General features: G+C 34.9%; 1 protein-coding gene and 1 pseudogene across 1 annotated transcript; one reads left to right on the forward strand and one right to left on the reverse strand.

Annotated features, from left to right (window-relative positions):
• Window positions 1-5,932: 5,932 nt before the first annotated feature.
• Window positions 5,933-92,559, reverse strand: RGS5 (regulator of G protein signaling 5). Its single transcript, XM_074266475.1, has 5 exons — window positions 92,409-92,559; window positions 49,619-49,729; window positions 34,781-34,842; window positions 14,057-14,223; window positions 5,933-8,199 (listed from the first exon to the last, which is right to left on the reverse strand). Exons 1-5 carry the CDS (start codon window positions 92,450-92,452, stop codon window positions 8,038-8,040), a joined length of 546 nt encoding a protein of 181 aa, XP_074122576.1. The 5' UTR covers window positions 92,453-92,559; the 3' UTR covers window positions 5,933-8,037.
• A 34,764-nt stretch (window positions 92,560-127,323) lies between these two features.
• On the forward strand, window positions 127,324-127,850 carry LOC141540581 (ras-related protein Rap-1b pseudogene; annotated as a pseudogene).
• Window positions 127,851-144,179: the final 16,329 nt, after the last annotated feature.

Here is a 144,179-nt window from a genome sequence, read left to right on the forward strand (position 1 = left end):
TGAATATGGACAATACTCTGCAGCTTGGAACTCTTGAGCCATTTTATTTTACCATAGCTCTAATCATTAGTAAGGGATTTTTGTCTGTTTGTTTAGATTTTTTTTGCCTAAAACTGTGCCTTTACAATTTTTATCCATTACTCCTAGATTTCCTCTGGGACCAAAGAGTTAACACTTCTTTTTGTCTTTCAAGTACTACTTTCAACTATCATGTTCCCCCTTTCTACCCATTCTAGATTCCTTTAGTCTCAGTATACATCTTCAGTTTCTTCAATTGGCATGTGACACAAAGGCCTTCACTATTCTCAATGGCCTATCCTGAATATATTGAATCCTGCCTCTTTGAAAAATATGGTGCACAGAACTCAACACAATATTCCAAATGTGGTCTGACCAGGAAAGAACTCAATAAGATCATTTATTCTTATATACTACTCCTCTGTTATTGTAGTACAAATGATCTTAGCTTTATAAGCTGCTAGCTTATATTGTTGATGAAATAAAGCCAGCACTGACCTAAAACCCTAAGATATTTTTCAGATGAATATAACAATTTGTAAAATTACTATAAGGAAAACTGGTCATTTATTAATATGAAATACTTGTATTAAAGCCAGGCAGAATAATTCATTCCTAGAACAATATGTTTATATACAATGGAAACTAACCAATGACAGCATACAGTAATCACTTATTAAATGTTTGTTAATTGATTTATTAAGATAGTATTAAAAGGCAAAAAAGTCCATAAATTTTTGCACTTGATCATTCCATATAGCTGATGTTTTTAAAGGAGCAAATCCAGCTCTGCTATTTGAAATATTTTCACACATTACCACCAAATGCGTGTGCCATCTGTACTGTCCTAACTAGGCATTGAGCCATAAGACTATGGTTATGGACAATTATAGCTCAACATGCTGGAGAGTCTTATCACATGATGGGAGTGGTTAGGATATTAAAACTAACTATTCCCAAACATATTCAGAAGTTACCAGCCAAAAAGCAAAGTATGACGGATTCTACTGGATCTCAGCTCTCATGTGTCTTTTTTTTTTTTTTTGAGGTGGGCAGGGGAGAAGAGAGTCCAAAATACTTACATATTTGTAAATAGAGCAAACCAATTCCACCAAGGAAGGATGTATTGAAAATAAGCCCAAAGGATTTATTTACTTTCCATACATAAGACTGAACTGGGATCTTGCAGGACCTCATTCAAGGCTTTCTCACTGGGTTCACCTTAATACATATGTAGAATTCTAATGTACTTGAGGTCACTAATTTCAAATGATGTAAGGAATTGGATCCACTTGCTAATGATAATCACAGCCTTGCTACGAAGTCATCATCTAACAGCTCAACACAGAGGAGAGATATTGCAAGGATGGTTATGAAGAGTTTGACATTTAATGCAGTGGTTAGAGCATTGGATTTGGAGTCAGAAAATTATGTTCATATTGATATTCTGGGCAACTACACATTATTAGACACTAGATGAGAGTCACATTATTTCTTTCAATCTGTGTTTCCTCAGTTGTAAAATGGAGATAATAATAGCTTTGAACTCATAGGGTTAATACAAGAATCAAATGAGATGCTGCCTGTAAAGTGTTTTGCAAATCTTAAAGCTCATAAAATGCTAACTATTATCATTATTACATCACTTTCATCTTTCGATTCAATAGATCAGGTGGTATTATAGTTGCTTCCTCCTAGGATTGAAGCCCCCTAACTTGGCCTTTCACTCATTCTCCAGATCTAACAAGCAATTTAGGAAAAAGAATCACATCTCTAGTTAAAACACATTTTTAAATGTCTTAAGAATCAAGGAGGACCCGCATGAGGCTAATGTTGATATATAGATAATGAATTTAATACATAATATATGTGATAATGATTACAGAATACATGTTTTGTGTTATAATCATCACAATGTATGTCAGGGTACATAAAGCATTGGTTAACAAAAATAAGGAGTAAAATACAAATGTCCCTGCAGTAGATGGTTAATGGATAAATGTTAGATCATAGGTTTGCAAACTCCTTCCCAGTACTAGGGTTGTATAAATTAAAAACAAAATAAAATTGAAAATTGAGGAAAAACGAATTGCAGACCACCCCTTCCCCTAAGTCCTGCTTTTGAGGAGGGGGAAATGCCCTTTTAGTCAATTTTTTTTTCAAGATGACCTGATTCTACTGTTCTGAGCCACTGTCAAATTCTCTAATTCTCTATTCTGCCTATGTCAATGTGACTTTGCACATTTTTCCTTCACAGAAACATAGGTTTAAAAAATTGCCCGTTTTCTCATTCAGACAGTTTTCATCCACTATCTTTCTTTCCCTTTGCCAGCGGCTAGGTTGGAGGACAAGAACAGTTTTGTGGAAGAAATAAAAAGCTTCAAGGCAGGAAGATAGATAGATACCTTACAACTGGTCATACATGTTGGAGTATATATTGGCAAGTTGTCTATCAAAAAATCAAAAAGAAAATGGAGTAACACTATACAATAAAACTAAAATAAAGTTTCTAAAGTTTTTTTTTTTAATTTTGGATTTTATCCTCTTAAAATTTTAATGTTTGCTGTCTAGGGGAGGGAGTCAGGAAAAGGAAGAGGAAAAAATTAGAACATTAGATTTTGTAAGGGTGAATGTTGAAAATTATCCATGTATATATTTTGAAAATAAAAAGCTTTAATTAAAAAATTTTAATATGTAGGTTTCTATTGAATTTCAAGAACATCATTTCAAAGGAAACTTAAGACGTGTTAACAATAAAGCCCTTTGGCAGGCCCCAGACATATCTCCTGGAGAAGGAGGATGGGTTTACCACCAGCAGCTTCAGGACAGATGATTGAAGTAAAAGGTGAGCTTGGTTCATTCCAGGTGCAACTAAGTGACAGTGCCATTCAGGGGGTTGCTGAGTTTCACTATGATTCCAAGCCATGAATCCTCAAAGAGTTAGCAGGCTCCTGGGATTCATACTCCTTGGGTCATGGAAATTCTCCAATCTCCTCAGTCCAAGCTCTTGCCTTCCCAGCTCACACCAGTCCAGTAGGAATAAACACCTGGTCCCAGCTGTTCTTTTCTGTAATTGGAAAGCTGCCCAGAATTAAAATGCAACTCCCATGCAGCCATTTTTCCCATCATTCAGTGAACTGTGAAGGTTACTGATATTAAGAAGCAAGTGTCTTCCAAATAATTTAAAAAGTGGCAGCAGGAAAATAATTGGATTTTGTTTAAATCAGGATCTGATGGCTTGTTCAAAATTGTTTCCTAGCCAATAGGAGTGTGTGTGCTTGTGTCTATTTTTTTTCTTGGTGCATGTAGCTTTCCAGCTTTGATTCCCCTTTAGGGATGGTGGACACATATATCTGGCATACCTCTCCCTAATTCATCCCTGTCTGCCAGGAGGTTGGACAGAACATGTGCAGCTAGATAGGACATTTTTTATGGAAGAAAATTTTTTTCCTGAAATATTCTTGGCCAACAAAATGATTAAATGTCATACAAAGTATGGCTCAATGATGAAATTAATACTCTTTAAGATTCTTTTTTTTAAATGCAGCCTAAGAGATTAAATATTCAGGAGGAAGGGAGAACACATCTGTTGGTCACACAGTCCTCATAACACTGAGCAGAGACTGAGAGATAGAATAATAGTCAAAATGATCATCTTGGATTGTGTCTGTTTCCCAGAAGTAGGCCAGTTCTGGTGCCTTGAAGCCAAAAGGCTTTATTTAGTTAGTCTAAACTATGGCATCACAATTCAGGTCAGATTGCTTCAAGATTATGCCCATAATTAAATTGGTGGGAGATTCTATAACATTTCAATTTTATCAGAGGCATGGGAATGGATGGTCTTGCCTGTATGCATATTGGATATAAGCTCTAATTTTACAAAAACCAACTCACATTTTATAAAAATTTAAAATTTAAGGTACAGAAATAGAAACATTTAGTTGGTACAATATTGAAGGAGTGGGAATTGTGGAATCTTAGAGAAAAGGAAAAATCACATTGTTTTCTTATGTTACAACTTGTTGACTGCCATCTTTAGCTCAACCAGTCTTGTATACAATGAATTTATTTGGGGAGAAGACAAGAAAGAAACCTTATAAGACCACTTTTCTCATCAAGTTTCAACCTATCTCTTCACAATCATATTGACCATACAACCTTATCTGTTCAGGATAACTGAAGGGGAGAAAAAGGCTCAGACTTCATTTATAATGTCATTTGTCTCTCTCTTTTTTTGGAAGTTCCTGAGGTAAGTTGTCTTGGCTTCTCTGAAAATGGAAGCCCCATTTTGGGAGCTCAGGTGAGAGAGAGAGGAAAAAAAGACATAGAAAGATAATGTGTTTCTATGTGTCTCCACTTACAAATATGTCTGTGTGAAGTTTTAGCAAACAAATGGAAATAACATAACCTGATTTTACTTAACAATCATTTTCTATTTCTTTGTCCCAGCCCTGGTTCAGGTTCTGGTCCAGCTCAACTCTATTGTAAATCCAGGCAGCAAAAAGCCTAATTTCGTGGGCTAGTTTTCTTTTCTTTTCTTTTCTTTTTGGTGGGGGTGGTATCCTGGGATAAGAAACATGTTCTTTTTTTTCTTATTGAGCCCTGTTTGTTTTCTCCACCATTCACAACCTCACACAGCCCAAGCCAACTTACAGCAACATTTATATTTTCATAAGGAAGGAAAATGGAAGCATCACAATGCTCCCTTGTTATTAATTCTCATACTTTCCCAGGCAATTTGCTCAAGGGAAAAGAGGGGGAAAGATGCAAAACTATTACATTTTTTAACATTCTGGAATGAATATCCCAACTCCTCCTGTTCCCCAGAAAAGAAAGTATTTTCATCATGTTTCTATGGAAACCACTTGTAACAGAGATTTTTTTTTTGGTAAATATTCTTTTTGTCTGATTCCTTAAATAAAAGAGGTTCTCAGATAAGTTTCTTCAGAGATTTAAAAGTTGTTTTTCCCACTTTGAATTTCAGCATTTTTTGTTTATGGGCTTTTCCAGTTATTTAATCTATTATAAAGATGTCTAGCTGACATTTAAAAACATTGCCACGATTAATTTGGGGGTGTCTACTGAAAATAGTTGGCTTGACAGACTTGGAGACAAACATACTCTTAGTGCCTCATCCTCCAGCTCAGGAAAAAATCTAGAGAAAACAGTTCTTAGCTTCTCCCTGAATTTTATTTCATCATCCTGAGCCTTCAACTATGCTGAGAACTCTCAAGTTCTTCATATGTGACTCCAAACAGATGCAGAAAGACTAAAAAGTCAGGTTCCAGATAAGTTCAAATATCAGGATATTTAGTATATTACATGGATTTGGGGCTAAATTATTTTTACATTTTGTGCACATATTGACACCATTTAAATCAGTCTCAAATCTTCTCGATATATTTTAAACTTTTGATTGCCAAAGAAGACACATTCTTGAATAAAGCATCCTAATTGCCTGAGTGGTGGGAAAAAAGAACAAATTATGACACCAGAGAAAGGGAAGGTTGGTGGACAGACGCAGTTAACTAGACATAGAGTCATTCTCCACTCTGTGATAGATTGATTGTTATCTGACCCAGGATGACAGATTCATAGCAGACATGAAGGAAATTGTGGGCAGTGACTTGTCTATTCTACCTATCTCACCCCCTCCACCTTGACATTTGCTAAATGTGAAGCAATGCCTGAGCAGGAGAGATGAAGTATCCTGTAAAAATTCTGCCTGGGCATGGGTTAGGATTAGCTTTCTCTTAAAGCACATGGTGATGTTAGGAAAATTCTTCCACTTTCTTTAAGAAACAACTGAATAAAAGAGTAACAATCTTATGGAAATTGAGGACAATAACAGAAACAAATGGGAAAAAGGAATGGGAAAGGGAAAATAGATTGCTGGAAACTAAACAATTAATTCTTTCTGATTTAAGCACGACATACATTTTATTCCTCCTAACATCAGAATCCTTCTCCTCCAAGTGAAATTCATTGAAACCTCAATTGCCTTGACAAGTTTGTTCAAAGATATGATTCGAATATGCTCAGATATCCAGATTCATTTTTATGTCACAAGAATTTAAAGAAATATTATTTTAGTACATATACTACAGGGAAAGAAATAGAACAAGTTCACTTACCATACTAAAATAGATATGAGTACAAAAATACCACAAAATACCTTGATACCATGAATAAAGGGCTGTATGAGGCATCTTGGGGTCATGAATAACTACTGTGATTATGAATTCACTGGTGCTGATAGTAGAAACTGGGAAAAGAAATTGGGTTGCTTAAAAAAAAAAGAGCACATTGTTTTGGAAAATACTGACTACTACATCTCCCTCAAGCTCTAAGGATAGTCAATGTCCCCCTTACTCTCTTCCCTGCTCCTTGCTAAAAAAATTTGAGGGTGGTTCAAAAATAATATCATTTCTTACTAATTAACCATGATAATATTGGGGAATAGGTCTATATTTTCAGTAGATCTATATACTTTATAGTTTTTAAATACTTTCTTACTTTTCTATTTTTTCAAAAGAATAGTTTCTCAACCAAAGGAGGTTAAGTATCCTGTGAAAATCGTGTGTGTGTGTGTGTGTGTGTGTGTGTGTGTGTGTGTGTGTGTGTGTAGGGGGAAGCTGAAGGAAAGGAATACCAGGGATTTTTAGTTTTTCTGAAAGAATAAAATACTATTATCATTGTTCTAATTTGTTCAAGGTCTCAGGCATTGTTAGAATGAGTCCAAGGACTTGACCACGGAATAATTGTTACAAACAGAGCACTTCTTATTTCTCCCCATCTAGTATATTTCTCATTTCATTCTGCCTCAATCATTCCCTTGACTAAAGGGTTAGGTTTAGAAATTTTAGCTTCCTGAAGTACAGAAAGCAATTTGGAAAATCATCTTTTGAGACAAGACCCCAGATGAAAAAAAAAAAAGACCACATTGTCACTATTGGAATGATGTTTGTACAGCATGATCAAATGTTTTCTTTTCAAAAAGCCTCCAGAACTATGTTAAATTGTTTTTATATACACATAAATAAATGATTAATAACAGCATTTTTAGCTTTTAGTCTGCATGAAGATGCTAAAGGAATATCCAAAATTTTAAAAAGTATCTTTTTAAAAAATCCAAACCTCTCATTTTATCTAGGAAGAGATGTTCTCTATGAATATGGATCAGCTCTTGTTCAGTAGTATGTAATCTAAGAGATCTATCTGGTCCTCTGCAAACTTAAGTGATTTTGCTGTGTGTATTAGAAGAAGGATTTCAACCCTGGTCTTTGAGATTCAAAGGCTGACTCTAGCAACTGCACCAAACTGTCTTTAAATAGCCTAAATAATATTTGCTTCAGAAAATGGAGTGGGTCAAGATCTCTGACCCTTACTGGAAAGACATAACGGTTCAACAACAGTTGAAGTTATGGTACTCACTCTAACATTGTCATTCCCTTTGAATCATGTTAACAACAAAAATCTATTTGACTACCCCTTATAGAATTTATAGAATTAGGATTGTTGTTGGCCCAGATTGTCATCATATAGTTGCATTATATGAACTGGAATTCCCCATATCCTTCCTTACAGTTGATTCTCTTCATCTCCCTATGTTTTAATTCTGATCTGGGAAATTTTTTAGTATACTGTGGTGACTGATCTGAATGAACAAGGAGGCTTTAGATCCTATTCATACAAGAAGAAGAGGCCGAAGGACCACCCTTAATAATGTAATGGAAAGGATTTTCGTATAGGTCTTCACTGGACTAGATGGTCTCTGTAGGCACCTTCCAATTTGGAGATTCTGAGGTTTTTATAACTTTGTGAAAGAGGGAACAGTAGTCAAGCTTGACTGTATCCAAAACAAAGTGGAGGAAAAGATCTTAGCAACACCATCTGGGATAATTTTGGATTGGGTAATATTCAGGATAGGGTTCTCATGCATAACTTTGTAGGTTACTAAAAGGAAATAGATTGCCTTAAAGGGGCAGGGGAAGGACTCCCAAGATGCCTTTAACATTGCTACTTGATCAGTTCCTGATAAAACTCCGACCGGATGAATCGTGGCAGGGAATCCTTCTCCATCAGAGCATGGATTCTCTTTTGAGCCATGTCAAAGCTACTGGGTGAAGGTTCCACCAGGTTCTTCATGGTCACACCCTTAGTGAAATGGTCGATATTCACCTGCAGACAAGGATACAGGGAGGCAAATGTCAACCTTTATTTGTCTGAAGAGGAAAAGCTCATGGCTTAAGGGGAAGAGAATGGAAAGAAGGAGGTATAAGTTTTAAGTTATAATCCCTTTTTTATCCTCCAATATAAAATTAAAGTCATCATCTTTTCCTCTGAAATTCTTTTCTTTCTAACTTTCCTGTTTCCTTCAAGAGTTCCACTATCACTCTAGTCACATTGGTTTAAAATCTCAAGAGTCATCCTCTGTTCATTACTCTCCCCCACATCAGTTGCCTAGATTCACTGATTTTTATCTTCCCAACCTTTTTCTTTCATTTGTCTTTTTTTTTATTCCTCACATGGCTAATACCCTAGTACAGAATCTCCCTATACTTTACCTGGACCATTGAAACAACCTCCTGATTTTTCTCTTATTGATCCTCCATACTGCTGCTAAAGTGATATTTCAATCATGTTACTGCATTGCTTGAGAAGCTTTGGTGAGTCCTTATTGCATTCATAGAACCATAATAACTGAAAACAAGTCTCCATGATTAGCAGATGCCTCATGCAGTGTAAGGGCTTTGGAATAGGGATGAAATACAACTCATCTATTTGGCATGAAATGCCCAGCACAGTCTGGCCCAGCATAATCTGTTTTTTCCATACTTATCCCACCTAATTCCTTCTCATGCATTCTAAATTCCAGCCAAACTGCCCTACTTAATTTCTCCCATTCTACCTGAGTGTATTTGTACAGGCTTTCTATCTATCCTCCATGACTAGAATATCCTGCCTTCTTCCCTTGTACCTTTTGGAATTCTTAACCCTTCAAGGCTCAGCTCAGGTGCCTTCTTCTATACAAATCATTTCTTGATTCTATCTCTCCCAGCCTTTCCTTATTAGTATTTTCTGCCCTCTACAATTACTTTCATTGGGTTTGCATATACTTTGAATTTATTTATCTGTGTTTTGAATACTGTGAATTTAATAACAGTTATAATTATGTAGCCTTTACATATGTGAGGCACTGTGCTAAGATCTTTACAAATATTACCTCATTTGTTCCTTAGAATAATCCTAGAAGGTAGCTGATATTATTATCCTCATTCAATAGTTGAAGCAAATAGAAGTTAACTGATTTACCCAGTGTTTCCCAGCTAGTAAGGTCAAAGATACTGAATTTGAACTCAGGTCTTCCTTCCCTTCCCTCCCTTTTTTCCCTCCCTCCTTTCCTTCCTTCCTTTCTGTCACCTATCCCCTTCTGTGCCCCCATCTCTAATTTCCTTACATGTTATAACCCTCTAATAGAATCTAATCACTGAGTGTTCGGGCTATTTTGTTCTTGTCTTTCTATACCAAGCCCAGCACAGCATTTATCATATATTATATATTTAATAACTTTAATAAATTAAAAGATTTGTGAGTCAGAAGAACTGGATTTGAGAGCTCTGATGCTTACTAGTTGGGTCTTTTCCTTCATCTTTAAAAATGAGGGGAATAAAAATGTTTGTAGCACTAGGGATGGTCTGGAGCATTTAGGAGCACATATCAGAGCTGGACTTGAAATCTAAAAATTAGCCTCAGCTGTTGCCTCTGGCATTGCCTTACTAGGGGACTATGGACAAGTCAGTTAATATTTCTAAGTTTCAAATTTCTCTTTCAAATTTCTCACCTTAAAATGAAGATAAAAATAACTTCCTGCCAGGTGCCTGAGAGTCTTAGAGGAGAGAGCAAATGGACCAAACTTTGGAGAGAGAGCAATGTCAGCTCTTCATATTACCAACCTCAGAGGGCTGTTGTGAGAAAAGAATATCTGGTAGCCCTTGAAACAAAATGGAAAGGTGAACTATTGGTTTATTAGGGTAAGACAGACTGTTAGAAGGAAATAGCAAATGATGACTGGATCAGAAAAACTTATCAGGACAAAACTTTCCAAATTCAAATTAGGAATAATATTTATAATAGTAATATTATTATCTAAAACATGTATAGCACTGACTATTTTACAATTTTTGTCTCATTTGATCCTCACAATAACCCTGGGATACAGATGATACTGTTATTAACCCCAGTTTATAGATGAGGAAACTGAGACAATAGGATCAAATGATTGGCGCAGGGTCACAAAGCAAGTGCCTGAGGGTTGGATTTGAACTCAGGACTTCCTGACTCCAGGTCCATGTGCTATCCATTGAGTCAACTAGCTCCCCTGGGAAAGTGCAGCTCAGATAGCTGAGGCTGATGTGTAACTTTTAGGATCTTTACATAGCACTCTGTGGTCAAGAAATGGGCATATGCTTATTTCAAATGAAGTTTAAATAGTTTATTAGAAATAGGGATAGGGCCTGGACCTATGATTTCATTAGCAGAGTGAGCTCCCAGATAAAGAAATTCCCTCTATCAAAGCAAGATGGCTTATCCTTTGCAACTTATAGACTTAGTGAGGCCCCTAAAACATGTAATAATTAAGAGAGTTGCCCAGCATATGTCAAGAGGAACTTCTTGGATTGAGGGTCATTCTCTATCCACTTTGCTTTGCCTTCTAAAAAGTTTATAAGGTTGGATCCAAAATAAAGAAAATGAAGTGTCTGGCGATTATTCTCAATTAGAACACTAGGGAGTGCTGCAGGTCATGAGTGTGATGCTGCTGAGTTCCCTTGGGCAAGAGCCATGGAATGGAAAATGATTCAAAAAATAACAGAAAGGCTTCAGAATCATAAGATGAGGGCAGAATGTGTTACTACCTGCAGAGAAAAGGAGAATTATATTAGAAAGCCATGATTTAGCAGCAAAGCATACTGTAAGAGAAGGACCTTATATCTCCCTTTAACACACATATCCTCAATTCGGGTTCTAAGTCTTCAATGGTCCTCAATAAATGTTTGTTAAATTTAACTTGAGAAGTGAGGTGGTCTCTAAGGTCATATCTACATCTTAACATTCTGACATTCTAAACTGTATAGTATGTTCTTTGAATATATATAGAAGAATAGACGGTTAGTCAGTCACATACTTACTAGCTATCTGTTCCTGGGAAAGTCACTTAACTTACCTCAGACTCAGTTTCCTCTTATGTAAAATGGAAATAATAATAGAGCCTACTACATATTATGGTTTTGTGGCTCAAATTAGAAAAATATATATTTTTATTATATAATTTGCAAACTTTAAAAGCAATATTTAAATATTAACTATTATTACTACCTTTATCAATTTAAGCAGACCATCCTCTACATTTACATTTATCTCACCAAATGTTCCTTAAATAGCTACTTCATTGTGGAGTAATGTTTTGGTTCAGGGAAAGATAAAAGAGAAAATCCTTCCCCTCCCGGAGCTTATAGTTTAATTGAATGACAAGACACATAAAAAACCAATACACAAGAAGTCCATTTAGAGGACAGAACAAAGTGTTATTTGAAACTGAAACAAGAAAGTTAACAAGAGGAAATCAAGGAAGTCTACATGGAAAGGGAGGCACTACAGTTACGCTTTAAACTACTTTTTTAACAACTTTATTAGATGCACAAATATACACTTGAATATTTATTAATTTTAAAGGGGCAGTCAGGTGGCACAGTAGAAAGACACTAGGCTTGGAGTTAGGAAGACCTGAGGTTAAATACAGACTCAAATACTTACTATGTGACCCTGAACAACTCACTAATCCTATTTGCCTCAGTTTCCTCCACTGTGAAATGAGTTGAACAAGGAAATGGCAAGCCACTCCAGCATTTTTGCCAAAAAAAAAACAAAAAAAAACCCCAAACTCCAAAGTGGGTCATGAAGAGTCCAGCATGACTGAACAAACAACACATTTATTCACTTTATACTGAAATTGTATGTATTTGTGTATCTACTTGGTTTCCTTATCAGAATGTAAGCAGAGGCTGATTCACTTTTTTATTTGAATCTCCAAGCCTAGCCCTGTGCCTGGCACATAGTAGGTGCTTAATAAATACTTATGGGATGATTGAGGGATTAATTGAGAGCTTTTGAAGAATGACCTGGATGGGTTTGGGAGATACAAAGTAATCTAGTTGGACTAGAATATCGAGTACCTGGAAAGGGGGTGATGAGATGAAGTTGAAAAGGTAGCATTCAATGGGGCTCAACTGCCCTCTAAGGAGCTTGGCAAAGAGAAGAATGGGCTGAGCAGAGCTATGGAGGCTTAGCTGGGTACCAGTACAAAAAAAACTTAAAGGCCAGCAGACTTGGCAGAGGACTATTGCAATAATCCAGGCAGGAAGCAATAGAAGCTTGTTTTAGGATGCTGTCCATGAGAATAGCATTTTAAAATGCAATGGCAAGAAAATGTCTCAATTATATATGAGCCCTTTGTTCAGCCCCCACATTCCAGCCTCTTCTGATGTCAGACTTTCCTCACATAGCTCTTGGACCAAATAAAACATCTGCAGACCCTGGAGACTCATCAGGACTGATGTTATCTATTCTAGCTCTAGGGAAATAGTGCCTTCACAATCCCCTGTGTAAGCACAGGGGCATCTTAGGCAATGGCACTATATAAAATCCTGACTGCCTTAGCTGACAGAGCAAAGTACCACCAGAAATATGATACCATTCCCAAGCTTAGCTAGACCAAACACATTTTAAGACTTTCCAGCTTGATGGAAACTAGCAAAACTTCATTAATAGACTTAGAGAAGAAGTGTTCAACTCAGGAATTTGCAAAGGCTCAGAACCACATTAAAATGTAATTGGGAAGTGTTTAATCAAATAAAAATGCAATGCAACATAAAAAGTATGACACCAGAGAAGGAATCAATAGACCAAGCTATGAGTTGGTGATCTACAACCAGCAGTTCTGAATTATCTTGCAGCTAGATGATGTAGTGGACAGATCCTGTAATGGCCTGAAAAGTCATGAATTCTGCTTCAGATACTTCTTAACTATGTAAACCAAGCCAAGCAAGGATTTTCTGGGCTCCTTTGCTAGGCACCATAATTACAATGATAAAAGGAAGACGTTGCAAGGGGATGGAAATTTATAGTTGGGACAACAAGAAGTCTCCTCTAAGAGGTACCAGTTGAACAGAACTTTGATAAGGAATCAAGGGATTCTAAAAGAGATGGAATAGGAGAGTGTTGCAGGTGGGAGGTACAGCTAGTTCAAAGGCAAAGTGAAATGGGAAAATGTAGGTAAAGTGTAAGCATCTATTACTATGCTAGGTGTTATGCTGAGCTTTTTTTGTTTACAAATATCTCTATTGTCATCCCCATTTTACAGATGCAGAAACTGAGGCAGATAATAGCTAAGGGATTGTGGGTGGTCATCAAGAATGCCTTTTAGCATCTTAATGATGGAATTCCAAAGCATCTCTCTAGGTCTCAGTTTCTTCATCTGTAAAAGGCAGGGGTTGCATTAAACAATGTCTAAATCCCTTTTCTATGTGAGTGTTAGGATCTCACATCAACAAATTACTCCCATCCTGCAGTTCTAGAAGGCACAAAGAAGAAAGGTTCTTAAGAGAGATCAGGCTCTGAAACCCCAGCACTGACTATTAAAGGGGGATACCATGGGACAGAACTGTTTTTACCTAGAAGCTGCTTTTGTATATTAGTTTCTTACTTCCTGCCTCATTGTGTGTAGAGCAGAAGATCAGACTGCAGATTTGGCTGATGGAAAGAGCCACCAACAGCAGTGCCATTCATCAAGAATTCCTGTCTTATTCTGTTCTGTTGTTTTGAATCTTATCCAATGCACCTCTTCCCAAAAAGTCCCTTTTTCCCCTTCTTCCTCTCCAGTATCTGATGCTCAAGTAGCTCCTTCCCTTTATAATTTCCAAACTTACCCTTGAACTGGTCTACCCCAATGATATTCACCCATTTACCCAATTAAACCAACCTCTTTAGGAGCCTCAGTTCGGATGAATTCTTCATAAATTTTCTTTGCTTTCTCAGCCATCTTGATGGGTGACTTGATCTTCTTATATTCCTCACAGGCAATCCAGAACTCAATATTTTCCTCACTGAACTCAGATTTCAGGAAACTCTTGAAGCTGGCAAGTCCATCTATCAGGGGGAAAGTAAGCAATAAAGATGAGATCCTATTGAGTCTATTCTTGAGGAATTTTCTGTATGTGTGATCAGAGGGCCAAAAAGAGGATAGGAACCTTTTTATTTCTGACTTTTCTCTGAAGTTCATAATTAGACCATCAACAGATAGAGAGATAACACGTCTTTCCATACTAAAGAGGAACTGGAAATTGAGAAGAAAGAATGACAAATCAGTCAACAAATAAACTATAAAGGGTCCACTATGAGTCAGGCACTGTGCTAAGCATCAGAGAAACAAAGAAAGACACAAGAGAATCCTGCTCTCAAAGAACTCACAATCTAAGAGAGGAGGCAACTTATAAACAACTGGGTACAAACAAGCTTTATCCAGAATAAATAAAAAATAACAGAGGGAAGGAACTGGGTGGTAAGGTCAGACTTCCATAGAAAATGGGATTTGAGCTGGGATTTGAAGGTAGCCAGAGGCAGAGATGAGGAGAGAGAGCATATGAAATAATCAGGGAAAAAGTCCAGTCGGTCAATGAAATGTCTGATATGAGGCAATCAAGGAAGCTATTGTTATTGGATCACAAAGAATGTGATGGGATTGGGGGTTAAAGTATAAGATAAAGTATAAGAACATTTAAAGTATAAGAAAAGTTAAGGGAGCAGGTTATAAAATGCTTTGAATACTAAATTGAAGGTTTTATATTTGTTCCCAGAGGTGATATTTGGGAGGGGAGTGGGGGCAGGATTATTAAGTAGTGGAATAATATAATAAGACCTTGTACTTTAGGAAGATTACTTTGACAACTAGGTGGAAACTTGACTGGAGTGGGGACAGACAGACTAACAAACAGGTTATTATAATTATCCAAGCATGAGATAAGGAGAGCCTGTCCAGAATGGTGGAGTTGTCAGAGGAGGGAAAGGGGTATATCTGAAATATATTATGAAGGTAAAACTGAAAGACCTTGGCAACAAATTGGATATGGGAATGGGAGGAATCAAGGATAACATTATATATATATTTATATTTATATATATATATTTATATTTATATATATATATATGTATACATATACATATGTATATGTATATATATATTATAAAATATAATAGTAATAGTACAATAGTAGTGGAGTATTTAGGAAAAGGAGAGATTTGGGGAAATGAATGAATTTTAGACATGTTAAGTTTAAGATGTCTATTCAACATCCATATTGAGAGGAAATTGTAGATTTGAGACTGAAAATTCAAAAGAGAGGTTAGAGCTGAATAAGGAAATTTGAAAACCATCAGCCTAGAGATGATTATTGAATCCATGGGAATGAATTGGAATTGAGGGAGAAGAAAAGGGAGCCCAGGACAGGAGTTTTGCTATATCCTTTGTTAGGAGGAGTAACTAAATGAAGATCCAGCAAAGGAGACAGAGCAGTGGTCAAATAAGTAAGAAGAGAACTAGGAAGCAATGGTGGCACAAAAACCTAGAAAGAAGTGAAACTCTAAGAAAAGAGGGTGATTGACACTGCTGAAGGCTGCGGAAAGGTCAAAAAGAATAAGGATTGGGAAAAATCATCATATTTGGCAATTAAATCATCATTAGCTGATTGATAAGGTCAGAAGTCAGACTGTAGAAAGCTAAGACAAATGTTAACTCCACTTTTTGACCCCTGCTGTTTGATGGTCAAATACCCTACCACTCTCCACCTGTTAGAGTGTGAGTTTTCTTTTTTTAAGGTTTATTTCAATTTATTTTTTCCTTTTGTTTAAATAAAGCTTTTTTATTTACAAAACATATGCTTGGGTAATCTTTCAACATTGATTCTTCCAAAACCTTCTGCTCCAAATTTTCCCCTCTTTCCCCCCACCCCATCCTCTAGATGTCAGGTAGTTCAATACATGTTAAAATATATGTTAAATCAAATATATGTATACATATTTATACAGTTATCTTGCTGCACAAAAAATCGGATCAAGAAGGAAAAAAAATCTCATGAAAAACAAAATGCAAGCAAACCACAATAGAAAGAGTAAGAATGCTATGTTGTGGTCCACACTCAGTTTCCATAGTCCTCTTTCTGGGTGTAGATGGCTCTCTTCATCACTGAACAACTGGAACTGCTTTGAATCATCTCATTGTTAAAGAAAGCCACATCCATCAGAATTGATCATCATATAGTATTGTTGTTGCCATGTATAATGATCTCCTGGTTCTGCTCATTTCACTCAGCATCAGTTCATGTAAGTGAGTGTGAGCTTTCTGAGGGCAGAGACTGTATCATTCCTTGTATTTGCATCCCATGTTCCTAGCACAGTGGCTGGCACAAAGTAGTCACTTAATAAATGCCTGTGTTTACAATTTAATGGAAATTACTTCATAGTTTATAATTTAATAGAAATGTTACAGTTTAAGACTTACTAGAAATTTATTCCTATGAAGTATTAGAAGTAGAGAAGTGTGCATTTAATGTGCTCACAGTCACCAGCTTTTCTCATCTCAGACTCCCAATCCTAAAATCCAGCATGACTGAGCATGGAAAGTCCCACCCAGATTATGTCTAGAAGCTGTAGTCATGCCTGATCAAGTTCTATTCCTCTTTGTCTTTGAACCCTCAATTCCTAGCAGTGTTTTGTGCATAACAACTGTTTGATAAATTTTTGTCAGATTGAATGAAATTTCTCCTTTTCATGAAGCATAATTGTCTGTTCACAACTTAAAAACACCTGAAGAACACACTGCCCATGAATTTCAGGTTCTTCCTCTTCTCTACCTCTTTGTTTATAAATCACAAAGAGAGACATGGACTCTTATGGGAAGAAAATGAAGGAACATGAATTAAGTCCTTATTTTTCTTCATTTCAAGCCACATTAGTAGGTGTTTAATCCATGACAGAGGACAAATTACCATGATAGCCAATGGGAAAAAAATATCAAAAGAAGAAAGAGAACATTCCAACTTTCCTTTAGTTTAACCCAAATGACATTATTTTAAAACTTTTAATTAAAGTAAGTCTTTAATTAATTTAAAATGAAAAGCTTCCAAATGTTGTTAGAAGGGAAAACCTAAGGAAAAACCTCAACTGCCTATTAACAAATACATTCTAAGTGTAGGATTTTAGCTGACTTAATCACTCCAAAGTGCTTTCCTTCCTAAGCAAATGCATCCTGAATCTCTTCATTTAATCTCATTCCTCTCACATTTAAACATTATTTTCCTCCTCCTAGTACATGTTCATGTCTATCAGATTTTCTTTCTTTCTCTAGCCTAACTACAATGTCCTATATACAACAAATGTTCAAAAATGGTCTTGGTGACCAAGTAAAATTAGGCATAATGAGCCCTTTTTCTTCATGTCCTTTTCAATTATTATCTCAGACCTTTTACAGTTTTCTAAAATATCATTCAAAATTAGAGAAACAGCATGGAGGGAAGGATTATCTTCACTAAAAGCCATCTCTCAAGGATGACATGCCCCAGGCAGCTCACAGGATACTTTGCTCTCCCTCTCTATTTTTATCCACATGAAATCAGATTAAATTTAACATCACAAGGAATTTGAAGGGAAAAAGAAGTCATCAAACATTCATCTTGGGGATTGAATGTGATTGCAATTAGAGGATAGCTCATTCCTTTGCCTTAGTAAAGAGGTTGAATAAGGGGAAAAGATATATACATGTATACATCAGATTATTTTCAGCACTAAGTAAAATGGGAGATCCCTTCCCCTCCTCCTTTTTCCCCTTAAGAACCTGACTTATTTTTCTTCACAAAATTTTGGTACTATAGTACTGGAATTCCTATGACCAAAAAAAAAAAAAAAAAAAACAGTTTTGGCACATCTAAGTTCCTTCTGGAATCTATAAACACTTAATTTTTCCTAGCCTTTCAGGAGTGAAAGAAGTTCTTTTAATCTTGGACTCTGAGGTATGAATGTGAATCAATTTTGAATTTGTGCCTTTGTGATTTATTTATTTATTTATTTATTTTTTCCAATTACATGTAAAAACATTTTTAAATTCTCACCCTTCCATGCACAAATTTTGAATGTCAAATTCTTTTCCTTCCTCCTCTCCTCCTCTCATTGAAAAAGCAATCTGACAAGTGTTATATATGAAAAGTCATGTAAAACACATTTCCATGTAACTCATTTTGTAAAAGAAAAAACAAACAAACAAACAAAAAAGAAAAATTTAAAAAGTAAATAGCATTCAGGCTCTACCAGTTCTTTCTCTGGAATGGACAGTAAGTCATCACATAATATCGCTGTTACAGTGTACAATAATCCTCTGGTTCTGCTCATTTCACTTGGCATTAGTTTAGATATTTTTTTCTGAAAGTATCCTGCTCATTATTTCCTAAAATACAATAGTATCCCATCATAATCACATCCAACAACTTGTTTAGCTATTCCCCAAGTGATGGATAGCCACTCAATTTACAATTCTTTGTCACCACTAAAACAGCTGCTATATATATATATATTTGTATATCTAGATCATTTTCCTTTTTTAACATTTCTTTGGGATATAGATCTAGTAGTGGTATTGCTTGGTCAAAGGGTATGCATGGCTTTATTACCTTTGGGGCATAGTTTGATATTGCTTTCCAAACTGATTGAATTAATAGAGAACTTTACCAATAGTATATTAGTATTTTACTTTTTCCACACTTCTTTCAAAATTTGTCATTTTCATTTTCTGTAATATTAGCCAGTTTAACAGGAGTGTTAGTACCTCAGAATTACTTTAAGTTGCATTTTGCTCATCAATTTCTCTTATCAAGATTAAGCTTTTTCCTATATCATTATAGAGAGTTTTGATTAATTTGTCTGAAAAATGCCTGTTTTCCATCGACAATTTATCAATTGAGAAATAGCTCCTATTTTTGTTAATATGACTATGTTAATTTTGTTAATTCTATCTGTTTGAGAAATGAAGTCTATCAGAGAAAATAACGGTAAAATTTTTCCCACAGTAATTATTACTAATTATGTATTTCCCGCCATACTATCTCTTCTACTCTGTTTATCCTACTTTCTCCTTTTTTTCCTGTTCATTCTCAAAGGTACTTTTCTTCTGACTTTTACTTCCTCAACTTGGCAATTATTCTATCAGTTCTTCCCTACATAGTTTCCTGTAAACAAGACAGATTTTTACACTCAACACAATGTGTATTTTATTTCTTCTTCAGGAAATTCTGATAAGAGTAAGGTTAATTTGCTCCCCCACTTCTCCCATTTCCCTAATTTCCCCTTTCACTATAAAAACTCTTTCAGACTTCTTTTATCCCAGCTAATTAATTCCATTCTACCTTTCTCTTTCCCCTTATCCCAGTGCATTCTTTCTCATCACTTAATTTTATTTTTCAGATGCTCATATTATCACATTCAACTTACACCTCTGCTTTCTATATATGTATACTCCTAACTACTCTAATGATGAAAAAGTGTTTAGGAGTTATAAATACCATTTTTCTATGTAGGGAAATAACTTAACTTTATCAAATCCCTTATGATTTATTTTTCCTTTTTACTTCATGATTCTTTGCACCTTGTATTTGAAAGTCTTTTTTTATTATTCAGCTCAGGTCTTTTCATCAGAAATGCTTGAAAGTTCTCTGTTTCACTGAATATACATTTTTCTTCTCAAGGGATTATATTTGGTTTTGATGGATAGATTACTCTTGATTGTAATCCTAGCTCTTTTGCCCTCCAGGATTTCATATCCCAAGTCTTTTTATCTTTTAATGTAGAAGCTGTTAAATTTTGTGTTATAATGACTGTAGCTCCACGATATTTGAATTATTTCATTTTATCTCTTTGCAAAATTTTCTCCTTGATCTGTGAGGTCTGGAATTTGGCTATGATGTGGCTGGGAGTTTTCATTTTGGGATATCTTTTAGGACATGATTGCGTATTCTTTCAATTTCTATTTTAGCCTTTGGTTCTAGAATATCAGGGTGGTTTTCCTTGATAATTTCTTGAAAGATGATGTCTAGGCTGTCTCCTTGGTTATGACTTTCAGGTAGTTCAATAATTCTTAAATTATCTCTCCTAGATCTATTGTCCAGTCAGTTCATTTTCCAAAGATATATTTCACATTTTCTTCTATTTTTTTCATTCTTTTGATTTTATTTGATTGTTTCTAGATGTCTTATAGTCATTAGTTTCTATTTGCCAATTCTAACTTTTAAGGAGTAATTTTTTTTTTCAATTAATTTTTAAGCCTCTTTTTCTATTTGGTTAATCCTACTTTTTAAAAAGTTCTTTTCTTCAGTGAATTTATATATATATATATATATATATATATATACATATATATATATATACATATACATATATATGTATATGTATATATATACATATATATACACATATATATGTATATGTATATATATACATATATATATATATATATATCTTTTCATTTCATCAGTTCTTACTTTTCCTTTACCAACTGGATTATTCTGTTTTTAAGATGTTATTTTATTCAGTATTTGTGTGTATTTATGTTTCCTTTACCAAGCTGTTAATTCATTCTTCATGATTTTCTTTTATCACTCTCATTTCTCTTCCCAGTTTATTCTTATCTCTTACTTGATTTTCAAAATTCTTTTTGAAAACTTGGAAAGCCTTCCATGAAGAAAATGAAACATATTGTATATAAAGTAATGGCAATGTTTTGCAATGATCAGCTATAAATGACTTATTCTCAGTAGTACAATTATCCACACCTATTCCAAAGGACTTATAAGGAAAAATTCTATCCATATCCAAATAAGGAACTGATCGAGTTTCTATATATATATTTTAACTTAAATTTTCTTGAGGGTTTTTATTTATTCATGAGGGTGGGAAATCTATGTTTTCTTTTACAACTTGACTTTTATAGAAATGTCTACAATAACTTCACATGTGGTTTCTTAATTGTGGATGGGGATAAGAAAAAGAATCTAGGACTCAAAAATCTTAAAAAACAAATGTAAAAAAATTGTTTTGAATGTAACTGGAGAAAAATAATAAATAAATGTTGTCTTATCTTTGTCAAAAATAAATCTTTTTGAGCTCTCCCATGGCCTGAGAAGAATTTTTTTTTTCTTGGAGGCTTTGGATGCAGGAATTTTAACTTTCTTGTTTTCTGAATGTGTCTTTTGATTTCTGTTATACCATAATTTTCTATAATCACTATTTTTTCCTGTTGTTTGCTAAGTTTTCCATTTCTTGATTTTCATCTTTATACTAAAGTGGGGTTCTAAAAAAATAAAGTGGGGTTCTGCTTCCCAAATAAAAGTGATACTGAGCCAAGCTTCAGGATTTTTTGTGAAGCTTTTCAGAGATAATTTTGAGGACTTACAAATTTTTGGTTCTTTCAACATGGGATGATCTAGGGAGAGGTGTGTTTATTTCTCTCCTAAACTATTCACTACTTTGTGAGTGATCACCAGCACTCTTTTCAATCCTAGTAGATCTGTGAACATGGTCCTTATTCCCCCATGGCCACAAGTTCTATTGTGCTGCTGCTCCTCCTTTCAACCCAGATCCAACTATAAGCAATATAGTTGCAGTAAAGGAACTACGATAAATTTACTTCTGATCCATTATCCAATCTTATTACCATCTATGGCCTCAGAGATCTAGAAACTGTGCTGCTCTCCTACTTTGGTGCAAGAGATCTTTTCTGCTACCTTCTAAGTTGCCTTAGACCAGAGAAGAATACCATTCTTTTTGTGGCTTCTCCTGATCTAGAACTTGTTTAAGCATAATTTAAAAGTATTTGAGGGGATTTTCAGGAGAACTCAAGTGAATTCTTGCCTTTATTCTACAATCTTGGCTATTCTTTTGGTGACTATACTAGGTTCTATGTAAACCAAATAGATAACTCCTGGAGTGTTAGAGCTGGAAGTGACCCACATAGTATACAACAGAAGTGTCAAATACACGGTTCAAGGGCCATCTAAAACACTCTACATTATGTCTGGAACCAAATTTAAATGCATTTGTGATCTATTTAACAATATAAATAGAAATATGAGAAAACATAGATAATACATTTTAAAACTATGTGCATATGGAGCCCTTTGTACAGATTACTGACCCTTTCAGATACATTAGAAGCTTGCTTAGAATAATTCAGTCATATTAATTTTTAATAAAATTTTGTGCCACCTAGCTTGAACATAACACTGATTCATCAGTTTAATCTCCAAATGCTGTCTGTTTGTTTCCAACAGTCAAATCCATCTGCAAACTACAATGATCTGCTACTTGTCTATATATTCAAAACAACATAGACATAACCATATAAGTCATTCCCAAAGGGAAATTTCCCATTTATTTAGAAAAATGTGACAATATTATTATAATTAATAAGCAGCCAGCCTTCCAAGGAATCTACATATAATGACAACCATCATTTGAGTAGACAATTACTTTGTTAAGAACCTTAATCTCTTGCATTATAATCACACATTGGATTAGAACTGGACATGAATGGAGTAAGTCAGGAATGAATGGAGGTGAATCACTTTGGACCTTTAGATTATTAAATCAATTGCAGCTTACTAAAAGGTTTGCACCTTAGAAGTGTAGTAAGTCCACAAACTGGATTCCTTTTGATTTCCTCCTTTTCCTGCTCCTACCTATTGTTTCTGCCACTAATGAAAACAGTGAACCAGTTGGGGTGCAACCCTCAATAAAGAGCTGGATCTGAAGATAGGAAGACCTGAGTTCAAATATTATCTCATTCACTTACTAATTGTATACAAGTCATTTAATTATTGCCTGCCTCAATTTCCTAGACAGTAATATAACATCATAATATCACATATTTTCCAGGATTATTGTGAAGGTGCTATTAAATGTGATACCATAATTTATAAGAAATCAAGCCATTCTCCAATTGATAAATGGCCAAAGGATATGAACAGACAATTCTCAGATGATGAAATTGAAACTATTTCCACTCATATGAAAGAGTGTTCCAAATCACTATTGATCAGAGAAATGCAAATTAAGACAACTCTGAGATACCACTACACACCTGTCAGATTGGCTAAGATGACAGGAACAAATAATGATGAATGTTGGAGGGGCTGTGGGAAAACTGGGACATGGATACATTGTTGGTATAACTGTGAATGAATCCAGCCATTCTGGAGACAATTTGGAACTATACTCAAAAGGTTATCAAACTGTGCATACCCTTTGAGCCAGCAGTGCTACTACTGGGCTTATATCCCAAGAAAATACTAAAGAAGGGAAAGGGTCCAGTATGTGCCAAAATGTTTGTGGCAGCCCTTTTTGTAGTGGCTAGAAACTGGAAAATGAATGGATGCCCATCAATTGGAAAATGGCTGAGTAAATTGTGGTATATGAATGTTATGGAATATTATTGTTCTATAAGAAATGACCAACAGGATGAATACAGAGAGGTTTGGAGGGACTTACATCAATTGATGCTGAGTGAAATGAGCAGAACTAGGAGATCATTATACACTTCAACAATAATACTATATGAGGACGTATTCTGATGGAAGTGGATATCTTCAATATAGAGAAGAGCTAATCCAATTCCAATTGATCAGTGATGGACAGAATCGGCTACACCCAGAGAAGGAACACTGGGAAATGAGTGTAAACTGTTAGGATTTTTTTTGTTTTTCTCCCCAGGTTATTTTTACCTTCCAAATCCAATTCTTCATTTGCAACAACAACAACAACAACAAAATTCAGTTCTGCACATATATATTGTATCTAGGATATACTATAACATATTTAATATGTATGGGAATGCCTGCCATCTAGGGAAGGGGGTGGAGGGAAGAAGGGGAAAATTTTGGAACAGAAGGGAGTACAAGGGATAATGTTGTAAAAAATTACCTATGCATATGTACTGTCAAGAGTGACTGACTACTCTCAGGAGAAATATGGTCCTCTTCCTTCTCAATACTTATTTGAAATTTAATTGCTTTAAAAAAGAGATTTCAACTAACTTTCTTCTAAGATTATAATTATTTTCAGCAACTTTTCTAAAAAGAAGCTAGGAAAGGACGCCAAAACTGGCCTGGAATCTCCCACTCACTTCTAATTGAAGTTAATCAAATCATTCTTGCTTCCTATGGAGCCTATGGGCAGCTAACTCACAGGGTCATAAATTGAGACTTTTTAAGGGGCCAATTTAGTCCCACTTCTTCATTTTATAGACACAGTTGATTCAATGACTTGTTCAGGGTCACGCAGATAATAAGTTTCTGAACCTGATTCCAAGTCCAACATCCTCTCCATTATTCCATCCTGTCTCTTTCTCAGATGACCCTAAGTGAATCTGACGCATCTTGACAAACAACTCTATAACTTAACTTCCTAGTAAATTAGGAAAAATAAAATCCTACTCAACCCATTAAAGTGTAATAAAGTTCTACTCCCAAGTCCCAGCTAAAATCCCACCTTTTACAGTAAACCTTTCCTTTTCCTGATTCTCCTTAACTCCAGTGCCTTCAGTTCATTGATTAAACTTGAATTTATTATATACATACATATATATATATATATATATATATATATATATACTCATAGGCTGGTTTTTGTCCTTTATTTCCCCAGCACTTAGCACAATACCTGGCATATATTAGGCATATTAGTGGGTTCTTAATATATTATTATTATTGTTCAGTTGTTTTCAGTCAAATACAACTTTTTATTACCTATTTGGAGTTTTCTTGGCAAAGATATTGGAGTTTTGCCAAACTTATTTTATAGGAAACTGAGTCAAACAGGATTAAGTGACTTGCCCAGGCTCACCCAGCTAAGTAAGTATCTGGGGTCACATTTGAACTCATGAAGATGAGTCTTTCTGCCTCCAGGCTTGGTACTCTATCCACTTTACTTTCTAGCTCAATAAGTATTAACTATTAATCACCATTCCACAACAATTCAGTTTTTCACTCAGTGATTCTTTTTCTAGACAAGTTGATCAACAACTTTTGCTTCAATCTGGTATGAATGAAAATTATTGTCCCCAATCCAGTATAAGTGCCTTACTGAAAATACTGAATAGTCTATTGGTCCATTTGTCCAGTGGTCCAAAAAAAGGGGGGTCTTCGATCTCTAACAGGAAAAGGGATTACTGAAAACCAATTAATCAATCAATAAGCATTCATTAAGGCTTTACTATATGTCAGGCACTGTGCAATAATCTCGATTATTTGTATGAATTGGGGCAAGTCACCTCCTCAGACCTCAAATTCCACATCTGTGAAATGAGGAGCTTGGACTAAATGTCCTTCAAGTTATCTTTTAACTCTGGATATGTGAGCCTACAATCTATTATTAATTAAGAATTACTAATTAATAACTATAGTAACAAAACTCCAAATTGAATATAATTTTGCTAACATCCTTTTCCTATTGTTATATATACCCTCAATCTCACTCCTGGAACAGGATCTGCTATACATAGAAATTTTTAATGGAATGAACCTGAAGAAACATCATATGTGACCAAAAAGTCAACTAATACCAGGAAACAAGGAGGCAGCATGGGAAAAAGGGAGGGACAAGAGTTTTGTTCAAAACACAAAGATCAAAACAGCCAAGTGTGAGTTAAGGCAAGAATCCAAGGATCATTGCATACAAATGGAACTAAGTTTTTTCAAATGACTTACTTTCCTATTTGATTTGACACAAATTTTATGTCTTTATATTCTGAGTCTTAGTATTTAGGATTATGGGAACTAGGTGATGTAATAGATGGAAGGCTGGATCTGAAATCAGAAAGATCTATCCTCCTGAGTCCAAATCTGGCCTCAGATACTTACTTGTTGTATGACCCTGTGACTCTATTTGCCTCAGTTGCCTCATCTATAAAATGAGCTGGAGAAGGAAATGGTAAACCACTCAAATATCTTTGTAAGAAAACCCCAAATGAGATATGAAAAGTCAAATGTGACTGAAAACTGAACAAATTTGAAATACCTCTGCCCCCTCACCTTAATCTTCTGCATCAGCTGCCAATAAGATTATTAGTTCTAAAATCATTTCAATTTGAATGGTAATGAACAGACAAATTGATATACAAGAGAAAAAATAATAGCATAGTGTAATGAAAAGAGTTTTGTGGTTGGATTCAGTAAGTCATGATTTCAAATGCCTTTTCTCCCATGTACTAGTTATGATCTTGATCAAGTCACTAACTTGCTCTATATCATGCTTTCCTATCACTAGAATGAGAAGATTGGATTAGATTTCTGTGCAGACCCACTTCAAGTCCTAAGATCTCCAGTTAGGACATTTGGTGAGTTGGTGGTCTCATTGTGTGAAATGACATTGAGTACATCTAACATAATTGTTTCCAACTGTATTTCTGACATCTTAAAGTGAATACTCAGTAGACAACTTTAAACTAAACATGTCCAAAACTGAAATCATTATCTTTGCCCCAAAATTTTCCCTGCCAAACTTTTATATTCCTGTTGAAGGTACCTTTATCCTCCCAGACCTCCAAGTTCAAAACCTGGAATTTATCTTTGATTCTCATTTTCTTTGTCCCACCCCCCTCAATATCCAAATATCAATGCTTTATTGATTTTATTTTTGCAACATCTAACAAATATCCCCCCTCTCTTCTCTTATATTGCCCCCCTGGTACAACCTTTATTTCCTTATTCTTGAATTAATTCAACAACTTGCTGGTGAGTCTGCCTTCCTGGAGCCCACTACAATTCATCTTCCACTCAGCCACTAGTATGATAAAGCACAAGCCTAACCATCCTTACCACCCTCTTCAATCCCTACAAATTAGTGTCTTCCACCCTACCTTTTCAGTCTTCTTACACCTGAATCCCTACCACAAACTTTTCAATCTGATGACATTTGACAACATCACTCCATCTGGGTCCTACCCAGATGCCAGAGGGCCTTTTCTCTGGCTGTCTCAACTTCCAGGAAGTCTCTCCCTCTAAAACTTTTTGGTGCTTATTCATTTCAATAGTAACAGAAGATCACAGAACTATGGAAGTAAATTTAGGTATCATCAATCCATCCCAACTCTTTTTTTTAATAGATGAAGAACCTAGAGTGAGTATGATGTGTCCCAAGTCACACAATTAGAAACAAAGACAGATCTACCAAAGATCTTCTCTTTTAAATGTTTCAAGGATCCCAGGTCTACTGAGTCTAAATACTCTTCCATACTAATGGAGCTCATAGTTTCTCTAAGTATTAATAAATAGTCTTCATGAATTGCTTAGGCTGTAAAAAAAGAAAAAAAAAGCTACTACTTTATAACTGGCAATGACCATCTCTGAATTTAGTCAGTTTGGCCCTTCAACACTGCAGTTCATCATAGGGCCCTTACTCATTCGAAGTCTTTCTAGATTGATGGACCCTATCAAAATTTAGGATATGCTGTTATAGTCTTGAAAACTCAGAGTCACCATCATGGAAGTCTCTGAGGATAATAGTAGTGGATCTTTTTCTTAAGCAAATGATAAATCATAAAGAAACTAAGCTTTTATCAAAAATCATCAGAGAAGGGTTTTCTGTCTCTTTAACACTCATATACATTAAAAGAAAGTTTTATTAATCTTGATGTATTCAGAACATTTCTTTATTTTTATTGCAAGAGATAGGTTAAAGTATTGGATGCAAAAATAAATGGGACAAAAGAGTAGAGGGAGTGGAAAAAATGATGGAGCAATGGGAAAGTGGTAGCAAGAGTACCTAAAGATAGTATGAAAGATGAAGGCCAAATGTTGAACTGCTCTGCTTCCCAAGGAAAAGGATAAGCCCTTAAGTGTCTGCAGGAAATATTGTGACCTTTGAGACTTTTGGGGGAAAATAGGTCTTGAATGGAAATTTCTTGGGGACTGAATATGGTATGTCAATTCCCTGGATTCACATATTGTCATTGGAAACATTATTTAATAAGGCCATTCCCAATTTGAATTGTCTAGGGCCATTTATTTTTGAGTCTAAAGAAAATATCCTTTGTGAGTCCCACCAGACCTTTTGAATGAAAGCCAGATGATCTTCCACAACTGAAGGAGAATATGTAGGAGCTGGAACATTTTCAGAGCCCCAAGGAATCTCAGGGAAAGCATCTGAGATTATGCAGTTTGGAGAAGAGAAGGCTAAGATGTGACTTAATCACAGTCTTCACAAACCATAAAATCATTGTTTGTTTTTAAGAGGATTGTACCCAGCTGTTTTCATTCCTACTAAGGAAAGATCAAGAGAAAACAAGTTTACTTTTAAAGGTCATGGGTAGCACCCAGAATTAGCACAAAAGCTGTCTAAGTTCAGAATAAATCAAGACACAGGACCTAGAATGAATGTGATATGTCTCCTCTTGGACATGTAAACTGTTATACTCAATCAGAAAGATGTAATCTTGGACACAAAAATGTTTACATACCAAGTTTTCTGGCCCTTTGGTTTTCCCTAAACATTTAACAGCCCCAAGGGCTAATGTTAGATATATTACCATTGTGGGACATGATATGTCGTTTTTAACTTACAAATAGGATTGATATGCACTGGAATTAGCTTTTTGAAGGAAAGACTTAATTATCTCATATAAACTTATTAGAGTGGAATGGAATTTATGTCTAATGATAACCATCTCTAGAGTGAGGTGCGGGAGAGGGAAGAGAAAAGGGGAAAAAAAGAAAGCCACATGATAATTTTATTACATATTTTAAAAGAATATCAAATTTGGGGCAGCTAAATGGGGCAGTGGATAGAGCAATGGAGTCAGGATAACCTGAGTTCAAATGTGACCTCAGACAGTTGGCATTTACACACCAACTGTGTGACCCTTGGCAAGCCACTTAACTCCAATTGCCTCATAATAATAGAAATAATAAGGAATACAGAGTTGAATATAATAGATTTCCTGTTTTATGTACAATTATCTTCCCCCCTTTCTATTCTACTATGTTATGAAAATGCTTGTTTTATTTCTTAATTTAAGAATAAAATATTTTAATCCTTGTGTACTTAGTAAACTTGTGGTATAGTGATATAGGGACTTTGACAAAAGTTTTGAATGATATCCAGGCAGGGATATGTTGCAATTTAATTAAATGAAGGGAATGCCAAATTGATGAGACCCTAGATTCATTTGAAGATTTGAATGTTGTGAGTTATGCTGATTATTTACATAATGCTGCACCATCTTTGCATTTCTTGCATAATTATAATTTGTTCAAAATGAATGCATTTTAACATATTGCTATAATTATTTTTCTTCAATTTCATAAATATTTGTATCAATATTCATGAGTAATATTTGTCTATATTTAAACATTGATTATTTTGATATACAACAATTTCTGATTCATAAAAATATGTTGGTTAGTGTACTTTTTTCTTAATTATTCAAAATAATTTTGATATAAAAATATTAATTGTTTTTAAATATCTAATAGGATTCTATCATAAAGACAGCTGGACCATAGCTCTCCCTCCCTTTTTTCTTCGATAATTCATTGAATTCTCTATCTCTGATATTGTATTGTTAAATATCTATTTTGTTTGCTAATTTAAACTATTTTATATTTATATTGTGCTTGTAATGATCCATTTCTTTTTTCACTCCTTTTTGCTTTTCTCTCCTTATGTGTATTAGTTTTGAAACTTATTTATTTAATTTGAGTGTGTTATAAATTTTCATTTAATAATTTGATTTTCCATTTTTATATTAAAAGGTTCTGATAAAGGTATCATTTCTAAAATATATAGAGAATTGACTCAAATTTGTAAGAATTCAAGCTATTCTCCAATCAAAGGATATTAACAATTTTCAGATGAAGAAATTGAAACTATTTCTAGTCATATGAAAAGGTGTTCCAAATCATTATTAATCAGAGAAATGCAAATTAAGACAGCTCTGAGATACCACCACACACTTTTCAGATAGGCTAAGATAACAGCAGAAGATAATGACGAATGTTGGAGAGGATGTGGGAAAATTGGGACACTGATACATTCTTGGTGGAACTGTGAACAGATCCAGCCATTCTGGAGAACAAATTTATCAAACTGTGCCTAGCCTTTGACCCAGCTGTGTTTCTACTGAGCTTATATCCCAAAGAGATCTTAAAAGAAGGAAAGGAACCCACCTATGCAAAAATGTGGCAGCCCTTTTTGTAGTGGCAAGAAACTGGAAACTGAATGAATGCCCATCAATTGGAGAATGGTTCAGTAAATTATGGTATATGAATGTTACAGAATATTATTGTTCTGTAAGAAATGACCAGCAGGATGATTTCAAAGATTCCTGGAAAAACTTAACATGAATTGATGCTAAGTTAAATGAGCAGAACCAGGAGATCATTATACATGGGAACAAGAAGATTATACAATGATCAATTCTGATGATCTTCAACAATGAGAGGATTCAAACTAGTGCCACTTGTTCAGTGATAAAGAGTCTTCTACACCCAGAAAGAGGAGTGTGAGAATTGAGTGTGGTTCACAACATAACATTTTTTCTTTTTTGTTGTTGCTTGCTTGCATTTTATTCTGGTTTTGTTTTTTGTTTTGTTTTGTTTTGTTTTAGTGATTTGGCTTGATTTTTCTTGTGCAGCACAATTGTATAAATATGTATGTATATATTGGATTTGACATATATTTCTACCATGTTTAACATATATTGGACTACTTGCCATCTAAGGAAGGGCACGGGGGAAAGGAGGGAAAATTGAATACAAGGTTTTGCAAGGGCTAATATTAAATAATTGTGTCCATGCATATGTTTTGAAAAATAAAAAAATCTTAATAATTTTTTTATTTTCATATTTCTTCTTTTCCAATTAATTAAACATGTGCCGATTTCCTTAGTATTTAAGAAAACTACTTTAAAATATTTATAATTTCCATGGTCTTGATTTTTTTGTTTTATTTTTTCTCCTCTAATATTTAACATTTCTTCTTTCTAGTTTATTTTATAAATACTTATTAATTTTCCAAATTATTTACTTGTGATACCAGTTCATTAGTTCTTTCTTTTACTACTTTGTTAATAAACATTTTCTGAAATATATACATTATATACAAATTGCATATATATATTTATGCATATATCCACATATATATGCATATGTGTATATATATTTCTATATCTCTGCATGAGTTTATATTGACTTTTTGTCATAATTATTTTTGCATTATTAACAATTTTTTCTAAAATGTGTTATTTGACCCACTTATTAAGAATGTTGCTAGTTAGTGTGCATTTAGATTTCTATAGTGTACTTCTGTTCAACGTTTTAATTATTATTTAATTGTATGATGGTTTCTCAGGAATATTTTTAACTGTTCTAACTTTTAACATTTAATCATCATTTCACAATATCCTAGAATGATCTAATTTTTAAAAGAATAAAATATTTTTTAAAGTTTAAGCCTTTATTATATACAAAGCACTATGCTAAATGCTGAGGATACAAATAGAAAAGATGTTCAGGGTCTAAAAGATGGAAACAATCCATAAAGGAAGATTTGCTTCAGTTCACAGCAGATGGAAAGGTCAGGAGATACATAGGGAGGTTCAGAGAAGGAGTGTAACAGGGCTGAAGGTAAGATCTGGCAGACCTTTGGAAACAAGAATATGGATCAGCATTTGGTGCCTGATGGAAACTGGGCAAGGGATCAATTACGGGATCAGGGGAAGAGAATGGTTCCTGGCTCCCTGGTATGGCATTTTATGCTGCTGGTCTGGAATTCATGGCAGACTACAGTGGTGGTGGAGTGAAAAACAGGTCTATTATGGATATAGTGCTACAAGATTCATTATTCACTCATTACTCATTCACACTTATGAAGTATCTATTATATAGAAATCATGATCCTGCTTGTCAGAAGGAGAATGGACTGGATATCCTTTTCTAATTCCTCTAGGCCTAATATTTACAACCTTTTCTTAGCCATGATTATGTTATTTTAGTAGATTTGGAGATCTGAGGTACTGATTGGATGGGACTTTAAAATGATGAATGATACCTTACCCTGGAATGTAAGACACAGGCTCCAAGGACACAGTGTTGAAAATAAGATTCAGTGCTTTTCACTGTGAAAGACATCAACTCTTGAGCTAAACAATAAAGTTTTCTGGCTCTTTGGTTTTCCCTAAATATTTGACAGTCATAAGGGCTAATGTTAGATATATTACTATTGCAGGACATGAGATGTGTTAGTTTTTAACTTACATTATAGTATTGATATGCATTGGAAGCCTCTGGCTTACCTCCTATCCCATTTCCCTTATTCCGATAGCTTTTTGTCTAATAATATCCTTAAAAATATGGGCAGTTCTCTCCAAGTGTTATAATAATTCAAAAGGAAAACATTTGAGTAGAGAAATATTTATCTCTCTTCCTGTCTCTGTTGAAAACACAGTATGGAACTATAGTATCTGAAGAAATCAATAAATAGTAGTAGAAGGATTGATTTGATGCCATAAGATATTAATTTTGCTGTCATAATTTCATGGATTACAAAACATCCTACTCAAATTTCAATTAATAAGGATGCTAAATCTGTTATTGAGTGCTTCAAAGAACCCCATAGAGCTTTAGCCATGTAACTCGTTAGGTAAGCCCAGGACTTACATAAAAATAATGGATACAGAATGAGGAATTATGAGTTTGAATCTCACTTAAAGGACTGAACAAAAATAATATAAAATCAGAAGATATGTTTTATAGTACTAAGAATAATGAGAAGGGGGCTTTAAAAAAAACTCAAAAATGAAAGGAAGAATTTGAGATATACAGAATGAATGAAATGATAATAATAGACAACAGAAAGAAAATATAATTCCTTCTTAACTTCTGTTTTCTCTTCTAAAGAAGAGACTCATTGGACTGTGGATCAGAATAAGAATATTAGATTGGCAGTCAGGAGACTCAGAGCAAGGACTTTAGTGCTGGATAATTAATATCTTGTTGCTCAGACCACCCCTGGAATATTGTGTTCATTTCTGGACACCACATTGGAGAAAATGCACTAGGGAGCTCTCCTTCAAGCATGGCCCAGAAAGCCTTTAATAAATGTTTGTGGATCTATGGATCTCTAAGAGAGGAACCAGGAACCATGCTCAAAGACTTTGAATTCCTCGCATATGAGGAAAGATGGAAGAGCTGGGGATGTTTAACCTGAAGAAGAACTTAGCCCACTTAGGTGGATGAACTTAAATTAATAAAAGAAGTACCTGTCATGTGGGAAAGAACCTTGTTCTAGTTAAATCAATCAATGAATAAACACTTAGTAAGTGCCTACTATGTATTAGGCATTGTAATAACAGAGAAGGATATGAAGAAAAGCAAGAAGCTTATAATTTATTTGTCCTCGAGGAGCTAATAATTTATTTGGCCCCAAAGGGGCAAATAGGATTAATCAATCAACCACCTAGATTGATTAAGAGACTATTTTGTGCCAGACATTGTGTAAGTGATGGGGATAAAAAAAAAGGCAAGACAAAATAATCCCTTTCTTGCGTGGAAATTGCAGAGAGGATAGAATTACTAGTTTAGTGTAGAGTGGGGAAAAAAGGTATTATTGAAATCTGTAAGAGCTCCAATGTCCAATCCAATGATTCCATGTGATTCCTAGTCCTGTCACTAACCCGTCTGTCATCATGAGAAGTTATTTCTCTGTATGTCTCTGTTTCCTTATCTGTAAAGTGAAGAGGTTGTCTGTATTGATTTCCAAAATCCCTTTCTAGCTCTGCCATTCTCGGTTTATTTATTTTAACTATTTTGACTTTCTTTCTTCTGTGTTCTAAGATAATTTTTACTGAACCAATCAAATAGTTTGATTCTATTCCCCAAAATTATTTAATAGAGAGCTAAGGTGTTAGATGAAGAGCAAATATGGGGAAAGGGAGACAGAAGAGCTGGTAAGGGAATAGTGCCAATGGTGAGGAATGGTTTGGGAAGCACATCCAGCTCACAGTGGAGTCAGACATGGAGCAATAAAAAAAATCCTAACAGAAAATATGGAGTGGATATCACCTCACTGGGTAATCTTGTCCAAGTGACTTACTTAAAATTTGTTTCCTTTTCTATAAAATGAAGCTGATTTTAAAATATAAAAGTCCCTTCCAATCCTCTGATTTTCTAGCTCAATAATTCTGACTTCAGAAACTTACTAACTATGTGATCTGGAACAAATCACTTCACTCTATTTGTCTCAGTTTCCTCATCTATAAAATGAGCTGGAGGAGGAAATGGAAAACCATTCTAGTATTTTTGCTAAGAAAAACTCAAAGCAGGTCATGAAAAGTTGGAGATGATTGAGAAATTACAAATAATTATAATTACTATCCCTAACATTTATAAAGTGATTTAAATTTGCAAAGCACTTTACATATATTATTTCATTTTGTCTTAACAACAAACTTTGTAAATAGGTGGTAATATTAGCAGATTTTGTGGATTAAGGACAATGAGGCAGATAGAGGTTAATTGACTTATCCAAGTTCACACTGTCAGAGAGTGTTTAAGACAAAATTTGAATTAAGATTTTCCTAACTCCAGATCTAGTGCTAATAGCCATCAAGACTTACAGTTGTTCTGTAGAAGCTTCTCCAGGGAATCACGCCACTGTAGAGCCTCTTCTGGTGATGGCCTAAAGTCAGAGAAGGAAATGAGTCAAGACCATAAATGGAGAGTTACATATATACAATATTAGGCAATCAAAAGTCTTCTTCTGAGTCTGCTCTCCATCAGCAGAATGTGGGGGACCCAGACTTGTTCTTCCAGTTATTGGCTTTCTGCTAATGTCCCCATAGGACCTCCCCTGGTCAATCTGGTATTCTCTTTGTGACTCAGTTTAAGAGTTCTTTCCTGAGTTCTTGGAAAACTGCACCTGGTATTTCCATTTTATTCTTCCATACTCTATCACAGAATGGGAGGATGTTAAAGCTGGAAAGAACATTACAGATCATTCTGTTCAACCTCTTTCTTTCATCAAAGGAAAAACTGAGATCCTGAAAAGCCATCTGACTTGCCTATAGTCATAGAGCTAGTAAGTGACATAGCTAGAGTATAAACCCAGAGCCCCTGGCCCCAAACCCAAGCATGGCCACATTCTCCAAAAAGCCAACAGCCAATGAACACACCTTCACTCAACTGTCCCATTCAGGAGACTAAAGCTCTACTTTTATCTCTTTTCCCCTACTAGCAAGGGGAAGCTAGGTGGCGCAGTGGATAGAGCACCAGCCCTGAATTCAAGAGGACTCGAGTTCAAATCTGGTCTCAGATACTTAACACTTCCTAGCTGTGTGACCCTGGGCAAGTCACTTAACTCCAGCCTCAGAGCTGGATTCATCCATCAATGAATTCCAGCTCCAATAGCGTATATTAAAGTTGCTGCAGTTAAAAAACTCGTAGTTGGATCTTGGGATCGAGCTGGCGGTCCAGCCACCGCCTGTCCCAGCCCCTGCAGGTCTGAGTTGCCTGTTGAAACCCATACAAAATAGGGATCATCAGATTAATGATACAAAATAGGGATCATCAGATTAATGAGCTTCCCCAGGCTGGGACAACAAGCCTGCCATTTAAAGGTCCCCAGCTTGATGGAACCTGCCAAGTAGAATGGATGTATTCTATTGGGAGAGCTGCTGAAAACTCAGAATCATTGCCACCCTCTGGGAATATACCAGAAAAGATGTCTTACTAGCATTAGAATCTCTCTAACTGTATCAGGTAAAGATGAATAAAAACAGAGTCAGGTCCTGGAGTTAAGTCCTTAACTTTCTATTTATTAAGAGTGTGACAAGGAGTGATTAAATTAATCTCGCTGAGGCAGCTGATGGCTTAATGAATAATGCTCCAAACCTGAAGTTGGGAAAATCAAAGTTTTCATATTTTATCTTAGCACTGTAATAGCAATAATGCTTAATAAAAGGTGATGACTTTTGGAAGAGGCAAAATATATTAGTACATGTGTATATATGTGTATATATGGATTAAATACAAGATACATATATATGTGTATATATGGATTAAATACAAGATACAGATTAAATACAAGATTGTAAAATGATTTAATATTAGTACATGTGTATATATGTGTATATATGGATTAAATACAAGATACAGATTAAATACAAGATTGTAAAATGAGGGACAATAGCAGCAAAAATGGGGATTGGGAGTACAGGACTAGAGGATGGCCAGTGCAAAGGTTCTGTAGAAAAGTAAGTCATTGATTAGTTATTATTCTGCTGATGTAAATTGCATTTACACTTACTCACATCTCATTGTATTCTCATTCAGAGAAATAGTACATGAACATTGTGTTCTATAGAAGGTGTGAATAAATCAAATCTATCATGAATTTATGCTATCTTTTATAGGTCTATAGAGATAACTAAATAACACCATATTTCTTTTTCCTAATTTGTAATTGTAAATTTGTAAAAAAAAAACACCATATTTCTTTTTCCTAATTTGTAATTGTAAATTTGTAAAATGAGCCAGAGAAATAAATGACAAATCACTCCAGTATCTTTGCCAAGAAAAACCACAAAATATTGGACATAATGAAAATGATCAAAAAACTATACATGTATACAGAAAAAATTTAAGTGGCAATGTCTGGTCTTGGTGTAACTGAGTAATGTGGAGACCGAAGGCTAGGTAAATAATAAAATATCTGAGTTTTTGATCACAGGAACCCCAGATACAAAAAAAAAGGGGGACATTAAAAAGATCATAGATTTTGGTAAGGAATGAACTTGATAAGTCATAGATTGAGTCTAACTCCATCCTCCATTTTATAGATGAGGACACCCAAATTGCTTAATTGACTTGAATAAGATGATACAGATAGGCAGTAAATAACAAAGCTGGAATTTCCAAATCTAATACTTCCATATAATTCGCCATTACTCGAGTAGCAATGCAAAGACAATTCCCTCTGCTTCTCTGCTTCAGTTTCTAGTTATTGTTTTGCAACACACTGCCATGTCTCAGGACATAAGGCTCTCTGATGTTCTCTTTGCAGGGATGAAAAGAGAAGAGTTGGAAAAGATGGCTTCACTCATTTTTACATCCAATGAGATAATAATTTTAAAGTGCTTAGTACAGTTCCTGGCACGTAGTAGAGGCTTAATAAATCCTTCCTTTCTCCCTCCCCTCCCCTTTCTTCCTTTCTTCCTTCATTTCTCTCTGTTTCTTTCCTTTCTTAGTTCTCTTTCCTTCCTTCCTTCTTCCTTCCCTTTCAGTCCTACTGCTTCTGTTTTTTTGCATTTCTTAGTAATAGCTTTTTATTTTCAAAATACATGCAAAAATATCCACCCTTGCAAAACCTTGTGTTCCAAATTTTTCTCCTTCCTTTCCCCCCATTTTCCCTAAAAAGCAAATAATTCGGTATAAATTAAATATGTGCAATTCTTTCATACATATTTACACATTTATCACACTGCACAAGAAAAATCAGATCAAAAAAATCAGATCAACGATCGAAGCATTTATGAGGATGCCAAGGACAATGTATTTCCTATGACCTAATTTATTTGAATGGCTTGTAGGTACTTTGCCTACATTTTTTGGATAATTGTCTCTCCTGAGGGGCAGCTAGACAGACTACCAAATCAGGAATTAGGAACACCTGAGTTCACATTTTATCTCATCTACCAGCAATGAGAAATCACTTCCCTTTTGTTTGCCTCAGTTTTCTCATCTGTAAAATGAGGATAAATAATAATACAGGACTGTTGTGAGGATCACTAACTATAGCTATAATTATTAAATATATAATAACTAGCTATAATACCTGACAAAAGCCAAGAAAACTGGGGATGGCCTAGGATACAACAGATAATCCCCATGTATATGATCTAACCAAGTTTTAAGTGCTCCATAGCACCTGTTTCAGCCACCTTCTTGGCCACTGGAACAAATTGTTCTCATTTGCCCATTCCACTGGGAGAAGTCATCACATGCTTGGGTAGGCAACCCTCTCCCCCAACTCACTGATGGCTTGGTCAGTTCCCTTCACTCTTATTCCATGTGACCACTTTGGCTGCTTGGAATCAAAGGTGAGATTTGAGTGCCAAGTGGACACTACAGATAAATGAACAGCCCCAAGTGTTACATTGGGATTGAAATGGGATCATTGATTTAGATCAGGTGTTAAATAATAAACTTAATGCTTACATAGTACTTTAAGGTCTGGAAAAATTAATAAATATTAATTCATTTGATCTTCACCAATAATCCTGGAAAGTAGGTGCTATAATTATGGTTATGTTATAGATGAGAAAATCAAGGCAGACAGAGTTTAAGTCCAAGGTCACATAGTCAGTGTCTGAAGCAGAATTTGAACTCCCGATTCCAGATCCAACACTCTAACCCAAAGACAAAACACTTTAAATGGGGATATGCTACTGAAAGATGGTAGCAAAAGAAATGGCCTGCAGGTGGAAATGAGTCATAAAATGTGTCTCTTTTCCTTCTCCTGCTCTGGGATGACATTAGGACAAGAGAGAAGTACTGAAAAGGAGGATTAAGATTGAATGCAAGGGCAGCTGCATAGTGCAGTACATAGAGCACTGGCCATGAAATCAGGAGGATCTGAGTTCAAATATGTCCTCAGGTACCTATTAGCTGTGTGATCCTGGGCAAGACACTTAACCTTGTTTGCCTCCCTTCCCCTACTGAAAAAAACTCCAAAACAAATGCAATGTCTTTTGGGAAAAGCCAGATTTCTGTGAACCTAAGAAGGAAACTGTGAATGAAGAGATTCAGGAAAAAAATATGGTGTCTGACAAATATATTTAATGAATGCATGGATGGACTGTTAGGTTAGCTGAGGTAAAAAGATTCATTAACATTTTGTAACAAAGAAATCAAAGTCCCTCTGACTAGTGGCAGGGAAATGGACTATCAAAACTTATTGAGTTCCTTTTAAGCCCTCAGAATGCTTGGCTCTGTGAATATTCTTTTTAGATAGTGAATTCACTATTCCTCCTTCCTCCAGTTAATAATAAGGTGTATCAGTAAAGAGCTATCACATAAGCAGGGATACTGGGCTTGAGTGTGTTACCATATCCAATTTGTCTCTAATGGGCTTTTGAAAACTAGGCTAATGGTCAATAATGGTAGCACATCACAGCCAAAATTAAATCCCCGAAAGGGACATCCGCAGAGTCTGCCTGAAGTTTAAATTAACTCAGATTGATTCAAAGACACAAAGTCAAGCAGGGTGCATCTTCCTCTGCATGAGACCCAGCATTCTGATTACCAGCCCGGAAGTACCAAGTTCATTTTGTTTCAGACCTCTGAATTCTGTCCCTTCATTAAGTCAAGGCTTTGGAAATAAAAGATACAGATCAAAGTGACCAGTAAATACTTTTAAAAGTCATGATAGACTCTAATTCTCAAGGTGTTAGATAAGAGTGAAGATGTGTTGGGAGTTGGGGGGAAAGTGACTGATCAAGAATAACAATGGTAGTACAATGAACAAACAAAAGGTAAAAAAAAAATCATTTTAGAGATAGCCATTTAATTCTTCTAAGGGTGGCCTGGATAAATGAAATTCAAAGATGATCCAAAAATCTTGTGTTTGCTCATTATTTCAATAGCCTCCACCAAGGCTTTTACAAGAACTATTGGCAAGAGACTAAAAAGACACGAATGAAAAATGGTGCATTTCATTCATTGGCACATTTTGTTCTCTCACTCTCAGTGATTGAAACCATTTGCAACCAATTCATTTGTCATAGGCACCAATAATTTGCTTAGCTTCTAGAGGAATTTAAAATGAGTATACGTTTTAACTAAATTTATATTTTTCTCTACTTGTTTCTTCTTCAACTAACTGGCAATATCCTTTAGAGCAGGTATGGGGACTTATGCTCCTTTGCATCCCCAACTTTGCTGATATGCAGCACTAATCAAGATTTTGTCATTCAGTTATTTTAGTTATATCTTACCCCTTGTGATCCCGTTTGGGTTTTCTCAGAAAAGATACTGGAGTAGTTTGCCATTTCTTTCTCCAACTTGTTTTATAGATGAGGAAACAGAGGCAAGCCAGCCTGGGATTCACATAATAGTGGCTGAGGTCAGAATTGAACTCAGGATGATGAGACCTGGCATCTAGTTGCTCAGGTATTCAGGTACCCAAAAATAGGAGCTTAGAGAAAGGAAATGACTAGAAGAGTCAATGACTTAAAGGTCTTAATACTTGAGCTGGGCTTGGAAGGAAAGGCGAAGTTTGGTTAAGCACAGAGAAAAGGGAAGGCTATTTTAGGCAGCAAAAAGGGATGCATATGGGATTTTTATCCTCTGGTGAATTGAGTTTTAATGGGGATTTAAATCTTATATTCTCTTCCTCTCCTTTTCAATTTTTCTGGTAGTATTCTGATATAGTGAATGGTAAAAACAAAATAAAATTTATTTCCAAATAAGAATAAGAATTCTTAAACAACTCATAAAACATGTAAAGAATCCCTTAATGTTTGTTTTAGGAACTCAGATGATGGCACCATTATAGCAATCTATTCATAATTTCATTTTCTGGTGACTTTTGTCTTCATTTCCAAAGAAGAATGAGTTCTCTAGGTGTTGGTCTATATTTAATTCTATTTTATACTTTTATATCTTTCATTATAATTCATTTGATTCTCCTGAGAGTATCTAAATTGGAAAATGGATTCTTCATAGGAAACATCTATCTGATAAAAGAAGAATTTGGGCAAAAGTTGCCAGGAAAGTTGACAAGACAGTCTATAAGGTCCTTTAAATTTTTAAGGTTCCATTTCTGATTCTATATTCCCTTGTTTCCTTTTCCTTAACTAATAAGATAGACCCTTTCCTTCAAGGCTATAGTTGGAATTGATAGATATGCTTTGTGTGGTATAATTTAAGGCACTCAACCCCCAGCAAATGGGGGTGGACCTCTCTTTGAAACCCAAAATTAAAGCACTGTCTTTATAATTAGTTTTATGAGATTCTTATCCTTAGGGATAGGAGGGACTCTTCCTGAGAATAGTATGAACTTAAAAAAAGAAGAATAGGTTAAAATGGGGGTGAAAGTGTAAAGAGAAGGGGGGGAAGTATAATCATTTACATGGTGCCTAGTGTGTGCAAGGGACTGTGATAAGCATTTTACAAACATTGCCTCATTTGAGAAAGAGAGGGAGAAACAGAAAGGAAGAGGCAAGGTACCCACTGATCAATCTTGCACTTCTATCATGCATTTCCCATATCCTCCATTTTCAAATCCTTTTAAAAATTAGATTGTAGATAATAATGTATATTACTATTAATGTCATAATCAATTAGTAGCATTTCTCAATCTAAACTCTTAAAAATAACTATGGTTACTTAACAAACTGAGGATAGGGTCTCATTAATTCATTAATTCAATAAATTATTTAATTTTCATTTATTCATTATTCATTAATTCAATAAATTCTTGAATAGTCTTTTAGATCAAGGCTTCTTAAACTTTTTCCACTCATGACACCTTTTTGCCCAATATATTTTTATGCAATCCCAGGTAAATAGATTGATGAAATAGTAGACAAATGAAACATTTGATAACAAATAATAGTTTTGTAATCCCCATATTCAGTTACGAAATGCCATATAGGATTGTGACCCAGAGTTTAAGAAAGTTTGCTATAGAGGATACAACTCAAAAGTCTCTCCTTCAAGCATCTTTAAATTTACTAGAGGCTAAGCTTATACACAAATGTATGCAAACACATATAGATATACAAATATATCTACATATACATATGTGTGTATACATATCCACATATGTGTGTTTTGGTTATGTTATGTATTTCTCTCCTTTAGAATATAAAATGCTTGAGGGCTTTCTTCCTTCTATATATATCCTTAGTACTTAGTACAGTTTCTGGAACATGTTGAAACCTTATTAAATGTTCTATCTATCCATCTGCCTATTTATTTGCCTGTTTGTCTGTCTGTCTATCTATCTATTTATCTATCTATCTATCTATCTATCTATCATCTATCTATCTATCTATCTATCTATCTACTAATTGTAGCTTATCTTTTTGTCCTTCTATCTGTCTACTTAATGTTTTAGGGTTTACAAAGTACTGGGAGATTAGACCAGAAAGATAGATTAGAGATATATCATACATAGCCTTGAATGATGTATTAAGAAGTCTGAACTTTATCTGGTAAACAATGAGGAAGCTACAAAAGCTTTTTGAGCAGGGAACTGACATTATCTGAGCTATGCATTGGGCTATGGACTTTAGGATGGATTAGAGGCTGACAGATCAGATAGATTCTTGTTGCAATCAATTAAATGAGAGATTATTAGCGTTTGACCTAGTGTAACAGTAGAAATACAGATGAAATATTGAAAATGAGGATTAATAAGACTTACTGACCAATTAGGTATTGGAAGTGAGGGAATGCAGAAATGGAGCTGGTTTGGGATGGCTAAAGAAAGAAAGGATAAATTCAGCATTCTATTGGGTAAAAGACAAGAAAGAGATGGGGATTGCACCTTAGCAAGGTAACAAGAGAATAGCATCATACAGACTTAGAATTGAAAAGAACATGCAGAATTTGTCATTCTAACAAAATCTACAGGTAAAATATGTATGATAGGCGGTTAGAAATGAGGCATTGGAGCTTTGGAGGATAAGGGTTGAAGAAAGCAATTTTGAAATCATTAATAGAGAAGTAATACCTGAAACTTGATGAGAACAAGGATGAGAAGGAGGAGAAAGAGAGAAATGAGTGGAAGGATGTGTGAGACAGGAGAGAAGGGATATGGGGAAAGAATTACTTTGAGAAACATACACACACACACACACACGTAGAAAGAAAGAGGAGGCTGTTTCAGGAAGGAAGAAGAGTAATGCTGAATAACAAATGTTAAGGACAATGAAGAGAAGTCAAGGAAAATGAAGAATGAGAAAAGTCACTAAATTTGATGATGAATTTGATAATTATGATCCACAGAAAATAAAGAGGGCAAAAGAAAGGGATAAATGAGTGGTATATAGGGACTGAAACGCAGATTACTTTTCAGGAAAAGGCAGGAGAGAGACAGAATGGTAATTCAACAAGGTAACAGGATTTTATAGACTTCCAGTTGGAAGGGATATAAGAGGTCATTTAATCCAACTTTCTCATTTTACTGACAAAGTGAGAACTGGAAAGATGAAGCTATTTACCTACCCAAGGTCATATAGGTAGAAAGAAGGCAACATGAAAGAAAGGCATAATAGTTCTTTAAAAAGAGTGTTGCATGTAAAGTCATGGAATTTGAGTTAGAATCCTGGGTCTGTGACAATCTGAGTGACTGCAGACGAATTACTTAACATTTGAAAAATGCAGCTTCTTCACCTATAAAAAGAAATAATTGGACTAGATACTTTCTAAGCTACTGTCCAGTTCTATGTTTTTTCTTCTAAGAGACAGAACTATTTGAACCTTGGTCTTCTGAGATTTGAAAAAAAAAAAAAAAAAAAAAAAAAAGGTTTCTTATATATGGAAGACAGCATGTTTTTTCCCCAAAGGAGAAGGAGCCAATGAGAACAGATTGAAGATATAAGGGTGAGGGGGTTATTGATGGAGCAATGTTTCAGAAGAGGTAGAAAGGGATAAGATCAAAGGTATAGGTGAAGGAGTTAAGCCTCCAAGGGGAAAGACAGTTCCTCAGTGAGAATTAAGGAGATGAGAAGATGGAGGGAACAATAAGAAGATATTTTAAGGTATAGAGAAGGAACCCATCACTCGTAATCCTTTTCAGTAAATTTGGGGATAAAGTAAATTGCTAACAGTAATGGAATGAGGAGGGAGATTCAAGTGGGAGTTTGAGAGTGGAAAAGGTCTGTAACATCAATTCCCTATAGGGAACATAATTCTGACTCATACAAATGTCTTCTGGGGATAAGCGATATTTTCCAAAACAATTCAAACTCCCAGAAGAGATTGGGGGGGGGGGAGGGACAAAGCGGGGAAAGGGGGACACATAAACAATTAGAAGTGGACAAGCAGTCTTGTGGTTTGAAATTGCTTACAAAACCAGGCCCTTTCTGTCTGAATCTAGTACAGGATTCAGCAAAATAGTTCACGGCTATGCATAGTCTATTGACAGTAGGGATATCAAAGGAGGAAGCATGATATTATATTTAACTTTTTTTTAAAGTAGGTTCTAACTGATCAATAACTGCCTCTTTATTTACTTTCAAATGGGAGGTTATGGTCTACTGGGGCTGCAGCCTCAGCTATGAAATGTGGCTTTTATAATCCAATGACCACTCTGCACTGATGAGCCTCTCTTTTATAAATGCAGAAAACTCAATTATGTCTCCCTTCCTGTGGCTAGGATCACTTTGAAGATATAAAAGAGGAAGATGGAAATAAGCACTTAGGTTGATGAAAAAAATAAAGATAAAAATAATAGTCTGCCTCTTCCCACACCAACCCTTCAATTCTACATTAAGTTGAAGGCTATTTGGACAAAAAATTTAACAGTTTGCCTAAATACTGGTTTCTACTTCATATATGGGTAGGCAGAAAAAGATTCCTGTGTTATAAAGCCTTTTCATTTGTTCTGAAAGCCAGTAGGTAGGAGACTTGTAGATTTGTAGAATTTTAGAAATAGGAGTGACCTTAGAAATCATCTAGCTCAGTCCTTTATTTTAAAAACAAAGAAATGAAATCCAAGGTCAATTGAAAATCAGTGGATAAGCATTTGTTAAAAGCTTACTGTGTGCTAGTTGCTATGCTAAGAACAAAGAAAATTAAAAAATAAAAAACCTTCTTTTCTCTCAATTCAGGCATTTATATTCTTACGGATAGACAACATATGCATAAATCTGTAAATATAATATGAAAACATAATAGGTGGAAAATAGTCATAGAAGAAAGAGCTCTGAATGGGGAAGGGAGAAAGGGGGAGTCTGAGAAAAGCCTTCTGAAGAAAGTAGGATTTCAGCAGAACTTTAAAAGAAGCCAGATATTCTAAGAGGCAGAGGGAGAGGGCATTTCAGGCATGATGAAAGTAAGACTAGAATCTTCCCATTACCAGGCTCAGATTCATACTTATTCCTCCTCTCCCTCATCCCCAGCCTAGAATGAAAATCAAATTCATTTACAGGTAAGGTAATTTTGAACTTACTATAAATATTCTTTTAGTGTAGGTTCCTAAAAGGAATGAGTAGGGATAGTTAAGAGAGAGAATGTTCTAATTAAATTTAGATGGAACCAATGTACATTTTGAAGAGTGAACTGAAGTAGCTTTATAATTTTTAAAGTGAAAATGCACAGAGATCACAGAAAGAGGAAAAGATCCAATGTGTCAAAATATTTTAGCAGTTCTTTTGTGGTGTCAATGACCTAGAGTACTCATCAACTGGGGAATGGCTAAATAAATTATGTTATGCTAATATAATGGAATATTATTACTTTATGAGAAAGGATGAAGAGGATGATTTCAGAGACCTTAGAAGACTAGTAAGAAATGATGCAGAATGTTGAGCAGAATCAGGAAATCAATAATATTATCAAGATGAACAATTTTGAGTCTTAAAAAAATTTGATCATAGAAATTACCAAGCATGATTCCAGAGGACCTATAATAACTATATGGATAGAGTAAATTGAGCGAAAGCCTGCTGAGTTCAAATCCAGTCTCAGATATTTATTAGCAGTTTGACCCTGAGCAGAAAATGAGTAAATCTCATTTACTTTAATTTCCTCAAATGTAAAATAGGTATGGTAATAGCACCAACCTCCCAGAGTTGTTGTGAGGATCAAATGAAATTCTATTTATAAATACATTTGCACAGTATATAGCACATAGTTGGTTCTATCTAAATGCTAGCTGTTGATATTACTAGTACTATTATCTCTTAACAAAAAGGAGATGGACTAAATATGAAGAATGAAACATACTTTGGGATAGGGTCAGTATGGGATTTATTTGTCTTGACTATGCATATTTGTTATAAGGCATTTGTTTTTGTTTTAGCAGTGGGGTCAAGAAGATAATGGAGGAGAGAAAAAATAAATGCATGTTTATTGAAAACATATATAATTTACAAATATGTAATAGGAATAGCTATCTTACATTTGGGTTCAAAAACTAAAATGCACAAAAAAATGGAGGATAAATGCTTATCTGGAAAAAAATATCAGGATGAGAATGGACATTAAGTTCAAGAGGCATCTATTGTGTAATAGAGTTGACCTCAAAGTTAGGAAGAACTGTAATCAAAACTCATCTCTTGATCCATATTTGATTGTATGACCCTAAGTAAACTAACCTCCAATGTCTGAGGCAACTCTAAGCCTAATAAACTTTAGAGAAGGTATTGATCATCATTGGTAGAAGGTAAGAAGCAGAGTTAGACACAGATTTGAAATCACTTATCTGACAAAAATTAGTAAAGAAAAACCTTCTACAAATTAGAGCGATCAAGAAACGCCTAAGAAGTAATGAGTTTTCCTCTCAGCAGAGTTCATCAAAGGCTACATGACCATTTATCTAGTTATGTTTTAGAAAATGGGCCTGTTCAAATATAAATTGGACTAGGTGGCCACCAATTTCCCTTCCAACTCAGCTATCTTATGATTCCTTTTAGGTCACATCCCTTTTTGTCTATCTATAGCCTATACCCTGACAAAATAAGGTATCCTTCCTAAAGACCATTTCTACATGTATTAAGTGCCCTGGTTCTCATGATAGAGGATTTTGTCCTTTAAGTCATTTTTCAACCATATCTTCATGAAATTTTGGGGGGTTTTCTTGGTAAAAATATGCAATAGTTTGTCATTTCCTGCTCCAACTCATTTTACAGATGAGGAAACTGAAGAAAACAGAATTAAGTTGACTTCCCCAGGGTTATACAGCTAGTATCTAAAGCTGAATTTGAACTCAGGTCTTCCTGATGTCAGACGCAGCACTCTATTTACTGTACCATCCAGCATATAGATGAATAAACTGAGATCCAAAGAGAGGTCCTCATTCCAGTGCTCTTCCTACTATATCACAAGGTCCAGAACCCAAAATTACTGAGTTTCATCCTTGTTTTCTTTCCATTCCAAGGAATGGAGAAGAATATAAAAAGAACATTTGACTAGTAAAAGGAAAATTAAACCTAGAAGTCAGAGAACTTGTAGTCAAATTCCTGCTCTAATACTTATCATTACTACCTAATCCTTGGCAAGTAAGTTGGTTTGTCTAGAACTCATCTTTAAAATATGGGAGTTAATCTAGATACATCTAACATTTTTCATCAATTAGAAAAGCAATTGTTTTGAGATCCAAATTAGTTAATTAAACATCTAAAAGATCCTTTAATTCTTGACCTAATACCAATTTCCATGTCTATTTTCTTCTTAAGAGAAGAATATTTGTTAAAGTGCTTTTGAGAGTCACCATTTCTGACCCAGACTTTCCCTGGGGATTTCCCAGGATTCTTAAAAATGCCTTGGAATTAATCTTTCATGAAACAAGGAAATGGACATGGCTGTAACCATTTAATTATACTGTCTCACTAAAGCCACAGAATATATCAATATCACAGAATCAAGTAGTTGAGTAGCTGGCTAGGCCAAAGTTGTTTGGCATTGAGAGGAACGACAAGGGCAAGAATTTTTATGCTGAGAAAGTTGTTTCATTTCTTCTAAATTAAAATTTATTTTAACTTGCTATATAACCTTGAATGAAGCTCTCTCCCAGTTTTCTAGCCCATTAAGCCATGAAGTTGTTTTAGCTTAAGAATCTTTGAGTAATAATAAAATTTTACATAGCTCTAAAAGACTTTCAAAACTTTTCTCACCCCAATCACAAATTCTCTGATATAGGTCGTTACAAATATTATTATTCCCATTTTATACATGGAGTAACTTAGGCTCCAAAGAAATTAGTAAATTTGCTAAAGTTATGAAGCTGGTAAGTATCAGACTTGTACCCAAGGGTTTTCATTCCAAGACTATTGCTTTTTCAACTAAACCACAACTATCTTTGTTTAAGCATTCTCACTCTAACCACTCAGAATCACAAAGTAAGAATTACAGAAAATTACAGAGTTGGAAGGGACTTTAGCGGTTATCCTCTTTACTCCATCACAGGACACAAGAACTTCTTCTACAACATAGTAAATAAATGGATATCCAGACTCCACTAGAAGATCTTCAGTGAACAGAAATTAATTGTTCTTGATACAGATTATTCCAGTTTTGGATAGCTCTAATTGTTAGGAAGATTTTTGTCCTTCCATGGACCTGAAAACTCCCTCTTTATAATTGCTATCCATTTACTTCAAGCCCTTCTCTCTCTTTTTGGCACCAAATAGGACAAATCCAATCTTTCTGATAAGGGCCCTGAAAATACTTGAAGATAATTAATCCTATATCTGGAGCTCTATACCATGACTCCTCCAGCCCAAACATTGCAAGTTTCTCCAACTAAAACTCTTTGAGGATGTTCATCACTCTCTTCGGAATATATTTCAGTTTGTCATTAACTCTCCCCAAATGTGATGCTTAGAACCAAACACAGTACTCTGTGTATGATTGGACAGATGCTTTGGAATCATGACCTCTCTAGTCTTAATAGCTCTCAGGGTAGCTATACTTGTTTGAGGTTTTGCAAGGGAGGATGTTGAAAACTATTTTTGCATGTATTTTGAAAAATAAAATAAAAAAATCATAAAAACAATAAATAAATCAAGAAAAAGTAAGATGTGCTTTTTTGGGGCCTTTCTGACACAATATCATACTACAGATCAAAACTGAGTTTCCAATTAACTAAAGCTCCCACGTCTTTTCCAGGACAGACCTCTGCCTACACTATCTGTAGCCCCTATGAAATGATTTCATTGAACCAAAGTATAGCACATACATTTAGGAACCTTTTGCAAAATTTCTAAAGCCATGTCATGTACATACGTGCTCTGCATCCTGCAGTATCAAATATTCTACTAAGATTTAATTCTTTATAAAAATAAATACATACATCTTATTAGTATGTAAATTTGCTTTTATCTTTAATAAATGGGAAATTATATGTATACCAAAAACTTGTTTTAAAATAAATTTCTTAGTGATTATCAGTAAATATTTGATTTGTATAGATTGATTTAAATACCTATACAGCTGAGGTCACAGCAAAATTTCTCAGGGACAAAGTGGGTTGTGAGTAGAAAAAGTTTAAGAAGCCTGCTCTATGGAAGGACCCACTTTGTTTTGTAAGAAGCCCACCAATGTCCACTGCTTGATGCAGGAGAAATATGAGATGTCCTATGGCTTTATTCACTAGCCAGCTCTCTGGAGGTTCTTGGGGGAACTTCCTGAAGTACTAATCTTTAGAGTTCTACAGATGAAGAAGTATTTTATAGCAAAGTATCAATCCTCAAAGGGAATGTGGTTGATATTTATTCAATACTCACTTTTGGGTTTTCACAGGCTTTTCCGGCTTATCAGGATATGGTATGATAAAGTCAATGGTTGTATCAGGCTTCTGCAAGAGAGTGCCCAACTTAGTCTTGATCTCCTTGGCCCTGTGGAAAGCAAGATATTATAAATCTCCTAATAATTGCCTATTATATAATTTCACAAAGTGAATTTCTTCACCAAAAATTCCACAAACCAATGAAAAGAATGTAAATGCAAAGAAAAAATATACAAGGCATTAGGATATCTTTGCTCTATTTTTAGATGTATAAAACACTTAAATATTTTATTTCATCTGGGCTACCCATTGACCCCAAAAGGTAGGTACTCTCAGATATTTTTAGCTACATTTTATAAATTGAAGAAATGGAGTCTGAAAGAGATTAAGTGATGGAACACAGGTACATTTTAAATCAGGACATTTTGGCTCCAAATTCAGACCTTTAAACTCTACACAATATGACCTCTCCAAAAAGCCCATCCAACTTAGAAATTCCATCAACCTGCTTCTTGATTCATCTGTCCATACCAAGTATTTTTCAGTTAATTCATTCATGGGTCATTTATTATATGCCCAATTTTTTTGCAAAAAGCACTGTGATTAGACACTACATCATATGCTCCTTGAGTGCAGGAACTCTCTTTTGCTTCTTTTGGTATCCTCAGTACTTACCAGAGTGCCTGGCAAATAGAAGGTGCTTAATAAATGCTTATAATTGGTTGATATAGCCTCTATTCTCATGAAGTTTGTAATTTAGCAATTATACCCCCTTCTACTAGATTCTAAACTGACTGCAGAGAGGGACCAGGTCTTACATTTCCCCTCCTTTAACTCTACTAAAAACACATTATTACCTTTCTACTATATTTCAGTCAATGAGAATTTATTAAATATCAACTATATGCCAGTTATTCTGTGGGTACTGGGGGAAACAAATAAAAATGAGTCAATTCCTGTCTCCAAGAAATTTGTATTACTAAAAGGGGTTCCTGAACATATTAAACTTTCAATAAGGACTATTTTATTGATTGAATACCTGAAGAACAATGCCTTCCACCAAGCTAAATACTTAAATGTGATGGAAGTCATAAATGGTATATTTAAAGCTAAAATGAATTGCAGTAACAATTTTAAAAATATAAACCATACAAGCTTTTTGTTTTCATAGATGAGGAAATTGAAGAAATTTATCCAAGATCTTTGCTGTTGCAGACCATGATAACAGGAAGGTGATGCTATAACCTTCAAATGAATTGGATTTAAGTGAGGGTGGGCTGTGCAAAGTCACCAGCCTCATTCTCTCCTCTGGAGCTATTATGGGTCCAATGGCAAGAAAAAGACCAACATGACTGGAGATGTCCCCAGGTACAGTGGAAGATCATGGTCTTTTGGGGTTTTTTTTGTTTTTTTGTTTTTGTTTTTGTTTTTTTAAGGAGGTGGTTGAAACTGTTGAATGAAATGTAATTTGGGAGTTTTAATTACAAGTATCATTCTAATTTCTCATTTCCACAGATGATTAAGAGTGTCCAGACATTACCCTACTTCCATATTGCATTCACTACCATGTGACCTCCTACTCATATGGTACAATATGCATTAATGTCCATCTTACACTTTAATTAATTCCATCCTCCTTTTCCATCTTCTTAACCTTAGCTACTTCAAATCCTTCCTTCAAGTAAATAACTTATTTAAGTATTATTAAATTAAATTATTAGTTTTAATAGTTAAATTATTTGGAATTAATAGGAGTTCAAATATAAATAAAAAGAAAGGAACATTTTTATTAAAAAATATGGATGCATTGGGTGACCTTAGCATCTTTGATGTAGGATCCAGCTCTAAGTGCACCCTGATGATCTTTGGAACAAATTGTTCTCATCCACATATTCTCCAAGGGAAAGTTTTCATGTTCTTAGGGTAGATACCCACCTATATGTTCAAGTCCTGTTGGAGGCCCTCAACTTATCTGCTGAGACAGTTTACTTGGATGTGGTCACTGTATATGCTACAGCTTCTTTGAGTCACAGGTAAGAGTTTGACACAACTTAGACAACCAAAGGTAAATGAGCAGCCCTGCAAAGATCTCAACAAGCTCTCACACCATAAATGATAATCTTCCCTGAACATCACATCAGGGATACACAGACATGGGAGAGGGAAGAAAAGGAAGGTGTCACATAAAAATGGAGACTTTATGTTTAGTTCTGGTTCCCTTGGTGGGTAGTGGACAATAGTCAGTTATCAGAAAGCTTGGGTAGAACATAGCAAGGATGAAGTCATGTTCTTCAGAAATGGCTTCACAGAATAATAAATGAAGAATTGGAAAATATCTTAGAGACCAGTCAACAAGTGCAATCACCTTATTTTTTGATGTAAGGAATTAGAGACCCAGAGAATTGAGATGATTTATTCAGTCACATGGGCAGTAGGTAGCATAGTTGGGATTTGAATGCAGTTCCTATTATTTCAATTCCCACATTATTTCAACTATACTACAGGGGATGCTCAACTTACACTAATTTTGGTCCAAAAATCCATTTTTGAGACAGTTTTTAATTTCTATGAGAAAAGGATTAGAGTATCAATAAAATGCATGGTGGTCAATTCCCTAGGCCAACACATAAAAGTCCTATTTAACCCATAATTAGACAATAGAGTAACAGATCTACTATTGTTTGGTTTCAATGGGATTTTGTGGGCAGAGATGGAAACCTAACCAGTATGTATGACTGGTTATACAGTCTGTACCATTTTCCCTTTGGGAACACAAAGGCCAGAAATATTTCTTTCTCAAATTTCTCCCCCTCTTCTTTCTTTCCACTAGTCAGGATGGCGCCATTGGCCACCCAGAATGTCACCAATGGTAGCGCAACAAATACATTTGATGGTCTGTTTCATGACCCTCTCTCTCAAGCCTGGGCTGGTCATTCATGTATATCATTCATAAATCAAGTGTTTATAATTCAGGGGGTCCGTATAGTTTAATCAAGTATTTGGTCTAATTAAAAAATAGCATAAGTAACATGAATTAATGAAATGTTATGCCTTTCGTTATAAAATAGTCAGACTTTCAAAGCTATTTTCTTTTAATAGAAGCTGGGGCCAATTCAATTAAGATCATGGAGAAAATCCACAAGATTATACAGTATTTCTATGAATTCCCCCCATGGGAGATTCTAGGGAATGGTATTCTATCCCCTTTAGTTCCATAAACAAACAAACAAAAAAATCAGAATGAAAAACACATAAAAATGCAAACCCATAGCATTATTGTTCTCCTCTGAGAGATGAGCTTAGACTCCTCAAATGTCAGAGACAACTTCTTGAACAGGAGACAATTTTGCAATTTAGAAATACTTCCTATTTTTCAGACTGTATTTAACCCTGCAAGGGCCATTTTTCCTGACCACATTAGGGTGATACTTGTAACGGGAAACAATTTTGTTTTTCCCTTTTTTTCCCCTTTGTTTTATAAATTAAAAGTTGTTTGGAAATGAAATAAGTTGAAGCTCTAGGTGAAGATTTTAATGAATGTCTGAGGGAAAGGAAATTCTCTCTCTAAATGACTCATACCACCCATTTTGAGTTCAAATGGGGTGTGAATAATTCTAGAGCTGCCCTGAATGGAATTGGTTCTTGGAAAGGGGAAAATACACTGTCTGAGAATCAAATTACAAAATGGCCCCAGGACCCTATTAACTAGTCCTGCTTATGGGTGAGTTGAATGACAGTTATCTCTTTAAGTTCCTCATATAAAGTTATTCTCAATAGCAACTGAAGCCAAAAGAATGGGTGATTTAAAAAAGAAAAAAAGCACTACTTTAAGACCACAGATGCACTAAGATCAACTTGAGCTTCTCATAGTCTTATTTTACTTCATTTTCTCCAGTCCTTTTATTTTAAAGATGAGGAAATCAAGGCCCAAGGAAGTTTCAAAGCTAGTAAATGTCAACACTTAGGCTTGAACCCAATGAGGATTCCAAGGGGAAATACTACAACATGCTGCCTATAAAAGAAAAATTAGAAGATTTGTTATAAATAAGATATTTTCTAAAGTTCAAATCAAGTGTGCTCACAAGGTACTTCATTCATTATACATAACTTCAATTAGCCTTCTATGGGGCATAGTCTTGTCAGAAAGCCTTGGAAATAAGATTGTAGTCACAAAGGGAATCTGATAAAGATCAAACATTTATCTAGACAAAGTCATTAAAATCCTAAATGATTCCAGAGATGTCTGATATCTTGGAAACCAAAGCAAGTTCCTCACCAGGTTTCCTTTTAGAGGACGCAGAAACAGCCAAAGAAAGAAGAAAAGGACATAGTAGGAATTTCCTGGGGACTCTTATAAAACCAAACTACTTTCATTTAGAGGGAATCTAATCTTAATGCTATACACTTCATGTTCCTTTTTGCTGACCATTTGACAATCTCCTTGAAGAGACAGACCTTCCTGATGACCCAGAAAAGAAATGTGCAAAAAAATGTGCAACCCTGTACTAGGGGGAATTGATTCTAAGCAAAATATCACATTATTTTATTTAGGTGGATAAAAGACAGAAAAAGGGGAAAAAAAGGTATATCCTTGAATATCCAAGAAAAGCCAAATAGAAGCTGACTATACAAAAGTCTGCAACTCATTTTCAATATTAGAAGCACTGTACCAGAGAAAAAACACTGGTTCTAGTCAGAAGACATTGTGATCTTCAATTAGGAGGCTGGTCACTGAGTTCCCTTCTAGGATCTATTCTTCCCATATGGATTGCTGCAGATATGAAAACTAAAAATAGAAACAAGAACACTGAAAAAGTCATGATATCTTAACATGAGTTAAATGGAGAGGGAGAAGCCAATGGAGTTTATTTGAGGATATGTATACCTGGGCATTAATTAGGCCTTCAGAACAGAGCTGTGCCAAAAATCATAGACAGTCAAAGGAGAAGATTAAATTAGAACAGATTAAAAAAAAAAAAAACTGAGACTCAGAGGCGTGAAGTAATTTACCTTAACAATTTTTTTTTTTTGGTTTGGCAACCAGTTAGTAGATAGTTACTTGATATTGCTAGTTCTATTTTACAGAAACTATCTAAATTGGAATCTCCCTGAAGGCAAGGGCAAGTTCTATGTCTCTACAATGCCTAATATAGGGTGTTACCCATAGCAAGGAGTGAAACATCTGTTAATTTATATGCAAAAAGTCTCTTCTCTACCATGATACTATCTAAGCAATGGTGATCAAAGGATCTGAACAAGGAAAAAATGAACTAGGAAAACTTAGCCTGAAGAAACAATATATAAAGTCCGGTGATTGACACTGGAGTAGATAAAATGATAATTGAAGAAGGACCTTTCTTTTCACAGAGCTTATTACAGTTAGTGAAATCATAATTTGAACTCAGTTCTTCTTACTCTCTAAATGACTTTCATTCCACCATTGTATCTATAGGAATATTTACTTGATCATTAGTTGAGAAATAGTGGGATGTTATTAATAGAAACATATACAATATTTCTTTTGACAGACTTTTCATATCAAATAAATATGAGAAGATGAAATCTATGATTCTAAGTGATTTTGAATGAATAAAACAAGACCAAAAGAATAACAGACAAACTGATGGAACTAAACAAATCAATTATATTAAATATTAAATATTAAGAGAGAACATAATTCAAGGTGAATATGAACTGTGACCGTATTACTCTTTTAAGATGACAGAAATGCAATTAGTTGTATAATCACTTTTGTGTACCATTGATTTTTAGGGAGTTGCTTTCTCTGCTATTGCTCATAGACCTAAATGTTTTGTTTTTATAAATATCATAGAATAAATGGACTTCAGAATTGGAAAAGTCCTTATAAGAGACCTATACCAAAACCAAAACCCCTATAATATACTCTATGCATGAACTCCAACAAAAGGAAACATACAACCATCTGAGATAGTCTTTCCACTTTGGAGAAGCTCTAATTATTAGAAAAGTTTTCCTGGCATCAAACAATGTCGCTTCCACATTCTTCCTGTTTCTCTGTTCAACAGAGCCAAACAGAATTAGTCTTAATCTCTCTTCCACATAAACAGCCTTTCAAACACTTAAAGGTAATTCTTCTGTCTTCCCAAGACTTCTTTTCTCCAGGATAAATCAGCTTTCAACTGATACTTATCAGGCATGAACTTGAGACTTTCCACCATGTTTATGTTTAACATAATTAGTATACTATCTATAATGGATAGTGAGGTTGCACAGTGGTTAGACTCGGTCTAGCCCAGAGTCAGGAAGATTCATCTTTCTGAGTTCAAATGTGGCTTTGGACACCTACTAGCTGTGTGATGCTGGGCAAGTCACTTAACCCTTTTTTTTTTCAGTTCCTTAACTGTTAAATGAGCTGGAGAAGGAAATGGCAAAGCACTCCACCATCTTTGATAAAAAAAAAAAAAAATCCCCAAATGGAGTCATGAAGTTTTGGACATGATTGAAAAATGACTAATCACAACTATAATTTGTAGAACTGAATGTAATTTTCCAGAATAAATAAAATGATATTTGGAGAGTTCTCAGCACCAGGTTTGATACAAAGTAAATGGATAATAATGTTTATTCCCTTCCTACTCTTCCTCCTTCCAGATGGGATTCACTAGTCAACCTGGCTTCTTTTTAAAGACTTCCCCAGAAGATGGATGCAAGAGAAGGTAATAGATGATGAATACAATACCATGTTATGGACCTCTGAGAATAGTACAAAATTTCAGAGCAAGCTCTTTTCAAATAATTCCTGTTTTGTTAATTCCTCAACAGCACTTTTTCCTTTGTGTTTTCATAATCTCTTTTTTGAGAGTTTCCCATCCCTTCTGGGTTATCTTTCTCTGTGGAACTCAAGACCATAAGACTGTATTTATCCTTCCTTTAAATGCTTAGAAAGCAGAACTTCTCAAATCTAGGGAGCATGTCAGAATATGTATGGATTTATTCTCTTCAGCTACAAACTATAGGACATAGAGGTCACTTTTTACAAGGGTTCCTATAATTCCCAACACAACCAGATTTCCCCTTTTGATAATAATCAGATCCAGAGCAGAATTTCTCCTTTTTGTTCCATGGAAATGTTGAAACTCAGAAAGAATACTATCACATTCACATTATTTTAGTCATCTAGGTCACTCATTGAATTAAGTAATGAGCTTGGAATCCGAAAAAAATCTTACCTCAGACACTCCTGTATGATCCTGGCTGAGTTACATGGCTTTTGTCTGCCTCAATTTTCTCAACTATAAAATGAGGATAATAATAGTATCTATCCTTTCAGGTCATTATGAGAATGAAATATTTGTAACAGGCTCAGAAAAGTGCTTGCCATATAGTAGGCACTCTACAAATGCTTATTCCCTTCTCTTTCAGATTAAGTTATGTTATATATATTTACACATAAAGATATAAATATATTAAGATTAAGATTACGGTACAATGGGATGGAACTTCCTCAGTTCATTGTAGGAAGAAATCATAAGTTTGGCCCTTTTTCCTGTCCTGCCCAAGGGCCAGGTCATTTCATTTTGGTTATTTAATGTGTTCTTAGAAAAATAAAATAGAGACTTAGAAAGGAATTTAAAAGCCTTTTATTCCAACCTCATCGTCTTATAAATGATGAAACTGAGGCAGAGAGAAATAATTTGTCCCAAGACATATGACCAATAGATCCTGACTTCTAATTTAAAACACATTTGTAGACAGTTCAGAACCTGATGCATCATTTAAGCTTCCCTCAACCACCACTCCAAATTTTCTCACAGTCTTTCATAGCATACATGCATATGTTTTTATGCCCTTGTAATTGGTGGCTTACATCATTGTGAAGTGAAGAAGAGCTATTCCCTTTAGCACTGAAATGAAGCTCTTAAACTACATGGAAAAGCAAATAGCTAGCCTCTGAACTCTTCAGAAACCAAGATATAGGTGATTTAACTAGAATTTGTCTGTATCCCTATCCTGCCAAGTTTCATCAGTGAAAATCTATTTCCCTTCCAGCTCACCCCAGGTAATGGTAAGCTGAAATGTGTATATTTTTTACCTTTCTGTTCCACACTTTTCATGTTACTGATTTCTAATGAGGAGAGAGGCTGCTTTCATTTAAACAAACTATTATGTTGGAAACAAGGGCATAATTGACACAGTCATTCTGATAATCTTATCTTGATGAGAAATCCAATTCAAGCTTTTTCATGGTGAGTTAGTAGGACATAGTTCAGATTTTCCTTTCTTGTGTATGTACATGTACACCCACTGAAGGTTCTAGTACTCTCCTTAATGTCCTTCCCAACTATCACAGACAGCATCTCAACAAGTGATTTTGATTTCATTATGTCTTCTCTTCCTATATGATATCAAGATAGGTAGAAAAATACTAGCCTTGTAGCTATAGGACTTGGATTTCAGTCCTGCCTCTGACACTTGCCCATTGGACTAGTGACTCAACCTCCCTGGGCTTCCATATCTTCATCTCTCAAGTCAGAAGTTTTGCATCTTTAGTCTACATTTTCAAAACTTTGCTAAAAAGAAAAGTTTCCAAATTCTATACCAGCTCCTCCTTAAGAATAGACTAGATACAAAGGCTTACATTGCTTAAGATTTCCTCTTTAGCACTCAGACTCAGAGAATATCATCATGGTAGATTTACCATAGTAAATGCCCTATGTTCACTGTAAGGCCTGATAAATTACCATCTGAGATTCCATCTCTGTACATGGATTCCAAAAGCAGCCTCTACTTCTCTAGTCATCAGATTGATGCCATAGACAGAAGGGAATCAAGTACACTGCTATGGAAAAGCTGTAGAGATGAATCCTGAGGCTCTCCAATACAATTGGGTTCCAGACGTTAGAATGTGAAGAGACCTTAGAGTTTATCTAGTCAAATGTTCCCATTTTACAGAGGAAAAAACTAAGGTCCAGAGAGAAAAAAAATGATCTAATCAAAGAGACAGAGCACCAGGTCAACTGATTTCCTGTTATTGAGCATGCTAGCATTTGACTATTCAGTAAATTAATTCCACCCACAAGATGACTAGAAATAATAAGGCACAACCATAAAATGTAAACATATGAACATTATAATTTCCCTAATTCTGGATGTCCCAATACAATTCCCTCCCAGATAGTTTTTTTTTTATATTTGATATTTTCATATGTGAATTTCAAATTATAGAGTGATGTTGGGGAGGGCAATTTGCTGGGGGAGAATTTCTGCTCAAATGCTTTAATCCTCACTATATTAGAAGACTCATCTTCTAATTCAAATTCTTCTCATTTGAATCTGACCTCAGACATTTACCAGTTCTGTGATCCTGTTCAAGTCATTTAACTCTGTTTGCCTCAGTTTCTTGTCCATAAAATATGTTAGAGAAAGAAATAACAAATGTCTTTGCCAAGAAAATCCCAAACAGGGTCAAGAAGGGTCAGATACAATTGAAAAACAACTGAATAACAAAAATATGGATTTCAAAGCTTCTATCTTCATTCTATTTTAAATGAGCTATTTTGATTTGAAGTACTGAACTATTATGCATTGTTTACCAAGCTGCTTTTGATTCAAAGTTCCATTAAGTCCATTATCACAGGTTAAAAGCACCATAAGTCATGACCCTCCTCAGAGGCAGATGGATTGGATATGATGATAACTTATTTAGATCACTATAATTCACAGGCTCAAATTTGAATCTGAATACTCTCATTTTATGTAACTTTCCATTCACTTATTGAAATGGAAATTTTAATTAAAAAATTCTGCACTTAAATCCCACTTTCCCTCCATAACATCTCCATAAACAAAATAGAAGAGAAAAGAGGATTATATATAAAACTAAGAATCCCCCCTCTACTACCAATAAAAAAAAATTCAATCCTTGTAACCAATAGGTATAAGAAAACTAAAAAAAATCTACATATATATACCATGTCCAAAAATGTTTGTCTCATTCTTTCAATTCATCATCTCTCTGTTAGGAGGAGGATACCATGTTTCATCATCTTTAGTCTGTAGTGGTGGTTGAATCATTATATTAGTTAGAATTTTTAAGGGATTTTCCCTGAAGGATCCAATGTCCTCTCCTAACCACAAAGATAAAAAGCATGTGTTTATAAGCTGCCTGGAATTGGGGATAAAGCCTGTAGAACAAAAGCTTGTCTGGTCTTGAGGAATACAGCCCCCATTCTTAGCTCCTGCACATTAACCAATCCTGGCTCCTCTGGGAAGCTTTTCCAGATCCTGTGTCTGGAAGCAATCCCCCTAAATTCATGGAGCATGTTCTTTTTATGCATTAAGCACTCATCATAAAGTGTCTTGAATTGTGGGGGATTTTGTTTTGCTGTTTAAAAAAAATGTCTTTGTCAATCCCTCTCCCAATTAAATTCTAAGGTTCTATACTCAAAGATCCTTAGCTTTGAGTTCTTCTATTCGTTATTATCTCTAAGTCATTTTAGTAATTATATTGTTGACTTATCAGTTAACTTAATAAGTATAGTATTCCAAAAAACATACATGCAAAACCTGTGAATTCTAATGAACATGAAGAACAGAAAATCAAAGTCTGTCACTGGTACTTGTTCCCAATATAATCTCTTGTTTAAAAGATGGCTTCTTCTCTTCTTGTTAGAAACTCCAACCATATCAAAAAGGTATTACTGAACACTGAACACCTGCAAAGAGGATTAAGGGGATTCATTGTGTGTGTGTGTGTATATATACACACACACACACACACAATGAATATACATATATATATATGTATATAAATATATATACATATATATATATATATATATATATCAAGGCTAACTAAGTTAAATAAAGCACTAGGATCCAAGAATAGGGCATTATCTAATAATTTGCACATCAATGCCTAGTGAAAGTTCTTTTTACATAGTAGGGACTCATTTATTTATTGAAATGATTAATACAAATAAGCATCTCATCTAATAGAATATTAATAAAGGTAAAATCACTCCTGAAACACTGATCAAAAATTATCCACAAAAGTATGGGTTGAAGAGACAGTTTTAACAGAAGCTCATTAATGCGAAGGTTTCAGTGGCCTGAAAAAAAGTTTAAGTTGAGTCAGTAGTATGATGTGGGAGCCTACCTCATAGTAAGAAATGTATTAATAGCAATATAATGACAAGAACCATGAAGACTGATATCTTGCTGTACTCTCTTCTTGATCATTTTTAGAATATTAGATCAATTTTTCAATATCTCTTAAAATGTGCTCTTTTTTTGAAAGAGATTTTTTTATTCATTTTTCCAAATTATCCCCTCCCTCCCTCCACTCCCTCCCCCCGATGGCAGGTAATCCCATACATTTCACATGTGTTACAATATAACCTAGATACAATATATGTGTGTAAATACCATTTTCTTGTTGCACATTAATTATTAGCTTCTGAAGGTATAAGTAACCTGGGTAGATAGACAGTAGTGCTAACAATTTACATTCGCTTCCCAGTGTTCCTTCTCTGGGTATAGTTATTTCTGTCCATCATTGATCAACTGGAAGTGAGTTGGATCTTTTTTATGTTGAAGATTTCCACTTCCATCAGAATACATCCTCATACAGTATTGTTGTTGAAGTGTATAGTGATCTTCTGGTTCTGCTCATTTCACTCAGCAACAGTTGATTTAAGTCTCTCCAAGCCTCTCTGTATTCCTCCTGCTGGTCATTTCTTACAGAGCAATAATATTCCATAACCTTCATATACCACAATTTACCCAACCATTCTCCAATTGATGGACATCCATTCAACTTCCAGTTCCTAGCTACAACAAAAAGAGCTGCCACAAACATTTTGGCACATACAGGTCCCTTTCCACTCTTTAGTATTTCTTTGGGATATAATCCCAATAATAGTATTGAGATTGTATAATATATAATCTCACTCAATATAATATTGAGTATTATTATAATTATTATAATTATATAATTATTATAATTATTATAATTATATAATCCTCACTCAATATAATATAATATAATCCCAATAACAGCAATACTGGGTCAAAGGGTATGCACAGTTTGACAACTTTTTGGGCATAGTTCCAAATTGCTCTCCAGAATGGCTGGATTCTTTCACAACTCCACCAACAATGTATCAGTGTCCCAGTTTTCCCACATCCCCTCCAACATTCATCATTATTTGTTCCTGTCATTTTAGCCAATCTGACAGGTGTGTAATGGTATCTCAGAGTTGTCTTAATTTGCATTTCTCTGATCAGTAGTGATTTGGAACACTCTTTTGAAAGAGATTTTTAAGAGATATTGAAAAATTAAGCCACAATAGGCTGCTCATTGGAGGTAGTGAATTTTCCATCATTGGAAATTATCAAGCAGAGGCTAAATAATCCTTACTTGGGTTGTTGTAAAAGGTAATCCTCATGAATATTGTATAAGTTGAACTAGAAAGTTCCTTTAAATTTTTAAATTCAAGGGTTGTTACTATAAGAAATTTTTTCTTAAAAAAAAAATGTGTTTCTCAAGAACTCTGCTTCCCAGCCAAAATGGAAAACTGTCCTCCTTCCCCTTTCCCCTTGTCCCAATTCTTGTCCTTTCCTTTATAATTATCATTTCTCTGTTAATATTTGAAAGAGATATTTCCTTTCCACACTCCAAATTCTACCTATGAAATCTGTCCCTCTCTTTAAATCCTAGAGCATTTTCTATCTCCTCTATGAAGCCCTTTCTGAATTTTAGTGCAGAACTCTCAATGATTACTCTCTCTCCTTCTTCATATTTCTCACTGTACTTTTAAAGAATTCTTGGCACTCATTTTCTTGAGTGCAAAGAATTGCCTTGAATTATAGTAATTTGTGTTCACGTCTTGATCCTTCAATTAGAGTGTAAGCTCCTTCAGGTAGGAAACTGCATCTTATTAATCATTTTTATGCAGACCTAGAATTAGTAAACACTTCAAAAATGCTTGTTGAGTTGAATTAAAGGGCTTGAATCAATGGCCTTCTAATGGAAAATAGCAGTAGTTAAATATAGGAAGATGCAATTCTCAAGACCTTCTAAGTGGTAGAGCAGCTGGTCTCTGGCTCTCTTTTGAGTTAGCCCTAGAGAAAATCCTTGTACTATTATTTAATAAAAGGTCTGATGACAGCTAAATGACACAGTGGTTAGAGCCACCAATTTTAGCTATATGATCTTGAGCAAGTTACTTAACCCTATTTGCCTTGATTTCTCATTCGTAAAATGAGCTGGACAAAGAATGGAAAACCATTGCAGCATCTTTGCCAATAAAACCCTACATGGGTCATGAACAATTAGATACAACAGAACAGTAACATAGTATAATGTAATAGTATATGATATTGTATTGTTTATATATATATATTATACACACTTGGGGAAGGTGGTAAAGATCAGGAAAGGAAAGGAACAAACATTTATCAAGCACCTACTATGTGCCAGGAACTCTGCTAAACACTTTGCAAATATCTAATTTGATCCTCACCATAATTTTAACAAGTAGGTGGTATTATTCCCATTTTACAGCTGAGGAAATTGAAGCAAACTAAGGTCTGAGGCTGAATTTGAATTTACATCTTCCTGACTCCATATTTAACTTTCTATTGTCAACTAGTTCCTCAATTCATATTTTTATATATCAAACCACACTCAATTCCTACCATCTAGAGTAATTAAATTGGTGTAATGTGGAAAAAAAGAGGAAACAAGAGTCCTGGCCCTGTTATTTTCAGATGAGCAACCTCTGATTTGTCATTCAGCTGCTGTGGTCTTCAAGTACTTTATTCATTTAATGGGGATAATGTTATTCTACCACCTCAAGGCAGGGAATTGGAAAGGATGAGCTCATGGGGGATTCTTTCAGCTCTAGGGATTATGATTCTGTTGTATTGAATTCAGTTCGTGAAATTTCAGCTTTGTGCATGAGCAGACTCCCTGACTCCTCATGGTCACTTTCTCACACCAAAGGAAAGGAGCTAATGAGTGACAGCAGAATAGATAAGACTTCTTTCTTAGAGATTACACCGAGAAAAGCTGAGAAAAAAAAAAAAAAACAAGGTTCCAAAACAGTAAGCAATGACTCTCAGTATTTCTCCGTTAGTTTCTAATGGCTCCTAAGAAGTAGACAGCATCTGGGAAGACCTCCAGGCAGGGGTGATAAAATACTAAATCATTTTCCTCTGCTGGGTAATACAATCTTCTTCATTATTCATTCTGGAAGAGGTTGTGTACACAAGGCTCCTGTCTCCTGTCTAAATACCAGACAGACCTGAGCAAGAAATACTGTTAAATTTACCAAAGGTTCCCTTAGAGCCAGGCAGTCCCTGAATCTTTACCACAGGGCCTCTTTCATGAGGGATTTAGCTGCTGCTCCTCCTCCTTGACCTTTTTCTAGGTAATAGAAAGAAAAAATTCAGTAGGTCCCCAAGAGAACCTCAGTTTGCATCTTTTTACAATCAAAGTTAGTCAGAGATGAGAATTTGCTTATGTATGAAGCACTGTGCTAAATCTGAAAGATATAAAGAAAGCCACCTCTTCCCAACCTCCCCCCCTAAAAAAAATAGCCCTATCTTCAAAAGATTTTAAAGGTTAATGGGGAACACAGCATAGAAATAACTATGCACAAAGTGAAAAGGAGATGAGAAGTTCCCCAGTAAATAAGGTCAATATGAGAAAGACATTGATTGTAGATGGCCTTTTCCAGGAGTTTAGCCACAAAAGGTAAAAGAGACATAGAATAATAGCTAGCAAGGAGCTAACTAATAAATTTCTACAGGCCTAAAAATAGAAAGAAGTGGTCAGCTATCTGAGAACTAGAACAAGCACAAGAAAGATCAATGATGGAAGAAAATTCCTAAAATAATTTTCATCTCGGCATTCCTTAATCTAATCATCTAAGTGGCCAAGTGGCTAGAGTGCTAGGTCATATGTGAATTCAAATCTGGCTTCAAACATTTATTAGCTGTGTGACCTTGGAAAAATCATCTAATTTCTCTCTTTGGCAATTTCCTTCACTGAAAAAATAGATATAGCAACAGTACCTAACCTGCAGGGTTGTTGTCAGAAGCATATGAGATAATATTTGTAAAGTTCTTAATCCGGTACCTGGCATTCTAAGTAGATGCCCAATCAAAACTTATTTTCTTCCATCTACTCACATTGATACTTTCTTCCTCTGAATTTTTATTGGACATACATTTTAAGTGTCAAGAAGTTTTGCATGTTAATCTCTTTGGATTATGTCATATATGTTTGTCTTACTCTGCAACTAGATTATAAACAATGAATCCTCACTTTTAAATACAGGTCTATATAGACCAAGCCCTACCTAAATAGGAATCTTCTCTACTACAAGTATCATTTTATCTATTTCTTTTCTATCCTCTGTGGTGGGCAGTCCTGTATATGCCATCACAGTTGAATAAATTAAGTGATTAATCGATTGACCAACAGTGTTGATTTTCTTGATCAATGATATGATTCTGCATGAATTTGTGTGTATAAAGACAATGTGTGTTCTTGGCCTTTAATTAACAATATCAATAGAGAGTAGAGAGCTGAATAACAAAAGCAAGGAAACCCTAAAGATCATCTGTTCTGCCATCTCTCATTCAATGGATATAAAAAGTAGACCCGAGAAATTGCCCAAAATCATACAGAGATTAAACTGAATAAAAAAATCTCAGTTATTATGAATCTAAATCCAGTCTTCTCCCCTCTACATTTAGTTGTATCTTCTTTCTCTCACTGTTTCTTTACTTGCAATTGAAAAAGGTTAAAAAAAACTTCTAGAAAAGAATACAATCAAGAATTAAAAATAGTTAAATTTTCCTACTAGGTTCCCCAAACAAATTCTCTAAGACACAAGTAGACAGCATAAGATTGTTAATGCTTCTATTCCTAGAAATGTCCTTTCCAGTCATCCTTAGGACTGACTCATTTCCTAGGTACTCCAAATACTATAGAACTTGATGAGGCAGTCATTCAGTAGATCTGAGAAATACAATCTTCAAAAATTGTGTGTATTTTGCCTGAAGAGCCTCTTAAGCTAGAGACTTAGCAATCCTCAAGTATAAATGCAAACTAAGTTTTGTGTTTTACAAAAATAAATCACTAGTGAATTAAGTCTTAATCATTAAGAGATTCATGAAAAAACAGAACAATGGAAAAAGAGATCTGTGGACTCCATGTAGAACAAGAAGCTCTATGATGAGTATGAATGAGAAAGATGGTGGATGATGGAGAAGAAAATGCTTAAAGGTGGGGAAAAAAAACTCCAAGTGATAAAAGTTAAGAATACAAAGATTAATCATTTCTGAATGGAAGTTAGAATATCCCCAAGTGAATCAGTTGCTTAATGACCCTCCAATCACTTTCTTGCATTTGAGACATGACCATGAATCTACTAATAACATAATATATGTAAACTTGTAGGCAAGGGAAAACCATACACATATTCAACATCTGTTAAATTCCATCTGCTCAAGGTTATATTCTCAAGACTTCTAACAGTTCAGAGTTGTCTTCTGACTTCAAACATGTAACAGTTTGTTATTCAAACAAACCTGAGTTAGCAATAGAAAGAAAAACATTTGCTGACACCATTCCACAAAGTTTATTTGAAGTGTGCTCTGTGCAAAAATTGTACTTTCTTTCCAGAAAATCACAGTAAGGAAGGGACAGCAGACCAATTCCAGAAAATGAGACATGGATCTTGGACATCTCAAAATCTTTTGGATATGTGTGCTTAGAATATGCTTGTTATAAGATAAAACTGAAGGTAGTTAACCAAGAAAGGGTGGTAGTCCAACTGTTCCATTGTGAGATTCTCTGTCTAGCCTATTATGAAACTTATTTGAGATGGACTAAAGAGACTTTTGACTTTTCTGCTTTGTCTTTGCTTCAAGGAGATACTGTTTTTGATTGAGATCCTCACATCAGCAAGTTGATGTCTGATAAATTGATTATTGAGAAAAAATATTGGTGACCCTATGACTATAATACATACTGGTATGAATATCAGAAGTCAGTTCAACTCCCTGAATCCAAGGGATAAAAACAATTGGTTAAGGCTTTAAATGATGGAAAGCTTGACAATATTGTAGTTATCTTGACTTTTCATTGCACTGGAGAGTTGAAAGGATAAAACCTTTTGCCCTTAGTTTTAAAAGAAAAAGAGCTCAATAGAAAGTGTCAGTTCTTTAGTGTGCAGATTTTGGAAAAACAAATCTACTAAGTTGTTAGTGAGATCAACATAAGGAATACATAGTGCCTAATATAATAATTCATTAAATTGCTATGAGTCGGGGCAGCTAGGTGGGGCAGTGGATAGAGCGTCAGCCCTGAATTCAGGAGGACCTGAGTTCGGATATGGTCTCAGACACTTAACACTTCCTAGCTGTGTGACCCTTGGCAAGTCACTTAATCCCAGCCTCAGGGGGGAAAAAAATCACTATGAGTCCAACTAGACTCCATCTTGCATTGTATCCATTATCTAATCAGTTGATTTATTAGAACAAGATTTGTGGTCAAGAGATTATTTCATATGATGCTAACACTTCATATCTGAATTACAACAACCTATTGGTAACAAACTTGAACTCTGTTCAGCAATCAAGGTACTTCTTTAGAATTGGCTGTATTTTACTGTGTTAGACTAGCTTCATCATATAGGATATTTTTAATCCCTTACAACAGAGCCAAGACTTTATCTCCATGGAAATTAGATCTATCTGTAGTCTTGGAACCAACTCCAATAGTGAGAGAAGCAAATAGAATATGTAAACAACTTTCATATCTTGCTCAGAATTCCTGACTCTTGAGGACATTGATGTTAAAGGAAGAGTCTTGGTCAAAGAGACAATAAAGCCAATAGCTTTAAATCACCAATCTTGGAATAAGGAAGGATTTATATAGTTATCCTCCAGTCAATTTGATTGTTTGCAAATAAAATGGACCGAGTCCTTAAAAAGGAAAAATGTTGGGCAGTGGCAGTGTCTATGAGTATGGAAAGAGTATTTCAATGGATTTCTTGTTCTAAACTTGTTTAAAATAATGTCAAAAGATTCTGACAGCCCCAGTCAAATATTTCCTAATATTTATTCTGAGTTTGCCTGCATAATTTCAGCATATGGCTGCATTTCAGGTTATCCATTGTCACTGGCCAACTGTTATCATAAGATGTGTTTTATATCACATAGAATTTTCAATTCAACTGAAAGAAAAGGTTTGAAAAAATACAAATCTATCAATTGCATTCTCAATAGTTGGCCAATCTTTAGTCTTCTAACCACCTCAAGAATCCCGAATGCTTTTTTCCAAGGTTTGCTTCACTTCAATTGAGTTTAATTAGGTGGACCATAAAGGAGCGGTACCCACTCCAGTGCTCCAATGAGTAGATTGTTTTGTCCCAAGTCTAACTTCAAACTTCTTTAGCTCTTGATTCAGGCCCCACATACCTTAACTTTAAATAAGTTTTATATCCTGAGAGAGTTTTGAAAGAATAACTCGAAGAGTCCTTAATCAAGTTAAATTTGCCAAATTGGCCTAAGTATCTCTTACAGAATCTATAAATGCATTAGCTATATAACTTTCATCAATTACTACTTGCTTTGCCAAAATTATGAATAATTTCAGAGGTAAGTGATTCAGTGATGTGAAGATCAAATAGCTGGGCTTAAATTATGGGGAAAGTCTGGCCAGTTTCTAGAGCTCTCTTTGAACACAAATGTTAGTATAATAAAGGTTGATAGCCCACAGTTCTTCCAACAGTGTGGTTATCTTTATCACAAATAAATACACCATTACTGTTATTCCTGAAAGTCATCTTAAAATTGTAAGCTTACTATTTGAGTCCTATCCTATGATTGTTAACTTCATTAGTCAAGGAGTATATAACTTCTCAAATTTCATTCAAGATTTTGTTGTAGTTATCATTAGGGACCATCATTCTCTTAATTTATCTCAATTTATGTCATATAGATAACAAAGTGGTCTATTTACAAAAGAGAGGAATAGTAAATCTGAGTGTCAACTTAAATATGAACTTTTGATCAGTAATTTGTAAAAACATGGATGTGGTATGGTTGCTACTATATAGCATTCCAAAAGGAGTAATATAGGCTATTCTAATTCTAATTCTAATGAACAAGTAGAGTTTGAGGTCCCACTAATACCCCTCACTGATATTTTGTGCTTGGTCAGAAGGGGAAATAAAATCCCATGCAGCCACTATGAATAAGAGTCTCTGTACTCTTATGTCAGAAAATGCTTGGTTCATCAGATGACTACTATGTTCCTTTGTTAAGTGACCCAAGTCCTAGTATATACCTGGATGTGATATGGTTGCTACTATATAGCATTCCAAAAGGAGTAATATAGGCTATTCTAATTCTAATTCTAATGAACAAATAGAGTTTGAGGTCCCACCAATCCCCCTCACTGATATTTTGTGCTTGGTCAGAAGGGGAAATAAAATATCATGCAGCCACTATGGATAAGAGTCTCTGTACTCTTATGTCAGAAAATGCTTGGTTCATCAGGTGACTACTATGTTCTTTTATTAAATGACTTAAGTCCTAGTATATAACTAGTATATAGTACTAGTTGGGTCATGGGAAGACTACTCTGGCACAAAAAGACTAATAATTCAGTCACGCAAGTTCCTCCTTATTCATTTGCAACAAGAATTGGGTCTTGATATCTCTTGTGTGAAGATTTATTCATAAGGAAATGAGAGGTGACAGATGTTGCCAAGTAAGGATGGCTATATAAGGACTGGGGAAGGATTCTTGGCTTCATGAAACCAGATGACTGAAATAATGGATTATAAAGTTATGAGATGAATCCTACTGGCCCAGTGGTTGGCTCAGTGGGGCTACAGTTTCTAACCTGACAATTAAGAGTCCATATTTTAGGTCCTCAGGACAGATAATTAAGGAAAGAAAAATTCTAGACAAGTGACCAATTATTTCTAGCATTCAAGGACCAGGCTAGAAAAATGGAGATAAAATATGGGTAGTGTTTGATAAATTTTAAAGCACTATGAAGACTGCATCAAAAGTCTTAGTAAAGCTTTAAGCTAATTAGAGAATTTAAACCATTATTTTTTTTTTTTTTACTTCATGTATCCATCATTTCATCATGTATGACTGCATTAGAGGATAACCATTGCCACTGGCCAACCACCAACATAGGGTGTGTCTTATGTCATGTAGAATTCTCAATTCAACTGAAAGAAAAAAAAAAGTTTAGGGGAAAACAAACATAGATTATCAGTTGCATTATGTTACAACATTCCCCCCATTCCAACTTCAAAAAACAAAACCAAACCAGTGTGAGATTGCATTAAATGAAGTACAGTGTCCATAGAGGAGATTGCCCTGGTATATTGTGCCCTGATCATATCACAACTTTAGAGTACTGCCTTTCATTCTTAATGCCACCATTTTTAGAAAGGACAATAATAAGTTCAAAGTCTACTAAGATGCTTTATCCAAAACAGGGCAATCAGTGTAGTGAATCTGGGTTGGTTGAAGAAACTAACCTGAGGAATAAAAGATCTAGGAGAGAGGTGCATTTAATATCAGTAGGGTATGGGACCCATATTGTATCAGTGAGACCAATGATCACAAAATATTCATTGTAAGAAATTTAAGTTTGCTTTATTGATTGTTTAGAACTTTAGACTCAAAAAAGTGGTAGCAAAATGTTAATAATGTAAATTAAGCTTAAAAGTTTGATAGTGGGTATATTTTTTTTCTTTCTTTTTCTTTTATGAAGAGTTGTTAAATATTCATCAGCACAGCCCTGTTAATAGATGTCTTCAAGTATTGGAATGGCTGTTGTAAAAAAGAAGGATTAGATGTATTTGTCGTTGTTCAGTTATTTAGTTGTGTCCAACTCTTTAACTTATGGGCCGTACTGTTCATGGGGTTTTCTTGGCAAAGATATGGTAGTGATTTGTCATTTTCCTTCCTCAGTGGATTAACAATTTTTTTCAAAGCTAAACTCCATGCTTCTTAACTAGATTTTGAAACTCATAATCATAGTTGCTGAAGTGAACACAATAGCTGGATAATTCCTTGCCTAATAAGTACTTTGTACTTGTATTGATTTATGTGGGACTTTATTTTCTCTTTCTTAGTTCTTAAGGGCCTGTATCTCCAGGCACAGACAACATTTCTTCCAGTTTCAATTGGTACAGTTAAGTCCTGGAGACTAGAACTCAGTACTTGATGCACTCCAGATATACTTTTCTGTACACATCTTTCCTTTTTCTCTGAAAACATTCTCTTTCTACTATCACAAAGATAGCCTAATGTAGTGAGGGGAAAATGAGGCTGAAAGTTAGAGAACCTGGGTTCTACTGATGACTCAAAGTTAAGGAACATGGGTTCTAGTAATGGCTCATAGTTAGGGAACATTTACTAAAATTAAAACTTATTTGAGATGGTATTCCTGACCCTAGGATAATCAAACTTTCCAGAAAATGATATCGAGGCATTTTAATCAGAACAGATTGAGACCCATAATCTTATCAAAGCCAAAAGCTTTCACTTTGACTACTACAGATATATTCTGGAGAAATCTTGGTCTTTTTTCCCTCCCAAATTGATATTATTCAATTGGTTTGGCTTCTTTGATGTGTGACAAAATTGGTCAATTATCAAAGAGGAAGCAGCTATTTGCATGAGCTTTGCTGGAGTTGACCCCATTTCATTTTGCTCTCTTGTACACACTCTAGAGGAATATCTCTGATTCACCCTTAACTGGTAGTAATCTGTTCACATCCTGGGTTTTTGCAAGTCAATTCAAGGCAATTATCTGCCTATTCTGGGTTCAAGTACCTTTTAATTGAAGAATAACCCTAAAGAACTCTAATTCATTGGCTACCTACTTGCTCTCATGTCAGGACTCAACTTCATCCATTTTACCAATCAAGGATTTAATAAAAACTTAAAATGAGTTCCAAATGTTATCAATGCAATTATTAATTCATTTAACCAGTACACATCAAGCATCTGCTGTGTGCAAGTTACTTTATAGTATATAAAACTGGACAGGATAAAACTCTTGCTTTATGGGAGCTTTCATCTAACAATCATATCAGCAATTATTATAATGTCCATTCTCCAGATGGAGACAATGGAACTCACAGGTCCATAGGACAATTTAGAATGCCTTCAGAAACACACAAATTCATTAACATTAAATTCAAAGATTTGGGTTCCAATTCTGACTGTACTATTTAATTACTTATGTTATTCTGGGCTCATCACTTTCCTTTTCTGAAGCCAAGTTTCTACACCTATAAAATGAAAAGATGGGGGTAGATTACCTCTAGGTTTCCTTCCAACTAAATGCCCTTTATCCACAAGTCCATAATTACTCTGAATCTATTCCCTTTCCCAAGAAGTATCTTGGGTTTTGATTTCTGATTCAAGCAATGTCACTATCAATCTTCAAGAAATCTAAGATAATTCTTTCTACACAGGATGACAAACCAATTTTCTCAATATCCTCATGAACAACATCTTCATTTTAAAAGGAGAATTAATTATCAACATCTGAAAAGTTTAGTTTGGATGAGGAGATTTAATACAATGAATGCAAGACTCTTGAAGCATAAATGACACTAATCCTATTTTGAAGTTGTCATTTGGTTATTTTTCATTCCTGTACAAATGATCTTGGGCAAATTATTTAATACTGTTTGTCTTAGTTTCCTCATTTGTAAAGTGAGTAGAAAAGGAAATGACAGAATCACTTAAATATCTTTGCTTAAAAAAAAAAAAAAAAAAAAAAGCAAAACCAAATAGTGTCATAAAGAGTTGTACACTATGGTCATGTGGCCTCAGACACTTGAATGAGTAGAATTAGAAACTAGAATCTAAAATATAGCATAATGCATTGATAGCTCAAATTTTTTCCTTCCTAAGAGGCCATTCTGGGTCCCTTCTTCCCACCACTCATTTACACTATTATTATTTATGTACAGTTATTTATATACTGTCTTTCCCAATAAAATGTGAGTTTCTTGAGAACAGATACCTTCTTTTGACTTTTTCTAATATTCTTCACCATTTAGTATCTGGCACATAATAAGCGCTTGCTGATAACTGTAGATAAGAACTAAATTGTGGAAAACCTTGAATGCCAAGAAAAGACATTTGAATTCTACTTATGAGAAAACAGAGAAGCAATCATAGTTTTATGCATAAGGAAAATCTTGCAATGGAGGCAAGAATGTGTTGAAGGAGGCACATAGTATGGACAAGAAGAACCCTTGAAGTTATGTAGTGTGGGTGGACATAATGAAATTTTTTATTAGGTAGTGGTTGTGAGAAAAGAGCAGAAGACACATGAGAGATATGTAGAGTGAATGAAAGGATTTGGTGCTATGTTAGAAGGGAAAGAAAGAGTCATTAAGTGCCTCCTATGTGCTAGATATTGGAAATCCAAAGATAAAAATGGATAAGTCCCTGACCCTTCTTATACCTACACTATTTTCAGTGACTCCAAGTCTTCTAGTTCCAGCTGATGTTAAAAATGGGTCTTCCCTGGAGAAATAAGGATTGGGCTTATTTTCTATTCAGTGACAAGCTCCTGCTCCTTACCCATAAACTCTACCCTCTACTCCTCAGTAGTAGCTTCATGTATCGAATGCTTTCCTGTAATAAACTGGGAATTCAGTCCAGAAAACTTTTCAAAGCTTATTTGGTAAGGTAATCATGCTTAGCAAGGTTGGGGGAGGAGGGAAGGTCTATTAATTATTTCACTTGAAGGACTTGACAGAATTAATGTCTACATGTTATTGGTGCTATATCGACATTGAAGAACCTCCATACGAGAACTATTGAAGATGTAGCATTTCATAAAATGGTTGAAAATAAGGCAAATGAGCCTGGTCTAGTGAAAAACAGAAAATATGGACCTGGGAAGTTCTTTGGGACTCCTGGATCTTTCACTTACTATCTTTGTGGTCTTTCAACTTCTCTAGACCTCAGTTTATTCATCTCTAAATTGGTAAGTTTGGAGCAGATGATCTTTAAGTTTCCTTTTATTTAAAAAAAAAAAAAAAAAAAACATATATATGAATCAAAATGCTAAAGCTAGAAAAGAAAAATGTCCTTATCATATCCCAGAGAATAGAATCTATCCTTCCATCAACATGCTTGCCAAGGATGAGAGAAGTCATCTAGAGATCTTTTCTGCATTCAGCTTAATGTCATGCTGAGCCCCATCCAATACAAGAGTATTCCATTAGTGCCCCCTGCAAAAGCTAATCTTATCATCCAGTTTCAATCCAGCTTTCTGCACTCAGAACTCAGAATAATAACATATCAAAGGTTGTGGCAGAGATTAAACAAGGTCACACTAGACCTGTGCTGCACACAGTGGAACATAGAATGAGAACCTAAGAAGACAATAATATTAAAAAAAAAAAAAAAAAAAAAAAAAAAAAAAAAAAACAGACACTTTGTAATTCCTCAGAAAAACACTTAGAAGAAAATTATAATTGACATAATTTTAAGAGAAGTTTTTAAAAGTAGTGCCAGATAAAAATGAAAGACCCTTATAAAATATAAAAGATGAAAGAAGGAAACAGGAAAGTACTTGCTAAAATGGGAAAAAGCATCAACCCACATTTCTCTTAATGATAGAAAAATTGTTCCCTTCTCCTACATTAAGCCTCAATTTTCCTTTCAGTTTGTCTGTTAAAAAAAAATAGAGGACTCTGCTTTTAACTCTCAATGTATTTTCCCTCCAATTCAACAACAAGAAATCCCAGGGGTTATATGCATATATTTAAAATGACCTGGGTGTAATAGATTTGGATTTGGGAAGAAAGTCTAAATCCCTGGTCACTTCTTTCCCAGACAGTCCTAGCAGATGAGAAGGTAATCTTGCTTGTTCTCCCAAATGTGACCTGTCCTCAACCTTGTCCTAAAAGATAAGTGAGTCACAGCTCCTACTGACTGAGATATCTCTCTGCTAAAATAACTATCATTTAGAATAAATTGACATTACCCTGACCCATGAGGAATATCTCAGGGAACTACATTTTTTAATGGAACATCTTGCATTTTCTGTGCTTCCTGGATTCCCATGGCCTCATCATGGAACAGATGTTCTACACCAGACTATGTTAAAATGTGATCCTTGGCTCCAAGTCAGTTAATACATATTTGTATAGAAGAGCACTTGATATTTGCCAAGTCCTTTGCTTCACGTTCATGTTCCATGTGTTCCTGGTTGAATAACTTCATAGTTTATGAATGGTCAAGCATGAGGGTCAATCCCGATGGGTTGAAATGATAAAGGATTAGGTTAAGAAAAGCATGGAGGAAAAGGATTGGAAGGAGAAAAGACCAGAATTGATGAATATATAAGAAAGACCTTACTTCCCTCATTTACTAGTTAGAGAATGTATGTATTTTCAACATTACACACCCACTGGGTACCCTACTCTCTTAAAACAGTCGTATTTCTATAATTTCTTTTGAATTCAAAGTATAAGATTGGGGAGACGGTGATGTAGTGGGAAGATCACTGAACTGGGAGTAAAGAAACCTGGATTTTAATTTTGGTCACTCCATCTTTTGATATTAATGTTTTCCTTGTAGAATAAAGAGGCATATTCTAAGAAATGATGAAATGAGTCTGAAGAGGAAGCCAATGAAGTGGGGCTGGGATGTGGCAGTATTGGTGTGACATATGGTCAAGTTCCTCTTTGGGTCTAGCAGCCCAGTTTGGATTGAAAGTGAGGAATGAACTGGAGACAATCTGGCTTTCATGAACCCAGATAAGAGGCAGCAGCACAAAGGGAATCATGTAGCTATGGTGACCAGATCTGTCTCTTGCTCTTTCTCACAGCAGCCTGCTGACCCATCCTTTAGCCTCTGTTTTGTGACCTCTTGGATCTGCAGGCTAAAAGAGTTGTTGTCTGGACTTTCCTTCTCCAGTTCATTTTATAGGTGAGGAAACTCAGGTAAATATGGTAAATGATTTGCTCAGGGTCACATAACTAGTAAATGTCTGAGACCATATGTGAACTGAGAAAGATGAGTCTTCCTGACTCCGGGTCTAGCATGCTGATGGTTAAATGATTTCTTCTCCACATGGCTATGGGATTTACTTGTTGGAACTGGACACCCAGTATAAGTTCAGTGCTTACCTTAAGAAGCTAGTCCCTTAGAAGAGAATCATTCTGTCTACTCTCATAATGATGTTGTTCTGATAAGCAAGTTCTCCCCCACACAGTCAAATTGCCTCACTGTACCTTAGTGGATGTGTTTCTTTGTAAAAGCCAAAGTTTTAGACATAGCTAACATCAAAAAAGAATCTCTTCTGGTTATTTGACTTTTTTATTACTTCATTTTAGGTGAAGTATTTTTTTAATAGATTTTGTAAGAATGGTTCAAGGTCCACATTCCTGGAGCATCATGAACATGCTATAAATGACAACAAGTATATTCAGTCCAATTTGTGATTAATACTGTTAACACTATGATGTCTGACTCTATGCACTGTCTTTCCTATCCAACACCCCTCTGCTCCTACTGATCCTACTCTGCCTATGTTGCACAGTAACTCTGGTCAGGGTATTCTTTGGATGTGATTTTGTAGATATTGGGCAGGATAAAAATTTTATGTTGACTTATTGGTAATTACAAAATTATTTTTATCTTGTCCATTCATTTAGCCCCTTTAAGATGCCATCTTTTTTTTTTTTTTACTATAAGACTGGATAATGAAATTGTTATCTTACATATTAAACTAGATTTTCTAAAAATGGCCTTAGCAATTTATTAAAATTGCTAACTAATTTTCACAGTGAGAGATTTTATTTATTGTAAAATACTAGAAAAATGTTGTGTCTTTTTGTAATTTGTATTCCTTGTCTGCAATTAAAATTTTAATTTTCTTACAAGAAAGGAAGGAGGGGAGGGAAAAAGGGAAGAAGGAAGGAAAGGAGGCGAGAGGAAGGGAAGTAGAAAAGGAGGAAGGGAGGGAAGGAAAGGAAGAATAAGGGAGGGGAGGATGGAGGGAAGGAGAGAGGAAAGGAAGGAGGGAAGGAAGAATAAAGTGAGCAGAAATGTACTAGCAATAATGTTGTAAAAATCAACCACTTAGCTATAAAGAACTCTGATCAGTGGAATAATCAATTACAATTGTGGATGAAGCTTGCTTGTCACTACCTGATATAAAGATGATAGATTGGAAACACACTAAAAGATATTTTGCATGTGGCTAATGTGGAAAGTTGTTTGACTTGACTATGAATATTTGTTGCAAGGATTTGAATTGTTTTTCCCCCTCGATGGCAAACAGGAGAAATAGGAGAGAGAGACAACAAATAGTTACTAATTTCTTTAAAAATTAAAATAAAATAATTAATTCAGATGACTTTCTGGTTTCTAACATTCTACAAATCTGTAAAGCTTGATGGATTTCTACTACAGAGTTAAGCATAGTCAGTCCAAAGCAGTCAGTGTTGACAAGTTGCTCAAACACCTTGCTAAGGCTGACAAATAAGCTAAGATTGGGGGTTACCAGTATATTAAAATATATTGATGATCCATGTGTTCTGTGTTTAGCATGAACTCTTATAATTGTCTTTGGCTTTACTGAACTCAGTAAGTCACTACCAAGAAATGTGATATTGAGAGCTGGGTCCCAGCCCAAGCTCACTGACTAGTTATATGACTGAGAAATTCCCCCTCTAGGTCTTTGCCTCCTCACCCATAAAATGAGGGGGTTGGAGTCAGTGATCTTTTGCAGATTCCACATTCTCCAAGCATTTGTTTCCACATTCCTCTAGTTCATTTATCTAACAAACATTTATTAATGATTTACTGTGTCAAGAGCATTGATCCAGTAAAGTTCTGGGAGAGAATTTAGATAAGGCGTCATTTCCTGCCCTCCTAGAGTTTATACTTTAGCACTGGTGAGAAATATAAGTTATAAAAAACAATTTCATGACAGGTGTGTTGTAGAAGAGTGTGGCAAAGTTTTATGTAAAGATAACTTCATGGAGGAGGTGATCTTCATTTGTATTTCAAAAGATAAGTAAAGCTATAGGTAAAGCAGAACAGGAAGATGTTCTATTTATAGGAAACAACATGAATAAAGGCACATTAGTTGGAAGGGAACAAGATGTGGTCAGCAGGGCACTTTAGCTAAAGTACAGAATGCATAAAGGAAAAAAGGAGTAGCAAAGTGGCTCAGTGGATAGAGCACTGACATTGTAGTCAGGTCTTCCTGTGTCTCAGATATTTGATAGCTATGAAACCCTGAATAAGTAACTTCATTCAGTGTGTCTCAATTTCCACATCTTTAAATGACCTGGAGAAAAAAAATAACCACTCCAGTATCTTCACCAAGAAAATTTCAAAGAGGGATCAAGGAAATTCAATCTCATGATTTAAATGAATTAAACAAACAAAATGGCCCCACTTCCCAAAAATTTACCCCACCTAGATTATCTTGTCTAAGTGGAATTGTTGCCCCACCCAACCAGAAAACTTTACAAAGAATTTACAAATCATTTAAGGAAGGAGGAAGGGAAGGAGAAAGGAAAGGAAGAAGGGAGCAAGCAGGTTTGGATAGTGAGGTAAATTCTTTGATTAGATTCTCCAAGGTTGGGGTGGTTTGGAAGTAAATGACATAATCAAAGGCACATCCCCCAGTCCCTCATTAGAATAGATCCACTTCTCATTATAATATTCATTCTTCTCATTACTTGTTAACCAATCAGAGCTGATTGCCATATGCTAGAGCACCCTCTCTTCCAAGGGCATATAAGTGTTAAGAAATAGTCATCATCCCAGAGGTTTGAGAGGACAATGAACATCTTTTGTTAACTACTTGTGTAATGCCAGAGAAACTGAGCAAGACACAGATTATAGAGTATTCAATACAGAATTTATTAAATGGAGATATTTAATGGGACCAGTGGATCCATGGTTGGTCCCAGGTGGATACAGCATTCTTTTATGGGGTAACAAGAACAATGGCATAATGGGGGAGGTACCTAGGATGACATAATGGGAGGTACTGGAGAGGCTCCCGATACTCTAATGCTTTCTAAAATGAATAAAGACCTTTAATCCATTAAACATTAAAAGGGAATAAGTATAGCCAAAGGTCTAAGATGTAAGACCTTTATCCTAACATTAAAAGGGAATAGCTATAACCTGAGGCAGAGTAGGTGAATAGGACAATTAGGGAAACTGGGTCTGGACATTAAAAGAGAACTGTGGCCCAACACTTGCTAGCTGTGGTCCATAAATCTGATTCTAATTTATACAGAAACTGTCTTTCAGAATTTTCTTTACTCAATATGCCACTGTCATATAGCTATTTAGTGGCAAAGGTCAGACTTGAAATCAGATGTTTAGTCTTTGAATCCTCTGCCATTATACCAGGATTAGAGAGAAACACAAGATTAAAGACTTAAGGGGTTGAAGAAATCAAAAAGGTAACTTCATCCAATCCCACATAATTTTATAAATAAGAAAACTGAGATCAGGATAGGTTAAGTGATATATTTTGTACTTTTAATTCAAGCTATAATATGCTTCCACAAAGTTAGACATTTTCTATGTGATCTTTAAAGAAAAATTGAAAGTCATATGAGGAAATGATTAAACGTAAAAGATGAAATTCTACCAAACTACAATTCTCATAGCACTTCACCTTTTTAGACTTCAGTTTTCTCAACTGTAAAATGAGAGGTCCTTTCTACAGAGGGGAATTAGGTTGGTCAGACAACCTACAAAGGGGCAGGCCCAAAACATAAGCCAAATTCTAGGCAATGTTTCTGAATCAGTGATACAAGGCTCATTTGCAAGTTTTGAGAATCATTTGCCCAGATGTTCACCTTTTTTTTCTTTTCTTTGTGTTTCAGTCTTTAAGACTGTTGGCACAGTTTTTCTGAAAACTGATGTAAGTTGAAAAAAGAGGAGGAAATTGAAGACCTCTTATCTCTTGGCCTCCAGCCTTGATCTGGTTCATGTTCATAATGACTAGCTCTGACTGAATTAATTAATGCTTATTTCTCTGGATTTCTGCAACTCAGAAAAACACCATTAAGACTGATCCCCAAAATGAAATATATGAACTTCCTGGAAATAATTTCTCCCAGGATACTCTGTGTTTCTTCCTAGAGATAAGGAATGAATTACATGAATGAGACAATAAGCTGCAGTAGCATGGTGGAGGAAAATATTCTGCTGTTGGAAGACTGTGCTCAAGTCTTAGCTCTGTTATCTGAGTGACACTGAATGAACTATTTACTTTCTCTATAATGACATTTCCTTGTGTCTAAAATGAAAGTGTTGAATAGGAAGAATTCTTTGCAACAGCCTTTAACCTATGACCCATGATCCTGTTTTTGTTTTAAATATCTTGATAGTATTTCATCACTGATCTTCATTATATTCCTATGTATTTTTCTTTATGGACTTGAAAATATTATTCTGAGAAGTGCAAAGTGTTCACCAGAATTCCAATGGTATTCAGAATATAAATAAGGTCAAGAACTGCTATTGTATTGCATCTCTAAATTTTCTTGATATTTGGATTTCTACTAAATTATTGATGCTAGCAAAAGTAAGTATTATATGCTGGCCTCCTATAATTCTCTATATAGGGTAAGCTTAAATAGTCTGCAAGGCAAAGTGGTGCTTGATTTGATTATGAATTTAAGTCAAAGGTAGGTTTTTGTTTTTTTTTGTTTTTGTTTTTTTGTTGTTTGTTTGTTTGTTTGTTTTATTAAACAAATTGGGACAAAGAGATCTTCAAATCTAGGAATTCCTGAAATTGACCTGAAATCTAATGGATGCCATCTTTAGAAAAATGTGAAGAGCTAGCCTTTTAACTCTTTTTCTTCCTAGCTTCCAAAAATTTTAAAATCCCTCTAACCTTGCTAAAAATAAACAAATGAATGAATGAATGAATGAATGAATGAATGAATGAATGTCAGATTAATCATGAGCATGCTTTCCCTCTTTTAATATTACAGGTGATTCCTGGTCTTACTTCCTTAAAATAATGAAATCACAAACCTGGCACAAAATACATTTAACATATTAAAATAATTTTTTAAGGCTTATAAAGTCTTTTATATACAATATCTCCTGTGATTCTGATGAAAATAATTGAGAAGTAGATGTTATTTATCTATTTTATAGATAAGGATATTAAGGTTTATAGAAGCTAGGAAGTGGTTTATAAACATATACTCTAGTTTCTTTTTTTATGTTTTGGCAAGTTATGAAGTATCTGAGACCAGATTTGAACTCAGATCCCTCTGATTTCAGGTTCAGTGTTCTATCTACTGTGCTATATAGTTGCCTTACATGTGCTAGTTTCTAAGGCAGTATTCAAATCTAGGTTTTCTAGTATAGAACTCAAACCACCATGGTAAATGAAATGAAACCAATCAGTTTTGTGTAAGCAAAAACTTCTTTCAAACTCAGATTGAGAATGCTTATCTTTTTACCTTCCAAAGGATCAAGAAAAATAAGGATATTTACTGGATAGTAAAAGATATTTAAAACAAAACTGGAGGTTCAACATTCTGAGCTACAGTTCAGTGAAATTGAGAAAAGGGCAATAAGTTAAGGCAACCAAGGCCTAGCTGTATTATTATTGGTAGCAGGGAGTAGGGATCCCTTGTGACTTATACTTGAAGGATTCCCTTTGGGAAAGGTAGCATGGAGATTTCTCACAAAGCTTCAATGTCCTTGTCTACTCACAAAGAAGTGTCTTGCCTAGGAGGAATGTTGGGCTTTACAACCCACTAGCTCAATGCTAGATTTTTTTTTCTTTTAAATTTTATTGGGTAGGGGGTGAGTAGAGTAGAAATGTTGCTTTAGTTTTAATGTTACAGGATGAAATATTGTCTAGACTAGGGTTTTCCATTAGTTGGATACCTCAAGCACATATTTCAATATTATATATCTTAAACAGACAATATAAATGCACAATGATGTCAGCTTCAAATGAAACAGAAAAAAAGTATTTGGACTGTGTTGTATATGGGAGATTGTAGAACTCTAGTGTTCCAAACCTCTCCCTAAAATAAGGGTCCATCTATTTAATCACAATATTCAACTTGTTTTAATTTATAGATTTGAGTCATGAAATATAAAATTGGTTATATGTTGCTAAATGTTTAACAACTGTTTCTTGATTTAAAAAAAAGTTCATGAAACAATTTCAAGCTTATCTACATTATTAGTATTTTCTCTAGTATTGAAGCTTAAATAATCAATAAAACAATAAATCAAGTCCCAATTTGTACCATTTGCTGATTGCCAAGATGTAAATGTTGACATTGAAAAACATAACAATTGGCTTTCTGAGTTGTTTTCTGAGAATAATTAATACTCAGAGGGCAATGGAAAGGCACAAAATGAATGTGCATAAGACATAGCATGTAAATAAAGAATTGCAAAGAAGAACTGGTTGAAAAGGATGTTTATTTTCTAAAAAATGAATGACAATATAAGCATATATATGTGTTTGAATATATATGAGAGAAAGAGAAGAGGAGGAAGAGGAGGAGGAGGACAAGAAGGAGGACAGGAGCAGAAGGAAGAGGAAGAAGAGAAGGAGGAGGAGGAGGAAGAGCAGGAGGAGGAAAAAGAGGAGGAGGAAGAGGAGAAGGAGAAGGAGAAGGAGGGGGAGTAGGAAGAGCAAGAGCAGGAGGAGGAAGAAGAGCAGGAGGAGAAAAAGGAGGAGGAGGAGGAGGAGGAGGAAAGAGAAAAGACAGAGATTATCAAATGGATAGAGCAAAAGATGACTTAAATAGCCCACATTCTCCACTGGTTTCATGACTTATTTTGTCAAGAGAACTGGAAACCATGCAAGGTTCCTTAGCATGTTGAAGGGTTCCCCTATACCCAGAGTTACCCACAAGGTAGGCAGTCATGGAAGAGTAGTGATTTGCATCATGAAGAGGAATACTGACATTAATGAAATCACAGATTCATCTAAGTATGTGAATAATATTACATGAAATATTTAATTTTTTTCTAAATAAAACTGATTTTCCAAAAGAGGGAAAACAAAAGAAAAGGAATAAGGTACAAACCCAGACATAGAGTCAGACTCTTGAGACATAATATGGATTGCAGGTAGGCATTACAGGTCTCATCCAAGAGGCCTTCCCTGCTCTTAAACCAGGAGAACTTAGCCTAGGATCTGTGAACTTAAAAAAAAAATTCTAGTAAGTGTATTTCAATATAATTTGTTTCCTTTGTAATCCTCTGCATTTTATATCTTGAAAAACACTCTGAGAAAGCTATTCTTTACCTTTATCACAGAAGTCAATAACACACAAAAAGAAGAAATCTATTTTAAAACTTTTTTTTGTCTAGGTTCAGAATCTATCTGAGGTAAGTCAACAATTGAATAAGAGGGAAACAGAGGCTAAGTTAAATTTGAATAGCTGCAGAATATTTTCAATGATCCCAGGCTGCTCCCACACAAGTAAAGTACATCTTTCTTACATCTACATTCTCCCTTTGATGCTATGTTCTAAGAATAATTAAATGCTCTAATTCCAAGAAGAATCACAAATGCTCATGACTCAAAGGGTGACAGAGAGCTGCATGGTGAGTATAAGAAGGCTGCAGCATATATTGAAAAAAAATGACAACTTCATTGCAAACAGATATAACAAACAAACTGTAGTGAATGCTTTAGATTTAAGGTCTATAAAATATTTTCTTAAAATCACTTACAATTAAGCAAATGCAAATTAATAGAACTGAGGTTCTATCTTACACCTTTCATATCGGCAAACATAACAGAAAAGGAATATGATAAATGTTGAAGAGGTTGTGGGAAAAATTGGAATACTAAATGTATTATTGGTGGAGTTTTGATCTGGTCCAACTATTCTGGAGAGGAGTTTGGAATTATGCCCAAAAGGCTATATACTCTCCCACTTAGCAACATCACTATTAGGTTTGTATTTCAAAGAGATTAAAGAAAAGAGGGGAAAATTTGTTTTATCTATATAAAAAATACTTACGGCAGCTCTTTGCAAAAATATGAAAGAAATTGAGAGGATGTCCATCAACTGGGGAATGGCAGAACAAGTTATGATATGTGTTTGTGATAAAAATACTACTGTGCTCTAAAAATGATAAACAAGATAAATTCAGAAAAACATGAAAAGACTTATATGAACTGATACAAAATGAAGTGAGAAGAACCAAGAAAACATTGTACACAGTAACAGCAATATTGTAAAGATTAACATGAAAGAGCTGGAAGAGAACAGAGATATCAAGTCTGACCTAGAGATTAAATTGAGACTTAGTAAGAAAAGATAACTCAGAGCTAGGTGTCACTAGTATGCATAGAGCACAGGATCTAGAATTAAGAAAACCTGGATTCAAATGTGAATTCAGGCACTTATCAGTTGTGTGGATAAATTCCTCAATCTGTCTCAGTTATCTCAACTGTAAAATACAGATAATAATGATTAACATCTACTCCCTAGTATTGTTGTGAGGATCAATTGAAATTATATTTGTAAAACATTTAGTACAATGCCTGTCACAGAGCCTTAGGTATTTAATAAATGCTTATTCCCTTCCCCTTAAGGGTGGAACAAAGGCTCATATTCAAGTCATGGAACTCCAAGTGCAGTATTGCCATTCCAATGCACCTTGATGTTTGTCAGCCATATGGTGGCAAATATTTCACAGAACTGTAAGTTCTTTGATTTGGAAGAAACTTTGGAAGCCATCCCTAATGTCCAACTCTCAATTGAATGAGAACTCCCTATAGAGTACCACACACAAGTGATCACTCAGAGTCTGCATAAAGAACGATGGGGGTTAAGCAAATTCTTAGGGAGTTTTTCTTTTTATTGAGCCACTTCATTCATGTCACCCTGTTGGGGTTTTCTTGGCAGAGATATTTAGAGTGGTTTGTCATCTTTAGCTCATTTGACAGATGAGGAAACTGAGGAAAATAGGGTTAAGTGACTTGCCCAGAGTCATAGAGCTAGTATGTGTCTGAAGGCAGATTTAAACTCTGGTCCTCCTGACTCCAGTCTAGTGCTCTATCTACTGAGCCACCTAGTTGCCCTAAATTATTCTTATAAGCCTAAATCTGTCTCTGTAACTTCTATCCTTTCCTTGGAGTTCTGCTCCTCAGATCTAAGCAGGACAAGTTCCATGTGCCTTCCACATGACAGCCCTTCAAATAATAAAATACCATCATGTTTCCACTGTCTTCTCCAGGTAAAATATTTCTAGCTCCTTCAAATGATCTCCTGAAGTCTTTTATCATATCCTTATTAAATATCCCCCCTCCCCTTTTTGGGGGGGGGAGGTCTCAAAAACAGGGTTGGCATAAACATGTCAGGTTCAGGGGAGTGTTGGCAGCCTTACAAGGAGAACCTGAATCTCAATTTATGTTGGAGAAGTAGAGGAAACAGAATAATGAGAATGGGGGTGGGGAGCTGGGAGGAGCTGAAAGGAGAAAAGGTGATAACTTTGCAGCTGGAGTATCTACCATATCCAAGTATAGATCTCAAGGTGAAAGTGGGACAAACAGGAAGATACCATGCTGAAGATATGGGGGAAATGTTGAAACTCCATCTGTTTCAACACTATCATGTGGGGGTGGTGCAAACTGGGAAGAGAATGCTGTTACACCATATTTTTCCCAAAGTATACCTCTTTAGCAGCTTTCCCTCCTCCAAATTCTCTCTATAACATAGTTTTTACACAATCTGAACAGGATGTTCTTCTGGTGGAGGAGTCCAGGGATAGAGTAGACGTGGTTAGAACATTTGGAAGCTTGTACAGTGACTGCTTAAAAGGGTCCCCAAATCACAATGATGAAATAAGACCATGCTTAAGGAGCTTTCTGAAATTACTGAGTGGGAGACTAGAGGAGAACAGAAATGACTTCCCTTTTATGCAAGTAATTTGCTTGATTATTATTATTGTTTTTCTTCTGGTGTTGAGTACTATGGCAATACATGTACAAAATTAGTATGATCTAAATCCAGGAAAAGGTGGTAAAGTTAGAGAACTCCGGAACAATAGACTCTGTTTGTTCTTGTCCTAGATATTACTCTAAGGCTCTGAGGATCCTTGTTAGAAAAATCCTCAAAGGTGCATCAAATCATAGAAGTCACAGACTTAGACTAGAGGTTCTTTTGAAGGTAGCTGGTTCAGGCTCACTCATTTTAAAGAGATGAGGAAAGTCAGACCCAGACAGGGGAAATGATTTGTCCAAAGACATACAGGAAATAAAGAAGTAGATCAAAATTCTAACCCAGAAACAGTAGCTCCCACTATACTAAACTGCTTCAATTAAAAAAAAAAAAAAATATATATATATATATATATATGTATATATGTATATATATATATGTATATATGTATATATGTATATATATATAAAAGATTTTTATTAAAAAGTCATTTATGTAAGTATTCTATGTTTCATTATAAGATTAAATGTTTTTCATAATTCATTTCTCTTGTTGCTAGGGCAGAAGACAGCATGTACTATCAGATAATAGATCTCGATTGGTTTTCCTTGATTGTTTTTCTTTGTTACATGGAAGGAATCAATGGAAGGGGAGGGGTGGGAGGAGAAGAGAGAATGAATCTGGAATTTCAGTATTATGTTAATATATTATAAATATATATATATATATATATGTACATACACACATATGTACATACATATATATATATATATATATATATATATGTACACAGAGCATATATGGTATATGTGGTGGTCATGGGCATCCACCATGCATTTCAAAGTAAAAATGCAGGATCAGTGATGATGCTATCTCAAGTCCTTTGCCCATCCCTGGGTGAGCTCTCTAAGCTAGCTCCCTGTAAACTACAGAGAAGGCTGCGGGCCATCCTGCTTTGGGGCAGAGAGTACTTTCCTCTGGGAGTGCTCTAAACCAGTAAAATCCCAAATCTATTCCCTCTCCCTCTCTTACTTCCACCTCTGCATGGATTCCTCCCTTGTAACAAGGAGAAATAATCAAACAAAAAAAAAAAAAAAATCCACTTATGTAAATATTCTGTTTCAGTATAAGGGGAAATGTTTTTCCCACCTTTATTGGAAGAACCATCTAGCTGTCTTTTCTGGTACTTAACTTACTTTGTTTACCATAGTTTCCTCTTTGTCCCTCTCAATTGATTGTGAACTCCTTGAAGTCCGGGACTAGCTTTTACTTTTTTTGTATCTCTAGAGTTTAGCTGCATGCCTGGGGCATAATAGGTGCTTAATAAATGTTGTTTGATGGATCAAACTTTCTAATAGTCAAGTATAGATAACAACCTCCTGATATTTTTATTTCAAAAAAAAAAAAAAAACAAAAAACAAAAAAAAAAAAACAAAAAATCCAACAACAAAACTCTAAGGCCTTAATTAAACTGATTTGTCATCTCTTCACATCCTTCTTTTTTGTTCTGTAGCAATTTATGTCCCTTCCTCCCCCACAATTTTCCCAGGCTTCTATTATAGAACTGTAGTCTTTTTTGCATGAAATATAGCAAAAAAAAGAGGCTGGAGTGCTCTGAATTTAGTGCAGCTGGTCCAATGATCCAGGAGGAAAGAGGGTTGAATAGGAAAATGCCCTGGACTTGGAGTTTGTAGATCCAAGTTCAAATTCAAATCCCACAGCCTCTTTGTTGTGTGACTTGAACAAATGGCTTGTCACTCAGGGCCTCAGGCTGCTCTCTAAGATTAGAAATTGCAGGTCTGAGTTACAGAAAGGTGTTCGCCCTACATACAAAAGTGCACAGTACACTGAGAGAGCCCCAGGACTGGAGGCTGAATAGTTTTTGTTTTTCAATTGTTTCACTCAAGTCAGACTTTTCTTGACAAAGATACTGGAGGGATTGAATATTTCCCTCTCCACTGCATTTTACTGATGAAAAAACTGAGGCAAACAGGGTGAAGTGATTTGCCCAGTGTCACATGGGGCTAGCTAGCGTCTGAGGTCACAGTTGAACTCGGATCTTCCTAACTCCAGGTGTGGCAGTATATCCAGCGCACCCTCCTCCTGTCCTTCCCCCAACATACACATCTCACTGTTGAATTCAAATCTGCCCTCAGATTCTTATTAGCTGTGTGACTATTAACCTCAGTTATCTCATCCATGCAATGGAGATAATTATAGCATCTACTTCCCAGCATTGTTGTGGGAATAAAATGCGGTCATATTGATAAAGTAGTATACAAACCTTGAATGTTACATAAGTTCGAGTTATTGGTGGTGTTGTCACTACTACTGCTACAATGGTTGCAACTGCTGTTGCTACTGCTGCTACTACTGCTGCTGCTACAATTGTTGCTACTGCTGCTACTACTCCTGCTGCTACTAGTACTGCTGCTACAATTGTTGCTACTGCTGCTGCTACTACTGCTGCTGTTGCTGTTACTACTCTACTGCTGCTCCTACTATTAACTATTACTGCTACTACTCTTACTACTACTATTGCTGCTGCTGCTGCTACTACTAGTACTACTACTACTACTATTTTTCCTACTATTCCCACTACTACTGCTACTGCTGCTGCTACTACTGCTGCTGTTGCTGCTACTACTCCTACTGAAGCTCCTACTACTTACTACTTACTATTACTGCTACCACTACTGCTGCTACTGCTATTGCTACTGCTATTCCTGCTGCTATTGCCACTATTACTACTATTGCTGCTGCTACTACTACTACTACTACAACTACGACTGCTACAATTGCTGCTACTGCTACTACTACTACTGCTGCTGCTGCTGCTACTGTTGTTGCTATTGCTACTATTGCTGCTGCTGCTACTACTGCTATTAGTACTATTGCTGCTGCTATTATATATAATTGGAGAAATAATTCTCTAAGAAATCACAGATTTGTACCAAACAAAAGAAAAACTGACTTCTCCCCTGCTAACTAGGCCTGAGGCTAGTTCTAATTTCCTTTAAACAACCCTCCATTTTTTCATTCTTAAGATTCATGTGCTTCATCAGTTTTACCTCCCCCATTTCAGCTCTGAGACCCTCATCTATTCTGGCTCTGGCTGGGATTATCCAGGAGGCTATAGCTTAGCTTGATTCCTGTGGTTCCATTTTTTTCTTTTCTCTTTTTAAATTTTGGCAGGGGTTAGGGTCTGGAGGATATAAAAACTCCTTCTGCCAATATCAACTAGCAATTCATCTGAAATTTAAGTCTTGAGAGGATAAACTGTTGGAAGCTAGACTCTAAACCCAGGCCTTTCCAACTATAAATTCTGACATTGACTCTTCTGGTTTCTTGTCATTCAGTCATGTGGAACTCTTCATGTCCCCATTTGGAATTTTCTTGGCAAAGATACTGTAGTAGCTTTTGATTTCCTTCTCTAGCTTATTTTGCAGATGAGGAAACTGAGGCAAGTGACTCATTGAGTTAGTATATTAAAGGACTATCATTTAAATTCAAGTCATCTGATTTGTTCTTTACTCCAGATGTGTGTGCTATTTCTTTGCACAAAGGGTGTTGTTTTGTTTTTTTTTTTTTTTTGCATGTGTGTGATTAAGCTTTGAAAGATTTAAAACCTTAAACCCCAAATCTCAGATAATACATTCATTTTACAGATTTTCTCTTTTGTAAATCGAGGCACAAAGATAATAATTCTACTTATAATGCCTAGTTATCATGTCCTTTTCAAAATGTCACAAAAACAGATAAAAAATCTATTGGTGTTTATAAAAAGAATAAAAATGATAGTTGCTATTTGATAAATAGTATTTTAAACAAGACTTCTGTGAAGTAGAAACCTCAGGTGTTCATGCAATATCCCTGTGTTATGTTTTAGGAAATAGAAAATTTGCCCAGAAACACAGAGGCTAGTATCAGAGATGAGATCCCAGACATGTTAAGATACACCTTTCTTCCCAATCACCAATTTCATCACATTTCTTAAGGACAAAGGGAAATAGCTATTTAAATTACTCTGTAGTGAATTTGGAGTTGGAAGAACTGTGTTTGAATTCCAATTCTGCTCCCTTTATAATCTCTACTTTTCAGATCTTAGCATTTAACTAGACCTGATGCTAGCAGCTGTATCAATGCAATGAAGGCAGGAATTTATATAGCCTTAATTTAATAAATATATTAATATATTAATGTAATAAGTAAAATTATATCTCAACCTAGAAATTAATTCTTATGTGTTGGACATCAAGTTTAAGAAGGAGACACCACCAATACGAAGTGGAAAAAGCTGCTCTAATCATCTCTATTAATAGAGTTGAAGGTTTTTGATGCTAGCCAGGATTAGAACCCAGAATGTACTTGGTCTACAAATTTTAATTGCTATTTCTTGCTCATATAAAAAAGGCACATGAACTATGTACTATGTACTATTACTATGAAATGCTTTTATTAATAATTTAAATATCTAACTAGTAGAATTTTTTATCAAGATTATCAAAACATATGGGAATAAGTGTCAGGAACTTGATACATCTCGTTTTAAAGATTGGTAAAGTGGGGGCAGTTAGATGCCACAGTGGATAGAGTGCTGGCCGTGAAGTTAGGAGGATCTGAATACAAATACAGCCTCAGATGCTTAATATTATTAGCTGTATGACCTTGGGTAAGTCACATAACCCCAATTGCCTCAGCAAAGATTGGAAAAGTGATTAAGCTTCCCTGCACTAGTTCCCAAAATTGATCCGTTATTCTTTCAATTCATCAAAGACTGGCAGTAAGTATCACCAGTATGGGAACTCCCTTGAGTTCAATTCATACCTTGACACAATTCATCTATAATTTCTCAGATAAGTCTCAAACAGTTATTTGAGGATAAAGAAGTTTAGGTGGCTTCTCTTTGATCATTTAGCTAGGGATCAAAAGAATTCAAACATGCATCTTTTTGCCTTCACATTCAGCATTCTATTTATATCTAGTTGTCACTTATATTTTTTTATCATTTTTTAAAGTAATTATGATAATGCTGGGAGAGAAGTGATTTAAAAGGTTAAGCTTAACTCTTGGAACTTTTGGATGTATGTTAAGTATTTAATAAATTAAAACATCAATTTAATAACATAATAACCTATTCAAATAATTTAGTAACATAAATGATAATTTAAGTGATTTAATGCCTATTAGTCATATATAAACACAGTCAAGGTATCTATGGTTATTGTTAAATTGTGTCAAGATCACATATCAATTTCTCTAAACAATTAGGGAGACAGACTTTATCCAAAGCAAAATTAAGAAGGAGGAAAATCCATCAACATACCACAGTTTCTTGTGGACAGATGTAAATGGGATTAAAATTTTTAGAAGTTCAATGTTGCATTTCTGCTTTTGAATAAAATCTTGAGCTTACAGATTCCTGTCATTTCTGAATGGAAGATTGCACTGGCAAGGTCCCAGGAAAGCCTGAAGGTATGTGTGGCTACATGTACCTGACAAAGTACACCAGGTAAATAAACAGTTTTTGTGTCCCTTTGGTCTTTCTTCTACCTCAGTAGCTGATTATAAGTGATCACTAGTACTCTGAAAAAGGTCTAGATAGAGGTCCCCTCATTACAAAGCTGCTTTTCTAATTTCTTCTGTTTTAAAATCAGAATCAAAACTGATATGTCTACGTTCTACTGGGTTCTAGAACAAGGATTTCCTGTGTCTCTTTTTGAACAATGTAGCAAGTACCACTCACATTGAGACAACTTCCCTCTCTAGGGGGAGATAGCTTCAATTTGAAAAGCAAGGCTTTATGGGGACATTATCTTATTTGATCTTTAACCCAACTCTGCGGGGAAGATCATGACTCCATCTCTATAGAATGCTTCTCCTGCTATTGACATAGTGAAGGCTAGATTTTACAGATAATAGAATCATAGCTATTAGCTACTGAATTCAGTGGCCATCTAGTCTAACCTGGAGCTACTGAGAATCCATTTTCTATCATCTGTAACATGTGATTATCCAGTCTTTCTTTGAAGAAGAGGAACCCCACTTTTCCCCATTTTTCTTGGATAAGCTTTAATTATTAAGGAACTTTGCCCTTACATCAAATCTAAATGAAAGCAGGGGAACCTCACTCTCTCCCATTTAACTTCTGGGTAAGCTCTATTTGTTAGGAAGTTTTCCTTCATGCTGTTAAGGAGTGAGAGAGTTTGAAGGCTGAATCCTTCAATAAAAGGTTGAATTTCAATAAAACATCATAGACTTTGAAATTGAGTCTGGGGTCTTGTTTCTAACATTTCGAAACCTAAATGAAGAAGCTAAGGTGCAGAAAGACTCTTGTCCAAGATCACTCAGTTACCAGATTTAAGAGCTAGAATTTGCTAAATGTAGCAGCTTGGTACAATGGGCAAATCACATGATCCTGGAATCAGAGGACCAGAGTTTAAAACCTCCCAGTGACACTTTTTGGCTGTGGGACTTTAGGCCTCAATTCCCTTATCTGTAAACCAAAAAGATTAGATTAGAAGATCTCTGTGATCTCAAATCTACTAGTACCCCAACCCAGAGACAACATTATCCCCCATTTCTACTTCTCCTTCACAGACCTCTACTAAAGTCCATGTTGGCATTAGCTTGGAAAAGAAAATACTAGAGTTTATTATGGCTTTGAGTCAGGCACAAATTACACCTCTGCTTAAGCATCAAATCTCCCAGCTGCACCTAAGGATCCTATCCACCCTTAGGCTTTGATTGGGTACAACCTCTGAGGCCAAAAAAACTCAGTTATCTCACCTTTCCAGGCAGGAGTGGGGCAGGGCTGCTAATCCCTTGCACATTTTGACTTCTGGGCTTTGAGCTCAAGCAGTGAACAGGATGATGGGACTGACCGAACTCAACTTCAGCACGCTCTGGGGCTGCCTTTGCCTCCTTTAGGAATATATATAGAGGCTCTGTCCCAGCCCTCTGTCAGTGGCCTGGCCAATCAGTAAATAGTTTGGGAGTAAATTGCTGGCTAGAGCCAGTTGTGCAGATAGAGCTGTTGCTGCTGCTTCTGCAGCTGCTTCAGAAAGAGAAGAAACATAAGAACTGAGTAAAACAGGATTGCTTCATTTGTTAGAGGCAAAGTAAAAGTATTCCCCATTAAAGGGGATCAGTACTCAATTGCCACAAAGCCCTGAAGCTTTCCCTCTATTGTTCACCCAAACTATCCCAAAGTCTGTGTTATTAATTCCAAAACAGTTTCCTTCTTTCTCTCCCAGCACAGTAGGGAAGAATCTTAAATTGTTAAGTGAATTTATCACTGAAATCCCCTCTTTGAGAAACCAGTCTTCCTGCCTTGATGGCTCCCAGGCAGGGCAAACTCTCCCTAACTTGCCCTTTCATCCCCACTTGCCTTTCATCTGGCAGACTCTCATTACCATTCTCTAGTTCATCCCTTCCGGGCTCATGGTGTCAACTTTCTAAACTTCTAAACTAATCCCTATAATCTGCTAATGGAAAAAATGCTCAAGGGTTCTTAGATGTCAGCTTTGTATCTGGGACGTTCTGGAGACTCTGTCTGAACTGTGTTTTCTAACTCCAAGGTTACTTTAAAGCCTTCACTGTCAATCAGAGAAAAAAAAAAGTCTTTGGGACAAATAGTCATTTTACCTGTCTTTGAGGAGGGTTTGGATGATCCACTGAATTATTAATGAAAGATTTATAAATGGAAGCATGGGAGTAATGGTGTCTCTAGGCGAAAAGCAATTCTCCCACTGGGACATCTGAGGCACAGTTGGCAGTTTGGACTTTAGGTAAGTCCAGAAACAGGGGAGCCTTGGGAACTAATGCAATAAGTAGTCAAAGCAGAGTTCATCTGGATGAACAGGAAAGAGGCAGCAAAACAGTAGAAAGAACAGAAATAGGCAGCATGGCATAGTCCTTGATGCTTAGCAGTCAAAAGCCCTGGATTCAAATTCTCCCTCTTACCTTCCCAATCACTTACGCTCTGTGGAACTCAGTTTATTTACCTGGAAAAGGAAAAGACTGAACCATATGGATTCTTTTCTCTTCCAACTCTAAATCTATTTTCCTATGATCCCATGGTATATACTATTAACAAATTAGTGCCCATTCAGAGGACTATAATCAGAAGGACAACAGATCTAGAAACTGTGTTAAATAAAGAATTATTGAAGGATAACATGTTTTTTAGCCTGGAGAAAAAGAGGAAGATACGATAGCTATCTTGAAATATTTGAAGGGACATTTGAAAGAGAGAAAACAGACAAGCATAGTATAGTGGAAAACTAATTATAGGATCGGGGTCTATATCTCAGATCTTGTGTAGTCTATCTGTGTAACCTTGGGCAAGCACTGCAGAATTTCAGAATTGGATGGAAGCTTAGAGTTCATGGAATACAATAAAAAGAGAGATACAGAAAAAAATCCCTTTAATAACATATTCAACAAGAAATCATCCAGCCTGTTCTGAGAGCTTTTCAATGATAGGGAATGTTTTTTAAAAGAGTTCAGCATTTTTTCTTTAGACCAAGCTTAAATTTGTCTCTTTGAAATTTGTACTTTATTGCTCTAGCTCTGCACTCTGAGGTCAAGTCAAATCTTGCTTTCATAAATGATCCTTTCAACAACTTGAAGAGAACTATTATGTCACTATAGACAGAGTACTGTTCAGTAGAAAGAAGAGAGGGCCTGAAGTCAGTGGAATCAAAGATCAAATCTAGCCCTTAGACACTTACTAGCTGTGTGACTCAAGGTAAGTCACTTAACCTTGTTTGCCTCAGTTTCCTTATCTGTAAAATAAGCTAGAGAAGAAAATGATGAACTACTTCAGTATCTGGAGTGACCCAAATGGGGTCACAGAGAATGAAACGTGACTGAAGAACCTCTGACAATTCCATTTTTGACTCAAAGCTTACAATCCATTAAAACCCCAAGATCTTTTTCTTTTTCTTTTTTTTTATTTTGTATCTACTTTATTTTTTTTTTAATTTTTAAAATTCTATTTACAAGTTATATGGATAGGTAATTTTTCATCATTGACAATTGCAAAACCTTTTGTTCCAATTTTTCCCCTCCTTCCCCCTACCCCTTCCCCCAGATGGCGGGTTGACCAATACATGTTAACTATATTAAAGTATAAATTAAATACAATGCATGTATACATGTCCAAACAGTTGTTTTGCTGTACAAAAAGAATCGGACTTTGAAATAGTGTACAATTAGCCTGTGAAGGAAATCCAAAATGCAGGCGGACAAAAACAGGGATTGGGAATTCTATGTAGTGTTTCATAGTCGTCTCCCAGAGTTCTTTCGCTGGGTGTAGCTGGTTTGGTTCATTACTGCTCTATTGGAATTGATTTGGTTCATCTCATTTTGGAAGATGGCCACATCTGTCAGAATTGATCATCATATAATACTGTTGTTGAAGTATATAATGATCTCTTGGTCCTGCTCATTTCACTCAGCATCAGTTCATGTAAGTCTCTCCAGACCTTTCTGAAATCATCCTGTTGGTCATTTCTTACATAACAATAATATTCCATAATATTCATATACCACAATTTATTCAGCCATTCTCCAATTGATGGGCATCCACTCAGTTTCCAGTTTCTGGCCACTATAAAGAGGGCTGCCACAAACATTCTTGCACATACAAGTCCCTTTCCCTTCTTTAGTATTTCTTTGGCATATAAGCCCAGTAGTAACACTGCTGGGTCAAAGGGTATGCACAGTCTGACAACTTTTTGAGCATAGTTCCAAATTGCTCTCCAGAATGGCTGGATGTATTCACAACTTCACAAACAATGTATCAATGTCCCAGTTCCCAAGATCTTTTTCAAATAAACTGCTATGTTTTTATAGCTTGTCCATTTTTTTCCAAAGTCACTTTTTTTTTAACCCAAGTCTGAACTTACCTATTAAATATTACTATGTTAGAATTTGCTCACTGTTTTAGAACAGGAATTCATTCCATTAAAAAGTTGGCTGAATTGTTTTTGCAAGGCACTAGAGATTTTTACATTTTCCAAATATAATACAACTTTATTTAAAGATGTAAAAATCATTCTAAGCTTTTTCAGGCCCTACAAAAACAAAAGGCAGATCAGATGAATTTGGTTCTGAGGCCATAGTTTGCTGATTTCTGGTTTAGATTTCCAAAATTTTTATGGATTTTGATTTTTCTTGGTGAATGTGGCCTTAGTTTCTCCATTTACAATCCAATTCTAAAAATCCTATGATACTAAGATTAAATTTACTTTGTATCACCCTGGACACATGAGCTTATATATCTGTGAGAAATCAGACTTTGTATCAGTATAAAGAAAAACACTTTCCAATAATAGAATAATTTTCCAAAAATTCTAACTCTACCTCCCTGGAAGGGTTCAAGAAGAAGATAAATCAGAAATACTGAGGAAAGGATACTACAGGATGTCAAAGACTGAAATATTTCTGTTTGGAAATTAATTTTTTCTAGTTCTAGGATTTGATGATGAGTGCACAGTGCCCACTGACCCCAAGTTTTGTCTGTCAACTCATCCTAGCAGCAACTGGGGCAAGTGGTCAGAGTCAAAATGGGAGTAAAATGGAGTCTGAGATGAGAGATCATGCAATTAATAGGGAGAAAGGTGCAGTTATTAGAATTTGAGAGTGACATCTAAGACCAGACTCCTCAAATTGCTTTAAGCAAACTAGATGAACCAAAGTGAGAATTGGGAAGTACATTTCTGTTATCCTAAGTATATGAGTGTGAGAGGCACAATGCCTGAAATCCAAAAAAGAAACAACTCTAAAGTCTTGAGACCAAGTAGAAAAGGAAAGCATTTATTCAGGTCCACTGTAAGATTCTAGAAAAAAGTATTCTATGAATGACAAAACTGAACAGACTTCAGGAAATATCTATTGTTTTTATGACTTTAGTTTCTATTATAGTAACAAATTGGGGGAAGCATATTTAGAAGGATTTTTGAGTTAGTTAAGCTTCTTAAAGTGTGGAGTCACATAACTGAAAGGAGGGTTCATAAAATCATTATTTATTATCAGTAAATGTTTGATTTGTATACTATTTTATATACTTACAAGCCTGGACATCATTTATAATGAATTGGAGGAAGTGTGAAGACAAGTATTAAGAAGGAAAACTTTAAGCCCTGGCCTAAACCAAAAAGAATGAGAATTAAGTTAATAATAAGGCAAAGCCTTCCCATTTTGTTCCCTTTAATTCTGTTGTCTTCTTTCTCTTGTTTTTCTCCAATTTATCCTGTATATAGCTTGTTTGTAAATAGTGTTTCCTCATTATTTCCCTATTAAACTGTAAGCTTTTTGGGAGCTGGGGTTATCTTTTATCTTTCTTTGGAACCCAGCAATTAACTCAGTGTTTGACACACAAAAGGGATTTTTAAAATGTTTATTGTCTGACTGGCTAAGATTGAGTAAAAAGTGAGACTAGAATGAAACAAGAAAGGGCCCAGTAATCTCAAGGGTAGTTAGGTAGAATAGTGGATAGAGTGTAGGACTTGGTAGATATGTATCCCAGGGGGGAAAAAATTAACCTCTCTCAGCCTCAGTTTCCTCATCTGAAAATGGGAATAACAACAATAATAATAGCATCTAACAGGATTGTTGTGAGGAGATGATATATGTAAAATGCTTTGCCAACTATATAGCTATATATAAATGATAGTCAATAGTAGTTGTTGTTCCTGTGATACTTTATAGTTGGTGCTTAGGGTCAAAAGAAAATCTATGTGATATAATATTGCCTTTGCCCATTCCAAATACTTATTATTATTCCTTAATGTTTTATTTTTTTCTTTATAATAAAACCCCTTCTTTCAAACCTGAGGTTTACACATGACACTTAAATAACTAGGAAAGAGTACAAGGGAGAAGTACTTCATCAGAGTGGAGGACCTCACAGGAAAGGAAATGATGCTTCAGTCTGCAACTATTGCAGATTCTAGGAAGGAAACATGAGAAAGTGGGAAAATGGTGGCAGAGGAGCTCAGTTTTTGCACTGCTGAACAGTTAGCAGCAGAGCTCAGAACCCTGGAACTCAGATTATAGGGCCCTACAGTGATCCCTGTCAGCAACATCCTGTGGTTTCAGGTGAGAATGTTCCCTTGATAGCTTTGACATTCTCAAGAATTGAATTACTCTGCTAAGAATTTGTTTGAGCTCTTGGAGATGTTGGAGCCCTGCACAGACAGGTTATATGCCATCAGGCAATTACTACTTTTCAGTGACAGGTGAGGTTTTTCTAACCTGGAAAGGAAGGCTAGACTCTTCAGAAAGCTAAGGTCAATTATTGTCAAACAATAGAACCATAATAAAAATTGGTATCATTACGTCAATGTTAAGTTGAAACAGCTGGGTGTTTTTCTTTGGTACTTGGAAACTTTATATGCAAAAATCCTTCAACCTCACATCAACTGTATTCTTTCCCCCCAATCTTCTTTCCAATATGTATGTCAGTATTTAATTTAATGTTCAGCTATTACAAATGGATGGAGAGAGGTTTAGGCAGGAAGCAAAGATTAGATCCTCTTCTTGCTTTTGTTATTTTAGGGGGTGGGGTATCTGTTTGCTCACAAGTGTAGGCTGTCTATTTTGGTTAGAATACTAAAATATGCAGGGTGAAAAGTCATATAATACTACAATTTCCAAAGACTTATGGTTGAAGTCTATCTAAATGGCAATGGAGACATGCATAGAAGGCATAAGTAGAATACAACCCTTTACCAACCAAAACCTACATAAGAGAAGCAATATAAAGGATGTCATTAAGAAATGTATGTTCTAGGAAAAAAGTAGACTAGTCACATGACAAAGGGAAGGGAAAATCTACACGTCAAGAGAAGGAAAGGAAGGTCTCCAGCATATTAAGTGGAACCTCTATGGAAGATTTTTTGGGGAGAACATGGAGAGTATATTATTTAGTTTCAATCTAAACAAGATTCCACATACAGCAAAGTCAGAAATGTTAGTCTTTTTCATTATTAGAAAACATTTATCAAATGTCTAATTTCACTTGGGGGGAGCAGTTAGGTGTTACAATAGAAGGAGCCACTGAAGTTTATTGAACAGAAAAGTGACATGATTGGATATGAACTTTAATATGATTACTTTGACTCCTGAATGAAGGGACTCGAATGGTTAAAGATTTGAAGTAGAAAGAGCAATCAGAAAGCTATTGCAATATTTCCAATTTGAGACATAAACGACTTGTATCAGGGTAGTAGCTATATCAAAAGAGAGCAAGAGGCATATATAAGAGATGATGTGAAAAAAAAAACTCCCCCCCAAAAAAAAAAGAAAAAAGAAAGAGATGATATAAAGGTAGAATTGACAAAACTTGGCAATTGGTTGGTTTTGTGGGATGAGTGTGAGTGAGGAGTTGAGAACAACAGATATTGAAATTGGGATTTGAAGTAAGTTTTGGGAAGGTGATGCCTTGGACAGTAAGAAGGGATGTTAAGAAAAGCAGTTTAAAGGAACAATAATAAGGAGACTTTTGGGGAAAAGATAATAAGTTTGGTTTTGAATGTATCATGTTATTAATATTTATGGGACATCCAGATTGGAATTTTCCATAAGCATCTAGAGGTGAAAGACTAAATATCAGCAGATAGGTTAGGGCTAGATAAACATCTGAGAATTTGCAGAGAAAATATAATTGTATCCATAGTTGCTGATGAATTTACCAAAGGATAGAGCATAGAGGGAGACGAGATGAGGTCCAAGGGCAGTCATGACCTGGACAAAAATTCAACAAAGCAGACTAAAAAGAAATCATAAAGATGGGGGGAAATCAGGAGAGAGCAGTATCATGGAAAGTTAAAGGAGAAAGCATAAGAAGAAGAAGATAATATTCAATATCAAAGGCTGCATGGTAGAAAAGAAAAATAATGATTAATAAAAGATTATTGGATATGGCATTTGAGAGATTATTATCAACTGGAGAGTACAGTCTCAATAAATGATGATGAGTTCAAAAGCTAAATGCACAATGTTCAGATGATTGTGAAAAATTGAGAGTAATGGCTAGCCAGGGTGGTCTGAAGAGACTGATATGATTCTGATCACCAACTAACAGATTTTTTTAAAAGGTGCACACAAAAGATAGGAGCAAGATGGATATAAAAGGAAATGGATAGAAAAATATGGCATAGTCCTCTAAAATATGCTAGTAGTTCTATAATTTAAAGTGAACTGAGGCTGGTTAATGAAACTAAGGATACTATAGAATGGGTTTTAAGCTATTGCTATTATTATTATCATCATCATTATTATTATTATTATTATTATTATTATTATTATTATTATTATTATTATTATTATTATTAAACAGAGAACTTTGTGCTTGATTCTACAGATAATAGGAGACCAAGTAGAGTTTATTGAGCAGAAGAGTGACACGAGCAGACCTTTGCTTTAGTAAAACACTCTGACAGTTAAGTAGAGGAAAGATTAGAAAGGGGATAGAGCTAAAGGAAGGAGGTCAATTAGATTATTGTAATAATATAGACAAGAAGTGATGTATTCTTGAACAAGGAGGGCAGCATTGTGAATAGAGAGAAGAGATTATCTGTGAGATCTCAGGAAGATATAATTGACAGGACGTGGTCACTAGATTAATATATAGATTGAGGACAAGAAAAAAAGTCAAGGATGACAATGAGATGATCTTATGTGCTTTGAAGAACCGTTGTGCAGTCAACAAAAATAAGGAGTTCAAGAAAGTTCAAGAAAGATCAAAAGTATTAAGGTGGCTGCTAAATGTAGATGTGAACTTTGTATTTGTGTAAGAGGACATGACAGTGAAAAGAAAATTTACATATAATATAATATTACATTATATATGTATATATGTAATATATACAATCAGATAGAGAATCAAACATTTTCTCAGATCCACATGGCCATTCAAAATTTCTCCAAATAAGAATAATTTGTGAATGGTAAAGTAAATGCATCTGGATCTATAGGCTAAGAAACCAAGAATCCCAAGGGCATAAGAGCCTACTGAGTTAACAGCAGAAAAGGCTAATTCCTGTTCCCTAATACATTCACTCAGCATCTCCTCCCCTATCAGGCCCCACATCTGGCAGGCCCCACCTGCCAATGGCTCCACAATTTACACAGCAATTTCCTTGTTGCTGCTGTAGTCTCTGCCAACACAAGAATTTATGGTTTGCAAAGCAAACACAATTGAGAAAAAAAGAAGAAAAAAACTAAATATATGGTGGTGAGTCTAAAGTAATAAATGAGAGAACAACTGACTGATAAAATGAATACACAGAAGTGAATGACAATCTAGAAGAAGAGAAGAAAAATGCAATAGTGTTAAAAGAATATATAGTCTCTGTATATATATTTATCTTAGAGGATACTGGATGTGTAGAGCAAAAGTGGTAAACTTTCTCAGAGCCACAACCAACCAAACAAACTCTCAAATGGGACCAGAATTAGATTTAAATGCAATTGGGAAATGTTTAAAAATAAATAAAAATACAATATAGATAATGTTAATATGAGGTTTTCTAAGTTAATATACAGCCCAAAAGGATTAATTTCTAATGACACCACTGAAAAGTTTATAAATCTCTGAGAAGATGTCAAGTTAAAAAACCTGAATACCATAGTGTAAGAAATACAAAAAGACATTCTAGAACTTCTGGATGAATAAAAACAAAGATCCAGATGAAACAAAACCTGTGACTCACTTCCAGAAATAAACAAAAAACCCTTTATGCTACAAACTCCAAGACAAGCAATGGTTAAATTTAACAATGCCAATTCCCAAAAGAAAAACAAAACAAAACAAAAAAACAAACAAATTTAACTAGTAACCAGACTTTCAACACTAGAGAAAAAGAATCTGAATTGTTAAAGACTACTTTGTAACCACCAGAAACTACTAAAGGGAATGGATATATGAATTTTGATGCACAAGGTAGCTCAAGATGCAATTTCAAAAGACATATCAAGCAAACCAAAAAGTAATCATCAATGATAAATATATACATATTCAATAAAGAGAAGTGTTTAAAGCACTCCTACCAAAAAAAAAATCCAAACATAAGTAGATTATTTGCTTTGCAAACACTCCAGACAATGGCAACACAAGAAGGATGAATAAAGATCAAGCTTAAGAAAGCATAAGTAAAGAAATAAGTTATCCAGGGAAAAAAAGGAAAGGAGGAGCTAGAAAAAGAAAGAAACATGGGATTAAAAAACAATAACAATACTATAACAATGAAGGTTCATTTAGAAGTGATGGTAGATGAAGAAACAAGCCTAAAATTCCATAGACTAAATGGTATAACACCCCTTCTACAGATGAATCAGTGTGTGTGTATGAGTGTGTGAGCATGTGTGTGTGTGTGTGTGTGTGTGTGTGTGTGTGTGTGTGTGTGTGTGTGTGTGTGTGTGTAGGAATGGAATGACAAACAGGATAGGGGATAAAGAAGAAAAAAAGGAATAAGTGATCTACCATAATCAATTAAATCAATGGCAAATAATTAAGGGAAAAGAATTTCTGTCATCTTTCAGAAGGAAGAGGGGTTACAGGAGAATTGATTTTTATAAAAGGGAAATAGAAAGAGGGATATCTCCACAGTAGGGTGTCCCAACAAAGTTCCCTCTCCTCTACTCTCGTGGAGGAAGAAGAACTATTCTGTATGATATGAATTTGGTGATTAGGAAAATTATCACTCCTGAAGATTCTAGCTTCAGAAAGAGAATCTGAGATCCTTTTACAACTAATATTCAAAAGAAGGATGATGGGAGAAAATTGACCTAAAGAAGAGATTCCCTGGCAAATGGGAATCATGGAAAAGACAGGAGGCAATAATGAATTACATAATTAGAGGTACAGAAATGTTTTTACATTGGGGAAAATATTTATATCATTTATTTCTCTGAGGAATTGCTACTTCTAAGCAACTAAAACAAACAGTGGGGGGTGCAAGATCATAGAAACTATTTATAAAAGAATACAGAAATAAAAAGGAATAAACAAAAAAATTATAATAGCTATGAATCATAAAGTCAAAGTCTAGAATAGACAGAAAGGAAGAGAATAAAGAGAACAAGGGAAAATATTTTTAGAAAAAGAAATCACAGGAAAAAAATAATAAACTAGAAAGAGAAAAGAGTAAAAGCAATTTTACTTGACTACTGAACTGAGAAACAAAAGAAGAAATTTAAATAACTAGGTAAAAAAGGAAAGAAAAGTTAATTAATAATAGTTTTGAAGTAAAACTTCAAAACTAGGGAAAAGAGTGGCATATGGGAGGCAGGAAACCTTGGAGATGAGGAGAAGAAAGCCTGTGGAAATAGAGTTACCTTAAAGTAAATTAAGAAAAATAACTGAAGAAAAAAAAGTTATCTTTGAAGAGAAAAAGGAATAAAATAAAGATCTTAATTTGGGCTGGGGTGGGAGAGGATATATATAAATAATAGAAAATACAAATTCAAATCTCTTAATTTGAAATATGAATGGATTAAATAATTTAATAAAATGAGAGTTTTAGATTGTAAAGAATAAAAGAACTTTATAACCTTTTGCTTACAAGAAACACATCTATATAAACATACATAAATATGTATATATATATATATATATATATGTAGGTACTATTATTATTCTAATTTTACAATTGAGGAAACTGGGGTAAATAGAGGATAAGTGATTAAGTCATTTAATGAATGATTGAATCTGGATTTGAAGCCAGGTCCTCCTTATTATAGGTCAAGAATTCTAATCAATGTATCACTTAGGTGACAATGATGAAACAACACCTCACAATTTCTTGAATTCAGTCAAAGCAGCTGGGGAAGAGGAGATTATATATAGGGAGAGAGAGAGAGAGAGAGAGAGAGAGAGAGAGAGAGAGAGAGAGAGAGAGAGAGAAACATGAATGAACTAAAAGTCCATGAATTAAGTCAGAAAACTAACAAATCCTAAATAAACACAAATAAGGAGATACTGAAAATCAGAAGACAAATAACATGACAACCATATTGACTATAGAAATGATAAATGAAATTAAAAGTTTTCTTTGAAATTTTAAAGTAAAAAAATTGATAATCCTTATGTCAAACTGATTAAAATCAGGGAAGAAAATAGCAAATGAAGATGTTGTGAAATCTCATACACACACACACACACACACACACACAAATGAAGGAAGAAAGAACAAAGAACCATCAGAATCTATTATGTACAGTTTATATGTTAACAAAACAGAGAACACAAAAATAGAGAAATATAATAAAAACATAAAAATATACAAACTAATGGAAGGAAAAATTGAGATCTTCAATAATTCAATCTCAGAAGAAAAGATAGAACTAACTGTTTAGGAACTGTCAAAGGGATAAATTTCAATCCTGTTGGGTTCCTAGGAGAACTCTTATCAAACTTTTAAATTGCAATTAGTGTCAATATAACAGAAATTATTCTAAAAAAATGAGAAATAAACTACTCTAACAGACTCTTTTTTATGGTACAAATATGTTCCTAATAACCTCAATCAGGAAAAGATAAAGCACAGAACTATGGATTAATATAAATGATGACTAATGATTCAAAATTAAAGTAAAAATTGTGAACTTGGTGAATTTAGAGAGGCATGAAAAGATTTACACCATCTGAGGCAGAATGAAGTAAAAGAAGAAAATAAAATAATATCAAGATAACTACAACAATAAAAATGGAAAGAAAAACTATATAAAACAATCAAAAGTGAATGTTGTGAGATTAAGAAAAACTGCCAAAAAAAAAAGAGAGAGAGAGAGAGAGAGAGAGAGAGAGAGATAAAAGACATCATCAATCTTTTTCCTTTGCAGAGGTACGAAATCCACAAATGTAGCTCATTGCATTATGGATTAATGATTTTTGCTGACTTTTTTTTTTCTCTTTCAAAATAATTTTATCAAGGTTAGTAGGTAATGAGAGAGATTTTTTTAAAGGGGCATCATTTTAACTTTCTTTTAAATGCACAGAAAACAAAAACAAACAAAAAAAAAGAAAGAAAAAGAGCAACCAAAAAGTACAGATGGGGGAAAAAATAGAGCCATGTTACTACATTGTCAAAATGAATATTTATTGCTTTACAAATTTCAAAAGAGTTTGACTTCTTAAAGTCTAAAGAGACATGACTTCTTAAATAATTATTAAACAATCTTGTATTTTTTTGTATATTGAAATGCTTGTATTTGTTGGTGATTTTGAAGTTCATAATAAAAAAAATATTTTAAAAATTCATGTTCATAGCTAAATAAGTGCTTAAGAGGCTTTTCTCCTTTTGTAAATTGAATAATCACCCTCAAATTGGTCTTCTATGCAAATTGAAATTTTTATTTTGTCTTTGCATAAGGCAAGTTTCTACTACTATACTTAAAAGAATGTTATAAACAGATTTTGTTATTGTTGTTATAATCCTTAAAAAAAAAATTTTGATGTAATTCTTTCTGTGTGACCCATTCAAAGATCATGTCATTTATTATTAAATTCTCCCTTTTTTTAGTTTAGGTAAATTTCCTTTTGGGTTTAACTCACTGTGTCTAAGTACAAAATAATCACAGAGATTTGGGATTCTCTGGATACAACCTAGTCTCTCAAGATTAAAAACTGGGAATAGGAGTGATGCCGGATCAGAGATAGGAATTCATTTGACTTAGAACCCCAAACTTCCAGGCCATGGCCATCTTCAAATCTGTCCAAAGTAAGAGTCTGCTGGATCTGGTTCAAGCTTTAGCTCCTGTCTGAAATGCCATTCCTGTTCTTAAACTCCCATCTAGCTTTTAGAGTTCAGCTTAAACATCATTTCCCCTCTTGGGGGGATGGGAGTGGGCAGGGTAGAGAGTGTGTGTGGGGAGGGGGGTGTGGGTGTGTGGGTGGGTGGGTGGGTGGGTGTGGGTGTGGGTGTGTGGGTGTGCTCTTGCATGTGTGTGAGAGACAGAAAGACAGAGACAGACAGACAGAGAGAGAGAGAGAGACAGACAGAGAGAGAGACAGAGAGAGAGACAGAAAGACAAAGAGACAGAGAGACAGAGACTGAGAGATAGAAACAGAGAGAAACAGATAGAAAGGCAAAGACACACACATACACATACAGAGACAGAAGCAGACATTCAGAGAGATCATACAGACACAGAGCTGGACGCAAACATACAGAGAGACAGACAGAATCAGAAAAAAAACAGAAAGACAGAGATAGAGATCTCAGAAATTCAGAAGATCATATGTGCTTTTCAAAGTATGTACTCCAGCACTAATTATTATAAAATTGTCCTTTCGGAAAACTACCTCAGTCAGTCCTGGTCAGAAGTAAGATATCACACACACACACACACACACACACACACACACACACACACACATTTTACATTTTAAAAGAACTTTTAAGATCATTTAGTTTAATGCCTTCATTTTACAGATTGGGAAACAGAGATCCAGAAAACTGAAGTCGCTTAGCCAATTTAGACAGTAATTGACTGATGTAGAGTTATAACCAAAATCCTTTGTCTCTGAATCCATCACTTTTTCTACAAAGCCTCTAATTTTCCCAGTTATAATTACACCCTTCCAGATAATACTTTTCCTTCTCTTTGTCTTATGAAATTATCTTGTAATATCATATAGAATAATTTTCAAGCTTGTGCCTTATGCTCCTATACATCTATAAGATGTATAAACTCACATCTTGTTAAATTATTTCCCATTGCCCAACACAACAATGTACCCACAAATGCTTAAAAATTATTTGTTGAATGGAGAAATGATTAAATGTTTAAAATAATAAACCTCATTAGGCATTGAGTGAAACAGACTATTCAATTTGGGGGGTATTTTTATTGATTGTATTACATTCATATAATGTTTCTTCAAGATCAACAAGAGTGGCTACTCAGAAGTCTGCTCTTTTCCCTGAAGAAAGGCACTCTCTGCCCTCAAATACTTTTTTCTAGAGGAACATTTTATAAATCTTCATTCCCACAGCAGCAGTAATCACAATTACACTTGGAGGATGTTAAAAGCAAAATCTTCCCATATCTCAGAGCCAAGAAGCCTTGGATTCCATTTCCTTTCTTAAGAATAGGATTTTTTTTTGACGTTAAGAACTCAAGTTGATAAGACCTTTTATTGACTCTGAAAAATAGGTGTAGTCTAGTGGTCCTAGTTAATGTACAGTAATACAGAATAGAAACTTTTCCTCTCTTTCAGTGGACACAAAAGAACCTTCCTCAGACTCATAGCCAAATATTTAGTGAATATTTAATATAAACAATATTAAAAGCTAAAATTATTATACTGCTTTAAGGTTTGCAAGGGAATTTCCTCACACACACACATATAATCCCATATCATTGTATTTAATTATCACAACAATCCTAAGTGATATATTATTGTTTCCATTTTATAGCTGAGAAGAGTAAGGATGATATCAAATTATCTGATCTGGTACCATGTAGTTATTAAATGTCTATGTCTAAAAGAAAGTCTTTAGAAGAAAGCAAAATTCACTGCCATTTTGCCTGCATTTCCTTCTATTGTGACTCACCATATTGTATCTTGTCTTGGTGCTATTTGATTCTCTTTTTTCCCTTCCAAAAGAAAAATAGCTGAGGCAATGTGATGAGATACAGTATGAAGATTGGACAGGGGGTCAGAATATCTATGCTCTTAGTACTGATTCTTCTATTAGCAGTGTGACCTTGTTCAGATTACTTGATTTACTTTCCCCATTTGTAAAATGTGAGAGTCAGGAACTGAATTAGATGATGTTTAGGGTCTCTCTTCTGGCTCCAATATTTAGATTCTATTATTCCCTGCTAAAAAGGATAATAAAAACCTTTTATATTCCTATAACTACTAAGTAGTACCTTATAAATAATAGTAGAGTTATGTGAATAAATAAATACTATTATTTATCACACTATATGTTTAATGTGTAACTGCCAACTTTCACTGTGATTGTCACAAGTACAATGAAAACTAGACTTTTCTTTTCTAAGGAGGGGAATGGAATGAAGGACTCTTTAAAAATTCTGCTTTGGAGAATTTATGGTGTTATTGGGATAAATGCTCCCTCCCCCATCTCAGTTAAAGATTTTCTAACAATGGACCAAGGATGAATTTCCAAAACTGGAACTAGGAAAGAATGTCCTAGTTAGTGTTCTTCTGCATGATTAAAATGAGCAGATCTTCACTGCCACATATTCAGATCAAATTTATATAAAGGAAACAGTTTTGCTCATAATATGAAAATCAACAGCAAATAGAAACTAATATTCTTTAATGAACAAACCAAAGTGCAGGGGAGAATTGGAGAGGGAAAGTTCAGTTCTTCCTTGGAATGTATCTTCTCTTACTGGAATTTTTTTCCTATGTTGAACAGCAATGATTACAAAATATCCTTTTGACCTCTTCTCAACTGCTGGGTTTGGTGCTGAAACTGGCTATTAAAATGGCTTGTGGCAAAGTGTCATGATAATATGGGCAGTATGAAGAAGTCTCTCTCACTTCTTTAATCCCATTTTCTTTGTTGATCTCAAATGGAAGTTGTTGACTAGGAAGTCTCAAACCCAGCCATCCCAGAACTAAACTATTTCCCTTCCCACTCTCTATATCTTCAACATGACACAACATAATATAACACAACACAACAGCTCTCCTTCCCATCAGAATTCATCCACATAGCTCTTATAAATTCGTGTTAATCACGTCTCAACTCTGTCAAAAGTACCCAAAGGCTGGTGGTTGTGTTGTTTACTTCTCTTGTATCTTGTGTCATTAATAGATTAACACTTTATTAATTTTAATAGTTTAAAATGGCACTAAGTCTTCTGGGACATCCTGTATTTGATAAATATTCATGAGCCAGAATCTAGAGAGGCAGTTCCATTGACTGAAACCTTTGAATCATATAAAAAGGGGTTATCCAAATAATACTTTCTTGCCGTTGAAGACATTCTAATTCATATCCTAATGCACAGCCCCCTCCCCATGTTCTTTTTTCTTTCTTTTTTTTTTTTTTTTTTTTTTGGCTGAGATAATTGGAGTTAAGTGACTTGACCAAGGTCATACAACCAAGAAATGTTATGCCTAATGTCAAATTTGAACTCAGGTCCTCCTGACTTCAGGGCTGGTACTCTATTCACTATACTAACTAGCTGCCCTAAAATGTTCTTTTTTCAAAGAAATTTTTTTTTCCTGTGGCCACATTGAAATACTAATTTCCAATGGCCTCCTACCTCTTATTCTGATGAATAAATAATTCTATCAATGTTGACAAAACATAAAAGTCACTGGTTAAATGTGAAAAAAATTACATTTGGAGATTAAGCAACATATAGAAAAAGAGAAGCAGTAATTTGCCTGAATTCTTTTTTTTTTTTTATTTTATGAAATTTATCTACACTCAGTTTTTACTTGTACAGGACTTCCTCTTTCCCAGGTGGATACTAGAAAATTTTAAAGTGTCTTTACAATAACAGCCATGAAGTTGCTATGAAATAATATATGTTAAGTGATTTGCAAATATTAAAGCACTATATACAGATCAGTTTTAATTATCATTTACAAGGATGTCTGGAGGTAAACAAGTTTGGAAGGCAAATAGCTGAGAGAGAAGTGGTGGTGAGGATATTTATATAGGAAGTAGGTCTTGGATACAGTCAGTACTTGGCAAAAGTGTGAGAGAATAGGCAAAGATCTTTTTTTCCTCAGATCTATGGTACCACTTTCTATAGGCTAATTTGCCCATTTGAGGGGTATCTTCTTCTATCTTTCCCTTGGAATCCTAAAGCTTTTATCTTTGTGACACTGCTTTAATTTTTTTTAAATTATTTGAGTACAATCAATTTCTTCTGCAATCCAGAAATTTTACTTTATGCATTTAAAAACATTATCTAAGAAGGGATACACAGGCTTCATCCTAAATTGCTAAAGGGATCTGTGATACACAAAAGGCTAATAAATTCTGCTCTACATACAGTAGCAATGTGACCAGTTTCCTTCCATCAAAACTTTATATTAGAATCTAAGAAGACTAGTTAGTATTCATATTCTGAAAACCCAACTCAGTGAGAGTAGAAGTTTATAGAACAGTTTTATAGTGTCTGCTATATACTAAATACAAAATCTGTCTTGGAACTTAAGGAACTTTCAGTCTATTAGGATTATGTATATATTGTGCGTGTGTTTGTGGCCCGGAGGGGTAGGAGGAGTGTAAAAGATGAATTAAAACACCTAAACGGGAAAGTATTTTATAAACAAAATAATTTCAAATGAAAGTGAAGAACACTAGTATTTTGAGGGTATTAGAAAAAGCCTTGTTTAGGAAGCCTTAACCCCTATAAGACAGTAAGTTTTATGAGGGCATGAGTTCTAGCTTATCTAATCTTTCCCCCCAGTTTCTGGTACAGTATTCTAGATACAATATTAAATGTTTGTTGCATGAATGAGTTCTGTATATCATTTAATGTTTCACATGATTTTGTTGATATAAAGACAATAGTTGGTATGCTTGAAGACCTTTAATCTTGAAAAATAAAATTGCTACTCTCTATTAAAATAAAAACAGAGACTAAAGAACAAAAGAAAATAGAACCAATTTTTTTGGTTATTATTCTAATAGTGTTGGGACCTAGCCACAGAAACACACAGAGATTCAAAACAATTTTGAAGTGAATGCAAAGTTTTAATGATCCTCACTAATGCCTACATTTTTCTGTAGTGTTTGGCTGGGGGTCTATTTTTATTTCTATTTTTTCCATCAAGCAGAGAAATATCAAGAAAATTGGGCAGTAATTCAGAAATAAAAATATCAAGCTGTTTGCCTTTCCTTTCTTTCAGATTTCTTCCCTTGTAAAGTGGTTGTCAATTAGTGAGACATGTTCTCTTAAAATACTTTGTCATAGAAGAAAATGTTTTTCACCCCTACATATTACTCAACTTCACTAATGACAGTTTAGTTTTGTCTGTCTCTTAGGAGAAGTTATTTTTTTAAGACCTGTTGATGTTTCTTTTACATTTAGAGGGGGATGGATGGGAATGAAATTTCTAAAACTTTTATGATCCTATAAATTCTTGGATTGCTATGGATTTTGAAAATGGATACAGGGATTGACCAATATGGATGAAGAATGTACTCTATGACTTGATTTCTGAAGAACCCCCAGGTCCTCCTTACAGTATGGGAAAACAGACAATTTGGAAACCTAATATAATAGCTGAATTTAAATTCTTGATCATGGTCAAGTCAGTCAATGATCTGTTGATAAGCATTTATTAAATGCCTACTCTGTGATGTACATTGTAATAAGCGCACATTTTCCAAAGAAAGGCAAAAGGCAGTCTTTGATTCTAAGGGATTTCCAGTCTAATGGGGAGGCTCACAATCTAATGGATGAAATCACAGTAGATTTATGGTTTTCATTGATAAATGTTTTTATTCATTGGTAAAGTACTACTAAATACAATACTACTAAAATAAAAATACCATTACTTACCTAATGATGAAGTAAAGAACTAATTAAATAATGTATGTAATATTATATACATTTATTAAGTGTAATATAAAGGTGAGCTAATAAGGCAAGTGACCTCTCTGGATAGATTTCTGTATAGCCCTCTGTAACGTGCTCTCCTGGCAGTTACAATTACTAGTCTGTCCTAGACCCACCAGAGTACCTTTGACCACTGTCCTTTGCAGTGTGAACTCTACCCGGCTCGCCTCCTCTGAGGCCTTCAAAGGTCTCTGGCCACAATCTCTTGAATCTATAGCTTAATAACCGGTAGCGCACTCAAGAACAGCCACGTGTAATCTTAAAAGCCTTTATTATACCTACTCACATAATGCCCTAACTGATGCCCTGACTTGTTGGTTCCCGAGTGAACACCTGGTCAGAAGACCCACGTGTTCACTACCAAAACCCTTACCTCTTTTGGCTACCCATCTTGGCTTGGCCACCCAGGCTAGGGAGCCAGGGTGAAGAGCGTCAGATTAAAGAGGGCCGCCTGCTGCCTGCAGTGGGCTTACATAGGGCCTGTGAGGTCACACACACGGCCAATCAGCGAGAGAGTCACCCATTACGAAGCTATCTCAATATGGCCAGGATCCCGCCCAAGGGCAGTCCTAATATCCACAGAAATTATATCCGGGCCTCAATCTCCCGATGCGCTGTGGCGCCCATTTAAAGGCCCCTTACAGCCCTCCATGAAATTAGAGTCAATTAAATAAGTCACACTACTAACAGGAACAGAGAAGTAAATGATCTTGTCATGAAGATATTTATAACATTATATTGGAGAACAAAATTGAATAATTCAGAACAGAATGCAAATGCTTTCACAATGGGGAGTACAGACAAATTCTAAGGGAAAATGTGTTATTTAGTTACACCTGTGAATGTTGATTTCTTCCTCCAAGGCACTATATTGACAAACTAGGGAGGTGAATTATAGATCTTGGACTTGGAAAATCAGGAAGAAAGATCAAATTTGGTTATTTATTTTTGTTGATGTTTCTGAGTCATTTTTTTTTACTGTTCATGACCATATTTGGGATTTTCTTGGCAAAGATATTGGAGAGTTTTGCCATTTCCTTCTCCATTTCATTTGACAGATGAGGAAACTGTGGCAAACAGGGTTAAGTGGCTTGTTTAGAATCACATAGCCAGTGAGTGTCTGAAAATGATTTTAGTACTCTAACACTGAAAAACCTAGGAGACCCAACCAAAAAATCATCTACCAACCTTTCAGTCATTATCAACACTTTCCCAGTGTTACCTGACATAAAACTCAGTCAATTAGTAAATATTTATTAAACGCTTACCATATGGAAGAGGCACTGTGCTAAGCACTAAAGATACCCAAAATAAATAAAAGTAAAATAATCCAATCTCTTTATAACAAAAATTACTGCAACAGCCTTCTAAAGAGGGAATTAGAGCAGGGAAAAGTCTTGAGGTAGAAAGAGAGCCTCCTGTTCAGAAGCACTGACAAATTAATAATAATGAGGACATTTACAATGACTGTCATAGAATTTATTAGAATATTAAGATTCAAGAAGATGCTTTGACAGCAAGGACCAATTTTTTTGCTCTTTTTTTTTTCACAAAATAGGCATTTAAAAATATTTGCTGGGGCAGCTAGATGGTGAAGTGGATAGAGCACTGGTCCTAAGTCAGGAGAATTCAGACTCTTAATACTTCCTAGTTGTGTGACCTTGGGCAAAGTCACTTAATTCCAATTGCCTCAGTCTAAAAAAAATTGCTGATGATGTACTCTTCAAAAAACCAACCCTCAAAACTTGAACAGTATTAAAGGGGTTATAAGAAGATATTTACAGCAATATTGGAATTGTAAATTGGTCTAGCTGTTCTGGATACCAATTTAGAATTATGAAAGAAAAAAATTTAAACTGTTCATACACATTTGCTTATTCACATTCTCTTGAGTCTTAACATTTTAATCTATTCTATGACAGAGAAACAGATAAAGAGACAGGGAAACAGAAAGACAGAGATAGAGAGACAAAGACAGAGTGACAGAGAGAGACAGAGACAGAGAAACAGAGAGAGAGACAGGGATAAAGAAACACACAGAATCACTCACTCACACACACACACACACACACACACACACACACACATCACAGACACAGAGAGACATAGACCCAAATACACACACACATACACACACACACACACAGATAGAGACAAATACACATACACACACAAGCAAGTATCATGCTGAGACTGAGAATTTGAGAAATTAGAATATTGGTTATGCCTTATACAGAAATAAAGAAGTTTGGAAGAGAGAAAGGTTTGGGGGGAAATAATGAGTTTAGTTTTGGAGATATTGAGTTTAAGATGTCTGTGAGATATCCCATTTGAGTTGTTCAACCAGCATGTAGTAATGTAGGAATGAATGTCAGGGGAGAAACTGGGATAGATATATGGACCTGGAAATTATCTGCATAGATTTGAGCATTAAACCCATGAAAGCTGATAAGGTTAATGAGTTCCTTGAAAAACAGAGAAATTACTAGAGGAAAGAAAATGAGAAAATGTAGATATCTTTTGTCAAGTAATGTGGCTGGAGGAAAAGAGAAATCTAGGAAAGCATAGTACGATCTAAAGAAGATTCTTTAAGGATGGAGGTTACTTTTTAAAATACTAGGTAAAAAATTATCTTAAATAGTTAGGTAGAGATAGTATTTGAACTCACATGTTCTGCTTCCAAATCCATTACTATTTCTTAGGAATAAATAGTTTAAGAATGTTTTGTTGTGGCTCCAAGTTTTTGGTCTCTAATGAAAAGAGCTCATACAAAAGAAAAGTCAATGGATACAGCTCAAAGATGAGATGATAGAGTCATGCTTTAAGCTCATTAAAATTCCAATCCTATTATGTTTCTTCAAATTTTTATACCAATAGATAAAGATAAATTAAAGATTGGAGAGAGAGGAGGTGATTGATGATAGAATCTATTGAAGAAGACTAGAAGATACGAAATCAAGTGAACATGTAAAGATTTGGCAACAAGACCAACTCTCAAAAATTGATCATGTGAGACTAATATTAATGTTGGGGGGTTTTTTGTTTTGTTTTTACAAGATTATACATAAAAGGAATGCTATAGAAGGTATTTGTTTAGATTGTAGCAAAGCTTTAGTCAAAATTTCTCATGTTACCTTTGTAGAAAAAGATATGAACAATTTTAAAGTGTATTTGAAAAGAACAAGTATCAAAAAGAAAAATACAGTTGTTTCCCTCAAAGGGAATTGTCATGATAGGTATGGAATGCAGAAGCTTAGAAAAGTTCATGAAACATGTTAGAACATAGGGTGATCAGAAAGAATGTGTAGACAGAGAAAACACAAGACATTTTGGGAAGGGAGAGTCATGCTATGGCAAAAAAGGAGGAAATTAGCATATTTGGCTTAGAGGATAGAGCATGAAGGCTCTGAAACCTATTTTATGGAAAATGAGCTATTATGAGTAGAAGAATATAAGAGAAAATGTTTTAATGTTTAATCTTTCCATTTTCATAAATCTTTGATGGAAGGATGTTAACAATATCAAAATTTCCATTTTGAGCAATCTATATTGTAGATAACTCTTGATAATTTGCTTTTTGGCACAAATTGATAATAAGGAGCTAAATGGTGATGACACCTTGATCCTTTAATCCCGGTAAATACCAAGTCTTTTTAGTAACCAGAATATTATATTGCATTATCTGGAATAGTATTTAACAGAAGAATCTTGGAAAATAGCTTGGGGTAAACTTGATGCTGAATACTATCCATGGAAAAAACTAGGGAATAGGTATTCCTCCCACACATGGATATTGAACAATGATAGTCTTCTCTTTCCTAGAAAATAAAAAAAAAAAAGCTACTCAATTCTGTATCCATCTGCCTATCTAACCCATTGTGTACTGTTAAGATGCCTATGGAACAGACTTAGGAATACAATAGTAGGCTAATAGGAAGTAGCCAAATAATGATCCAGAATTCAGCCAGCAATCCTAGATGGCTAGATGGCATAATGGATGAGCACTAGCCTGGAATCAGGAATATTCTTCTTGAGTTCAAGTGTGACTTCACAATTTACTAGCTGTGTGATCCTGGACAAGTCACTTAACCTTTTTTACCTCAGTTTTCTCATTTGTAAAATGAGCTGGAGAAGGAAATGACAAATTACTCCATTGTCTTTGCTAAGAAAATCCCAAATAGGATGAAACCCTTGACTCATGAGGAGTCAGAAATGACTAAACAAGTCCTTATAAAAGCTTGCATAGCCCTATTACTTATTTAATTGAACAGTACAATCTTCAAATATCATTCTTTGTCCTACCTCCCTTCTATCTTCACTCAACATCACTTATCCTTCTCATTGAAAAAGACAAATTCCATAAGATTTTTTTCAGCAATGTTAGTTTCCAATTTAATACCGTAAGTGAAATTGAGGAAAGTAGAATTTCTTTGCATTTCTTATTTTTAATCTTTCTACAAGAGGCAGGATTGGATGACAGAGAATATAATGATGATTGTGACAGTAATGAAAGCTAGCATTTATATAGTACTTTGAGGTTTGGAAAGTGTTTTATAAATATCATCTCAACTCATCTTCACATGGGACCTGGGAAGCAGATGCTATTATTTTCTCCATTTTAAAAATGAGTGAGGCAGACTGTTTTAAATGACTTGCCCAGTGTCATACAGCTTGTATGTATCTGAGGCCAGATTTGAACTTAGAAAGATGAATTTTTCTGACTCTAGGTCTGAACTCTGTGTGCTGTAATGCCACTTAGTTGTACTAGAGTTGGCCATACACTTGACCTATCACCTACAAGTCTTTTACTTTCTACTTCTACTTCTACATGTCTCTTTGTTGATGATACTTGTCACTCCATCATTCCTTCTACTTGTAAAGTAGTAAGTTGTAAAGTACAACCCCAATGTTATTTTTCATTCTCATCATCATTTTAAAACTACCATTCCTTAATTCTTTCTACTAACTACACTATCCTATGTTTCCCATCTTGATACCCTGGTAAAACTCTTCAATTCTCCACTCTTCTTTATTCTTGAGTCATTTGTGTTTTTCTCCTATCTTGGCCTGCCATGCTTTAGCCTTGGATTCCTTCCACCATCTTCTGCCTTCTTTCCTGTTCACATGCTGCTGAATTGAGTTGAGGAAAATCATGAAAGAGAACGAGAGAGAGAAGGCAAGGGAGAGAGGAGGAAGGGCGCAGAAAGAGAAAGGAGAGAGAGGAGGAGAGAGGGAGACAGAGAGAGGAAGAAAGAAAAAGAAAGAGGGAAAGAAGGAAGGAAGGAAGGAAGGAAGGAAGGAAGGAAGGAAGGAAGGAAGGAAGGAAGGAAGGAAGGAAGGAAGGAAGGAAGGAAGGAAGGAAGGAGGGAGGGAGGGAGGGAAGGGAGGGAGGAAGGGAAGGAGGGAGGGAGGAAGGAAGGAAGGAAGGAAGGAAGGAAGGAAGGAAGGAAGGAAGGAGGGAGGGAGGGAGGAAGGAAGGAAGGAAGGAAGGAAGGAAGGAAGGAAGGAAGGAAGGAAGGAAGGAAGGAAGGAGGGAGGGAGGGAGGGAAGGGAGGGAGGAAGGGAAGGAGGGAGGGAGGAAGGAAGGAAGGAAGGAAGGAAGGAAGGAAGGAAGGAAGGAAGGAAGGAAGGAAGGAAGGAAGGAAGGAAGGAAGGAAGGAGGGAAGGGAGGAAGGGAGGGAGGAAGGGAGGGAGGAGGGAGGAAGGAAGGAAGGAAGGAAGGAAGCAAGGAAGGAAGGAAGGGAGGAAGGGAGGGAGGAAGGGAGGGAGGGAGGAAGGAAGGAAGGAAGGAAGGAAGGAAGGAAGGAAGGAAGGAAGGAAGGAAGGAAGGAAGGAAGGAAGGAGGGAGGGAGGGAAAGAAGGAAGGGAGGGAGGGAAAGGAAGGAAGGAAGGAAGGAAGGAAGGAAGGAAGGAAGGAAGGAAGGAAGGAAGGAAGGAAGGAAGGAAGGAGGGAGGGAGGGAAAGAAGGAAGGGAGGGAGGGAGGGAAGGAAGGAAGGAAGGAAGGAAGGAAGGAAGGAAGGAAGGAAGGAAGGAAGGAAGGAAGGAAGGAAGGAAGGAGGGAAGGAAGGAGGGAAGGAAGGAAGGAAGGAAGGAAGGAAGGAAGGAAGGAAGGAAGGAAGGAAGGACGGAAGTAGAGAGGAAGAAGGGAGAGTAGTTCAGTAGGGTCCTCAGTGGGGCAGTTCTACTCACATAAGTTTTCTGTATTTCATTCTCAAAGAGGATCATGACACCAGGGAGGTAATGCAGTGATATGCAGGTGAATTGGATTTAAGTCCTGAACCTGGAGTTTGGAGGCAGGAAGAGCTAGTTCAAATACCACATCAAATACCACATTGTTTCTGGGACTCTTGGGGGAGCCTCTCAAGGCCTCTAAATCAGTTTCTTCATATGCAAAATGAGGATAGTAGTAGCGCCTATCTCATAGGCTTGATGTAAAAAAACAATAGAAGTAACATTTGTGAAGCATCTTATAAGCTTTATTGCATAATACTAATGGGAACCAGTAGCAGCTATCATAGTGGTAATTATCTTCATAAATGTAATCAAATAGCTTCAGTTTCATAGTCCATTACAATAATTTTAATAATAGTAATTTAAATGATAAATTTGTCAAAGCTCTTCTCAAAATACCATGGATGACATGGCTTGTGCAAACCCTGTCATTCCCATTTTATAGGGAAGGAGACTTCTTAAGGATCATACAGTTCATAACTTTCAGCAGGTATAAGATCCAAAGGACTTCAGTCTTTTAGTTAATCTCAAGGAATTTAATAAATTCCATATAATTTAATTTCCAATTTTTTATTTTCATTTGATCCTCATGCTTGGAGGTAGAGGATGAGGAGAAGAAATCACCTCAAAAAGAAAACCAAAGTACAACAGAGTGCTCTGTTTTAGGAGCCTGAATAAAGATCACAAGCTAGACCAGAAGGAAAATTCAGCCCTGGGTTAACAAACTATTTCAGGATTTTTCTTTTTAGTTTAGGGAGGAAGAAAGGAAAGGAGGAAAGGGGGAAAGGAGAGAGGGAGGGAGGGAGGGAGGGAAGGAGATAGAGAGGGAAGACAGGGGGAGGGGGGAAGGGGGGGAACATGGCACAGATTATTGTTGGAAAATAGGTCCTTTGGAAGACCTGATACTTTTCTCCACTACTAAGAGCAGGAGACAGATGGTCCCTGGACAATCTATGTCCGCTATGATTAATGGATCTCCAGCCTTATTTTAAAGAAACTTTTAGACTTCTTATTTCAATTAAGATGGAAAGAAACCATTTGTCTGGTGGATTCTATAATAGAAGCCCAAACAATGTTCAGGGAATAATCACTGGGGACTATTTTTAGTCCTGCAGCACAAACAAGCCAATGGTAATCCCACAGGAATGTGTTCTATTGTGATGGGGAATGAGCTGAACATATTTTGTGCTATATTCTTTTAAATTTTAGCTCATATTGTAGCAGTTACTGGTTCCCCCTATAAGGAGAGAGTTTGTAGCCTTGTGCTGTGGGAACAGAGACAGATGGTAGAAATCAAATCCAGCCATAGGTTCCAAAGAGGGAATGCTTTTCTTCTCTGCAATATTAAAATGGATATTCATTTCAGAACAATGACAATGACCTTCAAAGCACTCAGAAGAACCTCAGATCTCTCCCTCCTTCCTTTTGCCAAACCTAGCAAAAGCTTGTTACTTTAGGTGCCAGCCAGAATACAGCCAAGAACCAATTCATTTAATCTTTGATTGAGCAATTGGGCATTCTTCTTTCTGCATGCCAGAATAATTAATGAAGGTATTTCTTGATTATTGTCAAGGTAGCCAACATATAGAATGACTAAAAAAGGTAGATTCAAAGCTGGAACCTGGAAAAAATTACCAGAAAAACTTTTTTGTTATATAGGAATGGACACAAACTAGACCCCAAATTGTCTTCGCAAGATCTGATTGAACCCCCATTCAGTATTCTGAAGAAGGAAAGTCAAGGACTGTGAGGTTCCTTTTGGTAGGGCACTTTTGTACATTCCCCTACTTTCTGGCATCATACTGTGTTAGTAGTGTTCCACAATAGATAAACAGTAAATATTCATTGAATTGGTATAATGGCTTAAAAGGGATAACTCTGAAGAGTGACTGAAGAGCAGTCACTGGGAAAAATAGATTAGAATATATGGTAAAAAAAAAAAAAGTGTTGGGGGGAGTACAGGTTTAAAGAAGGAGAGAAGAGAACAAACCAAGAAGCAGTTGTTAAGTTCCCACTATGTCCTTGGCATTCTTTACAATGATCTGGTTTGATCCTCACAACAACCCTGGGAATTAGGCACTATTATTATGCTCATTCTATAGTTGAAGAAACTGAGGCAAACAGAAGGCAAGAATCTTGCTCAGGCTCAGACAGACAGCAAAGTGTCTGAAGTCACATTTGAATTCAAGAATTCCTTATGAACATCTAGCACTCTATCCACTGTGCTACCTAAATAGATTATGTTTAAGTATATATAATGAGCTGAGGACAAGAATATACATGTTTTTCTTTTTATTTCCTTATTCCCTTCCTTCCTTCTTTCTTTCCTTCCTTTCTCCCTTCCTTTTTTTCTTCCTTCATTTCTTCTTTCCTTTCTTTCCTCCCTCCCTCCTTCCCTCTTCCTCCTTCCTTCCTGCCTTCCTTCTTTCCTCCCTTCCTTCCTTCCTCCCTTTCTTCCTTTCTCTCTTTCCTTCCTTCCTCCATCCCTCCATATTTCTCTCCCTTCCTTCCTTCCTTTCTTCCTTCTTTCCTTTCTTCCTTCCTTCCTTCTTCCTTCCTTCCTTCCTTCCTTCCTTCCTTCCTTCCTTCCTTTCTTTCTTTCTTTCTTTCTTCTCCTCCTTATTTCCTCTTTCTTCTCTTTCTCCTTCTCTTCTCCTTCTCCTTCTCCTTCTTCTTCTTCTTCTTCTCCTTCTCCTTCTCCTTCTCCTTCTTCTTCTTCTTCTTCTAGATGAAACCTCCACTTTTGCAACAGAATTGTATTTGAAGATCACAAACAGGGGATGCAATACTAATTCAAACAAGATTAGAAGGGAAGTAACAAATTGGGAAAATATTTTTATAGTTAAAGGTTCTGATAAAGGTCTCATTTCCAAAATATATAGAGAATTGATCCTAATTTATAAGAAATCAAACCATTCTCCAATTGATAAATGGTCAAAGGATATAACAGGCAATTCTCAGATAATGAAATTGAAACTATATCCACTTATATGAAAGAGTGTTCCAAATCACTACTGATCAGAGAAACTGCAAATTAAGACAACTCTGAGATATCACTACACACCTGTCAGATTGGCTAAGATGACAGGAACAAATAATGATGAATGTTGGAGGGGATGTGGGAAAACTGGGACACTAATATATTGTTGGTGGAGTTGTGAATGAATCCGGCCATTCTGGAGAGCAATCTGGAACTATGCCCAAAAAGTTATCAAACTGTGCATACCCTTTGATCCAGCAGTGCTACTACTGGGCTTATATACCAAAGAAATACTAAAGAGGGGAAAGGGACCCGTGTGTGCCAAATGTTTGTAGCAGCTCTTTTCGTAGTGACTAGAAACTGGAAGATGAATGGATGTCCATCAATTGGAGAATGGTTGGGTAAATTATGGTATATGAAGGCTATGGAATATTATTGCTCTGTAAGAAATGACCAGCAGGATGAATTCAGAAAGGCTTGGAGAGACTTACATGAACTGATGAGAAGTGATATGAGCAGAACTAAGAAAGCAATACATACTTCAGCAATAATACTGATGGGGGTTGAGGTCCCTTTAAGATTCCTTTCTAATTCCCCAACCCATGGCTGGCCTTAATTCACAAATCCTTGTCAAAGGCACCCTTTGAATATCCGGGCCCAGCCCCACTATCAGCTCAGCTTCCCCAAGCTCACCTGATCTGAGCTAACTGAAAATCCCTCCAAGAACTTGGGGGGTACTCCCCATCATCTTCTAGGTATTAAAAAAACAAGCCAGAGCACTCTCTTTGCAGGAGCCCTTCCAGCCAGCACATGGTATCCTTCCAGCCATGTAAGGGTTCCTGTCTGCCCAGTGGCCACCTCTGGCCCTGCCATTTTTCTAACTGAGCTTTACTTCCAAATTTCTACAATAAACCTTTTATTTATCAATCTAGGTTTTCAGGCCTGTAAATTCATTTACAGGGGACACTGCGCCTCATGGGATTATCTTATTATCTATGCACCGAGAAATGGGGTTCCTCCTTTCCTTTCCCTCATTAATACCATATGATGATCAAATCTGATGGAAGTGGCTCTCTTCAGCAATGAGATGATCCAAATCAGTTTCAACTGTTAAGTAATGAAGAGAATCAGCTATACCCAGTGAAAGAACTATGGGAAATGAGTGTGGACCACAACATAGCATTTCCACTCTTTCTGTTATTGTTTGCTTGAATTTTTATTTTCCTTCTCAGGTTATTTTTACATTCTTTCTAAATCTGATTTTTCTTGTGCAGCAAGATAACATAAATATGTATACATACACACACACATATATTGTATTTAACATGTATTGGACTGACTGCCATGTAGGGGAGGGGGTGGGAGGAAGAAGGGGAAAAGTTGGAACAGAAGGTTTTGTAAGGGTCAATAATGAAAAATAACCCATGCATATGTTTTGTAAATTAAAAAAAAATAGCAAAAGAAAAGAAATACATAAAAGTCAGTCACTTAGGATGTTCAGGAGGACTAAAACTTCTGGTATGAGGATTTGCTGAACCTTTTTCAGGTCTGTTCACTCAACCACTTTTGTGGCCACATTCCCTCAACTCTCACCCATGGCTCCAAGAAGCTGTAAAATGTGCAGTGACTATACCCCAGTCAAACATTTCAAACAGCCACTAAATTAGGATGAGCGTAAACTGACAGACCTCAGATCTGTCACTGAGTTAGAGGAATATGTACCCATGGATGTGAAGATTTTCCCAGGTAGAATATATGAATTAGTATAATTTGTTTCAAGGATCATAAGGAGGGCTTACATAGGAACTGTGAAGGGCTCAGAGCTTGGTCAAGCACTGAAGATGCCAAAGTCATCCACTGCATCTGGACTATTACTAGCTGCTTCAATTTTTGTCCTACTACTGGATTTCTATGACTCTGGAAAAGAGAATGAGGCTGATGATGTTATATAACATAGCCTTATTTAAATCCAACTTATGCACAAGTCAAGATATCATTCATGTAGTCATTGTTCTTCTTTCCAAAGAATGAACAGCCAATTCACCATTAATACATAAAATAAGACCATAATGCAATATTTTCAAAGAATAAAGAATGTCAAATAATTGAAAAGATACTAATTGCTCATGATTTAACAATTAAAATGGCATAATATTTAAATGAATTTAAAGTTTTGCTATTATACCATCTAAACTACCAAGGAAATTATAGAGCTAGACAAAATAACATCAAAATTCCTCTGGAGGAAATAGAGGTCTAAATATTTGAAAGAAAGAATATAAATAGAAATGAATAATCTTAACTTATACTGTACAATATTTTGCTTCCATAAATATGTTTCCTCTCTGTCCCCTATTCATGCTAAAGTTTTATGTAACTAATGTTTGTTGAGAGGGAGCTAATTTGACAATATTAAACTATTACTTTCTCCTTAATAGTAATTGGAAAAAGAGGCACATATCCTGTGCCTGTCTTCAAAAGTGCTATATTTTAAAATTTGCAACTATTAGATGTATGACAAATGGATACAATTCTAGATTAACGTCCATCTTGGATGGAGATAAGGGAAAAGAAGAAAGTGCCTTACCAGACCCCTCTTCTTGCTCCTTCTCAAAGATAAATATTTTAATATATTCTTGGAGACAAATGGACCAGATTGCAGGTCAAAAATCTATCAAGGCCAGGTGTTATCCAGCCACATTCTTAAAAATTTTAGACAGCAACCACAAAACTATCTGACTTTTATAAAATGAAGGACATGGACTGGATGATTGCTCTGTTGACTTCTAATTTAAAAATTCTGGGGGAACATCCTTTCTAGCAAGGTACCTTTGATGCAAAATATGTCTAAGAATATTCAGTGGTGTACAGAAGTTATAGAGATTAGGATATATTAAAAATATACAAACAGTAAAGGAGCTATTTAATTAGAAAGACATAAAACACCTCAGTTCAACAAAATAAAGGGAGAAAATAGACCTTTAATGAAATGAAGAATTTTTGAACATTATCAATTTTGATAAGGACAGAGATGAATAGGAACTATGAAATATAAATGTGAGTTCAGAGAAATCTAGAAAATTAAATTTACTTGAAAAGTTAAAAGGAGTTGTATATAGTGCACCCCACCAATAGTGTATTAATGTGCTATTTTCCCATAGCCCCACTAACATTTGTCATTTTCTTTTTACCATCATTTCCAATTATCTTAATGGTAATGTTTTTTTGTTTCCCTAATTTGTTTATGATGTGGCCTTTTACATCTGGTTCATATATCTATTTGTAGTTTATTTGGTATAAGGGTGGAAGTATCTGTATTATTCCTTCAATTCTGCAATCCTCTTCTTTTATTGGTTACCTTCTCCATTTTGAGGAAAGATCCAATAGTAATTTTTTATCCCCCTTCCAAGTTTGCTTCTGACACTCCAGACCTCACACAGTCTCCTCTTCCTTTGTCTCCCTTTTATGCTATCTTTGCTAATTTGAATGTTAGCCTTTTGAAGGAAGGTACTGTCTTTCTTTATGTCATACATCCCCAATACTTAGCTGAGTGCCTGGCACATAGTAATGAATGCTTATTGACTGACAAACATAAAGGAAGCTACTATACATGATAAATGAGTATCATTTTTACCTGAATGAACATAGGAGAGTTGAGCACAAACCACACACACACACAACACACAAACTGTAGTGTAGAAATACATCTAACAAAAGAAAGAAAAGAAAAGCAAGGATAGGAAGGAAAAGGGAGTTAAGAGGGGAAATAATATTGGGGAAGAAGCAGCTTCAAGTATAACATATTTCTTTTTTTTTTTTTTTTGAGGCTGGGGTTAAGTGACTTGTCCAGGGTCACACAGCTAGGAAGTGTTAAGTGTCTGAGACCAAATTTGAACTCAGGTCCTCCTGAATTCAAGTCTGGTACTCTATCCACTGCACTACCTAGCTGCCCCTTCTTATTTCTTAAAAAGAAGTAAAAGGGAGAAAATTAAAATGCTAGAATAAAGGGGTACCTTAGATTTATTTTTAAGACAGTTGAAGAATTGTTGGCCAAATTTATTTATTTATTCATTTGTTTGTTTGTTTGTTTTTAACACACATGGCTTTGTGGAAGAGAAAAAAACAGAAAAGAAGTAAATATATCACATGTCAATTTACATTCAGGATCCTTGGTTCTTTTTTCTGGATGCAGATGGAATTTTCTGTCCAAAGTCTATTGGGATTGCTTTGGATCACTGAACCTCTGAGAAGAACCAAGTGTTTCAAAATTGATCATTGCACATTCTTGCTGTTATTGAGTACAGTGTATTCCTGGTTCTGCTTATTTTGTTCAGTATCAGTTCATGTAAATCTTTCCAGGCCTTTCTAAAATCAGCTTGTTCATTATTTTTTATAGAATAATAATATTCAATTATCTTCACATACCACAACTTGTTCAGCTATTACCCAATTGATGGGCATCTACTCATTTTCCAATTTTTTGCTACCAAAAACAGCTGCTACAAACATTTTTTCTTGTTGGTCCTTTTGCCTCCTTTAAGATTTCCTTGGGATACAGAGCTAGTAATAGCACTACTGGGTCAAAGGATGCACATAATTTTATAGCTTTTTGGGCATAGTTACAGATTGTTCTCCAGAATGATTGAATCTTTTCACAAATCTACCAACAATGGATTAGTGTCCCAGTTTTTCTATATCCACTCCAACATTTATCATTATCTTTTCCTGTCATCTTAGCCAATCTGAGCCAATCTGGTATCTCAGAGTTGTTTTAATTTGCATTTCTCTTAATAGTAATTATTGAGAGCATTTTTAATATAACTATAGATGGTTTTGATGTTAAATCTTCTTCTGATGGGTTAATTAATTGTACATAATCATCTAAGCACCATTTATTAGGTTGGCAACTTGTCATTCTGAATTGGTTGTTTGATGATCAAAATGACCAGGTTGAATACATTACCTTATGATCATGCCATTCATATAGACAAAACCTAATAAAGGCAATGCTCACATAGTTAGTCATGTGATCAAATCTACTCAACAGCTATTACCATGGAATAAAGAAACCAAGTATCATATATTATTTAGCAAAGCATGCAGTTAATAGAAACAAATTAGGTCCAAGGTTTTCAGTTGCACAAGAATTAGAACCTTGGTTTCTACATAGTTAGTATACAGTTGATAGGACGAAGTCACTGAGACTTGGTTTCTTATAGATGGAGGGGATTGGGAGAACCTGAGGTGAAGGAGAGAGAGATAATATAGTGACATTCCTAAAATTGGTTGACAATTAATAGGTGAAATAATCCTATGACTTCTCCAAAATCATGAAGTTGAGACTATACTTCAACAAAATGGTAGATGAAGGGCAAATGGAGTTACTTATGCTATTTTAATGTATCAGCTAAACAAATTGTCAAAGGGAAAGACCTAAAATTATTTTTATTGAAAAATTGAGGATTCTAATACATTAACTTCATTTAGTTTTTTTATTATATGTAATATGTTTCATGTCAAAATTGAAAATATAAAAATAATATTCCCTCTAGTTTCTACTATATTGATTTCTCTTATACTAATTCTATGTTGTAACATATTTTATTCTGTACTAATTTTTATAATTGAGTCTGCATAAGCCTAAAATCACTTTTCTATGTGATTGAGTTACACTTAAGAATTTGGATTTCCCTTTAAGTTATCTTAAAAGAAAAAGTATCATTTATACTAGCAATCCCTGGGATACTTCCTGGCTGTTTGTTAAGCCCAATGAATTAACTTGTTACCATTCCCAAAGATGTGTAGTTCATCTTTGCCTGTCTTTGTTTAATCTAGGGAGTTTTTAATTTCTTTTAAGGAGACAGCAAGTCTGATTGTTTAGATCCCCTAGCAAAAATTACCAAAAATGGTCCCATGAATCAATCAAACATCATTAAGATATGTAGGTTGCTAGCCTGCCCTTCTTGATGTAACCAATATGTTTTCCTGATTTATCCAACTCTGTTGTGTGTTTTCTCATACATACCAGAATTACATGAAGGCTAGAAAGCCATAACTTGTGATTTTTGGTTAATGAGAGACCATAGAACCAATTTATTGGTTTCTGCTAGCATAACTAATAAATTGATCATGGTAGGACCATTGTCTCTCAGTCCATCTTAATTTTCATACATGACATGATTTTATTGCAGTGAGTACTCCACTTAATCGTGGCATTTGCAATCATTTAAATTTTCTCATCTTCCCTGCTTCTTTTGCACATTTTTTTCCATAAATCCTCCATGAATTACCTCCTTAAATATCATGGAAGTGCTCTACATCTTTACCATATACTGGCCATCTTGCATTCTTGGTCTTGTCCACAGTCAGACCTACTTATACCTCCCCCATAATACATATAATTGATAGTTTTTTTCTTCTTTTTTTTGCTTCAATTATGAGCAACATGCTATAATCTATGTAAAATTGTGTATCTATCTATATCCATTTGGATCACCTACAATTTTGATTTTTTTGTGGATTGTTGCATTCAAAAGTTTATTACCATATGCCATCAGAGTTGAAAGACAAACTTTTGTGCTAGAGATCATTTTTAAAAATCCCTAAAGAATTTTCCTAATGAAATCCAGCCTACTTGTTCTTTTTATTAATCCCAGAGCTCATGTTATTTTCTATTTGTAATCTCTTTCTAAAATATATGCATTGCTAATTAGGCATGAAATTATCCAGAGCAGTGGTAGTTGAGAAGAGGAAAAGGGTGGTGGTAACCTTAGCTTTCAGAGAGCATACTCAAAGATTGGAGGAGGGAGATCCTAGTTGTGGAGAAAGGGCCTTCTGGGAAACTAAGTGGTGGCACCGTGGATACAAAAATGTTGATTACAACCTTACCTCATGCATAAATAAACATAATACTACTTGGCTTAGAAGGTGTTGGAAAATCTACTCTGACTATTCAGTTTGTTCAAAGAATATTTGTTGAAAAATATATGAAAGAAAATTCACATAGAAAGCAAATTGAAATAGATGTTCAACAATGTACAGTTGGAATCTTGGTCACTGCAGGAATGAAACAATTTATAGCAATGAGAGATTTGTATATGAAAAATGGACAAAGCTTTGCACTCATCTATTCCATCACAGCACAAACAATCTTTAATGATTCATAAGATCTTCCAGAAGAGATACTTTCAAGTTTAAGACAGTGATGATATGCCAATGATTCTTTTTTGGTAATAAGTATAAATAAGGAAAGAATTGAAAAGTTTCAGAAAAAAGGAAGGACAGAACCTAGTAAGATAATGGAAGAATGGCATTCTTAGAATCTTCCACTGTATTAAAGATAAATGTTTATGAGATCTTTTATGGTCTAGTCAGGCAAATTAACAGAAAAACTATATTCACTAGAAAGATAAGTAGACTATCATGTTATTTACTTTAACATATAGACACATTATGGCTCTAGCCAGGTCTGAATAAATGCTTGCTAATTCAACAATGCCAGAAGCATCTCAATTTCATCAAACCTACCCAACACCATAACTGGAATTTCCAGTGGTAGTACCCTTTAAGAAGTGAATGAATTTTTATATATTCTAATTACTTTTAATTACAGTTTATATATTCTAATTACTTTGCAGTGTCCCAAGAGATTTTTAGTTATAATAGTTTGAGTATGCATTTAGTAAAAGCAAAGCACATGCAGTATTATTATTAAGAGAAATTGTTCATCCACTGGTGTTGTATATATAAAAACAGTGCATTGTATACTTTTATCATGTCCCATGCTTTTACTGGAAAGTTCAGTGATATAAGTCCAAAAAATACCAATATTTTAGCATTATAGAAGAAAGTCCAAAAATTCCTATACATACTACTCCAGATAACTGTGTTTTTTGATATTTGTAGTTTATTGAATTAAAAAAAGAAATGCAAGGTCATCATTAATGTACAAAAGGGTTACATTAATACAGCTATGTAGATTTTTATTTTTGAAAAACTTGTCTAGACAGTGATCTTGTCTTTAAAAAATAAAGTAATCCTCTCAGTATGTCTTAGATAAAAGGCATTACTTAAATGAGAATGAGAAGGAAATGTCTAGACTTTTCAATATTATATTGTATATTTCCTTTTTGTTTTGGTTGCATTATTTCTATTTTTATTGTGCTATGTTGCATAAATAAGTTTTGTATTATTATGTATAAATTTAGAACACTTTTTTACATGCATTTGAAGTGTTCTGTTTGTACAATATTATGATTTGTTCCGAGAAATATGTGCATTCTATAATGTTCTCATTCAAAAGATACTATGAATCTTTCAGTTCAAAATTCTCCAAGGTGTTTCAATTCTACATTTTTATGTTTTGTTAATATTTCTGTTAGATTTGTCCACTTTCAACAAACTTGTAATTCAATTAATTTTTACTTTGTGATTTAAATGTTTTCTGTCCAGTGTACATTTGATATTTGCTCTCTTATGGTTTCTATAAGGATAATGTCATTTTCCCTCTTCTCTCTTGATACTTCCATTGTCTTGTCATTTTGAGTATGATAGCATAATAACAATTTTTTTTGCATTGGGGGATTCACATGAGACATACTCAATTTTATTACATTTTTATTCCATAGTTCTTCTTTCCTTCCCTTTTTTTGAATGGCTTCCTCATACTCAACAAATTGTTAAATAAAACGACAACAGTTTAGTGAGACCCAGAATCCATAGGTCCATGATTTTGTATTTCTCCTAACTGAAGAAAGTGACAGAGAAAGAACCCAGAACCTCTAGTCTGTTCCAAGTCCCTTTCCCAGAAACAGTCTCAATCTGTGCACATTCCAATCTCACACACAGCTTCATCTTGTATATCCTAATCCATTAAGTTCCTCTTAGACACTAGAAACCTTCAAAGCATTTAACAGAGGGAAGTTTGTCAACTGGGTTATTTCCAATTGCTTCAGGGTTTATTCAATAGCACGTTCTATGATTTGTGGAAAAATAAAGCTACAAGGATTAGAAATAATATTTTGTTGGCAAAGGAAACAGAAAGTCAGAGGAGTTGTTAGGGAGGAAAAGATACATGTAAGTGATAAACTAAAGGAATAAAACAATATATTAAAAAGGCCTCAGGGTGATCTGCACCCATACTGCACCCATACTGATATATTCAGTGTGGTTTTAAGGCACCCAAAAGATGAGTACTAAATTGTGCTCAATAGAAGAATGAGACAGATATAGCAACCTGAATAACAATCTCTTTTAGAGGAAAAACATGAAAATCTTTATATTATGTCATTCACTAGATTTTTCTTATGATGGAATCCACAAATATAGAATTCAGTGGAATACAGATTTCTGTAAAAGTATTTCACTACTTCATTGCAACACTATCTTACTTTTGACACAGTTTCAAGGCATGAGATGTTCTATTGTAACGGGAGAAGTTTGGACAAATTCCATTAAACACTACTAGAGATCAATTTCTTTGAATTGAGTGGGATCTTCCAGTATTTTGAGTCCATTTCCATTTCAGTCTGATACTATTAATATTAGAGAGCCATAATTTAAGAATATCTTGAAGGACCAATTTGAATAAATTGACACATTGAATTTTTTTAATCCATTGGGTTAAGAAAATAGAAATAGTTAGATAACAATTTTATCTCAAGGTAAAATTATAATAATTTTTTTTCAGTTGACATACCTGATTATTGTACTGTTCATTAGTGGATATAAAAAAAGTTCTGAGAAATTTTGCTTTGCTTACATAGGAAGGACAAGGAATATTCCTATTTTACAGATGAGGAAACTGAGGTTATGTGACTAGGACTGGTAATGAAAGAATTAGATCTGCAACAGAGTTTCTTTTTTTTATCATTGATATCTATGTTTATTAGAAAATACTGGAGGATTACAGGAATGATTTTACAACTTTAAAATCTTTTCCAAATTAATTATGAAAAGAAGCCCAGTACAAAAATCTAGATTTTACTTCATTTAGAAAATCACTGATTTTTTTTCCCAAGCAGATATTTTATATTGTGCCTTCAAATCAGTTTCTCTGAAGATTTTGCCATCTGTGCTGTTGATGATCATGTGTATTTATCATAATAATATCCTGAAGAATGTACAAGTATACTTCTAATAGACTTATGATACCATGGTATCCTGAAGCAATTCTTTCCATTTAGGGAACAATCCTAATGATTAAGAAGTTTTTTCTAACATCAAGCCTAATTTTACTTCTTGGCAACTTCCACTCATTTCTCCTGGTTTTGTACTTAAAGGAATAAACAAAGTAGCTAAATATATATATTTAACTGTATCAGAACGCGATTACTACCATATTCATTTGTAACTTATTGCAGCTACCCACTGTGGTTATTGAAAATATTACTGAGATTGAATTATGGAAGGGTTCATTATTATACTTGACTCTCACTATAATAATGTAGTACTGTAAAATTTGAAATCATTTCATATATATATATATATATATATATATATGTGTGTGTGTGTGTGTGTGTGTGTGTGTATACATATATATATATATGTATATATATATATATATATATATATATATATATATATATATAACTTTCTGTCCTCAGCACAACTTAAGAGGTAGTTTGGTATCCCCAAATTAAAGAAAACTGAAGCAAAGAGTAACTTGCTTAGGTTACACAGCAAGTACATGTCTTGGGTTGGATTGAATTTGTTTCTTTCTGACTTTAGCACTTCAGTGCTCTATCTATTCTACCTCTCTATAAGACTATCTTAGAAGAATGTCAAGGTTATAATGAGTATATACTGATATTCCCCAAAATAAGATCACTTTGAGACAAGAGAAAATGGGCCCAAATGATAATTGATAACAAAATGGCCTTTGAGTTTCCCAAAAGAATTCACAAAGAGTTAAATGCAACCAAAATGACTCAATGAATTGGCTAGATGATCACTGAAGACTTGTCCAAGACTGAAATTCTACAATTCTTGGAAATGTTATATAAAAGAAAGAATATTCCACTGGCACTGGAGTCAAATGACCTGAGTTCTAATCCCATCTCTACTTCCACAGTACTGTGTGATCCTGAATGGTAGCAATAGGAACTAATTCCTCAATAATACTGTACATAGGTGATCTCATTCAATCCTTACAAGCATCAGAGATATGTAGTTCAGGTATTAATCTACCTACATCTACCTGTTTAGGTTGCTGTGAAAATCAAATGTAATAATATTTGTGAAGCTCAGTGCCTATTATTATAGTATTGCTATATAAACATAAAAATGCTTATTCCATATTGAGAGATTTATCCACACAGGTAGAATTTAAACCTGTTCCAGAAGGCTTTCTACTACATTCCACCATTTATTCTGAGAAGATGTATCTTCCCAATCAGTAGTTATCACACACAATGTTTTTTTTTAAAGTCAACTAACCACTGTGTCTTAGTTTCTTCATCTATAAAATGAGATGATTATATTACATGACACCATATTTCTTTCTATATTTCATAATATCTTTTTTCCCCTCTCAAATTCAATGTTAAAGAGCTACCATTTAGCTGGCTAGCCTTGGGCAAACCAACTAATCATACTCTCTAGAACCCATATTCTTCATGCATAAAATGAGGAGTTGAAACAACAAGGTCCAATATTCTATGACTATAAAAATTTAAAAAACTGAGGTACAAAAGAGAAAAAGAGATTAAGGGCTGTCACTCATAAGGCTTATCCAAGATGAGAAGAGGCCCAGTTTTCTGCCTTTACCATCTATCTTAGAATTCACATTATCTCCCTGAGCAAACAAAGTGACACTGTGATTGTTATCATTAACTTCAATTGGAAAATGAAGGTCTGGGCAAGCAGACGAAAAACAGAGATAAAACAATCTCCCTTATTAGATCTGGGGGCAGCCAGAAGGCCCCTGAAACAGACAGTAAAGCAGTCAGGGCCTTGGCTGTAACTTGGTTAAGGATTGGCCACTGGACCTGCTCTCTATTTTTAAACTGATAGGTTCCAGCCAAAGGATAAGGGAGCTCTGAATGCTGTTATTCTTTTTCCTTTAATAACTGTTGACAATTATTTGGGGTCCTGAAGACCCAAAGCAGGTTCAGAGCTCTACTAAAGGAAAGAACAGGAAATTAATCAGAACTGCTGGATTTCCTATTATCAATAGCAAAAAGTATAAATATGTACAATATCCAGAACCTAGGTACTGTCAAAATTGGAATACAAGTCGTTTGTTTGATTTTGGACAAAATCAAAAAAACTTTGAAAACCTTGTCTGAGCAGATTCTTTGTTGTTTTTTGTTGCCTGTAGTTGTTGGTTTATTTTGCTTGTGGGTTTTTTTTCTATAACATTGTTTCTTCCACCTGATATGAATAACTAACATTCATGGGGAACTTTAAAACTCCTAGAGAGTTAACATAGAATTCAATAAGTGGGAAGAAGACTCTGAAATGGATTCTGGCTCCTAATATTAGCTGTATGTGTATATTATACTCTCTCCAAGACTCTGTTTTTCCTACTATAAAAATGGGTTAATAATATTTGTGCTCCCTATCCTCTTACCCCCATTTATTTTGATGAAAATATTTTCTAAAGTTCAAAATTCTATACAAATATGAGTTAATATATCCTTTTTTTGCAACAGTCCCATGATTTACATGACTTGATATTGAATTTGCAAGATTTTGACATATTCTTTAATTCTTCATGAAACTACATTTTTATCATATTGGATTATTAAATTAAATATTATATAGATTTTTTTAAAAGGGTTTCTAATGCAATTTAAATCAGATGAGTTTCGAGGCCACTAAAATATATTTAATTCCATCTCTTGGATAAATTTTTTTTAATTTTCATGTTGTGTGACATGGTACTAGGTATGTTGCTATCATCTCCATTTGGAAAATTTTCAAATTCCAGGAAATTCTACTTCTTACTATATAATATGTTTTCTTAATGAATAAAACCTTCCAGGACAGCAAATTAAATATTCTCTCTGTGTCTGTCTCTACCTTTCTGTCTGTCTCTCTTTTTCTGTTTGTTTGTTGTTTTTTTTTGGGGGGAGTGGTTGTTTAAAGTTTGATGTCCATATTTTAGTAGTCTTAATTTCTGATAATACTTTAATTGTAGCTTTAGATAAAAAATCCAGTTTTATCAGTAAAAACAGTATCTTTTCCCCAATCTTTAGTGCACTAATACTTGTAATGATGGTTATCAGTAATTTTTTTAAAGATTTTCTGTCTTTCCAGCTTGAAAAATCCCATGCCATACTATTAATAGATTTGTAGTAGTCCTTCCTACTATCAAGTTTGTATGAAGATCTTTGCTAGTTTTCAGAGAAATAATTGCTTTACAGCAATAATCTGTCTTTTTGAGCTTCAATGTGGAGGACGTGAAGAAACTTGAAATCTTGACTTCCCCACATCAACAGTCAGCTTCTAAAATATCTCTAACAACTACTAAGCCATATTCTTCAAGAATTACAATTTTTACATATTTTCTTACAGGAAACAACTATTCTTAAAAATCACAGAATTAAAGACATAATAAAAAAGATCAATGAAACATAAGTATGTATGGCATGAAAAACTGCATTCAACTGATAAAGAGCTAATAAATGCTTGGGAAGTTCAATCTTATTTCTCGGGGTCAAGGTCAAATGTTCTGGATCAGCCTAGTCTCTATAGAAACACACATGCCCATTTATGCCACAAAATAAAGCCATATCAAAATTATTACTTATCACAGGTCATATAGTTTTGTTGCTATTCAGTAATTTAGTCATATCTAATTATTTGTGTCTCCACATTTGTGGTTTTGTTGTCAAAAGTGCTAGAGTAGTTTGTCATTTCTTTCTCTGGTTCATCTTACAAATGAAGACATGGGGCAAACCAGGATAGGTTACTTTTCAGAGTCATATATCCAGTATCTGCAGCTGGATTTGAACCTCTCTGGTTTTCATGATGTCTTACTTGGTATTCTATCCACTGTAACACCTAGCTGCCCCTTAATTCACATACAATTTGTGGATGAAATAGTTCAAACAAAACCCCAGGAAAATAAGATGAGTGGTATGATGGAAAGGGCATTGAATCAGGAAATCTAGATTGAACCCCAAGACTCTCACTTACTAGATGAATAGCATTGATCCAAACTTCTGTCTCTGAGCTTCTTTCCTTTTTTGTAAAGTAAAGGATCTAAATCAAGTGATTTCTGGATTCCTTTCTTGTTCTAATAATTCTATGTGTTTATGCTGAAGAGGCCAAGCAATCCCAGTTGGATCCAAATTCAAGGCAAAGCATGGTGTGCTTAAGCAAAGGTAAATTTTGTCAGGGTTTACTTAGTCCTGGGAAAGGAATGTCCTTTCCTTGCTTACCTCACCTTTGGGAAAGATTAATGAGATTGCCTTTGAAAAGAGTTTTGAAACTCTTGGAAGAAAGTTTCTAGAAAAGTATAAGGTATCATTCTTAGTGTTAGAAAACTGCTGAATTCAGGAAAATCAACTCAAACTCTGTCAAATTAGTAATTTTTCAACTATCCAGCTCTTTCCAAAGCCTAAGGAAAGGAATTTGGGCCTGCTATCCCTATCAAAAAGTGATACCCACAGCTTAGTCATGAACAAGGACATTTTTTTCAACAGTCTGAGCTTTTGGACTATTTATTTTAGGGTGTTTTTTTGTTCGTTTTCTTTTTAAACAAATGTAACTAAGTGCTCCAGACATCAGCTCTCCTTTTGTGATCCCTTACATTCTTTTTGAAGTATCTTGAGGGCTGATGAAAAATATCAAAAGAATCTTCTATCAGAGGGTCAGCTAAGCTTAAAGTCATGAAGTTTTAAGACTACAAATCTCTAAAAGGGCAACTAGAAGAGTATTTAGCCGTATGGCTGCTGTATTGGAATCATTGAATCACTAACTTCAGGCCCAAAACATTCCTCTGAAACCATTTAGTGATTCTTCTTCATTTGACAGAAGAGATATAATTTAAGCAAATTAACAAAACATATTTCCCATGGTCAAATGGCTAGTGAGTATGAAAGCTGAGATTTGAACCACATTTTACAACTTTCAGTTCAATGTAGTGCAGCATACTGCATTTTATAGAAGTTTGTTGTTTTTTTCCTGTGATTCAACTGCATATTATAAGGAAGGTAAGGCAAGCTATTGGGGTAAGACAGGTATTGCATACTCTCTCCACAACATATGGATCACATGCTCCTAGAGTCATAGAATGTTCAAGTTGGAAGAAAATGCAGAGGTTATAAGATTGTACCTGATAAAGAAACCCTACCACTAATCCCATCCTTTACATTATTGGCAACACATGGTTATCCAGTACACAACTCATTGGAATATCCCATTTCATTCTGGGATAGTTTTAATTGTAAGGAAGTTTTTTTTTTAATTTCCCTACTACTGCTATCCATTGCATTCCTAATTCTTTCTGTGGTATCAGGCTGAAGAAGATTGATCCATCTTTAACATGGAAATCTTTAAAATATTTAGAATACAGTTATGATACCCCACTCTCAATAATTCTTTGCCCCAGGCTACAATTTCCAAATCGATTTTATTCTCTAGCCCTCATGTGAAATGTTCTCCAGTCTTTTCACTATCCTAGTTTAAATAGACTATTTGTGGCTCTACCTCTAAGCCTCTTGAGTTCATTTTTGTCTGATCAGATGCACTGTTTGATGTCCCCTTCCTGCCTTAAAACCTGGCACATAGACATAATCTACATAATTCATATGTGATCTAAGTCATGGTAGAGAAAGATAATAACATCTACTTCTGGATACCATAATTCTATTAAGGTAGACTAAGATCACATTAGATAAGATTTCTGGTCACATTGTCACTCTGTTGATTCAAATTAAACTCACAATTTACTAAAACACTTGGTTCTTTTTCACACCAACTCTCTCTCCATCCTGTCTTTAAAATTTATCTTTGTGAACCCAAATATAGGATTTTACTTTTACCCTTGTTTAATTTTATCTACTTCTACAAATATCCCATTCCATTAGCTTCTTGTGGCCTCCAGATAATTTCAGGTATTTACTGAATAACAGTCTCTTAGAAATTATTTAGCATTAAGATGACAAGAAAAAATAATGATGAATGTTGGAGGGGATGAGAGAAAACTGGGACACTGATGCATTGTTGGTGGAGTTGTGAATAAATCCAACCATTCTGGAGAGCAATCTGGAATTTATGTCCAAAAAGTTATCAAACTGTGCATACCCATTGATCCAGCAGTGCTACTGGGCTTATATCCCTAAGAAATACTAAAGAAGGGAAAGGGACCTGTATGTGCCAAAATGTTTGTGATAACCCTTTTTGTACTGGCTAGAAACTGGAAAATGAATCAATGCCCCTCAATTGGAGAATGGTTGGGTAAATTATGGTATATGAATGTTATGGAATATTATTGTTCTATAAGAAATGACCAGCAGGAGGAATACAGAGAGGCTTGGAGAGACTTACATCAACTGATGCTGAGTGAAATGAATAGAACCAGAAGGTACACTTCAACAGCAATACTGTATGAGGATGTATTGTGATGGAAGTGGATATTTTCGACAAAGAGAAGATCTAATGAAATTCCAATTGATCCAAGGAATACTGAGAAATGAGTGTAAACTGTTTGCATTTTTGCTTTTCTTCCCAGGTTATTTTCACCTCCTGAATCTAATTCTCCCTGTGTAACAAGAGAACTGTTCAGTTCTGCACACATATATTGTATCTAGGATATACTATAACATATTTAACATGTATTAGGCTGCCTGCCATCTCGGGGAGGAGGTGGAGGAAGGGAAGGGAAAAGTCAGAACAGAAGTGAGTGCAAGGGATAATGTTGTAAAAAATTACTCAGCATATGTTCTGTCAATAAAAAGTTATAATAAAAAAAAGCAAAAAAAAAATTCTAATGGAACATTTAGTTAGAATATTACAAGATAAAGTATTAATTTTTTTAAAAAATAACTTTTTAAAACAGGTATATATATATATACATATATATAATAAATGTAAAAAAAGAAATTATTTAGCATATATTTATATAATCACTTCTAAAGTATACCAAAGAAATAGTTTTGTAGCCTTTTCTTAAAGAACTCCAATGAGATTGAATCCATTGTCTCTTGAAGCAAGTTATTCCACTTTTGGATATTAGTAATTATTAGGAATTTTGTTCTTACATTGTGGATATTTAGCTCTGCAAACCCCATTCACTGCTCCTAAGTTAGCCCTCTTATGCCAAATGGAACCAGATTAATTGTTCTTCAACAATGATAGTCTGTATATGTTGTATATACTTAATTATACATATTGCCTTTCATGCATCCCTTGAGGATAATAACTATATATTTCTTTATATCCTCAGCATTAACACAGGGCCCAGAATATAGTAAGCATATATTGACTAGCAAAAAAAAATTAATCACTTATTACTTCCTTTAAGAATTATTTTCTCCAGGCTAAATTCCCTAATATTAATCATCATGATTGATATTCTAATGCAATATTTTGATATTCTTAAATTGTGTCCTCTGCTCACTACTCCCAGAAGTAATAAGTCTCTTAAAAATAGTCTCTATCAATGCAGATTATTTATTTCATAGCTTAAAGTTACTTGAGGCATTGAGAAATTGAAGCCATAGAGCAGAAATGGTCTCAGAAATCCAAAATGGTGCCTTAGCATAGTTCTTTTTGGCTCCATCACTATCTCTATCCATTAAACCATGTTATATTTCTTTTCTATTATTATTTCTATTATCCACAAATTTGATAATCATCCTATGTAAACCTTCCACTAAATCACTGATAATGACAATGTTGAACAGGGGGAAAAAAAAGGGCATTGAACAGATCCCACCTTGCTTCTCATAGCATCAATCTTGAATTCCTAATTATTGGTATTAATTCTGTAATCTTCATTGTCACCATGTCCTTAGAAAAGCATTAATGTATCTCTTCTAATGCTCTCATTTCTTTAATCTTTAAAGAAGAAATAGGAAGCAGGACTAGAAGAAAAGTGAATTGGATGAGACAATCCTAGTGTTAAATGGTAAGGTAGGAGGAACAGGAAGGAGGATTTAGATAATTAATTAACACAAAGAAAGATACACATGCATAAATCTATCCATAATAAGAATGTCATCAAGACTACTTCACAATTAATTGCAAAGACATCTATGCTGAAAAACCTTTACAAAGATAAGTGGGTCTTCCAGGGACCTTGGCAACTAGTTTCACATGATGCTTTCCACCTCCTTCCCCTAACCTATTATTCTCAGAATCTGAGAATAAAGGAAGAAAAAAATTCTTTGGTAGTGAAGGGAACAGAAAGGTGAAAATCATTTTCAACAGTCCCAGAATTCTAAGGTTCTGATATGGGAGTCTTAGAATAAAATTTTATAATGTTTGAGGAAAATGGAGGAAAATTTGATTTCTGGCCGTGATAAGAACGATATGTAGGGGCAACTAGGTGGGCAATGGATAGAGCACCAGCCTTGAATTCAGGAGGACCAGAGTTCAAATCTGGTCTCAGACACTTAACACTTCCTAGCTGTGTGACCCTGGGCAAGTCACTTAACCCCAGCCTCAGGAAAAAAAAGAAAAAAAAAAAAAAAAAAAAAAAAAGAAGAAGAAGAAGGATATGTAGACACTTTCCAAAGACAAAAAGTAGACACTGAGCAGTTCTCTCAATTTATCTTAATTTGTTAGAAAAGGCATTTTTTTACTTAATTTGTTAAGCATTTTCTAATTACATTCTTGGAGTGCTGTGGGACACATAGTTGACATTTCTGATCTAGATAACCAGGCTGGGATATCAAACCAAACTTAGGTTTTTGGATAAGAATTGAGCAATGGGATTATCTCTGAAGAAATGCTTATCTCTTGCTCTTCCAGACTCCAACTTTTTCTTATTGTTTATTGATGCATTTCATTGCTTTTTAAAAATTACACCACAGGTGTTTCTCCCATATAGTCACCCCTAGAAAGTACCCCATTTTTTGTCACAAAGAAAAGCAGGTAAGCAAAACTAACTAGTGTAATGCCTGTTCCAACAGTACCTAGACATCCAAAGTCTACCATTTCTTTCTTTCCCAGGAAAATGAAATATGCTTCATAAGATGTTTTATGGAATCAATATGAGTATATAATTTTAATCTATGCCTAGTTGGCTTTTATTTACCCTGTTGAAATCATTTTGTGAAAATTATTCTGGGATTCAGCTCACTTTAATGCTGTAGGGATTGTTGATTTTGAGTTAGGACCTCAGGGATCTCTAGTTTGACCTTTTTTCACAAAAGAAGACATTTTCAAGATCAGTATTGTTATGTAATTTTCATGCTGGCATGTTCCATGTTATATGGGAATGAATTAGATTTAATATTATATGATAAAAAGAGCTGGATTTAGAACTAAAGGACATGAGCTTGTATTCTAAGATTCCTTCTCACTGTGCATGCAACTTGAAATACTTAATCTCTCTGGGTGTCAGTTTCCTTAATCAGTAAAAAAAAAAGATGACTCCAAGACTTTTTTCTTGGCTTACCTTCCCCAAAACCATGATCTATAATTTGGCAGAGCCAGAATTTCAACTGAATTCCACTGAAAATACATCCTGAACTCTGATATCTATTTTACATTCATCCTATGTTGATTCATACATATCTTTCCATATTTCTCTTGATTCCTTCATCTTTATACTATTGTGGCAAATAATATTCTCTTACATTAATATACTGTGACTTGTTCATTCATATCCAAATTGATGGGCATCATTTTTATTTCTAGTGTTTTGCTGTCATCAAGATTATGCATCAAAGTCTTGTCAAAATTATCTGTAGTTTTGTTCTTTTCTATAATTTTTACTACTCTCACCTCTTCTACCACCCATTGAAAACTATATATGCGGAATTATCTATTTGATGCTCATTTATGCTTTACCAACTTGCATTGCATCTTGCCATTTTTTTAGATTACATGCCTAACCTTCTAAGATCCTTCCAAGGACCCTGAAGATTACTTGTTTGTTCTATTTTTTTACAAGTTTTTTATGAAGATTTTGGCCGTGATGGTTTCTCTTTCAAATCTAATACAAGTTTTCAAAGGATGTTCTAGAATGGATCCTAGTGGTAATTTAAGAACTAGCTTTGCCCAAAGCTATTTCTTAGTTAATTAGGCTTTTCCAATGACTTCTTGGCAACTCTCTTCCTGCTTTTAGACCACATAACATAAGTCAGTTTGTAGCAAACAAAGTCAGTTTGAAAGAAGTCATAATCAGATCATCATCTTCTAATTCCAATTGTGGATTTGGGGACTTGAAATTATTTAAAAACAGATTAAATGATGACAGAAAATATTAGTTGGTAAAGGAAAAAATGGAATACATCCAATTAGCTTCTTTCAGTTTATTCTAGTATCAAGATGTGACTTTCAGACAAATAATTGGAAAAAAAAAAACTTTGCTGAATTTGGAACTATGGTCAAAAAGTTGTCAGACTGTGCATATCCTTTGACCCAGCAGTGTTACTACTGGGCTTATATCCCAAAGAGATCTTAAAGAAGGGAAAGGGACCTGTATGTGCAAGAATGTTTGTGGTAGCCCTTTTTGTTTGTGGATGCCCATCAATTGGAGATTGGCTGAACAAGTTGTGGTATATGAATATGATGGAATATTATTGTTCGGTAAGAAATGACCAACAGGTCAATCCAACAGGATGATTTCAGAAAGGCCTGGAGAGACTTACATGAACTGATGCAGAGTGAAATGAGCAGGACCAGGAGATCGTTGTATACTTCAACAACAATACTATATGATGATCAATTCTGATGGATGTGGCCATTTTCAACAATGAGATGAACCAGAGGAGTAATGAACTGAACCAGCTACATCCAGCAAATAAACTCTGGCAGATGACTATGAACCACTACATAGAATTCCCAATCCCTCCTGATATGGAGAAAATATTATTAATTGAAAAAAATAGATTTTGCCAATTAAATTAAATTTAAAAGAAAAATAAGATAATATGATCAAGGGAGATAAGATGAGGAAGGAAGATAAAAACTCTTCTTATTAACTTATTGACTTCTAAGTTTTATTCTATATGTGCCTAGTTATATTATCTCCCCTATTAATACTTGGGCTTCTTAAGAACACTAATTGTTTTTGTGTTTTTACTTTTCTCTATATCCCTCAAACTTAGTGCAATGGCAAGCATACATTAAATACTCAAAAGAATCATTGCTGATTGTTGAGTGATCACTGTTTTGTTACTGCATCTACTGTATGTATGTATGTATGTATGTATGCAGGTATTCTTTCCTACTCTTAGGTAATTGAATAATGGAGATGGAACAGAGAGTCCTCTGAACTCTGAGTTAATGTGGCTCAGTTCTTAAACAGTACAGAAATTAACATTCCTGGAAGGATTGTTTTCCTTCAGTTTCACTGTGATTGTTATTAAACAATTATTCAGACACGCTTTCAGAACATTGCAAAGACTGCTGTGATGTTAGCTGGTTTTACTCAACTGTTTTAAAAATCTTTTTTTATCATGGAGGACTCCCTGGGTAAGGAAGTATATAATCAGAAATATGGGTAAAATTAGTACCAAGAGGCATTAATAAAACAATTTTAAAAACACAAAGATCCTATGGTCCTTTGCCATCCATGCAATTTATTTTTAGGCTAGTTTTCCACCTGACTCCCTTCCTCTGGGCTGCTTCATCATTTCCTGATGCTAAGTGACTTTCTTCTCCCTCTTTGTTTCCTTTTCAGCACTGTCTTCTTCCATTAGTCTACAAGCTTCTTGAAATACTTCTTGAGACCTTCTTTTACTTTTCTTGAGATCCCTGGCACTAAGTATCTGACATATAGTAGATGATATTTCCTGAATGACTAATAAATCCAGTATCCTTCAGTAAATCCCAATAGAATATATGAGCTATCTGTTAGTTTTTACTTTTACCTTTAAATGATGTCATTTTTTATAATATAATCCTTCATTTAAAGAAAATTAGCTGCTAAATGTTGGGGAAAAGGCAAGAGTACTTGAAACCTTTCCCAACTTTGGAATAAGCTTCAGGAACTTAGAATAATGTTCCTACATGAATGTTTTGTTAAATAGTGTTTGTCTCCAAGATCTTGGTACCACATATTTTCCCCAGTGTTTCTTCCCTAGGGAGCCACTATCCCATGCTTTCTCCAGGTATTTAGGATCTTTGCTACACTATCTCATACTTTCCCAAGCCCAATACTTTTCAGTCAAGGTAGAGTAAACAGACAATTGCCTACATATTACAATCTTTAGAGTGCTGGGAAAGCATTTCAATTTCAAAAATATATCTTTGGTGTTGGCTGTTTGTTAATGTATGAAACTCAACCATTAGTTGGAGTACTGGCCCTGGAGTCATGAAGATTCATCTTCATGAGTTCAAATCTAGTCCCAGACACTTATTAGGTGTGTTTGCTTACCTTAGTTTCCTTATCTGTAAAACGAGATGGACAAGGAATGATAAGCCACTACAGTATCTTTGCAAAGAAATTCCCAAATGGGATCATGAAAACTCAGACATGACTGAAAAAAATGACTGAAGAGCAACAATAATTTTAGTATTATCCTTTCCCATATTCACTTTAAATATACATATAACTTGATAGGTTCACACTGTGAACTTTTAGTAACTTATCTTAAAATAGTTTTATCAGCACTTTCCTAGGAGGGCAACAAGATAACAACATAAATTTTATTCCCTCTTGTAAGAAAGAGTATATATTGTTAGGGGATATAGGAAGCTCCATAGGCAAATTGACCTCTTTTGGATTTTCCTCTAATGCATCCCAGTTCCATCTATAAAAGAGAGAAGTCAATTTCTTTGAGTTGTGAGCAATGATCTATGTACAATCATTCAGAAGAAAGAAATGAAGTTTTCTTCAGTGTTGGGGTTCTCATTTCCCCCATAAATTATATGATTCAATAGCCAGAAGTTTGAGTTATAGAACTAGTTTAACTAATGAGGAAGTAAAGTTGAAGAAACTGATATTTTCATCTATATGATGAAATGTAAGAAACTTTGGTATATTTGTCACAGGAAAATTGAATTCCATTGAGTACTAGATAGTACTATGGAGGCAACCTGGGATAATGTAAGGCCCAAATCTATCTATAAACTGAGGTTTGAATTTGGTAGCATGGAAGGGAAGTTAGAGAGGTGTCTTTAGGCACATTTCATTAACTATTATCACATCTGTTATATATATATATGTATTCTTGTTCTCTGGAATATGGCAAATTAGATGGACGTGTGGTTGTTTTTCTCAAACTAGCCTAGTAAGTAACAGCAGGCACTTATATCAAGTAGCTCCAAGGGGTGTATGCACAAAATTAGCTAATTAATTCCCAACTCTTTTTCATTAACCTCAAGGCAAAGTAAGTAGAATTCTTCCATTCACATACCTCAAACTGGCATTTTTCATGACTTTTGCCTTTCATGAATATAAAAAATATAAAATGCTGGGAATATAAAAATGCAGGCATGATTTTCCTTAGAATTTCTTTCCTTATGTTATTTTTGCTCAGTCTTGTCTGACTTTAAGTGACCTATTTGGGGTTTTCTTGGTAAAGATACTTGAATGATTTATCATTTCCTTTTCCAGCTCACATTACAGATGAGGAAACTGAGGCAGAGTTAAATGATTTGCCCAGAGTCACACAGATAGTAAAATCTGAAGCCAGATTTA

Source organism: Sminthopsis crassicaudata, chromosome 4, assembly GCF_048593235.1.
Source record: "Sminthopsis crassicaudata isolate SCR6 chromosome 4, ASM4859323v1, whole genome shotgun sequence".
Taxonomy (NCBI): domain Eukaryota; kingdom Metazoa; phylum Chordata; class Mammalia; order Dasyuromorphia; family Dasyuridae; genus Sminthopsis; species Sminthopsis crassicaudata.

Coding starts and splice junctions, on each gene's coding strand:
- RGS5 (XM_074266475.1), bottom strand. CDS start 92,452: ATGTGCAAGGGATTAGCAGCCCTGCCCCACTCCTGCCTGGAAAG. Junction 49,730..92,408: donor CCCCACTCCTGCCTGGAAAG/GTGAGATAACTG, acceptor TGCTTTCCACAG/GGCCAAGGAGATCAAGACTA. Junction 8,200..14,056: donor GAACTGAGGCTCCTAAAGAG/GTTGGTTTAATT, acceptor CCTTGTCTGCAG/GTGAATATCGACCATTTCAC.